This window comes from Trachurus japonicus, chromosome 10, assembly GCF_045865225.1.
Source record: "Trachurus japonicus isolate A0001 chromosome 10, Traja_1.0".
In the NCBI taxonomy this organism is placed as follows: Eukaryota; Metazoa; Chordata; class Actinopteri; order Carangiformes; family Carangidae; genus Trachurus; species Trachurus japonicus.
The window spans coordinates 24,252,214-24,383,318 of NC_140916.1; the positions used below are offsets into that span (position 1 = coordinate 24,252,214).

Consider the following 131,105-nt stretch of genomic DNA (forward strand, 5'->3'; position numbering starts at 1 on the left):
TCAGAGGTCATCATCCTGAAGGAAAGAGGCCTAGTGTCTCTGTGTTGGGCAGCTACAGAGACATTTATAGTCAAATCCCAAAAGAGAGAAGTGGTCTTTGGCTGGAGAGGTTTTAATCCTTCGTAATCTATCTGTGGATCTCTGGTTCATAAGTCCTGTCCATACAGGAAATGAGAGAGACATAAAGAGCAACGTGCAACAAATGTTCCTGACCAAATTCAAATATGGGATCTTTCAGTTCATGGTAAGCACCTTAAATCACTCCACTAGTTATTATGCTGCTGCATTGCATTATGGGAATCGAAGGATCCAGAGTTTGGAGCTTGACTTGTGTTAAGGCTTCTGCTACTTAAGTTTAAACCATTAAAATTTTAATGTGTCTTCTGTAATTCCCTGTTGCACAAATCAGTCAACATAACACAACCTGTCCCTTAAAATCCATTCATCAGCTCATGAGCTACAACACAACAATATCCTACGACTGACCTCAAACATCAGCTGTAGCGGGCCGTAGACAAAACTAAATCGAGGCGGAGTAAGATCCATCCTCTAACGTCCCCTGGGGGCCCTAACATCACCTTGAACTCAGCGCAGGACCGTGTGAAGCCTTGCCAAGCCTATGAACATGACCTGGGCAGTGTGTGTGAGGGTTGTGGGAGGTGGGGTGGGGGTGTGGGGAGGAGGGAGAGTGCTGCTCCCACCATCACAGACAAGACAAATGATGCACAGACAGATGGCACTCCACATAGCTGCCATGTTCAGTTTGTTTCCAGTTGCAATAAACCTGACTCCGGATCAGCAGATGCTTGTGATTGCAGTCATGTCATATAATAGCTGACGCAGCGTGCACTAGGAAATTATCTCCTCGATCGTTTTCACAATAACAACCCATATTGGCATAAATAATGCAGAAAATGACTGAATAAGACCAAAGGGTGTGTTCTTGCAGCGGCCACAGGGTGGTGTTGTAACTCAGAGTGGTGGAGGGGATGCAGGGGCCAAAGGGCCAAAGATTTAACTCATCAGCCAGTAAACTACATCAGTCACAGTCGGGCTATATTATGTGAAACATCCAGGGTGCAGCAGAGATGGAGAAGCAGCGTGAGAGTGCAGTTGCCAAGACCTGACCTTGGACTAGAAGCAAATTTGACCGTATCGCCCATTAACTGATACACGTGGGGATAAGGAAGTGCACAGGGAAATGAATTATATAAAGACCTCTTGAAAAGAAAGATGGAAAAACAGGTGGTGATATGAATTTCCACTCTATCAGGCTACAGATCTGCTGGGTCACACGAGAGCTGTGATGTCTTGTGTTTTGATGGGAATCAGTTCAAGGTTTATCTGTGAAGTGTGAAGCTGATTTATGAGTCAACTTGTTAACAGGGATTAACTCTATCTCCAGATTCAAATTCAGCTCAAGTAATTATTTATGGTTTATCTGCAGAAAGCAGGGAATGTTTTATTTTGCTGACATTTGTAATACTAATTTGTGATAAAATATGGTGCATCACATTGATTCATCGTAGACCATGTGAGATCAATGGACTTTTTGAAGTGTTTGTCTGTCAGCATAACAGCTGCTATTGCTGTTCTTCTTCTTTTAGCTCATTATCCTTTTTAAAAAGTGCTGCCATTTGACTAAAAATCCACATGTCCAGACAATACAATATCAGTTCAGAATAAAATATGATACAACTGTATACCGCTTTAGTGGAACAGCCTTATGATGGTGGTATTTTCTCTTGTCTAGATTATTGTGACTCTGACTATTTACTTTTCCTTGTAGAAAAACCAAACCGAAACCAAACCAAAAAGCCTCTCATCAGAGGGTTCTTGTATCCAAACAGACCACGTCCCTGTTTTCAGAAGTTGCCAGTGAAGTTTACAGTTTTTGCAGATTTCAACATAACAGTCTTTGTAACTCTGTGGGCTGTGATCCAGGGTGTGTTGTAAGTCCTTCGAACAGGCTCCTCTGACTGTCCCCGGTTTCAGATTCAAGACATCAGCAGCTTTTTTACTTCTGAGCCATGAGACTTTTTAAAGTCTGTATGATCACAAGAATTCCCCCTGTGTTCAGCTACCCTCTGTTTTTATTGATCACAAAAAATGTTTTCCTGAATCTCACTTCATTCAGATATTTTACACAATGTATTCATCATCTACATACATTTACATTCTAATGAAGAAATAAATAGGCAAATACTTAAATGTATGCATAAAATAAATACAATACAATTGGAACTATTCTAATGCATTTAACATTTTGTTGTTGTTGTTATTTTACTGTAGGATTTATAGCCACATGCTAATATTTTTAATTACCATTTCCAGCTTTAGAAACCTTTTGAGGCCCTTTGTAGATTTGTATTTAATTACTTAATACATTTATTTTACAGAGAAAATTTGTTATTTAGCAATTTACAATTAAGTTAAATATAAATTAGAGATATAATTAAGCAGGGGGTAAAACATTTAAACCAGCCAGTAGTGGAAACTAATGGCAACTTAATTAAAAGTTTAACACATTAGCCAAATATTGTACAGTAATAATCTTTTAATATAATTTATAATAGGTAATAATGCAGCTGGACCTATATAATTCAACAAGATGCAGTTCCTCAGAATAAGTACTTTTTTCCCCTTTGATTTATTAATTTTACATTTTAAAGTGTAAAGTAAATGTATTCTGGTTACTCGAAAACTTTCAAGTTTTGAAGGTGGAGTTTGTGGAACTGAGACAGGTCTGCGTTGTTTGTATCAGGGCTGACCAGTTTTTGTGGAGGAAATGCAAAACGTTAGCTATGTTCATTCTTAACCGGATTACATTTTAACGAGACTGTTCAATCCTAATTAGTCTAATTACCAAACAGTTAATGGACGTAAATCACCCAGAGGCTGCAGGGCAAAAAATACCAACCATCTTAAAGCGTCCAGGGGAGTTTTTAGGCAAGACACAAACAATTTAATTTCGCTCTCTCTCTCTCTGTCTATCTCTCTCTCTCACACACACACACACACACACACACACACGCGCACGGAGAGGCTCCCCACTATGACACGCAACCCTCAAAATACCCACACGTTCGTGCAGCGGAAGTTTTTAAGCAACCTTATCTGGAGCTTTATCTGAGTCGGAGATGTGCTGCAGAAAGACAGGTCAAAGGGGACCACAGGCTGCTGCAGGACGGAGCATTAGGGATATGAAACACATGCCAGACCTGTCATGTTCAATTTACAGTTGACAAAATAGTTCACGATCCAGTAGAAGATGATGAAGAAGATACAGTGGGATGTGTATTTAATTTAGTGGATAAGTAATGAGGTAGCCTGCTGGATAAATGGCCTGAACCCCCCCAATTAAAGAGAGAAGACGGAGAAAACGTTAACTCTACCAAAACACTGCACTAAAACTGCGAAAGGCGAGTGGGAATCAATCATGATGAAAACATTTTTCCATGTCTTGTGTTTCGCCCCTGTGCGTTTACTTTATTTCGCCAATTATTACAGCAAGAGCCCAGCCAGTGTTGACTCTCAGTGCGCCCGAGAAAGATTTTACGGTCATTCATCAGCCGGCGACGCGCACAAATAGTCTTTAAAACTATAAACACCATCGCTGGGTCGGAGACAGGGGGACCCATTTACCCCGTGGCTGTGCTAAACGCTGAAGATAAAACAAACGATAATACTGTCTGTCTCCTGTGACCGTCTCCACAGGCATTAATAGCAGGTTTAGTGCCAACCGTGCGGGGGGAAACACATGGAGGCTATGCGTCATTACGCACAGTTGTCTCCATTTTTACTGCTGCACGGGGAAATGATTTGCACATTGTTATTGTGATCTATGAACTCTATGCTTAATTGACATCTTCTTATCAGATTAAATGCTACAGAGTGCACACCTGGGCGTGATGCGTCCTGCTCGCTGAAACCTTCAATGGATAGTTTGTCTCCAAATTTGGAAGAAAAAAAAAAGAAGAAAGAAAAAAAAATCATGTAAATTGTGAAATTAAACAGCTGAAAGGCAACAAAACGGGGCAGTTGTATTGGTTAAAGCTTGGGTGTCATATATGACACTTCGTCAGGATAACCTGGCCTGCAGCGTGGGTGGGGAGGTATGTGTGTGTGTGGTTTGTTATGTGTGTAGCAGGTTTGTTGTCATCTGTTATCACGTCCTGATAAGGCAGACAGTGGCTCCAGAATCTCTTGGAGGCAGACAGCGGAGTGTGTCGCTCCTGCTCTCAGATTCTGTGTTCAGGGACCAAACCTGTTGTCTGCTCGCCTCCTTTTTTCACGCTCAGTCTGCTCAGTTTCCCGTCCGATGAGGCGCAGACTGACACCCAAAATACACACGCACGCGCACAATCAGGCTCGGCAGACACACTGACACCCTGTTAATTCCTCCCTGTGACCTAAATAATGCGAGTTTAGCTGCTTACTTGGTATCATAGCATTTTGATGTGGACTGAGTTGGATAAATAATTTTTCTTGGCACTCGAACATGTGTGTAAACACTCTTCTAAATCATCTGCTGGGTGTGTAAACTGCAGTTTGCATTGTGCGTAATGACAAACTACAAAGCTGAAAAATACCAATGTTTATCAAGTGACTTTGATCATTTTATACAACTTGTGATTATTTTAAACCAAGGGACGTCTCGTTATTTTGATGGAGAAATTTACTGATTTATTAAAAGTAGCCTATTCATCAGAATCGCAATAAGAATAAAAACCTATGGACTGGTTGGGTGTTTTGCAGTGAATGAACACATAAATATAGGCCTATAAGTAACATCAGGCCTAACATGTAGCTACCAGACATCACTTTACGTCATGAAATGGGAGTAGCAGTGGCTCCATACGGAGGGACCCGCTGGCTCCCCCCTCCTTCCCTGCGTCACCGGCAGGAGAGGGAGGCCAAAAAAAAAAAAGTTTGGAGACAGGGTTGACATTCAAAATGCACACTTCACTCAAGATCACTCTGGTACACCAAACTAATACTTCAACCCAGTAAATATTACCAGGAAGGAGAGGAGGTTTGTTGACATCTTTTTGGTGCTCCATATGACAGGTTAATAGGTTTTCTTTTTGAGTTTCTTGGCAATGTTTCCCAGTCCCAGCACGTCCACTCCCTTCTCAGTAAAGGATATATTAAACTTGGAGCACAGTCATGACGTTTTGGTGTCTCCCCTGGACGTTTCTTCACGTATGGACTGCTGCAGCGCCGCGCCGACCTCCTCCTCGCCATCCTCCTCCTCCTCCTGCATGCTGGCCCGTCTGAAGCAGGAGCCTCTCCGGGACACGTCGTCCGCCGCCGCCTCGCTGTTTGGAGAAGATCTGTACGAGTCCAGAGCGGCCAGAGGCAACGCGCTCAGCTTCGCCACCGCCTTTTATGGGAAATCCCTCTTAGAGATGGATTTAGTTAAGGACGGGAAATCAGACGCGTTTGAGGCCAAACGCAGAAAAGGTGAGTTGATGTGAAGTCAAACTTTTCTCCCAGTTTGCAGGCCAGGCATCAGGCCTGGTCAGACTCGTGTGATTTGATTTATGTGCAAAACGCAACTGACACTTGGCAGCAACGTCACCGAAAGCAGTAAAAAGGATTTTTTTCTTCTTCTACAAGATATATACACCTTTAAACTGTAGTTTAATATGTAAGAAATAAATATAAAAAAGTGGAGTTGATGTTGGATTTGTTTGTCGGCCTTTTATATTCTGGATTTAGACTGTAATCTGTTGATCAATATGAAATCAATATCGATTGCAAAAGTTGCATTGGCATGATTAACATAAATTACATACAATTATTTAATTAGGCCCCATGTGTAAATTGATTTCTTCAAAGCTGCCACAATGCATCATGGGTGGCCGAGGGAAGTCAACGATTAAACTTGACAGAATTAACAACACCGCAGATGTGTCATACAGGCTGATGCTGGTAACATTCTGAATATTGATATTAATCTCCGAAATAAAGTATCCATGTGACTCATGCAGATTATTTTCTTGATTCTCTCTGTCTGGTTTCTTTAGAGGAGTTCAGTCCTCCTGCCGAGCAGGCGGACGATATAAAAACAGAGGATCCGGATCGGCCCAAGCCCCGGAGACGCAGGAAGCCGCGGGTCCTCTTCTCCCAGGCGCAGGTGTACGAGCTGGAGCGCCGCTTCAAACAGCAGAGGTACCTGTCCGCTCCGGAGAGAGACCACCTGGCCGGGGTGCTCAAACTCACCCCGACCCAGGTCAAGATCTGGTTCCAGAACAGGAGGTACAAGTGCAAGCGGCAGAGGCAGGACCAGAGCCTGGAGATGGTGTCCCTGCCGCCGCCCAGGAGGGTGTCGGTGCCGGTGCTGGTGCGGGATGGGAAGCCCTGTCTGGCGGCGGAGGCTGCCACCTACAACCCCTCCTACAGCATGGGCCACATCAATCATTTCACTTACAACAACTATCCAGCTTTCAGTAACTACACCAGTCCCGGCTGCAACACAAACTATGCGTGTAACTATCCCGCAGCCACGATGCAAACTATGCAAGGATCCTCCAACAACGGGAATTACATGAACTTTGGGGTGGGAGACCTGAATAATGTGCAGAACACGTTCTCCTCCAGTAACGGGGTCTCCTCGTTACACGGCATCAGGACGTGGTGAACAAGAGACAATGTGTCGATACTCCATATAACAGGATCATTTCTGACTGCATGCATTTTAAACGTGTCAAGATATTGAGGAGTTTATGTAACTGCTCTTGTATTGAATTATGTACTTATGGTAGTTTTTCCGTTGTTTTTTTTGTTTTCATCACATACTTTCGTCTGAAGAGCTACATTTTCATTTACTTTTGGGAATTTACGCACACAGTTACAACCACAAACGGTGCAACTAATCGGTTATTGTCATGTTTCAGTTAAATTAAAAATTTATTTAAATTTGCTGCACAATTTTCTATTTTTTTCCTTCAGTTTTATTCCTAAAAAAGACCGTATTCTCAGTAGTGAAAGACGTAGCCTATAATAATAATAAAAAAAAAACTGTAGCGAGATCGGCCACGGAAAATGGTCAGTTCATAATAGGATATTATCATCATTATTATCATCATTATTATTAGGCTATTATTTCTGCCTCGTAAAAAAAATAATTCGCAATTTTAGTCTTGCCTGTTAATTCCTTGATAATTGAAATTGCACTCAGAATTTTTTTTTTTAGAAAAAACACGAGGATGACTATCAATTATAATAATCTGCGCCTCTGGGTCTCCTAAAAGGTGAGGTGGTTATGGATGTGCATTAAGGAGCCTAACATCTATAAAACCTATACAACCTTGTAATGGTTTGTGTCTGGTTTAAATGTTCAAGTGGCTGTTAGGGAGCTTCCTTCAATCTGCTCAAACAGGGTGAAAAGGTTTGAAAAGTTTAGACTTTTAACAACCTGCTGTCAGACTCATGTACACACGTGTTTCAAAGCTTCAGGGACACAGGCGGCTCTCAGCCGTGACCTTGACGTGTTTTAAAATGTTTAAAATCAGGTTCTAATGGAAATGCTGTTACTAACTCTATGTTATTTAAGGAAACTTCTCATTTAAATGACTTAAAATGTGTGTATAGGTAATTTCTACATAGATGCAACAGCCTTCCTCAAAGTCACCAGCCTTTTCTCTGTACTTGTAAATATCAGGACATTTGAGATTTTTGAAAAGTACAGTTGAACATTAAATGTTTCCTTTTTGACACCTTGGTGAGTGATACTTTCTTTCATTTGGGAAATTTGAATAGATTCAGTTAAAAACACTGATAATAATTAAATATTATTTAAATACTAACTGAGCGAAACATGCGTCCGACTGTCAAATTTACTACATGAATGTGGAGTCGTTGAGACTCCTGGCGTTTGCTTCCTGTGTTTACATCATCAGTTTGATGCCAAGTTTGCGTCCCTGAGATCCCCGGCCACTTGTCCAGATACAAACCCAAACACTTGATTGACACTATCGCGGTGCTAAATGCAAGAATAGACCAATTTGCTTGACAGAGAGCCTGAGGCCTCGCCTAAGTGTGCAGTTATATGAACAGGTTGAGAACTGGCTCTGCCCAACTGCCACCACTTTACCCCAGTAAGAGATGCTTACGTATGCCTCTCCAGTCTCCCCACACACACACACACACACACATACTAGTCTTCTACCTCAGTTTAAACAATACACAACCACAAACACACGTGACACACGTGTCAAACATCAGGCCAGAAGACTGTGTGTTTATTGATCATCAATACCGAGAGCATTTACAGATATTTAACATAATGGCAATGCCAGGCAATTGCAGAGAGGGTAGCAAGGTCATGTAGCTCCTCTGGTCACCCTCTCCTCTGAGGTGCTGAAAAGGCAATGTCAGATAACAGCGCCACACAAACCTAAAAATATCCCCCCTCGACCTGCACCCACAATGGAATGGGAGAGAGAAACGGGTCGGAATAATCTGCTTTTCCGGGTCTTATCTGAAGAAAGACAGGGATGCATGCTGCTCTATCTCTGCCAGTGTGATGACTGCTCACTGCTTTCTGAGCTTTTCTGCTGCTCTGCAGACCAGAGACAGGCAGACATGGGTAGAGGCAGAGGGGACTGTTGTGATGCTTACTCAGAATACAGTTTTTTTTGGTCTGTGTGCCATCTGAATAATACATATAGGCACAGGTTTAAGTGCAGCTACAGTATAGAGAACCACTCTGATTACTGAGCATGTGGAGTACAAACAGTGAGTGGGTGCAGATTGGCTTGAATCATAATAAAGTTAAAAAAAAACAAACAAAACATTTAAATATTTATACTCTCAAAAATAGCATTAGCTAATTACAATGTGTTACTAATTATACCTCATAGAATTTATACAGTATGTAATTATAAATAACAATTACCCCAAAAACACTTGTACATGACTTGCAATGACTTAATGATATCAGATGAAAACCTGGCGAAATGGTTGTAATAGGTAAAAAGGTACTATATGTAAGAAATGTGAGTCAAACTAAATGTACTAATACATTCAGATAAAATGCCTTAATTGATGACTTTAAATGCTATTGTGTGAACAGAATGTGGCGACAGCATGTGGACCGATTTCTGTGCCAAACACTTGGGCCAAAGATTTGTATGCTGGTTCCCTCGTACGCTCTCTCATCAGTCTCCAGTCTACTGGAGATTACTTATTCCACTCAGGACAACCTATAAGTTATTGTTTATAACTTATGTTAGTTTAATATCACTGTTGTTTGACTCCACCTAGACCCATTCAGTACTGTAGTATTACTATACAAAACATCTGTTTGATTTAGCTGAAAGATAAGTGCATGAACAAAGTGTGAGTTCTGACAGAAACCATTGTGTCAACAATAAAATATGGCAACATATTTATGCCATTCTGTCTAGTTGGTGTTGTCATGGCACTGACCTCCATTGTGCTAACTATAGCTGACAACAATATTCATTTCTAGAAATCCTATTTTAAAAAGTTAAAAAAATAAAAGTAAGTAAAATTGCTTTCACGCTCTGTTAGTCTATAGTCTCAAATTAAGCTAATAGTTCATGTTCATGTCACTGCTCTGACATGTGTGCAGGGATGAGCAACAAGAAGCTGCAGTTCACTTAGCAGCAACCTGTGTCATCAACATAGGCATTTTCTGAATGTTACATATAGTATCTTTGCTAATGTGTTACTGACAAATAGATGAAAAGACCATTTTCTTAACATCTGTTTTTGTGACATTTTTTAGTCCTCGTAAATTTTGTTTTCATAACTGGCATTCAAGCGAGTATGTTGAACTCATATCTATGGCTGTTTTTTTCTGCTAATTTTAATCCAACTCCCTCTACGTGAGAACTCACCATCATGTGTTATGCTTTGAGTTTTACAGCTCTTGGCTCTGTTGCTCCATTAAATACAGTTTTTGGTACCATTCACATCATTGTTAAAATGACTAGAAAAACTGCGCTGGATGCTTCACAGGAATGTGTGAAAAGATTTGTATGTCGCCACTCCTTCCATGTCTGACTTGATTGACAGCGATGCACAGCATTACTGTCTCACTACCTAAAAACTGACTTCCTTGCACAACCTCTTCGACAAAAATATGCAAATGTAAATCTTTTCAATAAATAAAACATTATAGGGAGCTAAAGGTGGGGAGGCTTGTCTTCCTCTTTGTGGACAATATTTCACCCTTAGAAGCGCCGCAGGTAGGTTGAATGAGCAGACCACATTCCACTGAGCAGACACTAATGTGTGTGTGTGTAACGTGACACACCACTTTCAGAACGGTGTAAATCATTTGTGCTGACTATAGAAGCTACTGTATGTGATTGTGGGAGAGCTCCACTGAGGTACCTGGTCTACAGGAAGGGGAAAAGTCTCTTCTTAAGGATGTAGAGGACTGTGGCGAGGAAGAGAGCCAACGCCAGGAAGATGAGCAGCTTATCAGTGAGCTCCCTGCGGTTGTACTTGGTGATGAGTTTCCTCCCGAGCTGAATGGTCCCCGTCATGGCTTTGAACTCTTCATTGGTCTCTTGGATTGTCCTTGAGGAGGTTGCTTAAAACAGAAGAGAAAAACGGTTTTAAGCCAAACGTTGGGGCTAGATGGTGTGCATTAAACCACGTTAACTGCTTTAAAGGGATAGTTCAACAGTTTGGCAAATTGGCCCATTGCCATAATCCCACGAGCCGCTCAGAGCTACGCTACGGAGGCTCATGGGATTTTTTTGGTTTCCCTCGAACTCATCAAATACACAATCCAACATCTCCAAAATGCTCTCGTGGACAAGTTGTGACCTGCACATTCACCACGCTATGAGATAATAACGGAATGATAGGAGACAGAGTTGTTTTCAAGGTAAATTCATGCAAAAACGCTCATGTTCCCGTCGTGGGCTGTTTTTCAGCAAGCAGTCTCTGCATTTGCCTTGAAAACAACTCTGTCTTGTTATGTTTCGTTATTAACTCATAGTGTGGTGAATGTGCACGTCACAACTTGTCCACCAGAGTGTTTTGGAGTTATTGGATTGTGTATTTGATGAGTTTGATGAGGGAAACCAAGAAATCCCATTAGCCTCCGCAGCGTAGCTCTGAGCAGCTCGCGGCTCTGCTCCGCCATTCTAAAAATAGCTTTCACCGACAAATAAAGGTAACAAACTGCTATAACTAAAGGGATTATGGCAAATTTGCCAAAATGTTGAACTATCCCTTTAAGTTTTTAAGTCCAATAAAATACTTAATTTTTGGTATTTGACAGAAACAGCATAATCCTGACTGTCCTTTACTAACCTAGCGATGTTATGGATTCTTCGGTCTGTTGAACCTGCTGGGCCATCATCCGGCTGATGTTCATGAGGTTTTCTGTAATGTCGCTGGTTGTCTGGGCCAGGCCCTCTTTGGTCATCTTCCTGAGAAAGACATAGAAGAAAATTTGATAACTGTCCTAAGGCTGATTAATAGTAGATGTGAAAAACAATGTATTCTTCTAACTATAATACACGTACTGAAAAATAATATGGATGCCTGACCATCTCTAACCATCAGGAGCCACTGACCTCTGTCTCACAGTGCTGTCCGATCCATTAAGAAGTGCCTGCTTTTCCATATTGTCTATGGACAGTTTGCTGGCGAGGTTGGCTTTCCTCCAAGCTGTCTGGTTACTGAAAATTATACAAAAATGAAAAAAGCACATTCAGCATTTAACAAGTTTAGCAGCATTATCAACACAGAAATGCGAGAATATATACAACAGTTGACTGCGACAACTTAGGAAATGGGAAGATTTCCAACTAAAAGACTAAACTAAAAGACATTACCTCAGCATCTGTTTCTTGTGTCCGTCTACTTGACTGATCAAAGCCTGTTTCTCCGACTCTTTGTCTTGCTCCATCGCCATCTGCTCCAAATCCTGTCAAAGACACCATACAGCACAGACATTTTCTCAGCCTTATAGATGATTTTCTAGATGATCACATTCCAGTACACCAAAACATGACAAAATAAACATTAATTAAACATATACCTGAACAACATTGACAAATATCCCATCAGTCACTGACATTTTATTTGAGTGAGAGTTTCAAATACTTGTATGCTGATCCACTGCCCTAAACTTGGACCAGATATATGGGTCATTCCGCCAAAAGAGTGCCATTTGCTCATTGTAACTCTTAAAAATTAAACTTCATTTTTCATTCCATTTCAGTATAGAATTTTTTAATATACACATTTACTCATTCAAAATGAGTACTGGTCAATCTCAGGCTACTTTATTTAATTTATTGCTGCTTTTATAATTGCATTTTTGAAGAAAAAGTAACAGCAATGAGGGTAACAGCAATGAGTTTTTTGCATAAAATCAGCAATTGTGTGAAATCTAGCCAAATAGCATCTATACTAACAGCTTGAGCACACAGAGCACATTCTTAGGATTTAACTGAATATTTTACTTTTGATATCAACAAACACTGTCTAGAGATAATTTAGGTAACAGGAATGAGTTTTAAGAGTGACGGACCCTGACATAGCTACAATATCATTCAATTTCAGGAAAAATAAATTACAGAATTTAATTTTGGTCTTCCCATGACTTTCAAAAGACCTAAATGATGTCACTTCCAGCAGAACATGTCACTGGTGGAATGATCCAAAACTTTTAGAGTGTAGAATGTGTCCGGGTAACAGCACTGAGTGAAAACCTGGGGACGGGACTAAAATGTGAATTTTAACCAAAATATAATTAGGTTTAAATTTAAAAAATGTTATATAAGTGTAGATATAATATAAAGTCACACTAATATGCAAAAAAAATGAGATTTTAGAAGGATTTTATTCATAATGCATTGTGGTAAACTATAGCGTTTGGCTCTGGGGACATGCAACAAAGGCTATGTTTCAGTGCTTTGAAAGCCTTTTTATAGTAATTAAAAATTATATATCTTTAATTTCTACTGTGATTCATGTGTATGGTGCTTTGTTTATTAATTAAATGCAATTTATATTATATTATTACATGTTTTTATACATTTAATATGCTGGGGACAGAAATGGCACTCTTTTGGTGGAATCGCCCATATATTTTATAAGATTTTATTTTGTAGCTCTCAGAAAGGTATAAGACAGTCATATTTTCTTGTTTAGTATTGACATGTCTCATCTGAAATCAGCAATGCTGGGACACAATGCTAAATTAAGAGCCACAAATATGAGGAATAAGGGCTGACTTTGTTCGGTTTTAGGTGTACTCCAAGTTACACTTTGTATCATTATCATGCACATGTTGTGTAAGAGACGTATTCATTAACAGTATCTTTTACCTGAATCCGCTGTCTGAGATTGTGGAAACTCTTCTTCACATCTGCGTTCAGCTCTGTCAGCTTGCTTTGAGGACCTGTGCACTCATTGATATCCTAGAGAGACAATGAGTTAGGAATAACATGAAGTCCATGTCTCCTGATCACTGCTGGGTGAAGTTACTGGTATAAACATGTTGGACTTGAGAAAGAGAGATTTGAGAATAAACAGTGTTGCTCTCTTGGGATGAAGAATGAGTAGAATTTAAGTGTTTGAAACCGTGTCTGCTCTGGTAACTTTCAAAAACAAAACTAAATCTAAATCCATTCATCTTTAACATTAATTGTTACCCTTAAAAATTAAGAAGATAATAAAAAACGTCCTTCGGTTGTCTAGATTGGGTCAGCCAGTGGTCAGAAAACTAATTCAATTTATACATAAAACTGAGAATTGCAGTTAATCAGAGAAACCCCATCACAGTAAATATTTTAAGATTTCTAATCAAATTGTTGATTAATCATAAAAGCAATCAACCAACCAACCTACCAGCTTGTTCTGTCTTCAGGTAGAAACTCTCACATATGACTACAATGTAGTAAATGTTTAAAAACAAGGCCTAGGCAGATAGCCTAATAGAAACTGTCTAATCAGTGAGAGCCAACACCTGGTGACTGTGGACACACATTTAAAGCACAAGGAGGAAGGAGGTAGGCTATATCCAACCTCCTATTGGTTTCATCTCCTCTCCATAACGAAATAAGCTTAAGTTGTCTATCTATGTAGCCATCTTACTGTGCTGGTTGTTCATTTCCCACCTCATACAAGTATCTTAGCTCGGTTGGTAAACCTAAGTTATCGCAGAGCGAAGAGCAGCGTCTTCCAGCACCGGCAGCTGAACACCGGCGCAGCGGCTGTGGTGTCGGTGACCGGCTGAGAGCAGCCGCTGTCCCGCTAAACCACGGCTCTTCTTCATGACAAGGTCACAGCCTCTCGTTTTGTAACCTGGCACTAAGCAGTCTTACCAAATCAATACTCGCACCTGGATGAAAGCTTTGATTTCCAAGTCATATTTGAGTATTTCTTGTTCACATATTCGGACGTGGACATCGAGTGACGCCATGTTTGCCAACGTAGCTCAGTCAAACTACGGAAAGCAGGAAGCCCGATTTGAACTGCGACTGGCAGCTTTCTCCGTACAACCAAACTAAATACATTTTGTGACGTTATCATGAAATATACAGCGCTTATGGGGAATAAAACCAGGAGTAAGCAAACGATATAAGGTGCAACAGTACATTTAATTTGATCAAACAATAAAAACACAGGCACAGACGCTTATTTTTTTCTTTAAAGTGGGCTATATAAAACATGCCTACCCTATTAATTATAGCCATTTGGTGTTTAAAGTCTAATATATTCTTGTGTGTGTGTGTTTCTGTGTGTGTGACACAAACAAGACTATATGCAGAACATTAAAAAGGTAGGAAATGTATTATTTGCTTTTTTTTTTAACTCTGAAAATTGGGCACAAGCTTGTATATTAGGCAACACAAAATCCCAAAGCCACGGACAGATGGAGATAATTATTACTTTATTAATAAACAAGCAAACTGATTACATCCCATAGGTAATATTAACAAAGAGAGAGCACATCAACACACAAGTCATCAACCATTTAAAGGCAAGCTCATTCATACCAACAATAGCATTAACACAATATACACACAATATAGAAACCACACAACAGTAAGTGAGGGCTGCTTTAATTTAAAGTAAAGCACATTCAGTGAGATCTCTCTGAAGTCCTTTGGGAATTGTTTTTGTACAAGGCACCAGTGGGGGCATCATTCAATAATCACACACACCTTTGAATTTAGGGTGATTCAAAGGGAAAGATCTGTTCATGAAGTGACTAGCAAACATCCATTGGTATACAGCAGTGTCAAGTCCTCCCCTGCAGAGAAATGTTTCAATAAATAGTTTAAACAAAAAACACGCAAATAATAATGACTGATTATCTACAGCCAACAAATAATGTTACCACATTAAATGTAAAAAGGTGGTCTTTGGTCTTCCAGAGTGTGAAGTTTACCTGCATGGTCAGGAGTCCTGGAAATGTAAACTAATCCCAGTGATAGTTCAGGTACCAGATGGCGTCAGTGGACAGAGAAGGCCCAAAAAGTGGGTTTAGCTGGGCCAGAATTGCTATCAACCAGCTGGTAGAGAGAAGGGATAGTAAGACCATGTCTGACAATACAAAGACTTCTCAGCAACAAAACTTGCACTTCAAAATATCTTTCAAAGCAGTAATTTGGAAAACCCCCCCCAAAAAAACCAACCTGAAATCAGGCCTACATCTTTAATGACAAAACATCCTGCTGTATATTCTACCAGCCTCATACTGAGGGCCTTTGCCAAATGACTTCACTTGGCTGCGACACTGCTTTGTCTCTGCTGCCCTCTTTTGCCCAGCTGACATGTAACATAATACTATATGCATGCTTGCACCAAGTTGCGAACATAAATATTTTATCACAGAGCAGAAATACAAGGTATATGCATGCTAATACCATCTCCAATTACAACTGGTGTCTTATTTTGACATTACTGAACAAATATCAGGATGTTGAAAGGAGAAACCACTGCAGCTGAACCAACAAGCACTTGTGGAAACTGGGGCCTACATTTCCTTTTTTACTTGGACCATAATTTAAGATTAGCCCACGGTGACACACTGCCTCCTCCGACAACAGTCAGAAACCCCAGACTATTCAGTTTATTTTTATTTTATTTTATTTTAGGACAAAGAGAAGCAGCACATCCTCACATCCCAGAAACTAGAAGAAAAAAAAATTAATATTTTTGACTGACAAATTACTTCAATAATAGATTATTAAGGCAGATGCCTAATAGTTGGATGGATTAGGTGATCTATATCACATAGCCCTACCTCTTTTACGAAGCATTTAAAAATTTGGCTACTGAAAAATCAAAACTGCACCCACACTGAATTTAAATCCTAAGTCATGGGACTTTCTGCATTGTCATGTGTACTTAATGTATCTGATATTTGTATCCTATAATTTCTGTGTATTTGTCTAGTTGTTGTGAATGATGCTGGAGACGGGGCCGCCTGGTGACCTTTTTATGCTTACGTACATTTGTATGTATACAAATTTTAAATTAGCTGATGCTATAGTCCTACATATCTACATGAAAGTGTCTATTGATAGCCTATGTACTACTGTCCCTTGATTTCTTTTTATAATAAAAAATATATATATAAATAATTATACAAATAGTCTTCTGACTCTTAATCTTAATACAGTATCTAAAACCACTACAACATAATGTTGGAGCAATCATTGTTCATGGATGAATACTTACAACAGGTAGCAGCAAACTGCAGTCAACACCAGCATTGTGACAATCACTCTGTGAAAACAGCAGAAGAATGATTTTAAATGACATATTTGACCTCTTGGCTCTGCATTAATGGTTTTCAAACACAGCACAAGCCTTTCTTTAGCCAACACAGCTTGGTCTCGTGATAGTGACACACGGGCAATAAGGGAAGTTGCATTATTAAGCAGACTTTCCAGCGATTAAGTACATTAACCCCTAAGTTTGGTGCCTTAATGTAAAGGCAAGAAAGTATAGATGAGTTATAGGAGACCCCTTGACACGTTAAGATCATTTTGTTTACAGAGGGTCTACAGACTCAAACAGGAAGAAGTTGATGTCAAATTAGCTTCAGTTAGCAAACACAAAGTTTTACTTTCCAACAAGTGGCGACTGTCGCAGCGTTTATACTACTGAAATTGTTAGATAAAGTTGGGAAACTTATTTAACTAACGTCTTCTGCACTGTATGTCTACAGACATGGAAAGAAAGTCACGGGACAACTACAATAAAAACTCAGTTAGCGGAGAGCTAAAGCGAAGCTAACAAACTTACCCTCTGTTTGGTCCTTTGGGGATGAAGAGCGGCACCACTCCTCCGACCAGGGCCCAGAACAGGGTCACCACCGACATGGCGATCACAAACCGCAGCTCCGCCATGGTACTTGTTCAGTTTCAAACCAAAAAAACACCCTGAGAGTAGAAACTTTTGACTTGAGGTAAGTCCACCTCTGCCCAGCTGCTGCAGCGACAGAGACGAGGCAGCAGTATCACATGACCGTCAGCCGGAGGAGGGGGTCGGGCTGAAGGCGCATGTCTGCTGTCGCTGCACCCAGGGCCAGGCCGCTGCTTTCACTATCGATCCGTCCGCACATCACAGGTCATGTGTTGTTTAAATGCTTCAGTTCATCACTGTTGTTTCATGAGAACTATTAGAACAACTTTTCATAGTTGAGTGAGCACTTGCTGCTCCAGCATTTGTCAGAGTTTAGTACCTACCTGCCTCACTGTGGGGTTGTCCTGTTCAGTTTGCGGGAAAAGAGTGACACCTACTGGCCATTTTGTGAAATAGCACATTCGTACTACAAATACCAAAGGCCGTTGACATCAATATGATGCAAAAGAAAGAAAAAATGTGTTGATGTGCTCTCTCTTTGTTAATATTACCTATGGGATGTAATCAGTTTGCTTGTTTATTAATAAAGTAATAATTATCTCCATCTGTCCGTGGCTTTGGGATTTTGTGTTGCCTAATATACAAGCTTGTGCCCAATTTAAATTTTTTCAGAGTAAAAAAAAAAGCAAATAATACATTTCTTCTCTTTTTAATGTTCTGCATATAGTCTTGTTTGTGTCACACACACACACACAGAGACAAGAATATATTTAGACTTTAAACACCAAATGTAGGCTATAATTAATAGGGTAGGCTATAGTCTACTACACATGTTTTATATAAAGAAAAAATAAGCGTTTGTGCCTGTGTTTTATTCCACTTGCTCATTTTAATGTCTGAAGCCTGAGATGATCATTCCAATGTGTGGAAGATAATTTATCCATCAGTGGCATATTACTGCAATAGGCTTTATGCACAGCACAGCTCCACTACTTCCTGAACTTCAGCCAGCTCCTGTATTTCCTGTTTTACATTATTGGGCAAACTGATTAATCCAGGTGTCTGACCTCACAACAATGGTCAGACACACCTGGATTAATGAATGTGTCCAATAATGTAAGACAGGAAACAAGGAGCTGGCTGAAGTTCAGGAAGTAGCACAGCTGTGCATAAAGCCAATTGTCTTGTGACAAATTTCAAGCAAGTTAATTTCAGTGAGTTTTTATGATTTCTGGACTGCCCTTCCATCGTCCCACTCAGCCTTTGACGCCTCTTTATCTGTCAAAGTTCAGGACAGAAATAATATTTGGTCCCATACTCTTCAGCACTTTTACTCCGACATATAACACCCAGAAGAACACAGGTTATCTATGTCCAAAGTGTGTTTCTCTCATCCAGCATTGGATTCAAGTTTGGTGGTTAATATGTTCTCTATGCTTGTCGGTTCTTTACAGACCTTTCAATATGAATACAGTTTGTGTCAGGTGAGACTACCAACTATCTTTGTGTCAGACTACCTCAAGTGTATGGTCTGCTCATTTGAAATTAATTTATGTACACACATGAAATAATGCCATGTCAAAATCCTTTAGGCTCCACAGCTAAAAGATGAGACAGACAAAGTGAGGTCCATTTATACAGTTTATTGATAGCAAAAGATCATTTTTACTCCTGCATCTTCTCAATGGTTTCCTCCTTGTATTTGCCCTTCTCCTTTCCATCGGCGCGAGACTTGGCCTTGCGCTCCAGGATCTTCTTGCGGTCCTTGTCCAGCTTTAGCCTGGTGATAACCACCTGCAAACAGAAAAAAATGGGTCAGTGAACAAGTTGCCAAATATCTCAGTGATACCAATATGTAAAAAACAAGTGTGCCAATTGTTTGTCTTATCTGACATTTAAATATCTTCGAACATTATCACAGGCTTGTCCCCAACCTGTTTCTAATGACTGCACTAACCACCTATATACATCTACAGTGGTTACAGGGCCAAATGACTCTTAGGTGAATATTTTTGAAAATTGAAGCAACAAATGTGCCATCAACAAAGCTCTTATATGCCTGACACCACTGACTTCAGCAGATCGTAATTGAATGGGACTTAATGTTACTTTTTGAACAGCCAAGTAAGGTTAACCAAGAATCCCTCCTTTCAACAATTCAACACTGGGGGTGACGAACACCAACCTGTGTTACATAAAATGCTTCACTCTAGCAATCACACAATTTAACAGAAAAACAACCCACTCATATCAAACTCTAAAACCTCCCTTCCTTCCTTTTCCCTACAGTGACTCTTTAAAATATGAAAGCTTGGGGAGAGGGAGAACTTCATGCAGCAAAGGACCGGGTCTCGATGTCACCCAGGTTGCCACCACAAAGGACTCGGCCTATACATGTGATACACCCACCAGGTGCCATTTCCAGAGCCCCATGTGTTGTGAAACCTTGCTCAACAGTGAGACAAGCATCATTATCACTATGGAGCTGCAACGTTTCTGCTAAGACACGTGAAAATGGCCCAATGGCAGAGCCAAATGCTCTACTGGCAGGACCAGTGGTACAGTTTGCACTGGTCAGTTCACGTGTACCTGGGAGAGCACAGCAAAATGTTGTTGTGTAGAGTTTACATCAATCGCATCTAGGTGACTGTCACTTTATGGCTTACCTGCAGCCAAATATTAATACCAGAAAATGTGATGGTGGGATTAAAAGCCTCAGCAGCTTGGAAGGACAAACTTTAGGACTGGCAGGTTTGCTGCAGTGAGTTCAACAATAGGATTGTCAGAGGAACTAGCGTGACTCCAACAGGCTTCTTTCACAGCAGAAACTCTGACTTGCCACATAAGGGAGAGCAAAGACACTACTATTAACTTTAACAATGTCCCTGTCCTATTCATGTGTCCAAGTAGGTGAATTTAGTCATTAAATTTACATTTTACACTGAGCTTCTCTTACTGTGACATGTCAGAAGTCTGTTAAAAGCACCCTTTTCAATTGATGAGCTTTGTTTGCCTCTTTGGTGCATTTAGATAAGCAAACATTTATCAATATAGAGCAGACAGCACCAGATGCCTTGAAAATGCCACCCAGCTCTACAGACTTCAGTTTCCTTCTGTGACACAAAATTCAACATTACAAGATTAAGACACTGACGTGTCTGGCACAGACAGGTAAACAGCACAAAGGGGTTTCTATCCTAGGATCTTTTAACACCTGCTCCTGAGAAATTTGTGACAGTACACTTTTCACTGACACCTTATAATAAAATCGGAGCCTGAACTGGTTACATTGAGTTTTACATTACTCTGTAGTATTAAAATACCCTTTATTTAAAAGCTGCTTGGGGTCTAAGACTAGGGATGAACTGTTTCTCTACTCTCACCTACTTCATCAGCATATTGCATTTATAAAAACAATCACTTCAATCTAACAGAGTTCAGCACATCTGCAACATGTTATGTCACCATCAAATCCACAAGAGGCTTAATTTCTCAGAGTCTTCATATTGGTCAAAAATAACATACACACTAACAGTTATCAGCTCAACACACTGGTGGTGAACTAGTGGAGGTCTAGGTTATTTTATCTACAAGATGTCTGTAGAGAACTAGTCAACATCCAGTGGTGATTGATCCATCATGTTGAAGAAACTTGGAGACCTTGCTGAGTGCTGATGTGGTGGACCTACAATTATAAACTGTCCAATGTAATGCAACAGTCCAACTCACCTACATCGTTAATTATAGCCCATGGTCAGTGTGAGGTTGAATGAAAATCTCAAATACTGAATACTGTATCACACACCAATCATATGGTAATGGCTCCTTAAATAAAACACGTGTCAGATATTTTCAATCTAATGCTGGAGATGACACACTAGGTAATTGCTGCCCACCCAGCTCTACATCAATTTCAAAAATCCTACAAACGAGAGCAGAGTAAAGGAAAACAGGCATTGCTCTCTAAAGGGAAATTATATTTCACAATTCAAATTGTGCCTCACTTAGTCTGACAAAGCTCAATTTGCACATCACCTCAGACATGACAGAAAAAGTACAAGAACATCTCACTGTGCATCATGACAGGTACACAGAGCTCGATCACAGGTTGGTATTCACTGTCTTCCCTGATGTTACCCACACTGTTGAACAAGGTTGGATTCACTTTTACACCTAATTTCCACTTATTTCACTACACACATGCAAAACATTGTCTCACCTTGCTGGGGTGGATGCCGACATGGACTGTGGTTCCGTTGGCCTTTTCTCTCTGCACACGCTCGATGTAGATGACGTACTTTTTCCTGTAGACCTGGACCACTTTGCCAATCTGCTGGCCCTTGTAGTGTCCACGGACAACCTGTTTGTAAACAGCACAGGCATGTCAGACAAGTCCAGCATGTGCAGCCTGCACACTGTACACTGTATAAGCCTCGGTGCATTACCTGGACTTCGTCATCTTTGCGGATGGGCATGGACCTCACGTTGTACTTCTGACGAAGCTCCTTGGACAGAGGAGAAGACATGATCTTCCTCCTGATGTGTGAGGGGGCATTGAAATGCCTCTTGCGGTTCTTGCGGCGGGAGGAGGTTACAAATGGATTGAGCTTCATGGTGCTGTAAGCAAACAAAACATACAGGTTACTAACCAAACGCCACCGACCGTATTGTCAAGTTAGAAAAGCTGCACTGAAAACTAGAGTTATCACACGCGCAAATGTGACAAGATCTTAAAGACAATTCAAATAAGCTTTGCAATGTAATGCTAACAAATCACGTTACACTACTATCAACTCCAGTGTGAAACATTACACTCGTTTATCTAATCGATCAAGAAAAAAACAACTTTTAACGCGATCAACACTACATTTTTAACTTCCAAGTTGTCACATTTTCCTGCTGGCTTCTTCAAGACTGAATGCTAAGCTAACTAAGTGGTGCTAACGCGTTAGCATAATACAACAGACGAGCCGGAGCGACAGTTTTGCCCAACTCGAAAATAAGTGTCCAGAACCCCACATGCCGTGGAGAAACCAGACGAATAGACAAATAGTCGTATAGTTGTATTACTCGCTAGCAGCAGCAGCACACGGCAAGCCGTAACTTAGCCGACATGCGGATGCTACTGAACCGAGCAGGGGGACGCAACAGTGAGAGGTTTTATTTACTCATCTATCACCAACTTGGAGTCAATATTGGTCGTATTTTGATTGTGAGGAGGTTTAAGACGTGTTTAGGCTTTTATACGGATTCACAGTGACATTAAAAGGAGGATGGATGGTGATAACTTTAGTGAAATTTATGGCAGCGATTCTTACCCTAACCTTAGCTCCTCTATGGCCGGCGGAAAAGAGACTTGGGTTCTACTTCCGCTGGCATTAGTTCACACTCAAGTCTCGCGAGATCTCCACATAAACGGGATGAAAATACACGAATAAAGATGAAACACGACCACTTAGGGCTATATTTTGTCGTATTAACAACAAACACAGGTGCGTATAGGTCTAACACTTGAATTCAGTGTGTGGGATACAGTTTTATTGTTCATCTGGACTTTTTATGACCATATTACATAAAAACAAAGTTTTATTTTGTTTGTTTTTGTTGTTGTTGCTCCTAATTAGGCTAACAATCTACAAACAATCTTCACATGTATTAGGCCCATTACTGGTTTGATTTTTGCAGCGTTTTAACTCTCGTTTGCTGCTCATATGAGCCTATAGCCTACTATGACCAAAAGATGGCGCCAAACCCAATTAGTCAATAACCTGCTCAGCAGCTGAAATCAAGTTTTCTCTATGATTCATCAAGTTTTGGCCTGTGTTTATCACACAATGTAGGCTAGATGTTTATAGGCTAGTACTTTTCTTTCACCTTAGGAGGAACATGTAGACTGTGCCAAAGTTGAATCACCAAACCAAAATAAGCACCATGGAGTTAGTAGCCTATAATTAATCTTAACGGTGGGTCACTTTAATCATTATGTGATTGCTCTTTTCACTCCAGCAAGCTGACCAAACAAATCCCAGAGGGCTGTCTACACTGGCAGACCACGCACACGTTGACCTCCCATCTGAGCGGACAGAGGCAGGCGACCCCCTGTCCTGCTCTCACTCACTCAACTACGTCCACTGAGGGAACCGCCGACACACACCGCGGAGGCGCACTGACACCGTGCGCTGTTTGCTCCCCGGGCGGAGCGCAGTTACCACCGGAGCCCTGCTGCTGCTGCTGCCTGACTGCCTGACTAACTGACTGCCTGCATCCCTGCGCTGTCTGCCTGCGAGAAGTGATGCTGTCATAGCCCCCTGCGCCGCGGACAGAGCCTCCTTTCCCTTTCCCGCACCCCCCTGGTTCTTCTGTGGCTGTCTGTCGCGGTGGCAGTGCGGATGTGGAGCCCGCAACGCAACGCTTTTCACCCGTCGGCAAGCATCGCAGGAGAAGATGAAATGTTTTTCCCGTTATCTCCCGTACCTCTTCCGCCCTCCGAGCACCATCCTGTCCTCCACTTGCCACACCGAAGGTAGGGTGGGACGCCGAGGGGGTTGCTTACTTTGAATGTGTGACACGAATGTTTGGGGGCTGCTTACTCTGTCCCTGACACATACAGTGTAGTCTAGGCTACATGTGTGCAGAAGTTAGACTGGCCAGTAGTGGGGCCACATAGCCCATACTGCAGATTTACCTCAGTGTATGAAGTTGGAGTCATTCTTAAATCTGGATATGGAGCAGATGTGAAGGTTCCTGATGCAAAACATTGGATGTGTGTGATTGTTTGTCTGTCTGGTGTGGAGAGTAGCACTCACTGTGCTGTCTTTAAAGCTAAAGCTGTCAACACCCAGGCCTACAGCATGAGAGACACATTCAGTTTGTGGAGTTACATGACAATAGCCTATCGTCATTGCCCCTTACTCCTTCATATAACACTTTAGTTAGTTATCCTCAAGACAACATGTAGCCTACAGCAATAGCCTACCTTATCAACAATATCAGACTGGAATGCACTCAACTCAGAGGAAGGAATTTCCTCAAAATGCCAAAACCTTTTCCCCCCTAACACACCCAGTCCAGACAGAGTTTATTCCCTGGAGTTATAGAAGTTAAAATGCTGAGAGAACTGACCCAGGTCGTGACGGCAATAAATGAGTTCACAAGAGCTGGTCAATTCATCCTACAGATTGTGCTGTCAGACGGGGCAGCCTAAGAGGGTCTGCGTGTTTGTATAACCAACCATTTACTAGGTCATAATGTGGAGACTGAGCCTCTGCATTATTTAGCTTTGCATGGTTGCCCTCCTTCCTGTGTATGCTCTGCCCTCTGGCACAGGCTGGAAGATGGTGTCGTAGTCTACAATGTACGGAGGAGCAGTATGTGGTCATAGCCAGGGCCCTTCACAGCTGACCTGTATGTATAGTCTATATATTCAGTGTGGAGGAGGCAGGCAGAAGCATGAGTGGTGTCAAAGCACTCACTCACTGACTCTGAATAGAAATAACAAATGAATATGACTACAAAAAGAAGAGAATAAAAACTTTTATTAAGGATCCATATGTCTTATTTCAGTGTAATAATGCAGTTTTTGTATCTTTGTATGACCTAAAGGGTGCAAGAGTTGTTGCATTTGTAAAAGACAAGGCATGCTACTACTTTAAAGACTTGACATTTCAGAAGGTAACATTTATTTAACAAAATATGAAAAATAACAAGGTACTGTGAATAATTTACATCCAAAAAATAGAATTATGTCCTTTAAATCAAAAGTGACTAAATAAGTAGAGTAGAGTAGTAGTATGAGTAGATCTGTGACATATTGTTGATAACATGGAATTAACTTCATAAGCAAAGTATAATGTAAAATAGTCTTCAAAGTATTATCTCCATGACAAACTGTCAACTGGAGAAGACCTACAAGATGTGTTTGAAAACTCTGGAAAAAAAACTACTTGAGTTTTGTCAAAGCATCGTTTCCAAGGTTACACACAAACCTTCACATTCACAACTCCTCTCATGTTTTAGATTTCACCAGCTGGTTTAACGATAATATTTGATGTGGCGTTGGAGTCACGGACTTAGTCAGATCTCTGATTCTGTTTCTCAAGCTTTTAGATCATAAACAACTTAACATGAGCTCCGAGATGTTTTAAAGGTGAGGTCAACAGACACCATCCTTCTCTCTCTTCCTTCACACTCACTCGCTCCCAGCTCCTCTGCCCGAGATAAGGGAGTGGTATAATAGAGGAAGTGATAGATCGGTAAACATGGAGCTCCGGTGCCGAGCTACACTAATGTGATACGTGATCCCGAGCTGCTCTCTGCGTAGAGAAATATGAAACAGTTGTACACGGAAAGAGAGAGTGAGAGATGTTGAGTCTCATGTGCTGGAGGCCAGCGGGGTGTGATGACACAGCAGATGACCTTGGAAATACCATGTGTAAAGAGGACACAGGTCATCTCTGCACACAATCTCAGCTGTGTATATGGGTGAATACAAGAACAAGAACAGAATTGATTGAACGTCTATTCACATGGCTAGAAGCTCGTGCCTCAGTGGTTGTTCACATGTGTGTGTGTGTGTGTGTGTGTGTGTGTGCACTTCCTGTCGTGACCTTGTTATTGCCTCCTGCCCTTCCGTTAGACCTGCTGGTCTTGAGGAGGCTGGTCAGTGCTCCTCTCAAGCCCCCTCCTCTCCCCTCTTCAACATCTCCCAGCATTCATGTCTGCTCCAGCTGAGCATGAGTTCACCCCAGGGAAGATGAGTGTGCAGTTACCATGTTAGTGGAAAATACATTATATAAGCCCTGTGCTGGACCATAGTGTGTGTGTATGTGTGTTTTCTTTGTTTATCTGGGCCATTGTGAAGAGTTGTGTGCCAGCATCACTTGGATTCACCTGGGTCCTGTCTCAGAGGGGTACACAGCCAGCTTTTGACCGCCTGAGTCTTTTAGATGTGTGTGTGTGTGTGTGTGTGTGTGTATTTGGGCTCCTGCGTAAGTTTGCATGTGTCTCCATGTGGCTTTTCTATATTTTCTTTCTTTATTTATTTTCTGTTATTTTGTCCCCTGGGGTTCTCTTTTCTCTCTTTTCAAATCAGTCTGTCAGTCCTGGTGTGATGGATTAAGTCTTAAAGGTTTCTGATTTGTGTGCGTGCGTCCGTGCGTGCGTGAGTGCGTGCGTGCACTCTGCTGTCTTGTGTTTGAGTCAGGGAAAAATGTGCGTCCCCAACTGACACCTTGCCACATCTCACACTGCCATCAATCAGCAGAGCCTCCTTGCTGTAGTGTCTGAGGGAAACTCTGTGATACATTATTTGTTGAGTGAGACAGAAAAAAAGCAGAATAGAGCAGCGAATATTTAAAATAAGATTTCTGTCACGAAAGTCCTTGTGATTAATGGCTAAAGTTGACATTTGTCATGTGTTGTGGCATGTGTGTGTGTATCTGTCTATGTGTATCTGAGCAATTTGCGAGTGTTTTATTTATAGGAAGCAGTGAGCTTCTCATGGCAGTGCCTGAGGGGGGCTGGAGTCAGAGTTTTGTGGGTGAGGAGGAACACAGCCTATGCTGGTGTGTGTATATGTGCCCTTATCATACATCCCACAGTGTTGTTGTTATCCTGACAGACACCCACTTCACAGCTCAGAACACACTCTGCGTAGTTGTCCCGTCCTTGCATGCCGCTGGGGACAAACACCCTACATTACATACCCACTCACATAAGGCATCCGCACACTCGTACACGTGACCGTTCAGTCTAGTCTGGTCAGCTTTTCCCTAGCAGAGGGTGAAAAGACAGGGGAACAAAGGGCTGCTAAAAAGGAAACCACAGAGGATGGGATGAGAAGTGGTAGTTCTGAGAGACCACTTTGTGTCTCTTGAAGTATTTCAGGTTGTCACTGTAGCCTAAAGTCCAGTTCTGTCCACTCATGAGCAGCTACTGCTTCATATTTCAAACTGTCAAACTGTCTTCAAAGGGGGAGTCTACTCCATAAATTTAGTGGTGCACTTACATGGAGTGGATTAAAAATACATGGTGAAAATTACACAAGTATCCCAACGCAGTCTCTATCTAGTCTTAGGTCAGGCTTTAAAAACACTGGATCCTACATTTCCCACATAAAAACACACTAAAAAGCATCCTTTGTCATCTCTATTCCCACGCTGACAACATCATTAGGATCATTTTCTACAAGAAACTGGAGAGAATACCACACAACTGTTTTCAAACAGTTGGCTATTAAACTGCACCTGCTCTGTTAAGCCAGTGAAGTGCCCCTTTAAAGACGAATACACATGCACAAGCTCCTCTGACAACAAACATCTGCTCTGCTGAAGTGCGCCAGAGCGAGACACTTTTCATGCTTGCTTCAGGTGTTCTGCAACAGCAGACCCTGTGGTGGGATTTGTAAGAAAAAAACAAAACAAATGGAAGGAGAAAAAAGAGAATTAGAAAACAGGAGATTTGTTTCTGTTTTTAGAAAAGATCGATTGAAGGAGTATTACTGTGACATTCATTTATAAGTGACTTTTCTACTCTTCTTTCTGCAATCTATTTCTGTTTGCAGGAGAGAAATGATGATTAGACTGTAAAGGAGTTTAAGTGTGTTGGTTGGTCTTGTAACATAGTGAACTTTAAAGCTGCATTAAGTCAAGATTTTATATAAACGAAGGATCAAATGACTATGGGTAATGTCAAAAGTGTAACTTGTAGTGATGGAGCCACCGTGAATGACAGTTACAGTTTCTCATTGTTTAGATTTTATGACTCTACTATTTTGGTTCCATCAGTGTCATTTCCTGCAGACGGATGTTTGTTTCTGATAAAAACCATTGTATCCTAATATACCTGCCCAGCCCCATAAAACAAAAAGACAAAATTAGACACCAGCTGGTAAACAAAGTGGAGCGTTTCAAGCCAAACGCTATTCTCATGATAATGTTGCCCCATTTCTCAAAATTTTGCCACATCAGCTTTGTGTTTACTGCTTCATGTGACGCCCTGCAAGGGGTCAAAACATAAATTTATTAAGAATTTTTTGAATTTATTTCATGTTTTAACCAAGTGATACACAGATCCATTACACTGAGGAATGCAAAAAAAAAAAAGAAGTCACATTTATCATTAATGATGGGTAAATTATGTGGAAGGTTATGTTATGTGTAATGTATAGGCCTACATACAAATAGGCTATTAGTTCATTTCCTGTCATTTTAATTCTACTGCATTGCTACATGACAATAATGTAAGTGTGATGGTAAAAGACCAGGTGACCAAATGTTCATAGTGATGAAGTGCGTACCAATGGGCTATGCAATAATCATTTTTTCAGACTGAAATGAAATGAAGGAAACAAAATGGGAGCCTGGAGGGAAGTCAACAAAAAAGCTGGTGTTGTGCATTTTAAAGTGGTGACTGAGCACCAGTATTGGATAATGGGTTAAAATGTGCCCTCTGAATCCCACCAGGTGGATCTCGGGAGTCTGTGGGAACTAAAATGAACGTGACATTCTCTTCAACAGTGAGACGAACACACCATAACATATCAGTTGCTTTCTCGCTCAGCACCCCTCTGCAGTTTCCCTTTACCGCAAACACTTCCTGCCAGGTCTCTACAGTGAGTCTTCATGAAAACAAGGAAAGAAGAGCACAATCACAGTATCACTGAGACTCCCTTCACTCTTCCAGCCTCACAGGAGGTAGTGTATCATTACAGCAAACACAAGTGATGCAAGTATCTTTCTTCCTTCTTCATCGCAGTTTCACAACATGTAGAACAAGTGCAAATGTTTCACCTCTGGCCTGTAAAGTAACAGTGTGCTCTAGTGTTTTGAACCCTCTGTGTTATACAGCATCGACTGAACCCCTGTTGGGAGCTATAGAGCCAGACAAAGAGGCTCCTTATCGAGCTGGACTGCTGGGCTTTTGCGCTGGCTGGCAGGCTGCAGCATAGAAGCACAGCCACTATTGGGATTGGGGGTATATATATAGAACAACAGGATGGGCTTCCTCTTTCTTTCAGGCTCCCTCTCCACCCAGCTGTCTCTGTGGTTGGATAAAAGCTCCTGATGGGTTGAGTGAGACTGGTTACTGCAACCAAAATCACATCGCTGCAATAAAGTTAATTCATCAAACCCTGACGTTTGGCAAAGTCCTTACTACATCCTGTATTTTTTGGCTTTTCAAAATGATATTAAATCATTGTCAGGGGAGAACAAATGTAGTAATGTAGTCATTTTTGTATTACAACACGATTAGAATAAGCTAAAGGTATTAAAAAAAAAAGTATTCACCATGCCCAGGTGATTCACAAGGATATGAAGCTTCTCTTGTTTGTTTTGCAGCGTTTTTTAGTTGTCTGAAGTTCGACTGGAAGAATAGACAGGCTTAGATGAAACTTTAATGAGGTGGTGCAGCAGTGGAGAAGAGGATAGATACGAAGCTGAGGGGAAGAACAAATAGCATAATAATAAAAACAAAGTGTTACAGCAACTGTAGTCATTTGAAACAATGCAGCAGAAAGAAAAACAAATTTACCAATAGATTTTTGGCTTCAGGCAAATAAACTAACAGTGTGTACACTGCAACTGTGTTTGAATTATACTTTGTGTTGCCCAGTTTAGTTCCCCAGCAAGGGATTGTGGGCCCCCAGTTGGTACCTTTGAGGGTATATCAGGGTATATGGAAAGAACAGGTAAAAATTGTGACTTGTACACTGCATGCTGCGTGCGTAGACAGTGCATACAAGTACTAAGCAGACAAGCAAGCAGAGAAATTGAAATAGCGACAAGTAATGGATAAAATATCCAGCTTTTTCCACTCTGAGTGGCAGCACAAATGCAGACTGGACCAAATCACTGACAAACTGAAAAATACGTCCAGAAAAATCCTGATCACAATACGTGCTTTTCATTTTATCTATTTCTAAATAATAAAACTGTCACGGCCGCTATAATCAACTTTTTTACATCAACAATGGATCAAATGACTGTGTGTATGTGAAAGAAGACGCTCGTAGGGACGAACCCACTGAGTGTAATCACCAGGCTCAGCTGCACACAGTTTAAAGTGTCTTTTATCTCATTGTTGAGAATTTTCCGGCCTGCAACTTTCTGTTTTGGTTCAGTCTCAGTCATCAATCGTTTTCAGACACAGCAGGCAGCAGCCCAGCAGCAAACGACAGACAAAGTTAGAAACTAGGAGGAAAAACAGCAAAATGTTGGGCTAGATTTGCCAGTAAGCCAGACACACAACTCCAAATGAATGTTAATGCAGCTCTGTGCCTGCTAGATGTGTAAATAAGCAACGTGTGGCTCACAAGTTAATTAAGCCTCCAAGAGGGTAAAAATCAGTTTATGTGTCTGTTTAGAAATTCAATTAACACAGTTGGAACATGATCTGTGGGGTAATTCACATCAAACAAACAAGACCAGACACAATTCTGTACTAGGTATACCATGAAAGGTTGAAGTAGTCCCATCCATTACACTGTTTGTAATTTAAGTAATAATTACACACAAACATGCCAAACTACAGTATAATGCTCTTCTAAGTCAAGTGGTACAAACAGAGGTGAGAGATAACAGTCATCTGTTCTCAGGATGTGGACAAACGGTTCAACAGATCAAGAGCCACAGGGGTTTACCTCAGCTTGCTGTAAAAACCCGACCATACCCACAGAAACAATATGGCTGTGATCCAATCAGAGCTCCCTTTAGATGCCCTTTATAGTCTCCCAGCATAGTTTTTCCAATAGCCCTCTGAAAATAGCCACCTTTGTTGCAGACTCATCACAGTTCTGTTTGCATAGAAAAAACCAAGAGTAATCTGGTCGATATAGAGCAGGAATCAAAACCAAAACATAGTCTGGAGCTGATGACTATAGATAGAAAGCTCTCTGTGAGGTGTTTGGTGTGTTTTCTGTCAGCACCCTGGACAGAGTATGGCAGTGTGTACAGTATGTGTGTGTCTGTGTGTATTGTCCAGGTATTACTGGGGACCTTCATCTGTTTACACATTGTGGGGACTTCTCTTCCTAATGGGAACAAAAAAGCATGTCCCAAAAACCTAAATCATTAAAGTCTAAGACATGTTTTAAGGTTATAGGGTAATGTTAGGTTTAAGTCAGGATAAGGGTTTACATCAGGCTTAGTAGTTAAGGTTTGAGAAAGTCTCTAGGAAATGAATGTAAGTCATGAGAATAATGTGTAAGCCTGTGTGTGTGAGAGAGAGATGAAGAGAGAGAGGGAGAGGTACTTAATCACTCCTGCTGTACTGTAGTGAAGGCTTTCACTGTTCTGTCTGAATGGTGCTCTACACACGAGACACGGCACTGGATAAATAATGTAGCCTAATGCTACTGTATGAGGCAGCAGAGACAGCAGCGGTACATGAAGTACCAGCCTGTCTCTCATTCCTGTCTCTTTTTCACTCTCTCTTGCCGCCCCACTGCCTGCACACGTACTCAACGCACAACTCTATGAATGGATAGATAGCACATGATGAGTTGTATATCAGCGAAGCAATTCTCCCACCATCTGTTTCCATCTTTTTATACTTTTTGTATATCTCGAGTTCAGACTTACAATAGTCGTAATTAGTGAAAAACAGCATCTGTATGCAGCTCACTCGCACTGAATCATACAGCAAGACACACCTTCTTTATAGCTGTTCTCGGGAAAGGAAGCTGGTGGAGTTTCCCTGTGTGAACCTTATTAGTCATCAGCTATGCCCATTTAAGCCAGTAAAACACTCCATAATATACTCCTAGGATTTAGGAAGTAGTGTTGACACACAAAACAATACAAGCTCATATCAGCAGTCATACAGATGCATCACATATGCACAAATTATACTGTAGAGTGCCTTTCTTTTATCCAAGCCTCTATGCTCTATTACCTATAAAACGCATGTATTATTGACCAGAAAATTATTGTTGACTTGTCTGTACCTTCTGTTTTGTTCTAAAAAAGAGTTAAAATTCAAACTCTGTACTTGATTTGAAACTAGAACCCCTTTGAGCTGTTAATTGACAAACACCATATGGCTAGTTTTGGATGAAATTATCTTCTAGTCCTTGTTTTACAGCCAGTTATTAAGTCCTATCTATGAACAAGTAAAAATTGCAGTGATTTCATATCTGCTAAATGTTCAAAAGTTTGTGTTGTGTTTATTCCAGATACAAGCGACACAACCATTATTTTTTTAGCGACACTCGTGATAGGATATTGTTACAGGCAATGTTCCACCAGTATTTCAACATCTACAGGATGGATGAGCTTGACATGACTCCAACATTCATGTCTCCCCTAGAGCAAACTGCATTCACTTCCAGTCTAACACACTTATGCCCAAATGCCTATACAGGTAGTATCCTTCCTTTCTTTAGTTGTACTTTAGAGATAATTCTAAACTAAACTAAAGAGGTGAACATAATAAACATACTGTACACAAGCATTTGTCAAAGCCAGTAAGCATGTTGGTGCTGATGCTACAATCAGCATTGTGGCTAAGTGCAGCCTCAAAGAGCCATTAGCATATTTATAATCTCCAGTCTTGTTATTGTTTTATCTATTTGAGTGACTTTGCTTTATCTGAATTAGATTTTCTCCTCTTTGTTAATTAAATTGTTTTGGCAAAGAGCCCTGTTGTCCAGCTTTGCCTCACTGGAACCTCACCGGATTTTAAATCCCACCACTGACACCATTAACCACATTCTGGATTCACTTCTCCCCCTCCTCCAGTGGGATTATGCAGACGTGACAGAGTGAGACCCAGTGGGATCAGAACTTGTTATCTCATTTGCTCGACATATTCACAGGCAGGCTCAGGAGACAAAGGATCCCGGACTGATTTCAGTAGGACAGGAACTCCCACATTAAAGATTTACATAAAATGAAACCCTGTGATTTTATCTACCTGGGTGGGTTTAAATCTACCTGTCAAGCCCAATCAACCTCAACATTCATTATTCTAAAATTGGCTCAATATCTACAAGATCTACCACAAGAAAAGATTACTATATACAATCTCGATGATAGCATATGAAATTGTATGTATTTTAATTGGGTACTCTACTCACTGTACAGATGTTATTGTATTTAGGAGTTTTTACAAATGCCCGCCTTGCTCCCATGTTGTTTACCATTGTCTGTGCCCAGGGACAACAGATAAAAATTAGCCTACAGCTAAATCTGGCACAATATATGTATTGAGTATTGTCCCTGTTAAATAACACACTGCAGTTCAGATGCAACTAGACAAAATACAAGCAAATTGAGACAAAATCTTAACACACAACCTTACAGACAAACATACTGCAAATGCACACAACACAACCAAATACAGAAACACACTGCAAGTAGCACAGATGACAACGGAAATCTGAATCTGGGACACGGTTCTTGTTCAATGCTTTCTGACATTTGGAGAAATTGAAGTTGGCTACTCTTCAGTGGTGTTGGGAAATAATCAATTTGGTTGTGCTGTGTATGTTTGCAGCACATGTGTTGTGTCAATGTTGTGAAGATGTATTGTATTTTGGCAATTTGCATGTGTTTTCTTAAATTTGCTTGTATAGGAAATACTGGGCTTACTACATGTATGTACAGTATGTGGACAGATGGGATCAGAATAGTAGTAGTTTGTGTAGTGTATTGCAACTGGCAGTGGCTGAAACAGCGTTAGTGGCTGTGCTAATGCAAACTTGGCTCACTGGTCTGACAATGTTTTGGTGACGGGTGAAAGAGCAGAGTCGATTAAAATGATTATTTTTCATCGTGCATCAAAACCGGCAGCTGGGATATCAGAGTGGTTAGCACTGTTTGCATCTTTCAGTTGTTTGTTGTTTCTTAGATTGCAAATGGAAGTGCCTGGTACCATGTTACTGGTTGTGCTAATTCAAACTCTGACAAAGTATTGTAATAGAGTACATCCAAACAATTATATTTTGAAATTTGCAGATGACAGAGCAATTGTGTGTCTTTTGCACAGGGGTATGGACTCCTCAGTCTGACAAGATCAACACCTTCATTAATTGGTGTAATTTTAAATGTGTCAAGAACAAGAGAAATGGTAGCTGACAAGTGACCACACATGAGCTGGTGGTCAAAGATTAAACCGTCTGTCAGGTGGCTATCCTAGGGGTCCATACGGACAACCTACTGCTGGAAAACACATTTTTTAGGGAGGTTGAGGCAGATCACGCTGATTTTCTACAGAACAATTATCATTAGATAAGGAATCACTACTTGGTTTGGTAATCTTACAATACAACTGAAAAACAAGCTGTGGAGCATCTACATAGAGTGATGAAGATTTTCAACATGAGAAAATATGAGTCCATAGAAAGACTTTACAACAACGCAATAGTGAAACAAGCTAAACCTCTTCTGACTCAAGTCATCCCCCGTTCTCAGAATAGAAACTTCTCCCATCAGGGAGAAGATTTTCAATACCAAAATGTAGATTAAAGCGCTGGAAGATATCATTCGTTCCAACCTCCATTAAGCTGCTATACACTGATAAACACTAGTGCAAGAGAGCGATGTGCAATCCTTACTTAAAAACAAGAAAACCCCAAAAAGCTTGTTGTTTGTCAGCTTGGATATTTTTTATGTGATGTTGTTGGTCTGTGTTGTTTCTGTTTTTAGAGATTATGTTTTTATTGTGTGTAATAATGTATTTTTAATACAATGAAGCAATGGACTGTAGCACTGTGCCCAAGAAATATTTCCCTTAAAAGGACAATAAAGTTCACTTTGCTTCATTCATTCAAGGTTGCCCGCCCCTCATGTCTCCAAGCTGACTGGACTGGTTCCTTCGGTATGTGACATATGAGACATATGAAACCCTGTCTGTCTGAATCTGTTTTTATGAGACAATCATTGTTTCACTGCAGTTCTAGTATGAAACTACTCATTCATGGCGATTTTACTCATGATATGTCTCGTATTATATAAAAAACAGCATGGACATTTTTAAAGGTTAAAAACTTGGTTTTCATTGAAGAGGCTCTCAAACTGCAGATCCTTTAATCCAACTAATTCAACCTTTACAAAGAGAAAAACTGTATATCTGGAAGATTGTCCTGACTAAGTGATGTATTAATTTACCTGCAAAAACATAATGAATAAATGTTAATTTAAAGGTCCAGATGGAAAGTGCTCAACTGAAATTGAATATTTTTAAAGGATGAAAAAAATTGTATTGTATAGCTGTACAATAAACAATATTTTCATTCAATATTTAGCCTGATATTCAGATACAGTTACTCCCAGACTTCTGAGGCGGTGTTCCCATTTTGTTATATGTGAGTTTTGTTCAGTCTGTTCTCAACCTTGGCTCTCAGTGATTAGCTCACATTGATCTGACCAAATGGCTCTGTGACCCACCTAGCATAAAATGTGTCTGGAGGCCTGGCGTGTGACAAAGTGCAATGCTGAGCCTAAATTAAATTTCCCACCAGCAGCCAATTTAACGCTTGGAAATCACTAACAGTAAATGTTTCTGAGGGCCAAGACCTGAGATGACCAGACCCAGATTGTGAGAGGTGGTCAGTTTTTTTTTCTTTCTTTGGTTTGTAATGACCTACACATTGCTTTATACAGGATCTGCCCAAAGTGACATTGAGCTGAACTAGTTTTGTTGAAGCCACTTTGGCAAAACTGTAGTTGCAAATAAAGCAGCTCAGGAGAGCAGCAACATTACAGTGATTTAGATGGCTGCAGACAGTGGGGTGTATTTCATTGAGCCCATCTGGCCTGTTTGAAAGTGTTGCTGAGTCTAAGAGAGGCGGTCAGGTGGTGGAATACAGAGAGTGATGGATGGGGTGATGGATGCAGGGGGAGGGGGGGCGATGAGAGTGCAGATTTGGGGGGAAAAGGAGCTCTTTTCCAGCAGAGCTGAATCTCGGGCTTGGCTGCGGCACACTGCTCTGCCTGTTTTCATACCAAGCACTCGGCTCTGGCTCCCAACCAGCTTCAACTCAACCAGTGTTTCTGATCCCCCAAAACCCACCCGTTCGTTCGCTCTCTTTCTCTCTCCTTCCCTGATGATTTGGCTCGCCCGTCTCTCCCCCCTCTTCATCTTCCTGACTCTCATTCACTTTCACTTTTCCTTTGGCTCGCTCCTTTCAGTGTTATCTCACCTTCACTTTCTCTTTCTCCGCTCCTGTCGGGCATTTTCTCCTGCCTTCCGGTAGTACAGAGGGGTATGGGATATAGCCTCCAGGTTGCCATGGCGACGCTTTGTGTCCTGATGCCATTAGTATTGACGGTGTGCAGCTAGGCCAAGCTGTCCTGGCACAGTCGCTGTTTACTGTTTACCCCAAACTTAAACCATTCACTGTTTGATTTGTGTGTGACTTTGCATGTGTGTGTGTCTGTGACATCACAATTAAGACAGCGTGATTGTTACTGTTTTACACTCAGATCGGGATAACAATGAATGAATAAGCAACATATAGAGAAAGTGTTTAATTTGTGATGAAAAAGCTCTTAGTGTGAAGCAGCAGGGTCTGATTCCAGGAGCTGGACTTGCACCAGGGAGAGGCTTGGCACAGGGGAAATGGCTGTTTGACGAAGAAACATCCCCTCTGTCTCCCTGCTCACTGTATGATTACTGAAGCGTGTCTGTAGAGCACAACTCCAGCTCCACTCCTCGTCTCGCTCCTTCCCTCTTCTGGTTGCTTCAGTGGCTCATCTGTTTGAGGAGACGGACGCCCCCCCCCCTCAGCTCCACTTCCCTCAGAAAACCCTCCGATATGTATGTATGTGTGTGTGTGTTTGCAGATGACCTCGTACATCTGTGCTGAGTACTCGAATCAGAGGGCTGCTCCCATGTCTCCACCTCTCGCAGGCTGTTCATCTCAGAGCTCTCTTGCAGGCCCTCAGCTGGCAGGTTGTGGCCTCTGTGCTGCCAGAGCAATTAGTTCTGCTTGGTGTCTGCAGCCAGGGGTGGACAAAATATGGATCCCATATTGACGCTGTCACATCACATGCAGGGGCCGCACGTCCACGATGCTCACTTTGGACACGTGCACTAACACGAGCTTGTTTATACGTAAATAATACGAAATCCTCTTTGCATCGTCCTCTTGTAATCCTTCATGGGATGGAGAAAAAAGACACTTCCTGCATTGACTGAAATGTGAACCCAGCCTCGCCCACACACACACACACACACACACACACTTTGACATTCCATTAGCGTCCAACTGATACGATAGCACTGACACTGAAAACAGCTGATATTTGTTTACCACAGAAGAATCCATATTGATGTATGTGTGTGGTGAGTATGTAAAAATAAACGACATAAAGGTTTCAGAAGCTGCTTTCTTTGCTGTAAACAACATATCTTTGTATGCATGTGTGATCTCTTGTTTTTCTTTAGAGGCATTCCAGACATTTAGAAGTGAATTGATGGTAGAGAAGGAAATTAGAAAGGAGAGAGCATGGGAAAGATACTCAATAAATATTCCCAAGAGTTGTTGTTATAGCTCCATCTGGCCATAGGCCACAGAGATTTTCTAAAGCCAATTCAAAACAAGTGATAGAGGTCAAAGTTCAAGCAAAGCCAATATGAGTCTTTTCTGAACAAAATGTATTTTAACCCCCAGGCTTGAATTGTGAAATCAGCTCTTTATGGTTCATCAGACAGTGTTTGCTTGTTGCAGGGGAAAATAATGCTAATAAGGAACTTTGTACTAAAAGGTATGCAACCTTTGATGATAGCTACTTGCCCTGGCTAACTCAGGCTGCGGAAGCCTCGTACCATCTTTAGCTGAACTTCACAATGCATTTTACACAAGGGTTGAGGTCTTTGTCCCCCATCTCCATCTGGAAGAATCATAATGTGGGTGGGAAGAACAGTTACAGCAAACGAAAACCCCTATACGCGCATGAGAATTGTTTTGAGATAGGCTTTTATATTTGGTTTGTCAGTTAAGGATCATTTGCCCCAACTCTTCCATTACCAAAAATAAGGGATCCTTGCCAAAAAAATATTTGTCTTTATCATATCAATATTATGTCAATATTCAGTGTTGATGTGCCTTTAACTTGACTGACCCTCACTGCCTTAGTTTTCTCTAACAACAGCATGTAATATTTACTTTTGCCAGATGGTGGTGCTCTTAGATCAGGTGTAATATGTGCTGAAGCAGTTGGCACATGGCAAGTCAAGCTCTATTTCCTCTCTAAATGAATGTATACTTTGTGATAGATAGATAGATAGATAGATAGATAGATAGATAGATAGATAGATAGATAGATAGATAGATAGATAGATAGATAGATAGATAGATAGATAGATAGATAGAACATTAGAGCACATTAAATATTTACACTTTAAAATATTTATAATTTCATTGTTTCATTTTACCTGTGTATCATTTCTCATTAAGCGCAAAAAGTGTTTTTGACAGCCAGCCAGCATGATAAACAGACAGATGGACAGACCACTTTCGCCAGCCAGTCTGCTCACACTCTGCTATGACAGAAACGGTGAGTCCCTGAGGCTACTTCGCAACAGAGATCCCTCATGCCAGATCAATAAATTGAGCAATAAAAATTAAGCCCTGCTCAAAGGAGAAACTGGCCGGTTGGGCCCATCGACGTGATTGTATTAAAACAAGTGGTGTGAATTTATTGTCACAGTGGTAGTGTCTGATCCCACCTTAACCACGTCTTCAAGTGTGTGTGTGGGTGTTTGTGTGTGTCTACTTGATGGAGAAGTGTGGACGGACAGCTTGCCACCCTGTGGGCACCGCGGCTACAGTCTATCTGTGATCCACGCTGGCAGCTGCTCTGCCAAATGGGATTTTCCTGGAGATTACAGCCTCTAAGTGTGACACGCTTGCATGTGTTTGTCTTTGTTGTTGACAGAGTGTGTGTGTGTGTGTGTGTGTGTGTGTGTGGACTATTGTAATAAAGCTGTGTGTGCTTTTTGTCTGTGTGTAAGTGTGTGTGAGTGTGTGATGGGGGGGTTGTCTTGAGCCGAGGTGCACAGAGAACATGTTCTGTTGTCACATGGGGCGGGTTGAAACATGACTGTATGGCTGCAGGGAACCCTCTCTGGCAAGCTGCACTGAGGGAAAGGGAGGGAACGTGTTCAGATTCGGGGTCAGGCGTTTTCCACACTGCTGCCATTCTCATTAGCAACATTAACTCTCCCTGAATAGACACTGACTGCCTGATCTTACCTAGACATGGGTGGTTTTATTGTCCCTCTGCTGTTTAATGTTTATGTTTAAGTTTAATACTGATTAAGGCGCCACACTGTATTACTGTTATGTTCTTCTACAGTGGATGTGCAACAAATGGTTATTTTCAATGATATGGTGATTACAGCCGAAACAGGTCACAGGTTAAATGAATAATTATTTAAGCAAAACTACCAAATAGCCTACTTCCTGGTTTAAGCCTCTCAGCTGAGATTTTTTCCTCGATAGTAAAAGAATCATATTTTCCTTTTGGGCCATTGATGGGACAAAGTGAGCTATGTGCTTAATGAAGCTGGAAATTGTGTTTTTTTTTACTATTTCCTGACATTTTAAAGTCTTAAATGATTATGTGAGTTATTAAGAAAATACTCGGTAGATTAATCAAAATGAAAATAATCAATGACTTGTTTAGTGCATAAAATGTTACAAGATGGTGATATGCTCAATCGTATTTATCCAGAGCACAAACTGAATGTCTTGGTTTGACAGTAACCTAAACAATTTCCTTTTCCTATCAAAAAGGAATGAGATTTCGATTAATATCAAAATAGGCTATTAATGATCTGTAAATGAAAAATATTGTTTAATAAACTAATTTTTCCCTCTGAGAAATTAGATTTTTTTTAAAATCATATGTACAGCCCTGACAACAAGAAAGTTAAATATTTAAAAGGAAACATACAGTATACCTGTAATTGGTCATTTGCCTGCTAAGCTTCAGATTTTATCTGATAATGTGTCTTTTGGAGCTGGTGCATTGACACTGATAATGGCACTTAATGCCGTCTCTTTGGGCTCACTGAGTTTTTGCCAACATTTTATGTAAATGAAAGGGAAGAAAATTCTTCTGTTTGTTCCAGTTAAATTATCATATGTGCTGATGTAATGTCCTCAGAGTTGTTTCATTTTTACGTTCACTGGTTCAGTGCTTGTACAGTGCTGCTCCAGGGCTGGCCTCTTCGCCATATATGAATTCCATTTTTAGGGTGGATTTTCCCTTTAACCCACTTCAGAGTCATTTTCTGTTTGCCTCAGCGTCTGCTGTGTGAAGAGCTGTCCACGGTGCTGAACATAAGCTGTGCATGGGTCTCTGGTCATGTATGGGGAGGTGGCTTTGTAGTCACTCACTAACCTGCTTAACCTACTTTCCACATGCCGGTCTTTCATCTGTCCACAGAGAGGAAAGTGCTGTAGGATAAATATAGCATACTTAACAGCACACACGCTGTCAATCTAAGCTTTCTCAGCAACAACACAAATGGTACTGGTGCTTTGTTGTTTCCCTGTATCCTTTCTCTTAATGCACTGCTGATCATTTCCACTAATGAAATACAGCCTCACTCCGAACATGAACTCCCCATGTTCGGCCCATTAACCCAACTGGTAGAAAACGTGTTGGGACGTGCTTGAACCTTTATTAAGATGAATGTGACCAAAATAATGACATTTTGAGATCTTAATTGTCCAATTGTGTAGACAGCTGTTGTGCTGCATTGCAATGCCAATGCAATTGCAGTTTCCTAGCAACCAGAGAGGTACAATGCAATGATTTTCTGTTAAGTGGCATCATTTACTCTCGGCAAGAAAAGCCTGTATATTCACGCAAACAAATCCAAATCCACAATGTGTGCTTGCGTCTTCACCTTTAGGCTATTGTTTGTGTGGAATAACTGCAACAGAAAAAAACAAAAAACTATTGCGAGTGTGTACGTGTGTATCGTAGGTGCCAGCGTAGCTATGCAGACGTCCATACGGGTCATGTGTGCATCTGTATACCCTCGAGGTGTGGTCGAGCCAATGGAAAAGCTGTGTTTACCGTGAACAGAATCATTTCAGTTGATTAATTTTCACCTAAAATGCTCCGTCCTGTGCTAATCATTGTACATGCGTTATTTTCAATTAATTCATTATCAAGGGAGGCAGAGAGGGGGGAGGTTGGGGGAGGGGAAAGGAGAGTCAGGGGGGAAACAGAAAATCCAATCCTGCTGGTCTGAAGACTCTGTGCAATGGAGCATTAGTCTCATCCTGATGTAATTGGAATGACACCAAGAGTAAAGCCTGCTGATTTAGGGACAGCCTCTGGGCTTGATTTAATGCCCTCTACCAAAACTATACATTCATCTTTTTATCTTTCTGCTTCCCTCTCCCAGGCCCTCCGTTCTTCTCCGTATCCCTCCCCCACCCTGTCTCGCGCTCCATTCAGTCTCTACTGCCATGCATCTCCATCTGTGCTCTATTACCAGAACAGTGGCCGTGTTTTATTATTTTTAAAAGCCAGAAGGTTATAAACTCCCAGCAGAGTGCATTTCCCAGCATTTTACTAACTCCTTATGGCATTTAGACACTTGAATGACTGTGTTATACTCTCGCAGAGGTTATGTTTTAAAACTGAATAAATATGTCCGGAGGAGAGTGCAAAGTAAGAATAAGCAGGTGTAACCAGGCCAGGGTGCTGCATCCCTAGTGTTTGCTGCTGCTCAGTCCCCTGACAGATGGACTGCCAGGGCAATCCTATTACCCCCATGTGTTTAGCTGCTCTTAATGCCAGGTTGGGTTACATGGCTGATGGAAGGCAATGCATGTTTGGAGGGAGAATCTCATGGTACTGAATGATGATCATCCTGATTTGTTTGATAACACGGAGAAGATCTAAACCCAGTGAACAGGCAGTTGAAATGATGAGCATGACGACTCTGTAGCTCAGCTGGTGCTGTCTGATACAGCTCGTCTCACTGAGGGATGTCATATTAAATCAGCTCAACTGCTAAATAGGCTTTACTGTATATATTTCACACACTGGTTTCATCCTTGTCAAGCAAAGATGAAGAAAGTGATTTTTAAGTTGTGTTTGTATGTTTTATTATGTCTTTCACTGTCTTCGACCCTCTAGTCTCAAAATGTCAAAACGTCTTTTTCATAAAACGCTGGTACTGAACCGCTGACACAGCAAATTATGGATTTTTTGTGAACCACAGCGTGTCTTGAAAATAACAATGGATGACATATCTAACTGAGACACTCAGTGACCGTACGATACAAAACCTCGACACAGATGAAGTGAAAGATTGCAGCAGGTTGAATCATAATACCAATTTTTACACTTCTGTTACTGAAACCACAGTGTTCTTCAGTCAAAGTATGACACATTTTATCAAGCGTCAAGTGAATCTGATATAGTTTGACAACACTATGATGTGTAAACTGCGTTTGTCTTCTGTCAGATATTCTTCTATATCCTTTATATTGTGATAGCTGTTCCTTTTAATCTCTTGCTGCGTTAAACCATTGTGGCCGAAATTGTGAGTTGGTTAAACAAGAATAACTAGTGGCAAGTTTTATGGATGACAATGTCGTAATTAGTCCAACAAGTATGAGATGGATAGCTGTGAAAATGTATGCAGATATCAATTGTCCCAAGAGGATGAATCTTATTGAATTTGGTGTTTCCCTGACATTTCTACCTTATGGTTGAAATGGGGGGCTTTAAAGTGGCAGTCTGTTAACGGGTTAAACATGAGAAACTACATATACCTCACATCAACATGTTAGCATTGATATTGTGGGCATGTAATAGGCCTGGATGATAATTTGATATTGATCGATAGACGCGTGGTGCGATAGAAAAAACACAGTTTCCCTTCCTTTTTCATTATAGCGTATCATGTAGCTTAAAGGGATAGTTCAGCTTTTTTGAAGTGGGGCTGTATGAGCTACAAATGGCCATTAAGTTTAATATCTGCAGTAGAAAGGTCTCTGCTCCCCCTTACTGAGAAACACCGGCGTATCACGCTGCACCGAGACACAGGCAGTAAACGGTTGTCAATGAGGGACAATTAATCAGCGTACTTTTGCCGCCTACGAGAAGTCCTGTCTCAAAATAATACGGCAGTTCAAGAAAACGATAGAAAGAAAAAAATTACAATGCATCAGCTGTTTGGATCAGTGGTGTGGAGGAGGCGGAGTGATACAGTGCGTCTTTATTCCTTTATTAAAAGTAGGTCATTAAGCAATAGCATAAAAGGTCCGGGGCCGCACTTAAAATATTTTTTGATAATTATCGGTATCGATCAATGTGATTTTTAAGAAGTCTATATGCTTTTTTTCCCTATATGCTATATGCTTGCCCTAGCATGTAAGCATACTTAGGTTTTATATCCTCATTCTGAACTATTTGTGATCATGGATGTGCTGAAATACTAGATTTTTTTTTTTGATTTTTTTTACTGTTTTATCCCAACACTTAGAGGAAATCATTATATGCATATTGCAGAACCAGTGTTCATGTACAATGGTAATGACATACTATTATGTCTCAAGATCCATGATTATAATATCATATATCGATTTGAGCAGGCATATTGTTTCATTTATGCTCAGTGTATTGAATTTGATGGAATTATTGCACAACAATAAGTTTTATTTAGTTGTTCCATTATTTTTTTCAAATTATTACCAACAATTTAAGTATATTTTGGATTGATCTACGAAAACCTCACATTCATTGTATTAACTGGATGAAACCAATCAATATCTTAGCCTATTTAAACCAAGCATTATCCAGTGGTCAATATTTAGTATTGACTGAAGTCCTGAGATATGAGAAAATTGCTGTGAAGGTGGAGTATAACTGTGCCGTGCAGCTGCAGTGTTGTCAAATATCTATACTATGTGTGTGCAAGCACGCGCTCATGTATGTTGCTTGGTATGCAGACAGCGTCTTTGTTGCCTGTGGCCCCACACCAGCTTCCCCAGGTCAAGCAATTACCACACATCAAGGAAAGCAATTGGGCATGACTAAAATATCATTGCCATGTGATTGTGTCCCTATGTTTGGTGCTGCTAGAGCCCAATTTAACCCACTTTGTCCATACGATCGAGGAGAATTGAGGACACGCTCTCCAATTCTGGTGGCCCCTAGAGCATTTCCTGCAAGTCTGACACACAGCAGCTGGGCTAGAGACGCGCTGTCACTGGACTCCCTTACCCAATGGAGTGGGAGATGGGAAGTAATGAACAAGAGGAGTGAGGAAGCAGAGGAGAACAAGTGGCAGGAGCATTAAATGAGCCGTCTGTGCAGAAACTTGCGTATAGGCTCGGAGAATGTGTGTGTTTCGACCTGGGATCTCTTCTTAGGTCATGTGACTTTGCATGCTAAACTGGTTTCCAATCAGTGTTGTTGCTTTGAGGTGATTTCTCTGTGGCCCTGGAGCCAGTGTGGGCACGGCTTGGAGACTGAGAGTGGGGGGAATTGAGAGAGTGAAATGGAAGGGGGATAAAGGGAAAGGAGATTGGCATATATGCACAGGAATGGGACCGAGTCTGGGAGGGAGCGGGTGAATGTTATTAGAGAGGTTGCATTGATCCCAGGCCCTGGCTCAGAGATCCATCCTCCACATATTCCTTCATTATACAGTCAAATATGTCTGTGCCTTTAACTGCCACTCCTGCCCTTCATGTGCGTGTCTCGCTGCCTCATAATCCCCCACCACCTCACCTCCCAACAAAATCTGACAGAACTGAACCTCTCATCCATGTGGCCTCATTCTTATACATCCATTGTTTCACTGATTTCATTTCAATTTCATTCACTCTCTCTGCTCAGCTGTAACTTAGCCAGTATCTCTGCGGGAGAACAACGCTGTGTATTTCTTTTGTCCTCCTAGACCCTGTTTAAATATTGACAGAGATGGGAAACACCGCTGACCACTCAGTCAGATCAGAGAGGGTCAAGGATGGCAGAGTTTCTGTGCAGATTTCATTAGGGGAGCAGAGGACTGTAAACATGGAAGCATTTGAATCACAGGCCTTTGCCGACGCTCCAGCAGCCTTCATTATCCCCCTGCATGGATAATGCCCCGTAATGTATTCCGATGGAGATGGAGGTTGGAGGTTGATGGGGTGTAAAATAGCATGTGTAGGAAGGCCCTGTTTTTTTTTCCTTCTACGAGCAGCCTGCCTCTCTCACAGCCAGATCCCCATTAGTACAGGAGTAGAGGATTGGGTGTGCAAATGGTCGCGTGGATTAGAGAGCTAATGCATTTAGGAGAGGGGGCTCCACAATCTCTTTATTACTCCTGCCCATGTGAGTTGAGGCCCGTGCAGGGGAGATACCCAGTCCCTTTGTGGAACCAGAGAGATTTAGGGTAAAGTGAGTAGATAAGGGCAGGCATGCACTGCCAGCGCACGCGCACACACACACACACACTCACTCATCAAAGATTATGGTCTGACCAGAAGAAGGCTCGTTGTGTGTGATGTTATTAAACTCAGCATGGAAATGAGATCTTTCCAGAAAGAGGCGCAGACAGCGGCCTTACTAATCTAATTAATCAGCGTCTGGGTTTTTGTCGTTTTCTTCTTCCGCCTCTCTCGGCCCTCTCTGTAGCTCTCTCCTCTCTCCAGTCTCCTCCTTCACTCCTTCACGCATCCCTCCCTCTGCCTCTCCTCTCCTCTCCTCTTTGTGGCCTCCTGGTAATCTCTGAATCTGAACTTCATGCTCACACTCTGTAAGTGGACAGAAATGTGCCATGTCATGCGCTCTCTAAGACACATCTTATAAAGCTCCTCTTGTCCTCTCCTGAATAGCTGCTGTTAGGGAAAACTGGGTCCACATGCAAGAGAGAGGAGAGGGGGGAGCACAGACGGAAGACTTGGTGCTAAAATGTGCTGTGACAATAATGTGCAGTGTGGGTGTCTCAGTCTGCAGCAGGGTGGAGGCATGGTGTTGCAGGATCTGCCAGGCTTAAGAGGCAACCTGCTACCTTGGCCATAAGGCAACTGTCGGCTTTACAGCACCGACCTGGCTGGTGGTCACCAGGCTGTGAGTGAACACATTTTGAACTCTTCCTCTGCTGGTGGTGCTGCCTGGTGCTGGTGGTTCGACTGAGCGTCACGCTGCTGCTGGTTTTTAAAGAGCCAGCCGCCGGCCGGCATGGGAGGGGCCCGCCTCCCCTTCCTCCCCCCCCTCCTCCCCCTCCTCCTCTTCCTCCTCTGCTGAAGCGCAGCAGCAGCAGCAGCGGCAGCAGCACAGTGGGTAACTACAGCACAGCTCTGCGCTATCCGGCACAGTGAGTCAGCTGAGCTGCCGGGATCACACAGGCGCCGGCTCGCGCTCCGATGAATGAATGAATGAATGAATGAATGAAGTGACAGAAAGGAAGGTAAAAGAGAAAAAGAAGGGGGGACACTTCAGAGGATCTGGAGACAGAAAGGCGAACGCGCAACTCTGGAGAGTCTGACATGGAAATACTGAAGCAAAAGCTTGTTGACGCATAATCCCGCCCGCCCCGCTGGCACTGGGAGGGGGCAAATCTAGCCTGCCTAAACTCAAATCCTCCAAAAGAGATTTACGGAGTGAAGCTTCTGCGGGTTCGGCCACCTTCGTGGAGACAGCAGCACCTTTCAATCGTTTTTTTTTTACACCGGCTGCACGCGCGTTCCGAAGCGATATAGTGTCATATTTTTTTTTAGGGAGGGGGGAGTTGAGATAATTATCTGAAGCAGAGGACGTAATGCGCTTTAATAATTAGGCTGTTAAAGCCACTGCTGGAATCGGCACCGTGCCTGCGTCGCGGACGGTGGTGGGCTGTTGGATGCTCCCTGAGGCGCGGACAGGACCTGCCCGTACAGCATCACCACCATCACCATCCTCATCCTCATCATCGACAACATCATCATCATCGGCGCAGGTATTTGATCGTGATTTGTGTTGATTACGCCGGAGATCTGGAGCCATGACAGGCCCCCCGCTGGTCCCACAGCCCGCCTGCTGACGGTACCGGGCAGGATGGGAGCAGGTCTGCCGCGTTCAGGATCCCGAACCAGCCGATTTATCAATGGAGGAGGAGAGTGACACCCGGAAAATCAACAACAGCTTCCTTCGCGACCACAACTATGCAACCGAAGGTATTTAAACAGATGATGCTGAGGGGAAAATAAGAGTCATACTAAGCCGTTACTCAGACTATAAGCCCCGCAAATAACCCGAGGCTGTTGCTAGAGGGATGCTAGTATCACAGCAGAGATATGTCACTGTAGGATCATTAAAGGAATCTATCAGGCAAGTGTCACAATAAATACATATCCCTCAGCTAGACTTGTTATATTCTGCCTAAACTGCATACTGGTTCGTTTAAAACCAATATAATTGCACTATAAGCTGCTATAGGGATATTAAAGAGGATATTCTGGTCGTTTCACATAAACATTCAGATTAGTGGGTGAGTGTGGTGTCAATAGGAGATGATGAGGTGGCTTCCAGTTCTACCTGCTATTCTAGGATGAGCATCCTGACCAAAGGGAATCAGGGCTTAGATCAGTAGGCTATATGGACCACAGGGAGCACGGGAATAAAGCCTCCATCACAGCTGCTTCAGGGCCTGGGGTCTACAGTGAGCATGTGAGGGGAAAAAAAAGCTGTTACAAAATGATGAGAAAGTGTATTTACATCAGTCTGTGTTCACTTGTTGAAAGAATGAGACAGAGGCAGGGACGGTGGCCTAATTTGAGGAGGAGGCAGCACATTGAAATATGGATCTCTCTCTTTCTCTCTCTCTCACACACACACACACACACACTCACACACACACCTCTTTACTGTACATCTACATAACGAAGCATTGAACAATAGCTGTTCCGTGCAGAGCTATAAACGCTGCCCCTGCACACGAGTGTTTCTCCCTCATTGACCACGCATGAGCCTCTCGATTATCAGCCTGTTAACTGTTTGATGCCCTAACAGTTCCCTCATGCTCCACCAATCAGCTCCACCTGCCATCCACAAGCTGCTTAGATCACCCATCAACATAAAACACAAAGAGTTATCATTAATCTCATTACCACCTCAGCCCCCTTATGCAGCTATATGGACATTAACTGCTGAAATCAGTAAGACCATAAAGGCATTTGGGGCCAGAGAGCCTCTAATTAAAAACAGTAGCAGTTTTGAACATCACTGCATATTCTTTTTACTTTTTTTTTTTTTACTACAGATTACTACAATATTTCATCAACTTCGGTTTACAAAAGAAGATTTCTCTGTTCTAGGGCAACAGCTAATGATGACTTTCATTACTGATTCATTTGCTGATTATTTTCTGGTTTAATTGCAGGCAGCAACGCTGTATGAAAAATGAATTGTTTTATTCCAAAGCTTAATACATTTTAGTCATTTTCTGGTTGGCAAAGGACTAAAACAATGAATTATCAAAATACTTGAAATAAATGATTAATGGCCAGAGCGTTGCACCTCCCCCACCTTCCTTCTTAGTCTGTTCATAAGAAATAATTTATTGTCCATGATTGTACAGTTGTCTTTATTGCTAAGCTTAAATTCCCTGCACCGTGTTGTATCTGCAGACTGGTCAGTTGTATTAATAGTCTCTGCAACACTGGGAAAGCCTTTAATCCATTTCACACCAGACACATTTTACCTCCCACCAGCATAAGGTTTAACAAGAAACAAAAATTGGACTAAACAGAAACAGATTTTAATCTGAAATGATGGAGCATCCCATAATTGAGCTATCAAATAGCAACTTCACACCATTTATCTCAAGGCTAGAAAACTGATGTAGAATAGAGGTTGTTGGAGGGTTGTGTGTGGCTGCAGGGTGGGTCAGAGCCACAATGGCTTCTTGCATTTGCCATCATCTCAGGTTACTGATGCCACTGCAGGTTGGAGGAGAGACAAAGTCAAAGCCCAGAAGACAGACAGCCTCACTCTCATAGCGTCTTCATGTTGTTGTTTTTTCTCTTCATTTAAATACAGGAGCGCTGCGCATCATCATTTGCTCCACTCCTGGCACTTACAGATGATTCCCTGTCACTGCTGAACATACAGTCACTGGTTCATAGCGAGAGGAAGTGAAGTGGGGGTGGGAGTGGGAGTGGGTGTGATGGATATCTTTGTTTGATGTGTGCGCTGAGATGAAAAACAGGAGGGGAGCTTCTTGCAGCTTCTTCCTGTCTCTCCTGTCTCACTCTGTCCTTTTCATTTGATCAAGAGAAAGTGGATTAGAGTTATACAGGTTGTAAAATGTGTCTGTCTAAAGCTAAAGACTGTCTGGCCTGTGGCCCATCTGTGCTTTTCAAACAAGGAGAGTCTACTTTTGTTATTTTTTATAGCTATAATTTACGACTGATCGTCACACCTCGTATATCATGAATGAGTGTGTGTGTGTGTGTGTGTGTCCGTCCATTCACCCTCTCACTCCTTGTCCCCTAAATGGTATGAAGTCAGTCTATAGCCAAAGATCATACAGGCTGGTGTCTGGGTCCATTGCCCATCCTCATAAATTTCACCAAAGTGCACATGCTCCATCAGGACCAGTCCATACAGACCACACACACACATACACATGCATGCTCACACACACATACAGAGGTCCCTGCTGAGTGGTGTTGAGCTGGTAAGGGGTTTCCCTCAGGCTGTGCTTGCCCACAGCAGCAGGACACTTTAATGATGTCACATTTTAATGATGTCACTCTTGCTGACCTTTGCCTAGCACCAATCCCACGCCTCAATAGGTCTGTGGGTGGCTACACTGACTGTGTGTGTGTACGCACATTTATGTGAGCAAAGCTGTGCTGGTCATTCAATAGTTGGGTATGAGATTTTCATACAGAAAAGTTCCCTCAACCTTAAAGCAAAGTTTCCAGACTCATTGTTGTTTAGATGAAAGAAAATTACAATAAAGTCTCATTTTCATTCACCAGCCACCTGCTTATGACGTGTCACTGAAGGTGATTGGATGGATGTTTCTTGCCTGTGTGTATGTTTCACTGCAGCAGGGTGTCGAGTCAATGGACTGTTACACTCCAACTACATGTGTCTCGCTTCATTTTCATAATTTACACCATGAATGGACTCGATAATGGAATGAAATTGTCAAATAACTGAACACCACATTGGGTGTAAAAATTTAAATAGCTTCCTTGCTGTGAGGCAGGACCTAACCTAATGTTTGCTGTGGTATTGATTTCTGGTCCTTTACAATTTAGCCACCGGAACAATGACCTAAAGATCTATTGGTAGGACATGTAATCCCTTCCTCTCTCTCTCTCTCCCCAGCCCCCTCCATCTCTCTCTCTTGCCTTTGCTGCTTATAGTATGTCTGTCTGAAGCGAGTACAAGCTTGTGTGTGATGTGACCCCTCTAGCCCCGCTGAATACTGATGCAGTCCTGTAACAGAGAGCTTACAGCCTTTATTGCTGCTGCTGATGAGAGCTGAGGCGAGCCTGGCTGCTTGTGCCAAGGCAAACGGCCCGGGGCCACACTTTAGGACTACGGCATAAAAAAGACTTAGCCCACCATACCCCCCAGGTCCCATCCATTATTCACTATGAAACACTCAAAACGCAGAGCCCCGCCTCAGCACATAACATGAGGAAGATGATGTCTATGTGTGTGTGTGTGTGTGTGTGTGTGTATGGGGGTGGTGTATGCTTAATGGCAAGCTGTGAAGTTGGGGCGAGTCACACTCCTTATTCAGCAGCTGCTTTCATCCCCTGATTAGCTTCTTATTAAGTCTGCAGCTCCATGAAAATTTAATGAGAATTTATTAAAGAATACCCGTGGTGTTGCTATTGTAGGATGATTGCGAAAAAATATCCTATTTCTCAAATGCAAAATAGCTTCCTGGTCAGTGGATTTGAGGTGCTGCTGTGATAGATTTCCTGTGTGTGAGTCACCGGGTGCACCGCTATAGCCCCGCAGGCTAAGCAGTGTTTGACCTTTTTGGACTTTATAATGACATACATTTGTACGTTTTGATAGCTAATTCCTGTGTCGAGGAAGCGGCATCGCTCGAAATGCCTCATGTTTTCGGTGATAAGGTCATTGTAAAGACATGATTTCAGTCTGTGCAGCAGCGTTCTCATCTTTGATTCATTCCAGCCTTGAAAACAGGGGAAGATGAAAGGGATTGCACCAAAGCAACTGAGACAGACAGCCAGAGAGGGAGAGCCAGCTTTTGTTTTGGAGGTGGATTATAATTCTGTGAGCCCCTCCTCCCCCTCCTACATCTTCAATTTCTAAGAGAATAGCAAATAACAAGCCTCTGAAATGGTTCCTCTTGGTATTCTTTGTAGCATTTGCAGGAATCCATAACTTCTTTCACTCTTCCTCCACTTTCGCCCTGTCCTGTGTTGTGTCTGTCGTCAGATGTGTGCCACGCCGATGTGTTAATGAAGTGTGAGAAGTGAAGCAGTAACACGTCTCGCCCATTTCACCCTCAACTCCCTGTGGGGGAGTGTGGGGATACAGAAAAGCGCACAGACTCAGACACACAGACACAGACACACACACACACACACACACACACACACACACACACTATACATGTACAAAAGACAAAAGCTCACACCCAGTCTCAATCTCAAGGGACTGATCCTGGAGAAAACCAGGTTAATTAGCTTGTTCACTCCAGATCTTACAAAGAGTCATGCTCTTCAGATGAAGAGAGCTGCGTTGTGCTCTGTTGCTTTGTGTGCAGCTAATAAAGCCTAATAAACCCCTTAATCATACGGCCAGACCAGTAGGTAGCAGGGTTTATTCCCATTCTGATTGATCTCCATCGTTGCTGGTGTGAAAATGAAGACGTTATCAGCTCCTAATTCAGCACAGAAATGGTCTCTCTTCACGTCTCTGTTGTGGAGAATTTGTGACAGATGCGCGAGTGTGCGTTCGTGTTCCTGGAAGAAAAGAAGTGCTGACTGATTCGTTGATTATCAGAGAAGGAACGAGAGCGGCCAGTGAAAGAGAGTGCGAGAACGGACCTGAATTATCCCCCCGGCCTGATCCTTTGACGCAGGCAGCTCAGCACAAGTGCAGTAATCCTCTCTTCTCCACATCTAACGCTAACAAAGCATTTACACGATACCATGTTGCTCACGTCCCTCCCTCTACCTGGAATTACTGCACAACACTTACGCAACTAGCTTTCCATGCTGTCACACCATTTTGGGTCTGTGTCTCTTACACAACCCTCCAATGCCACTGGATCAAGCCTCAGTTTGTTTTTTTTGTTTTTTTTCTCTTTTTTGACCCATGACAGGATTATAGGCTGTCTAGAGGTTAGCTGGGGTACTCCTATTTTGGTCTGCTTGTGTCTGCACTGATGAGACTCACTGTACGATCTTTTCGTTGACCTACTTAGAGCAACAAACCTCTATCCCCAGACTCCCCCCCCCCTCCCAATCATTTCTTTTAGTAGGCCCTTCTGTTATGCGTGATAGATGTTGCACGCCCGGGCATCTATAACTACATTCAATAGCCTCACTTCCCTCTCTGTGTTTCAGTTTTCATTCCAGAATCAATGCATATCTATGTTTCCATCCAATCGGTTTGACGCCCAATTCTATATTGCATGCTGAAGGGTGTTATTGCAGTTCGGGGGGGTTTGTGAATAGAAACAGATAAGCGCAGTGGCATCCTTGTTTCATTTCACTTGTACATGCACGCACCACAGCAGCAGGCAGACAGGTTTGTCTGTGTTATTACTGGTGATAGATGTGTGTGTGTGATCTCGAGCATCCCTCTGATGAATCAAGAAGCGCTGACCTGTCTGTGTCGCACCTGGCTGGCCACAGGATTTATGGGCTTCATCTAGTTACGGTCCGCTGATGAAGTTGTGTGTGTATTTGTGAGTGTGTGTGTGTGTGTGAAAAAAAGAGAGTACACATTGCACAACTTGATCGGCCGAATCGCCAGCATGCTGCTAATCCCGCTCCACCTTGAACCTGCTGATGCTCACGTAATAAAAGTCTGATCTGATGCAAGCGGAAATCATGCAGGAAGACAGCGCCCACCTGCAGCTCTCCTGCTTATCAATTTATTCCCTATAATGAAATTTCATTTGTGGGACAAAAAAAAAAAAAAAAAAAACCCTGCATGTCATTTAAAAACAGTTCCATCAGTGGCTGAGGGTGAATAGATTGCCTTGTCTTGTTTGAATACATTTGCATGAGGAAACACTCATTTAGGGAAGCGTTCCATCACGTTACTTGGGAGTCTCACCTCACTGGCTCTTCTCGATTCTTCATTCACCGAGATGATTGAAGGATGTGTTCGTGTGTAAACTCGTTAAACGGCATCCATCAATTACTGTTTCTCCTCAGCGACTTAATGTGTTGATGATGAGGGGAGGAGAGAGGAGCGAGGGAGTGGGGGAGAGACGGAAAGAGAGAGAAAGAGAAGAAGTATGAAGGACAAAAAAAGAGAGAAAAGGGGACAGGCTTTGATTCAAGAATGCTGACTGCTAAGCCGATTTCATTCGATTCACACCAGTGGCTTTGGCTTGATGGTGCTGGGGAAGACACTATTGTGTGTGTAGGTGTGTGTGTGTGTGTGTGTGAGGGAGAGAGAGAGAGTGAAGAGAGTGATGGGGGTTTGCATATATATGGACATCTCTGTGCATGGGGTCAATACATGCAGATATAGAAAAGGAGATAACTCTGGAACATGATGTGTGCGTGTACAGTGTGTATGTGTGGGGTTCTCCCGGGCTGTAATTAGGGCAGTGTGTGTGTGTGTGTGTGTGTGTGTGTGTGTGTGTGTGTATCTGTGCAATGTTATTAGTTTCTAGATTCAAATGTGATAAGGATGGCACCCCCTCCTCCCCACATCACGTCATCATCACGCAAGGCTACAAGAATCCCAGTGGTCACATCTCTGAATGTGGCTTTCTCCTCGACAATTAGATAAACAAGGAGAGGACACACACACACACACACACATACATACATACGAAAACATGACGCTTAGTCATTTCCACCGTGCACAGCAGCTTTATGTGAAGAGATGAGCCGGTCTACAGGGACTCTATTGTCTGAAGTTGTGTGCTGCTGCATTCAGCTGCACTCACTCCCCCAGATGCAGTAGCAGGTTTTCACTCTATTGCAGCAATCTCTCTGTCTGCTGAATTACAGCTAGCATCAGCAACTAAGTCTGAGAGCTATTGGCACACACACACACACACACACACACACACACACACACACACACACACACATATACTACTGCCGCTAGAGATGGAAACGGTCTCCATAGCAACATTCCCCTCTCCTGTTCAGTGCTCCGCCAGTAGCAGGTCCACAGAGGGCGTGGGGGGTACAAAACAACAAGCTCCCTCTCGCTCTCTCTCTCTTTCTCTCTATCTCTGTCTAATATTATTGTCACTGTTAAACAGAGGACTAGCCTCTGCTGTGGTGTGTGTGTGTGTGAGTGAGTGTGTGTGTGTGAGTGTATGTGTGTGAGACAGACATTATGCTATGCCCTTTTAGCCCAGGGCTGTATAATAATTACAGTCACCATTAGCCTCTCCTAAATCCAGGCAGATGTATGTCTTTGAGGAGGAGAGGAAAAGCTACCTTAAGGGTAGGTGTCTGTTATTTACTTTTTTGGTGAAACTGTTGCTGTGTTGAGACACTGAGAAATGTTGGCAATGCAGAACAAATGAAGCACTTGTATATTATTGTTGATTGGCATTAAAAGAAATGAGGCAGTGGTATAGGTATATCAACTGAAGGTTTATGACCGTGTTCTTTAACGAAGGAGCAGGAGAGTCACCGAGCAGCATGGGGTCTCACAGCCAAGAGGAGAGAGATGAATGGCATTATAAGTGAGGTGGAGGCGTGCTTTAAAAAGCAGGAGTGCAATTAAATGACACGGATTGGCTCACTTCAATGAGACAAGGGGCTGATTTAGTTGATATCATGCAGTGACTCATCGAGTGGTTTGTCCTAACCCATATTTCACCAAACTGGAGTATCTGTGCCGGAGCGTCCTCTGTGGGCTTGTCATGAGATTCCCCTCCCTTCCCTTCCCCTGGTGTGTTTTCTAGAAGTCACTGTACCAGATCTCGCTGAAAGGTCTGTCTTGTGAAAGCTCCGTCTTTTCATCTGACTTCTACCTTGACAGCTCTCTACGCAGCCACACTGACATTTTCTCCCCCTCTCTGCTCTGCTTCTTGTGTTGCAGCTGACATTATCTCAACGGTGGAGTTTAACTCATCGGGGGAGCTGTTGGCCACCGGGGATAAAGGAGGCAGAGTGGTTGTCTTCCAGAGGGAGCAGGAGGTAGGAAATGCCAACAATGCAACGCTAATTATGTTGCCCTTCTGCTGAAAGGGCCTTGAAACACTTAAGTTAGATTATTTGCTTTTAAGTAACTAAAGGGCATTATGTATTTGAAAAAGACTGCTGATTCAAAATTCACAAACAACAAAATTCTCTGAAACCACTAAGAGGGTTGGGGCTGAATCATCATCAAACTCACGTAACATGCATTGTTTAAATCTACCAAAATGTAGACCCCATTTCCAATTATGTTAGATATCTAACACAATGGAGACACCATAAAATAACGAGTTGAATCAAAAGTACTATAGCGTCAAAATGACTCTGGGATATTAAAAGTGCAAAATAACCAGACTTCAAAGAGAAAAAAAAAATCTAATTCATAGCAAAGGATCCAGATCTGCCCCAAAATGTAATGTGTCCTGCATTGACCCATATCCCACCCCTACATTAAGTGTAAGTTAAGTTTGTGTGTAATCCTTAACAAACACAAGTGAAAACGTAACCTTCTTAGCATAAATTACAGTGTAATTAAGGTAAACTGGGAAATTTGTGTCTTTCCAACTTTTGTGGTGCGGAGGTTTTTTTCCTGTGGATAATGCAACTAGTCGTTCCCCTCATTTAAATTCTTTCAGCTAAGCAAATAATTTGCATTCATATTTAAAGGGACAACAAAGAGTTTTGGAAAAGCGAAGCGTTTTCACACTACATTTATGAGCCTCCGCGCGCACCGTATAATTCTTTGACTGGCGCAAGACGGACTCATGTTTTCATTCATCAATAATTAAAGTCAGAGGTTCGAAGACGATCACATACCGTCATAGTTCCGACCATAAGCGGCGATTCGGCTGCGTTATTCTCATGACTCGCCGCGAAACCGAAAGTAAGGAAACGCTGATCGGCTTGACCAGCATTCCCGCCACCACTAATAATAACAAAATAACGATAGAGACAGAACGATATATTTATCGAAAATGGGCCCATTAACAAGTGTGGGTAGCGGAGATTCATCCACATTAACATGAGACTTTTTTATAACCAAATAGAAACTCCTCGTTGTCCCTTTAAAGCTCCAGTTGGTAAGTTGACGAAAGTGAAAGTAAACTCCGCGACTTGGTCGGAAATTTCAAGACAATACTCCGTCAGGTCCCTTTATGAACCTCTGCCAAGCGCCCCACACACACACAGACACACAAAGTAGCCATGAACGCACCCACAGAGAAAAAAAAAAAAAAAAAAAGATGTACCGTATCCATAGCACGACGTGTAGGAGCGGCGATTGGCTGCTCCTCCTGCTCCCTCTACCTGACTGGTGGAGAATCGTCGGGCGCGGTGGATTTTGGCAAATACGATTACAGGCTGTAGGTGGAGCCAGAGGAGTTGGATTTTGTCCTAAATTACTCATTTAATGTCTGACCATCAGAATATAGTGACAATTCCAGCAAATATGACTGAATAATTGTTACCAACTGAAGCTTTAACGGATGAATGCAAGAGTATCATCAATCTTTTCAATTTCAAAGTATTGCTTCAAAGATTTAAATTCTGCAAACCAAATTGAATGTGAACAGAACTTTATCTTATGAAATGAACAGCCAACATGTCTCTTACTCTTCCTCCTCATTCAGAGTAAGAGCCAGCCCCAGCGTCGAGGGGAGTACAATGTTTACAGCACATTCCAGAGCCACGAGCCGGAGTTTGACTACCTGAAGAGTTTGGAGATTGAGGAGAAGATCAACAAGATCAAATGGCTTCCTCAGCAGAACGCCGCCTACTTCCTGCTGTCCACCAACGGTCAGTCGCTCAGCTAACCCCGCTGCTATACTGTGGGAGCATCACAGACTCAGGCAGCAAAACGGTCAAAGGAACCACAAATCTGTCATGAGAGGAGTGTTTCCATGTGGGTGTAATGTTACTGTTAGTCAAAGTGAAAGTGTCAGTAAGAGACATGATTCACTCCCAACTTTGCAGAATGGTTAGTTGTAGCTGATATACAAGAAGATGTTATTAATATCACATGAATATCACATGCTGTTTTACTTGACTGAGCAAATGCTAGCAGCAGAAATGTTTCAGATAGAGGACTTCATGCATGGCTGCCACTGCAGGAACACCCACACACATCACCATGCACCATACATGCATGCTGTCTGAAGCAGACATACACATCAGCAGAGAGACATCTTGCAGATTGTGGGCTTCATGCATGGCTGCTACAGAAGTGGTAGCAGTGGCTGGAGCAGATGGTGGAGGTTCCTGTGGCGACGGCCTCGCTGCTCTGACACCAATATTCACAGTGGAAATTAAAAAGAGAAGAAGCAACAACACACTGACTGACTGCTGCCACCACCCCCTTCACTAGACCGGGAAGATGGGATGTAACTGGTGTTTATGTGAAGCAGAATTGAAAAGCGCCCAGATGGCTTTTTCAGGGGGAGCGCATGGTGCAGCAGGGAAATGTAGTCAACTTGTAGATTGATATCAGTGACATCAGAATCTACACAGGAGCCACCATTCATCATCCCCGCTGGCTGCTGCCCAGCTTCATGCCAGATTGGCTGCCCAACCCCCCTGCATCCATCTTGTATCTGAGAATCACTGTAGTGAGCCATGATCTAACTGTATTTATGTGTGTGTGTGTGTGTGTGTGTGATGTATCCACGACAGACAAGACAGTGAAGCTGTGGAAGATCAGTGAGAGAGACAAACGTCCGGAGGGCTACAACCTAAAGGATGACGATGGACGGATCAGAGACCCATCGACTATCACGTCGCTACGGGTAAGAAGAGGTCACAAAAACAAACAGACAAAAAAACTATCAAACACCTCCCAAAAATGTCACATGTACTCAGGTAAACGGCTCTATGCCTCATCTTACTGGTCTAAACATTTTACTGTTTGGCTTACAGTAACACACAGGTTGCAATCTGACGACAAGGCAAAGATCAGATAATTACTGATTCAAAACAAAAACAAACCACTTTAAAATCAGCATTAGGAACCTTTGAATCGTCTTTTAGAGAGAAGGGCTGTAAATGGAAACTCAAAGACAATGATTATTAAATGTGTAGACCCTATAAAGGAACGAACTGAAAATGTCTGAATAATTTTTAAACATGAGAAGGCATCATGAATTATTCTCATGTCAAAGTCAGCATGGGCCCATTGTAGCCCATCATCTAGCCCTAAGGAGCTAAAGCTAGCAGCTAGTTAACTTACAGTAAAGGATAATTACTGTTTTGTACATTCTGGACCTTATTTCTAGCATAAAATACGATCAATTACTCACCCAGATAACTTTGGTGTCATTACAAGTCGTTCCGACGAAATTAGATCCATCCGAGAGCTGCGTATATCCGTATAATGCGAGTCTATCGGGCACCGGAATGCAGCCTCTAAATAACACATTATCTGCCGCTAAACTCGTTCATTTCACCAATATTTTGTTATGCTAGTGCTATTCCCCTCTGAGTTCGGGGTTATCTGTTATCAACATCCGGGGTCTGTAGGTTGACCTACTAACCTCTGACCTGGATGATGTCATCTCCGACCACGGCGCGGCGTGGCTTGTTGCTACCGCTAATACTATGGTTCGTTTCTGCGTGTAAAATGGTGAAATGAACGAGTTTCACGGCAGATAATGTGTTATTTAGAGGCTGCGTTGGCTGCGCCGTGTACTCGCATTATACGGATATACGCGGCTCTCGGCTGGATCTAATTTCGTCGGAACGACTTGTAATGACACCAAAGTTATCTGGGTGAGTAAATGATCGTATTTTATGCTAGAAATAAGGTCCAGATTGTAAAAAACGGTAATTATCCTTTAATGTAACAGATGAAAATTGGGGGAAACAGCTAGCCTGCCCTATCTAAAAACATCCAGCTGCCAGCCACTAGTTGTCAAAAATATCATACAACTTGTCATTTTCACACTTTAACTTTTTGTAGAATTTAACAAATTAGCCTTTACATATTAACTAGTGAATGTCACTGGTGCTAGTAGGTGGATTTTAACTTTGTTAACTGAGGCTAGCTGCTTCTCTTTGTTTCAGTCCTCAGGCCAAGTCAGGCTAACAAACTGCTGCTGGTAGTTTTGAACACACATGAGAATTTTAGCAGAGTTGGAAGGCGCCACCGTTTTGAATAGACCTGTCTTCCTGGTTAAACATGCTGTTATCAGGCCTTTTGTCACTTGTCATGGCAAGAGCACAATGCCAGGCCCCTAAACGTGACAATAGCTAATATTAGTTCAGTCATTCATTTGTTCCGTTATACATGACTTTCCCATTGTGTCACTGCAAATCTGTTCTTTGAGAAAGGCCTTCCCTCAGTTTGCACATGGAGTTGTCTGAAGTCTAAATAAGAACAGTTTGATAAGCTGACGCGCCATCCCTAAACATTACATGAACGTAGACTGGCAGAGGAAAGTCATTGAGTGATCGATATGTGCGCTGAGGTGAAGACCATGAAGGGATCATCCTCAAGCTGTCTCTCATTCTTATCACTCCACTACCACTTTCATTTTCACACAATGCAGGCAGGCACGTAGGGCACAGTGTGTATGTGTTTGTGTGTACGTGTGTGTGTGTGTCTGCCATAGTAGATTAGTGCTGTGTTCAGCGTGTCTGTCCCTCTTTGTCTGGCTGGCCAGGGGATCATAGCAACCTGGAGGACAGGCTGGGACTGTGGCAATCCTGTTTAGTAGCTGTGAAATCTGTGCAGGGCGAGAAAGCAGAGGAGGGAGGAACTCAAAAATATTAGTTTATAGTGCAGCCAAAAAAAAATCCTCACAAAACAACAAAAAAAACCCATCAGTATATTATTATTAAAACAAAATGTGTAAAATTTGTACTTTTTGTATTTTATCTAATTGAGACAAGCTGCTTTAAACAGAGAAACTGAATTAAGATTATGTGCCGTAGATAGATTTCTTTGAATTTATGTTACTTTTGACAGAAATATCATATTTATTCAAAATATTCTATTAGAGACTATGAGGAAGAGGATCTATCAGGTCATTGGGAAGGTGCAGGGGAAAGCTGAACAGTGTAACTGTCAGTGTTGTTAGGTTATGGGTTAATACGGTCCGTGTCTCTCTGGACAGCTAGTGAAAGACATGGAAATGAAGTGACACCCATGGAGATACAGCAGCCTGCTGGGCTGCCATGTCTCTCTGTCAGTGCCAGCAATGAACGAGGGGAAAAAGGGAAGAAGCAGTCGATTTGTTCTCCTCTCTCCCTCCCCTCCCTTCTCTCTTTGTCTGGGTTTTATCTGGCCAACGGGGGGCTGCATGCAGACTGGTTGCTGGGTGTCTTTGAAGCCCGAGCCGCACTGTGCAACTGTGTGTGTGTGTGTTTTTCTGTGTCTGTGTCTGTGTGTGTGTGTGTGTGTGCGCGCGCGAGTGAGAGAGCTCGTCTTAATTCTGCAGAGTTCAGTTATCATTCCTCAGCAGGGCCTAGCGATGCCCTCGGGCCATTTCTCTTTCCACATCCTCTGCTTTCTCTCTTTTTCTGTCTTTCTCTCACACACACACAAACAAGAGAAGAGGAGTGAGTTCCTCGGCAAGTGCAGGAGGCAGGGCAAAGAGAGAGAGAGAGAGAGAGAGAGAGGGGAGGGGTGAGTGCGGTGTGATCACTGAGTAGCCATGTAGCAAACAGATATTCACAGTCTGATTGAAGCAGCTCATCAAACAACCCCAGAGCCCCTCGGTCGCTGTCTCTGTTTCATTAAGATTTGTGGGGTAAATGTCATATGAGTCCCTGGGGTCATCCAGTTGTGGCTCATGCGCACACACACACATACACAAATACGCACACACGTTGTAGATCCAAGAACACAAAATTTATGCATACTAGAAACCATGTGCATGACATACACAGACAGATATCTAAGAAGGCCTCTAGGGACACATCTTCAAAGCCTTCAATATGAATCTCTTTCTTTCATTTCATTTTCTCCTTTTCTGATTTGACCAATAGGTGCCGGTGCTGCAGCCCATGGACTTGATGGTTGAGGCTACTGCCAGGCGTGTTTTCAGCAATGCCCACACCTACCACATCAACTCCATCTCTGTCAACTCCGACCTTCAGACATACATCTCCACTGATGACCTGAGGGTGAACCTGTGGAACCTGGAGATCACCGATCGCAGCTTCAGTATCCTCTCATTTGTGTCATAACGATGTTTAGGAGCCAAATTTGATATGAAGAGCAACTGAGGGAATTGATGTGGTCCACAGCTACTGTCCAAAAGTCAGTGTTTGTCCTTAGTGTCCATCTCTCAGACATTGTGGACATCAAACCAGCCAACATGGAGGAGCTGACGGAGGTGATCACCTCAGCAGAGTTTCATCCCCAGCAGTGTAACACCTTTGCCTACAGCAGCAGCAAGGGCTCAATACGCCTCTGTGACATGAGACAGGCCGCACTCTGTGACAAGCACTGCAAATGTGAGTAACAAGTCAGTCAGTGCATGATGGGAAAATTATACAAAAAAAAAAAGAGTTAAAGGGAGGAACTGAGCCCACTAAATCTTGTAAAACACATTTCCATCTATTTCACTAAAGGATATGAACTATTATCTTTATTTGATGGAACCTCGTCATGTGTAGTCTTAATAGTGGTAGCGGGGCTGTAGCCAAGATTTAAATACTGAAATACTGAATTTGATCTAATCATGTAAATGTTGCTTCAAAGCTTTCATCTTGCAGGCTTCTGCATAAAATTGTCCACGTGGGAATAAGTGGTTGCCCTATATTGAGCTGAACTCAATTTAACTCAACTGAATTCATTCATTTTTATTTCCTTGAGATGTTCATCAAACATCAGAGACAGTCTTAAGAAACCCTGTAGAATAAGGGTCTTTTCCGTGCTGTGAAAATGCCCCACATTCCCTGAAACAACCTCAAGGACAGGACATTGTTGTCCTCAATGGTAGCTTAGTATTAGAATCATTATTACAATCGGCTTTAAACCAAATGGGGGGATGGAAACAGGGGAGGGTGCTGCAAGTCAAAACAAAGAGTGATAGAGGTGTGAGAACAAAAAGACAGATGAACATAAAATATGGCAACAGTGCAAATTCACAAGCAGGTTTTCTGCCTCCACCACCTTTGTGTGGCGGTGACATGCAGCTCTCCCCTGCTCAATGTGCCAGGATTGATAACCCATCAATAAATCTTTGTGTGCGCGTGTGTGCATCTCAAACAATGAATGGCCTTCTCTAAAGCTAAACATCACATGCATACACTTTGGTTGAATGGATAATGACTACATTGACATTTTCGCTGGAAAATCAATGGCTTAAGAGCAATCACATTAGTCCCTCATGGACATACCTTGTTGTTCAATAATGTCAGTCATTTCCTCAGACATATTGATGTGTGCACTGGACCGTGCACCAACATGGCCTGTTGAATTTCACATGAGCATTGGAGGGTTAAATAACAATTGGATTTGAAAGATTTTGTGGGTAAATTTCAAGTCTTGGTATTCATCATAGATTTTCCTCTTCCTCCACACACACACACACACACACATACACACATAATCCTGCAGCAGGCAGGTGCTCTCGTTAGCCTGAGGATGGGTCTGTTAATACCGACCTACTGTCTCCCTGCGTGAACATTTATAGCTCAGAGCAATGTAAAATGCCCACCCTCCCTCCCTCTCTTACACACATGCAAGTGCGCATACACATACATACACACACACAAACTCAGACGCAGCTCCCCTTTCCCCCTAACATGGATTCACACAAAAACCTTCCTTCCTACGCCTCCTACGCAAACAACAAAAACACACAATCATACTGTGCCCCTCCTGTCCCTATGAATCTGGGAGGCTGCTGGTATCCATCAGCGTTAGAGCAAAGATAGATAGATGGATGGATGAGGGAAGGATAGGAGTGGACTGCCAAAGCGCTAAGCCACAGGACAGAGAGAGGGACCAGAAAGCCCCCGCTGCCAACTCCCCAGGGACCCTATTATACACCCCTGGAGTGGGAGGGGAGGGGAGGGGAGGGCTGCCACGCACACACATGCATAAACATGCACACACTGCACACACCCACTTATACGCAAACACTCGTTCACTGGCACACACAAATCTAGAGGGGCTCAAATGGGCCTGGGACTTTGACATTGATTTGTTTTTCTCATCCCTTCCTCATCCCCCCATTTTTTCATCTCTTGCGAGGCATCCCTTGTTAGACTCCCCACTGACACATCACAGAGCTATTCTCCAGGCCTCGGCGGAGGAGGAGGGAGGGGAGAGGGGAGGATGGTAGTGGGCATTTTTTGGAGAGATGGAGAGGAACAAGTAGGGGGGTGGGGGACAGTAACTTGACAGCTAACGATGGAATGCCTGGTTCTCCTCCCCGGGGTGTTGGCCTGCACACAGATAAGCAGCTGCCAAAATCAATATGAATCATAACCAATATTTACCCAGCATGCTGACCCACGACTCTCTCCCTAAACACACACAGAAATAATCCTGTGAGAAGATGCAGCTGCCGCAACATTCCCCGCATCCAGGCATTGTAGTGGGTGTTATTGTTCCCTAATGACGGCCCCTTTGACTGCACAAACAAAATCTACTTTGTGTTTTCTAACTGTGAATGATTAAAGGACTTGCACAAGGAAGAGCATCTCTGAAGATGCAACCTCCTATGGTGTGAAAAAGCATTTTTCTCCGTCAGAAGATAACTGCTTTTTGCTCTTTTCTGTCACAGACTTTGAGGAGCCAGAGGATCCCTCCACTCGCTCCTTTTTCTCTGAAATCATCTCATCCATCTCAGATGTGAAGTTCAGCCACAACGGGCGCTATCTGATGACAAGGGACTACCTCACTGTCAAGGTGTGGGACCTTCAAATGGAGAACAAACCACTGGAGACATACCAGGTATGGTTTCATCATCGCCTTTGGGAAAGCCTCCAAAGATAACTCAGCTGGTGAAGTTAGTAAATAACAGTTAGGCCTGGATCAAATCAAACCTTATTGATTTCAGACTAATCACGTGATATAATCGTGTTGGACTGTCAGTGTGTCATCCTTAGCGTTAAGCCCAGGAGGGGCTTATTGAGCCGGCTGTCCGTAAGAGAAGACAGATAGTGTCGGTACTGATGCAACCTGAAGGGCAAAACCTCCCACTGTGTGGTCACTAAGGTCAGAGCCACACTGTCTGATCAGGGGAAGCCATCTTAGGGCAGGTCATGATTGATAAGGCCGTCAGCTGGGCTCAAGGGATTCTCCGTCCAATTCCAGCTCTGCTTCCACCTGCTACCTTACATCTTAGCATAGGTCACCGGGTCTGGAGGGATTATTGAAAGTGGAGCATATGGCACTGCAGCTTATGGTCGCAGGGATGACCACCACAATGTGGCAAACTTTAGACACTTGAAAATGATGGTCATACTCCACTAACTGTTTTTTTTTTGTTTTCATTTTCAGGTTCATGACTATTTACGGGGCAAACTGTGTTCTCTGTATGAGAATGACTGTATCTTTGACAAGTTTGAGTGTGTTTGGAATGGATCAGACAGGTAAGACTTCTTCTGGATCCATCCATCCATCCATCCATCCATCCATCCATCCATCCATCCATCCATCCATCCATCCATCCATCCATCCATCCATCAATAACTTCTCACTCTCCTCTGTTCCTCCGTAGCGTCATAATGACCGGCTCCTATAACAACTTTTTCCGAATGTTTGACCGGAACACTAAACGTGACGTCACACTGGAAGCATCCAGAGAAAACAGCAAACCGAGAGCCATCCTCAAACCTCGCAAGGTACGCAAACTCTCTTCAATACACATTAATCTACATCAAGTCAAAGGCAACTCTGTTTGTTGTGTAATTTAATGTCTGTATCTCCTTACCAGTCAGAGTAAAATAAGATGCATCTTGCATTAATTCTGAATTGAACAGAACAGAATGATCACAGTGAGCTCCCACTTTCTTCAGTGCTTAGTCCTCTCGGTAATGGTGGTGATAGCGCCACCATGTGGTGACAAATCATCTTTAAAATATTGTAAATTATCATATCTCTACAACTAAGAAGTGTAGAAGAAAATGTGTTTGGAATAAATGAGGAGAAGGCTGATACTGTAAAGGCCATGCTCATTTGCATTATAAAAAATGTCACCAATTTGAAGTGAATTGCAGATGGATTGTACATTAGATTTCAGGTTTCACTGAAACTATAAAATAGGCTATTCCTTTATTAGTTGCTACAATATTCTGAGATGCTGATCTTTGAAAATGTGGTTTCATCACTTTTAAACCACTTGTTGATCTATTGATAAATTATAATGTTTTATTATGTGCATAAAATCACTATTGAATTGAAATTTTTGAAGGCTACAGAAACAACACACAACTGGGCTATAACAAACTCCATGTGGCCCCATGTTCTATATTTTTTCATGTGTGTTCATTTTCATTGGTTTTGACCGTGACATTTTCTTCAGAAAATGTAGATGATCTGGTTTACACCTCAGAATCACATCTTAACGCCTCTTTATCCCATCTGTTGTCATCCAGGTGTGTGTAGGTGGGAAACGTCGCAAGGATGAGATCAGTGTAGACAGCTTAGACTTCAGCAAGAAGATCCTTCACACCACGTGGCATCCACACGAGAACATCATTGCTGTAGCTGCCACCAACAACCTCTACATCTTCCAAGACAAAGTCAACTAAAGGGCAATCCGCCCCCTGCTGACCCCTGGCCCCCATACATATGAGGGGCTACAGGGAGAGGTAGGGTTGGAGAAGGAGAGAGATATCTATATCCTTCTCCTCCCCCTGTGTCTTGTTGCTGCTGGTCTTGAATTTTGCCGCTCGGCTGAGTATCCAGTGACTGAAGTAGTAAAAGTGGACAGTATACATTTTTGGGAAGCAGAGAATAGACACACCCTGGATACAACCTGAGGAAAAGTTTCCTTGAAATCAAGAATGGACTTTCATTCGTCTACGTGACTTCAACTTCTAATTTATTCAGCCATGCGGACATCTAAGGAAGGGAATTGCATTTATGCAACAAGAGGATTGCTGCATGAATAATGTGATGTAGCAGCCCTCTGGACCCTGAAGAAAGGGGCTGATGTGGGTACACTCAACATAAAATAGAGCACACAGACAGAAACCAAGCTTACGTGACAGTGGCTCACTGTTATGTAGCCACAGTGCCCCCTCTCTTTCACTCCGCTCATGCTACAGTGCATGTGATCAAAGTTTTGGACAGTGTGACCTGCTGCAGAATCCTTACAGAAGAGGAAAGACTGTTAATCTCCGACCCCGGAAACTGAGTGTTTCTTTCTGCCTGTGACATAACATGGTCAGTCTTTCTAGCACCAATTCTGTGTCTCCCTGCTGAGACTGCTGTAGTCTGTAATGTGAATGAAGCCCTTCCAGGCTGTGTCAATGGTTTTATTTAATGCTGTTGTTTTATTGAGTCCTTCTCTCGGTCAGTGAGTCTGTTTAGAAGCTGTGGTGCCTTCTTTTGGTATGTGGGGGTTTGATGTAGTGGGCGCGGGAGGGGGGAGGGGACTGAGTATGATGCAGGAGTGTGAATGTTTCAAATGAAATGTTAACTTAGGAAGATTTCTTTTGTTTCTTTTCTTTTTCTCTCTTTCTCTCTCTATAAAGAAAAACAAAAAAGCTCCACTGAGGTCCCGGGTGGAACAAGTGCTTGAAGCACTGTAGTCACGATTACATTAAAGCACCGGCTACATGCTTGTGAGTTCAGGGGAGGACGCTGTGTACAAAGTCATTGTTGCTCTTATCGCATAGCAGTCAGTCAGATGTCATCAATTTGCCAGAGACACGACAAAGCCACAATAAAACATTTTTGCAAAGTTCATTTCGGGGGAAAAAAATGAAATCCTGCATCGCTCACCATGTTTATTTGCATAATGCCTCAAATGATCTGTAGATGGTGGCACAGAGAACTTTTCATGTCCAATATTACTGAAAGTCACTTCAGATTTCTTGGCATAACGTAACGCTAGCCTAGCTCTTGATCTTGTTTTTGCATGCGTTGGATCTGAATCTGATGACGCTGATAGCCTGCATATAGTTATTAGAACATCTACAGATCATTTGAGGCATTATGCAAAATGTTTCTTGCTTTGTCCAGAAGGAGTCTGTTTAAAAATGTTTGAGTTAAGATTGCTGCGGTGCCTGTCCACGTTCCTCCTCTTACTGAAGATGGGTGACGTGAGACGGTAGCAGGTTGTGTTTCAACACTTGGCTCTCTGATCTCACTTGTCTCAGATTTTTGTTATGAGCCAGCTCCCATGAAGGAAAGCAGTCAAAGGTCTACATGAACTCTGTGAAATCAGGGAATTATTAAGTGTGATTCCTTTAAACATTAATGTCTTCTAGACAACCTCCTTTGTGACACTTCTAATTGAAACAAAAAACCTTTTATAGCTCAGAATGTATTGAAATGCAATTAATTACCATGCAGTCTTTATGCTTACTGGACTTTCTTTGAATAAAAAAAAAATTAAAGATGTGCAACCTCAAATACTGTGTTTTGCGGCTTCTTCTGTCGACTCAACTGAATATACAATAGAAGTGAACCCTTGGGAATGACCTTAACCCTGTATAATATATGGTCAGATCATCATCTAAATTACATGAACAAAGGCAATCTGTTTTAACTACTAATATGCAAATCATTGCTGTCCTTAATTAAACCTCATTAAAATATCCACAGGACCTACCAAACCGGAGTCCAATCAATTAAACCAGAGGGAAGGTTAGAGAAACAATTCATTAATTCCAGTTCTGACAAGGAATATCTGCTGTTGTGAACTTTACCTCATTAGAAATATCGTATATGGATGCCGGGTTAGGAATTGCTGAGAAAAAGCTAAAAGGCTGAAAGGTTTTACAGTCCTAACATAGAGTTTAGACTTTCTTCAGTCTCCAGAAGTAGGAATGCAGTTAAGTTTACTCAAAAATCCCAATGCTGAATGATTAATAATATAACTGCTGAAGGCTTGTTAACATCTCTGTTCATGAGTCTATCACACCAAACATGGTGCATGGTGGTACTGTAGGAGGCTGCTGCTCTGCAAAACAATCATCACTGCACCCCTAGAGGCCGCCAAAGAGCACACTGACACTATATAGTACAACTATGTTTTGTGGACTGATGAAAGTTGTTGAACTGTTTGGAGGGAACATGCTGCACTATGAGGGATTATTCACTAGTTAATATGAGCATCATGATTTTGGGGCTACTTTTTGGGGGTGAGGGGGATTAACTCCTATGCTGAGTGATGTAGCAGGACAATTACCCTAAATATCAAAGTAATAATGAGCTTGAACAAAGAAAAGCCAACTGTTAGTTTGTTCTTTTCAACAGAGATGCTGTGGTGTGACCTGAAGAGAGACCCTCACACCAGACTGAGCTGAAACAGTTGTGTACCGACCATGTTCATTTGTGCTCATGGGGCAATGGCACCCTCCTGTGGACAGTCGTTGCAAAAGAGACATGATTTTCATTAAATTTAAACTGTTCATTAGTGACTGATTGATTGACTTATCATTTACTATATTTAGAGTCTTAAGAGCAGAAAAGTTTGCAAATGATGGTTGGCAATTTACCCAAACAGCCCTTACAAAAAAACAAATAACTGAATGAACTGTTGCTTTTCTATGCTTCAAAAGTTTCATTCCCAGTTTGATTTGTAATAAATTGTATTATACCTTTGCTGTTATGACACTGATTTTGTGTCAAAAAAATCTTTGATCAATAGTGAAATATCAGATTTTCTTCACTCTGCATGAAATACCTTTAGTTAAAGCAGAAGTAAGCGATCCGGTCGTTTTGGCTAACTTCTTATAAGCCGATGGAGTTAGCAGTCCCCGCCCTCGTCCCTACGTCACCACATTCACGCGCATCCCTTGGCTGCACACACAGAGAGGACCGCCCCTTTATGTCGTTCTCTCTCCTCATTGGATAAAGGTTGTAGGATACAAGGAAAGTTTTCTCCTCGGCTTACAGCAGAGCAGAGTGACTGACAGACCTGTGTTTCAGACCAAACACTAAATAGTGATTGCTGTCTGAAGATATAACTATTTAAGACTTATATTAACACAAATATTCCGCTTACTTCTGCTTTAATTTACAGACATTTACATAAATTAGAAATCATACGGCATTCAGTCCGACGGTTATGTCGCACTGTGCACATTATGCAAAGTTTCTCTAATTGGCCCCATGAGACTGTGGTCGACGCATATTTTGTCAGCTGGGGACAGCAGCTGTCAATCAAACAGCATCTTTATAACCAGCTGCAGGAGCTGCATCATTGCATCTCGGGATAAATCCAGAGACAGACAGGAGCTCTACTGCCACTATTGATTGTTAATCCATATACTCTGACATTATTGTAACAGGTGTTGATTCAAAGTGGACATTTTTGTAGATATATTCTGCAAAGCTTGTCTTTAGACTGCCCACATTTTTTGGGGGGAAATCTTCTACCCACGACGTTTTCTCATCTCCTGGCTACTGCTGACTTTTGGTATCATTTCCTTTGATATCAGATCACTATCTTTCTGGACAGGATGGATAAGTTGAGTGGCAACAATATGACTGTTCTGAACAGCTCCATAGACAAGTGGTCATTCAATCAACGTGCCTCATTCCATCACCTGGACCCTGGAGAGCTGAGGGTCCTGGTACCAGCTATCCTGGGAGTCATCTGCGTCTTAGGAGTGGCTTGTAATCTCACTGCAATGGTCATTTTGTTCTCCAATGCACATAAGGGCAAACTGTCTCTCATCAACTCCCTCATCTTCAACCTGATCTTTGCCGATGGACTGGTGCTTGCATTTGCAATGCCTTTCAGGGCTGCTTCCTACTCCAGGGCCAGCTGGAACCTGGGATGGGTGGTGTGCAAGACGGCCGACTGGTTCCTTCAGTCCTGTATGGCTGCAAAGAGCTTCACGGTGGCCATCATGGCCAAAGCTTGCTACCGCTATGTGTCTAACCCCACCAAGCAAGTGAGTATCCAGCTGGGCTCCATCCTGGTCGTGCTCTTCTTCATCTGGCTCTCCGCCTGCTCCATCACCATCCCTCACTGGCTGTTTGCTGCACTGCAGAGACAGATACGTGGGGTAGTGTGCGTGCTGATGGTTCCTCCTGAAGCCAGGGATTTCATGACCGTGTACGTGAAAGCATACCCCCTGGGGGTGTACTGCGCACCTCTCAGCTTTGCCCTGATGTATTTTTGGAAAGCTTATGGTCAGTGCCAGCGCCGCTCCAGTAAGACTCAGAATCTACGTACACAGATAAGATCCAGGAAGCTCACCTTGATGTTATTCAGTCTTACTGTGGCCATGGCTATTCTCTGGCTTCCTCAGTGGGTGGTATGGGTTTGGGAGCGCCATATAGCAGAGAAAGAAATTGAGGGAGCGAAACCTCTCCTCTCCTCTCCACCCCTTCTTCTAACCCTGTCAGCACAGCTGCTCACTTTCTCTCTGTCACTTGTGAACCCTCTCATCGTCCTCTCCCTCTCGGAGGAGTTCAGAGAGGGCTACAGGGGGCTGTGGAGGCGCCTCACCCTGCGTAAACAACCTCCACAGAAGGCAAAGCCCGGACCCCACAACCCCACCTCGCTACAGTCGCCTTGCCCCCGACCAGAGACCTCAGGCCAGCCGAGGGGGGAGAGGATCCAGGCTCCCAGCAGAGACATTCAACTCCAGCCAGAACAAGGTGGAGGACGAGGTGGGGGAGACGTGGAGAGGGTAAGTCTCAAAGATGGGATTGTATTGCCTGATGTGGAGCAATTCTGGCACGAGAGGGAGACTGGATCGAACGCAGATGAAAACGATCCTGTGCCGTGGGAGCATCAGAGCCAAGAGGGCAAAAAATAACAACTGCCTCCCAGCTGATGGTAAGGTCGTCCTCACTACAATCCTCAGACAGCAGCAGCTTCATCAACAGATCTGAGTCGATCTCGGTTGGACTGGTCAGTGGTACCACACAGCTCATTGGTATTCTGTCAATGTGTTTATAATATTACTCAAAGGGGAAAGGGGTATTGAGTGTGAACTATAGAAATAGAGCAGTATCATCTGAATATAAGATAAACGTTAGAATGTGTATTTTGCTGTTTAATTGGGAACAATGAGATTACATCATTATAGGTGTGAATTTTGGTGGCTGTACATGAAAGCTTCAATTAAGGATGGATTAAATTCAACACACACACAGAAGTTGCAGATTTCCTGACGTATTCTGTATGGACATTATATTTTTTAATATTGATGCCAAAAGAGCTTTCCCCATGTTTGTCATCTGATAATTAAAAAATGTATTCCTAACTGGGTGCAAAGTAAATGTAAACCTTAAACATTAAGTGTATTAAGCTCTTCTGTGCAACATTTGTAGGTAGGCTACTTAGTATTTCCATTTGATGTAAGACTTGACAGTTTTCATGTGAAAGTGAAAAAATCTGTTTACTGTCCTCTTTCTGTGAGAGAGATTATTCTGTTATTATTGTGCATCTGAATTACCAGTATTAACAATAAAGACAATTCTAAAAAAGATGTTTAGATTGTGTGTGATAAAAATGTATTGTATGGTGTCATAAATTGTTCAGATGAGGAAAAAAAATACAGAAGCGCAACAGCAGCATAAATATCATGTGTATCTGTAATCAATCTTCCTGTTTAGGTTGAGGCAAGAATATACATGTATGGTCTTTGGAAATGATTAAATCAATAAATGTGTTTCCATTGGAATTTGACATTGTTGACACTGGGGCCATAAAATAGTGCAATGTAAATGGAATCATGTAAACGCTTCAATAAAAAAAAAAACAAAAAAAAAAACTGCATGACAAAGCAATATGTCACACGTGTGAAATAAACAAGTATTGTGCCCGGGGAATTTCAACAGGGGCAGAGTGCAAGAAATGATTCGTAACGTTTAATTGCAACTATATCCTAGGAACAGACAACCCAGAACAGAAACCTGGCTAATGACAGACAAAGACATACAAGTGAAGTCTTAATGAGATGTAACAGACATCAGAGGATGGTCTCCTGCTGACAGTCAAATATGTTTTCATAAGGGCATCCATGCAAAATTTCACCTCACCCACCCCTGTGGGAGTCTCATAGGGAATTCTCTCTCCATTGATCTGAATGCAGCATAGGTCAAAGTCTCACAGTTAAAGGGATAAACAACGTGGTGAGAGCAAACTGCGCCAAAGCTGATCTATGATCAATTTGTCTGTCTGCTGTAACAGCAACCCCGCTGCAATCGACAATTAAGCCACATGTAAATAATACTCCTTAGGACCTCTATGTCCTAATTATATTGACATTAACCATAGTGCTATGTGGGTCAAATGTATAGTGAGGTCTGCAGCATCATAAAAAGTAAAATGGAAGGAGAGCAGAAGAAAATTTAGGAGTTGTTACCTCACACACCTTTTTACTCCCTCCTCTCCCTTATGACATTTTCCTCTCTCATTAATCATTTATGTTGACCTTTTATTGCCAGAGGCAAGTACCTCAATCAGAGCAACACTTAACTAAATAACCCACCATCAGTCCCTGGGGAAGTGACCTGGCCATAAACGCCGAGGGCTAAAAAGCAAGTCACTCTTGGACTAAAATGTTAACCTTCAATGTATAAATAGAGAAATCATCACAGGTAACAGTATAACAATAACAAATGTGAACAATGATGACAATTGTCCCACTATCTTTAACTACACTCACTGAACACCTCTTGCATTCTTGGCATTTACTCTGGTAAATGAGCCAGCAAATCGGCAACAGCAGTATTTCAGGTCAGGAAAACCCTGAAGCTGCTGATCACTGCCAGGCAACTGGTGCAGCCCAGGCCATCAAACACTGGAGACAGTTAATGCCTTTGCCGTGGTACATCGGCCCAGGTGTTTTCACTTGTTTGGTTTGATTAGATCAGGAATGCGTGGGAGCTTGATTGACGTCTCCCACTGATGAATCATGATTACTTTCACTGACAAGTGTAATGTAGCACTGTGAGATGTTCAGCACAAATTATTGTGCCATTTCTATACTACCATATTACTGCCATGGATTAGATTTATTTATTATTATACATTTTGCAATCAGTATGTATTGTATAGATAAGTAGCAGACATAATAGCCTACTGTCAATCACTCATACTATTTACAACCTGCTGGGTGGGAAAATTGAAGAAGCAGCACTTACCCGACCCTCATTACCATCGCTGTGGTGGCCCTTGAGCCAAACCAATAAGCCCAGCTTCTCCACTGGAGCTGCAGTGGTCAGCAGGTCAGGCTGGGGTTAAACTGCAGCTTTCAGTTGTGAAGGTGTTCCTGTAAAAGAGATAGATCCTATAAAAAACCATAGTAATAATTCATAGCCAATCAATAAAAGTAATAGGCCTACATTTATTCAGACAAAATAATATAATATAGCCAGACATAGCCTATTAGATTTTACATCATCACTGACAGATGTACAGCTGTTCTATTCCATTGTTAAGATAATGTATAGTGCACAATATTTTACATTAATAGGCTCTGAGTCTATCTCGTAATTGGCTGGCCATTTCTTTAGTGATCAAATAAAAATACAGCAAAATTAGGAGACAAATTCCTAAAGTATTGGACAGTGAGTCCAGATAGACTAGAGCATGGCTGCAGGTTACAGCACTTGGACACTTTTACAGTAACTCTCACTTTATAGGGACCTTTAAATATAATGTTGAGTAAATATAGTGTACTAGATAGCATATATGTTGCAGTGCAGTATCCTTGTAATATTCAGTAGCTCTGTCCAAATACAACCTTAAGACAGAATTTAAGAGTTCAACACAGTATTGGTTACTTTTTGGAATATTTTTCTGCCAAATGTTTTAATAAGAAACAACAAAAAGTTAACAAAAAGAAGACGAGGACTGATTCAGGGAAAATTGGTGAAAAGGGGGAGAGAGCTAATCAACAGTACAAGTGGAAAAAACAACTCAAGCTTAATTAGGTCATTATACAAGGCAGGGGAGCTTTCAGCAGGTGAGATCCTCTCTTTGCTGCCCTCCTGGCTGTGCCCTCCCCCTGCTGTGAGGGGAGGTGGGGATGACACCCCCGTGTTTTTTTTTATACCTCAGCCAATCATCATTTCTAATAAATGAAACTCCACAGGAAGTGACACACTAGCGAACACTAATTATGCTCAGCAGGTGAAGCTGGCTGCAATTAAGCCACATGCATAAACCTTTGCCTGCCAATGCCTTTCCTCCCTCTGAGGCACAGTACCTTCACCTCCCTTCAGTCCTGTGGAAGATCACCGGGCTCTTCAGTCCGCAGAGAGTCAACCAGAGTGCGTGCGTGCATGCGTGTGTGTGTGTGTGTGTGTGTGTGGTTATTTTTGTGTTGGGAAAAGGTTGGTTCAGGGGGTCTGGCCTTGGTATTTAGCTGTCTTTTGATTAGAATAAATCAGAGAGCTTTCATCTCAGTGAAGGATGCAGCGATCTAAAGGGCAGGCACCTTTCAGCATTTTCCAACAGTTAGAGGGGGTATCATTTAAACCTAAACACTATCGATCGATAGCTGATTTTAAAGCAGAGGGGAGTAGGTAAATGCACAAAATAAGCACCACACTCTAAAACCTGTGGCACTTCAATGCTGAAAACCCTCTGAAGTTAACTCCTAAATGTGAATCAAGGGAGTGCTGTGACTGTACCTCTTTTTTCAGTTGGCATTTAACTGTCTATTTCAATGCTTAAGACACAAGTTTAATGGAAAAGTGTCACTGACATTGAGAAAATACAGGAGTTTTGGGAGTCGTGGTCGGCCGTGAGGTTAGTTCTAATCAATAATAGTAACGATGACATATGTTGATTGTGGTGATGTAGCCACACAGAATTGTCACCCAACTCTGCAGGTCCCTCAACTGTGTGCAGCATTTTAATGCAATAGCTAATTCACAGTTTTGAGTCAATTTTTATTATTTCATTGGGCTGGTTTTAGATGCAACTGTCTTTGGAGAAAAAGACTGTAAATAAACTCACCTTTCACTTCCTGTCCATCACCAAACAGGTCAAGGCTGATGAACAAATAGTTCCCTCTGTGCTATGTGTTCCACCCAAATCAATATAGCCTACTATATATCAAGTTAATATGATAAAGATATTGGTCATAATAATATTATATCTTATTAAAAAGATACTTCAGTCGGTATAGCTAGCCTGCCTGCTTGTGGTGGTTGGATTTCAGCATGATTTAACAGTGTAACCAAATTCCGCCATTGCACACTCACCGGAAATGACAACAGCAACAGGTGATGTGGTTGAAAATGTCCACCTGCTTTGCTCACTTGACTTAAAGCAGATAACAGCGGCACGGCCGTTTCGGCTAATGCTGTGTTCAAGGCAGGCTTTTGAAACCGTAAGTTACAGCTTCAAGTCACAACTACGACTTGGTAGCGTTCCAGGTAACCCGTAGCTCGTGTTTTTACCGTCCTGTTGTCTGTGAAAGTTCCCTATAACGGCCACTCGTAACTTCCGACCCGTGAACTCGTACCAGATCGAACTGGTATGACTTCACAGGAAGGAAAAACACAAAGTACGAGTTTCCTTGAACGCACCATGAGTTAGCAGCCCCCGCCCTTGTCAGGCATCAATTGGTCCTCGTGCTACGTCACCACATTCACGCGCATCCCTTGGCTGCACACACAGCCCTTCATGCCGTTCTCTCCCCTCATTGGATAACACTTGTATCCCACAAGGAAAATTTTCTCCTCGGGTTACAGCAGAGCAGAGTGACGGAGAGACTCGTGTTTAGGCTGAAATACTTCATGTAAGTGATTGCTGACGGAAAATAGGACTATTTAGGACTTATATTAACAAAAACATTCCACTGATATCTGCTTTAATGCAACCGTCTATGAATGCAACATGGAAAAACTAGGCCGCCATCCAGGCCGACGCGGTGTGCACCTCTCCATTACCGTTTTTTAATGGCTCCTCCTCCTCCTTCAACCTACTGAGTATCCAACATGGCGACTGTTTTATAGTCTAGGGTGACCTTTGATTAGACCATCCGGGTATTTATGCTGTTGTACTTGTTAATTGACTCACTCATAATAACAAGTGTTTGTAAAGAAATATCTTGTAATTGTACTGTTCCTGGACTGTTGCACTGCCCCCAAGTGGCCAACATGTGAATTAATTTCTGTCATTCCCCTCACATTCATAATAATGCACCTCTACGATATTATTAATCGACTTTCAGCCAAACCGTTTCCCATCAGAGCCGGTGGTCATAACTGAGTTATTTGAAGAACAACAAACAAACAAACAAAAAATACTTTAACACTACTGTTACGTTACTTTAAAAAAAATCCTGTACCTCTAAATTGATCTAAAGTGTAGCTGTCATCTTACCAATATGCATGAGCTTTTGCTTGCATCATTGTTACAATTCATATTTGCTTTTGACAAAGTGTTTTAATGCTACACCCTACAAGACGATAGTATGCATTGACAAAACACAACCAGTTAAAATTTATAACATGTTTTTTTTATTCATCCAAGTGTTCATGTAAATTCCAGTTGAAGACACAGTGTTGCTCAGTGCCTGAGTTTGCATAGGTCTGATTTGAAGGTAAATCATGGCAGCTGATGGACTGTATTCCCATAACAGATCATTACTGGTTCATTCCCAAAGCAGTCAAATGAACCACATTTTGAACAGTACCTTACAATAATGCCAGAGTTATCTCTGTTACATTGCCCCTGCAGTCAAGTAAAGTCTTCTTAGGTAAAAGAATAAGCATGTAGTACTTTTGGTCATGAGGGAAGTCCCATTGAACAGATTTAGTAACATCTTTGGACAAATCATTTAATTTTATGGTGCAAGTTTGGAAAGTTAAACTAATGTACATAAAACTATTGCTTATTTTTGCAACTGTTTTGAATATTTCTCTCGCCTTAAGAAATGTTGTCAAAAACAACTTAGTCGTTTGAGTTGTTTGGTTGTTAATGACAATTTGAAAGGTCACCAAGTGAGAATTCATCCCTAATCTTTTTGGTACCAAATACTCAACTACTGTAGGTGTAAAGGTAAGTGTGACTGATTGGGTCTATGTAAAAGAATATTAATATCTTCTGGAGAATTTGATGCTAAAAAAAGCAAAATGTGCAACATGACACAAATATAAAATCGTAAAAAAACAACAACAAAGAAAACTGACGAATCGAACATTTCCTGACCTCACACATCTCCCAGCATTAGCATATACTTATAGCATGCATGTAGAGCTTTCATTGGTCCAAAGTAGTCCAGTTAAAATCCCAATATTTTTCTTACATAAGAAGCGGAAGCACTTCACTATTGGCATTTTTTCTTAATATAAGATTTCCCCAGCTGATGCTCTTTAAGAGACACCATGATTAGTACATAGGCTACACTGTAAACATTCATTTTCTTTGCTTTGTGAATAAATAGCCCTGTGTTTCAACACTGCTGACACACATGGGACAATCTCACATTTCTTTTAACATCTGGTACAATAATTGCAAAAAAAAAAAAGGTTCTTAAATTCACAGCCCTGGCTGGTTCAAATAGATACAGCAAATACATAGGACAAATTTACAAAACACTAATTCAGCCTAAATCTTAGACTTAAAACGTCCTTGATGTGATATGTTTTGTAACTTTTCATAAGTCTCCCATTTTTTCTCAATACACATGAGAATAAATATACCATAATCCGCAGACCAGGTGTATCAAGTATTCATTGTATCCTGCAGTACCATGATTCCTTGGCCAGCCACTAAATAGATCGTTTGGAGCAGTCCACTTCTGGATGTAAATGTTGGTCACCAACGTCTCCCTGAGACCCCTTTAAGTTCTAAAGGAAAAAAACACATAAGTTAATTGGGGTTTTGCATTTACTGGCATTAGAAAAAACAAACACTTGATGATTTACCTGTTGGCTTTTTCTGTCCAGCAGATGGAGCCAAAGCAGCTTTTCCTCTCTGCAGGGCATTAGGGGTAACCTGCAGGCCTTTCGCTTGATGTTGTTCCTACATAGAAATGACAAGTCAGACATTTTCGCACATGGCTTTATTTGTGTGAAAAAGTATAGAGAAAATATTCACCACTGATGCTTGGATGCCAGGACAAGGTGGTGGAGGTCTGTCAGGAGGGTCTGGTACGGGTTTAGATGCAGCTGAAGGCTGTGCACAGCTTTTAATACCCAGGGAATGTAGTGGGGGTGCTGGTGGAGGTCCTGAAGGTGGAGGAGGAGGAGCAGCCCGGTTTGGTTTCTGCTGGGCCAGCTGTGCAGGTTTAAAAGGAGCGTATTGTCTCTGAGGAGAAGCCACAGGCTGAATCTGTGGCTGGGGCGTCTGCTCTTGTTTCTGTGCAGCATATGCAGGTATGGGAGGAGGTTTCACTGCCGGACGCACAATACTATGTCTGGACCTCGCTGAGCAAGACGGGCTCGGGAGAGGAGGGGACTTCACCTGCAGCAGAATGTTTATTGTAATATTCAGAAGCAACAGTCAAATACAGTAAGCCTGTGCATATTCTCATTTGTCCAGGTCATAGTATCTCAAAGGAATTTTAAATCGAAAGCAACTGTTGCTTTCGATTTAAAATTCCTTTGAGAGTGAAATACAGTGTGTGCTCATCATGGGCTACTTTACCAGGTGGTCTGGCTGCTGTTTCTTTAGCAAGAATGTCGGGTTTGTGTGACCGTTCACATGATTGTCAGCACACTCGGGCCTGCCCTCAGCCCGGGGTGAGCACCTGTTAGAAACAGACACACACACACACCCATCACTCATAGTGTACATCAGAATACAAGCGCTTTCTACACATCTTTTACTGTGGTCTTTTTGTTTTGTTTTTGTTAATTTTTTGTCTTGCGTGTATGGACCCTGAGTCTGGAATAAAAGTTTATCCATCCATCCATCCATCCATCCATCCATCCATCCATCCATCCATCCATCCATCCATCCATCCTTCACAATGACATACTTGGGCAGTGGGGGTGGAGCAGAAGCTTTCAGTGGGTGGAGTTTATGTTTGTAGCAGCACCACAGTCCAACAGCAGCCAAAACCACAAAGAGAACCAGAGGGAGGACAAGCAGGACTGGAAGAAGACTGCCTGATGAAAGGAGACAAAAGTCAGCAAGTCAAACTAGACATTTTTTTTAAGCTGTCAATTTATGCATGTAAAAAAAAACAACTGAGTGTCTCACTGTGGCTGATGACAGGTCCACTGTCTACACTCCCACCTGACCCCTTCTGGTCACACAGAGGAGGAGCCCACCCACGGTCACAGTGGCAGTTATGGTTGTTGTTACACAGCTGGTGAGAGAACGTAATACCCGGTATATTACATGCTAGATGCTACTAAACGACAACATAAATGTGCCTGGAGTGAATGACTTCCAAGATTCAACAGTAGGATGAAACAGAGTTCATTTATTCAATTCCTGTGTAGGTACTTGTACTTAACTTTCTGTACTGTTTACCTTCACTCCATTTCATTTTAGAGGAAATAATCTACTTTTTATTACAGCAAATGAATCCAATAGCTACAGTGGGACCATCCTGCTGTATGAGTGCTTTGGATACTCTACTCCAATTCTGCTGATAACACTTTACTTTTACTACTTCCAAAGCAGGACACGTACACGTACCAGAATATATTTATACAATGCTGTGTTTCTACTTCTAATTAAGTAAAGGATCCAAATCTTGTATCACTGCCAAGGTTGCCATTTTCAGTAATAGTGGGCCAGCAGCCAACGTTTCTCCAGCACTGTGAGGAAATCCATCTCAAAGGATCCTTCCACATGCTCATGGAAACTTACCCCGTGTCCATGGCATTTGGCATTGCACTCGTCAGCTCTGAGAAAAGATGCATTGCGGCACTCTCCATTAAAGCAAATCTGAAGGAGGGGTGAGGAAGAAAGTCAAGAAAGTCAGAGTAGTAGAAAATCACCTTGGGGGCACAAACGTAGCAAATGAAAGCACTTAAATGTAGCGTTCTTACAAGTAAAACAACTTCTGAACTTTCAATAAGAGATGAAAAGCATGCTTTTTGCCCCATATAATAAATACTCCATGTATCTCACCGAGTCATCACCACACTTAGTGCCAGTCATGACCAGGCCTGGGTCCAGAGTGTCTCCCTGTGCGTCCTCCTGCCCCTGCCCAGGTTTGTACACATGAGTTCCCATACACTGGATCCTCTTATTGCCCACTGTGACGGTGGTTTCTATCCGAACAGCAGCGTTCTGAACGGGCTTGAAGGCTGATGTTAAACACTGGATCTTCCCACATTTAGCATCCCTGGCAGAAAAAGTAGGTTTTTTTGGATTGATCAATTTTCAACATAGAAAATAGCACAAGATGCTGAAGTTGTAATTGTTTGGAAATGTAGAGGTGCTTCTTGAATTAAGTGAGAAGCGTTTAAACCAAAGGACGTATACACAGTTGAAAGGTTACATCCTCACCTCTCCTTACAGCTCCTGTATTTCCCAAGCACATCTTTACCACAGTTCCCATACATGTCCCCAGCTTCATTTACCTTCTTAAAACACAGGTCAGGGGCTGCACGGCCATCTGTGGTCAGAGGGAAGAAAATCCATGGAAATGTATTAATACCGCCGCTCATACACAAACAAACCCATGCACAGTGTGTCGTATGCGACCACCTGATGGAGGCCAGATGGCACCCCTTACTGTTCTGTGTGGCTCCTGTGGTACTACAAAGGCTCTCTTGGGAGGCTCTGTCACAACATGAATATGGACACTGTCCAATAACAATCCCTAATCCTCTGATCCACAGAGGGCTGATCTCTAACACTATCCAGCCTCTCTGCTTCAGCATGCGTTGGATTTTTAATTAATTGCTTTGAAGACACAACATGAGAATATTTGATGGTTAAAAATCTTTCATAGAATCTTTAGTGGTCTTTATGATTTAGGTTACATTCAATACCTTTGAAATTCCTTCAAGAGTAAATGAGACTGAGATTATAGAGCAGACCTTCATGAAATTCCTTGGTCTATATTACATATTAAGAATATGATTTAATCTTTTACCATCTCAATTAATACCTAACAAACACAGTTTGGATTTTTACATCAGAACTGCTGTGGTGGCACTGGTGGCCTTAGATATAAAATTAAATTGTATGGTAAACAAGTCATACTTTTATAGTAATCCTAATCTGGATATTTATAATATTACATTACAAGAATTGGTCATATATTTCATTGTAAAAGTCAAGATGTATACATCCTTGCAAACGACATGTTTGATGGCAGACATTTCAACTTGTCAGGAAAAGCACAGATATTTAGGACACAATGTCTTAGGCAGAAGATTTACAGGTTATAAGCAGAAACTTTACCAACCATGTCCCCACAGTGACAGACACTGCTGCTCCAGGGTCAGACACATGCCAGTGTAACAGTAGGCCTGCCCGCCTGCGCACGATGTACCATCCACCAGATAGAAATTAGCAGGACAAGACTCTGCTTTTCCGTCACAGTACTCTGGCAAGTCACACGACCCTGAGGGAGCACGGCACAGCACACCTGGGCTCTTCAACTACACAGGGAGAGGTGAGGAGGAGAGAGGGCATTCAGGAAACACCAGTGCAAAGAAGGAAAAAGAGGAAACATTACGGTGTTAAACTCAGAAAAGAGAAATAGCCCAGGGGATGCATGCATCAAGAAGGGAGACAGGGTTTTTTGTTTTATTCGTTTACAAGTTTACAGATTGTATTGTTGGTACCTTGCAGTTATCACAGCAGATGCCATGGGCACACTCAGCTCCAGCTTTCAGAGTGCAATTGTTGGCATTACAGCAGGGACTGGTGCACTCCTACACAAAAAGAACTGAACCATGAGTCCTGGCCTTCAAAACTTCAAAGATAATTATTAACTTCAAATTAACTTTAAATCCAGAGCCACGCCACAAACAAACACACACACGCTAACCTCTTCCTCCCCACAGTCACACTCCTCTCCATCCTCCAGGTAGCCGTTGCCACAGCGCTGACCTCCGTACATGGCTCTGGTGTTGGGCAGGTTGAAGAGACACTTCCCCCCTCCAGAGCTCAGGTAGCTCATCAGCTCCTTCTCATTACAGCCGTTAAACACACGTGGAAATGGATGCCTGCACCATAGGAAACACAAATACCACGGCATGAAGAAAATCACACAACACTTCATCCGTTCAGATTTTTAAATCCCATGTATTTCTTCGGTGTAAATAACTGTATATACTAGTTCTATGTTAGAAATTGACCCATCTTACCCAGTCGCAGCAGCCATGATGCAACCCCCATCTTCTGCTTTTGCCTGACAGCAGCCTGTACTGTCATGGCTCATGCCGAAGTTGTGACCCATCTCGTGCGCCATAGTGGCGGCAACACCGACTGCTGATTCAGAGTGGTCCTTTTGAGAAAAAAAAAAGAACCAGAGTTGACGTTCAAAGAAGACTTTAATATTATGGAAATGTCATCTCAACTTGATGCGGACTGGCACGTAAAATAATTAAAACCAGAATATAAACGCCAGAGGTTTCCAGCAACCTTACATTTTTATTTCTGTCAAGTTGCAGCAAGTTGATTAGACATTGATGATAATGTCTCCTGATGGGTTACTGTTTATTTAGACTCTTGTCTCTCACCGTGTTCACTCCTCCAGACTGGTAGTCGGAGCACATGGCTTTGAGAGGTGCCAGCCCGATGGTGGTGCCCTGGAACGACTTCCCCCTGGAGACAGAAACGCCACCACTGATTAGTTCCAACTGGACAGGAGCGAACTGGGATACAAGAGGTAATGTTTTTTCTGTCTCGCACAGTGAAGATGAAATCAACTCAGAGATCTGCCCCGTGGGACAGAGGGCTGAGAGGGGACAGGGAGAAGCTAGAGCCGGTGAGGGGGGAAAACTGACAATCGGAGAGACTGGTAGCGAGTGAGCGACACTGACGTGATGAGCTGAGCGTTGTCGTTGGGGAGTTTGTGGAGCTGTCTGCGTCTCCAGGACAGGAACGCTGCCAGAGTGCTGTGTGGGTTATCAGACACGTTGATCATGTCCTGGGTGGTCCACACCTCCAGGCCGATTAATGCAACACGGATGTTCAAAGCCTTGTAGTACTGCAGGTGTGTGGAGGCAGAGAGAGAAATTACTCATCATGAGCAAATATAGATGTGGTTTTGTCACTACACATCACACACAAACACACTGATGGACACGCCACCTCACACAGACAGCTGGCACACTAACTTTATCTATTCATGCATGTACGTATATTAATGTTTCTTGTTTTTATTTGCATGTTATTTAACTTAATACTATCTTATTTTATTTGTGTATGCCTGTGTGCTTTTAATTGCCCCCTGGGGAGTGGGGGCATATACGTTTTATTGAATTCTGTTGAATCGAATTTTTACCTTGTCAACCAAGTTAGCAGCCTCCAATAGTTTCATCTGAGTGCTTTGGAGGTCACGCCCATGCTTCTCAAACTGTGGGACATAGTAACCACATTGTTAACTGAAATAGACACACGCCCTCCCATCCTCTGCACCCACATACACCCACAGACTTACTTTGAAATCTTAAAAACTCCCAAAGGGGACTTTTTACACTTCCAATAACAGACAGGATGTGAATCAGAGATTTATATTTACTTTAACTACACAACTGCGTGTGGTTTAATAGTTTCTAAATATGAGCATATCATGCACCGTCTCCTCACCTCAGCCTTGTCAGCCACCATCAGCAGCTCTACGTACTTCATGTTCTTACTCAGGTCTCGTCTCTCCTGAATGGAAATGGAAACATTTTAATGCAGAAAATGTTCCTAACTCGTCGTCGTCGTGCTTTGTGGTAAACTTGCAAAGGATTTCGGGGCAGACAACGGATGCTCGTCCTGTCTGAACTCACCCTCGCTTTCCATGGTGACATCATTCCCCGGATGAAGTCATTCAGCCTCTCCTCGCTCCCGCTGTTGCCATGGTGATGCGGGCAGCTCCCTCCCGGTAGACGAAGGCTCTCGGCTCTGAACACGGCGTGCTGCTGAGCATCCGTGGAGACAGGAAGAGGCTCTATCAGATAGCTGACGCTTGTGTTCAGAGAAATCAGTCCCCTGGGGAAACAAGGCACAGTTAATGGTTCCATCCAATCATAGCTCGAGGAAATCAATGGGGATCAATCGTGTGTTTTCTATAGAACGACTGCGAAAGGCATTGTTTCTCATATTAACATTGTCTGTTTAAATGTTAACATGTTTGATTTAATTTAATTTGCAGTAATGTGGATTACATTTTCAATCAAAAGCAAAGGGGGCATTGTATGATTGCACGCCATTTTGGATTGTTTCAATAAAGCTCTGGAGGTTTTACAGATGTGTGGAGCATGAGGATGCATCTCTCAGGTGATTAACTGTTGTATAAATAATATAAATGAAGATCCGCTGAGTGATACACAATCCTCTGGCTTCTTCACAAAATTACTCCAGACTGCAGACGCCGACACACAAACATGAGCAGCACGCACAAAGCAGCGGGTCAAACAGCTGTAAGAAACATCTGGAGAGGTCAGACGCCCACATGTCAGCGTCTCTCTATGCTGTGTTTGCGTTTCTCCAGAGAATCTACATCACTAAAAAGATGTATTAATCCGGCCTCCAGATGCAGAGGCTGATGACCCGGCAGAAACACACACATATGGCTACGATTTCTGTGGGTTCCTTGCCAGCTCCTCCTCTGCAGCCGGCCTCTGCTCTCTGTGTGTCTTCAGCAGGAAATATCAGCTGCTCTGGAGCCACACCAGGAGAAAACACAGGATCTCCATACTGAGCTGTACTCACTGACCTACTAACCTACTGGACTACACAAGACACTGCACACAAGTGTTTCCTGTCACCTTACCTATTCAACCATGGTTTGATAACAGGCTGTGTAAGTTTTGGGAACATTTTCATCTAAAATAAAAAAACGTGTCCACAAAATTGTATGCCTTACAACTGAGCTTAATTTAAAACTGGAAGAGCTTTTGTTTGTGATTATTTGTGGTTGACCCTGTTGCTAGTCTTCTGCTGGATCTACACTAACTGATATTTAAACAATATATCTAACATATTAAGTGTGGTTTTGTTGAAAATGACTTACAAAAAGTAAGTCATAAATTTCATTTGAGGAAATAATCAAACGTACACACGTAACATATGTGATATATTGTATGGTGATATAAACTAGTGCATTGCCATGAACATTACAGTGCACTTATAACATATTTGGCATCATGTATATGTGTGAAACCTGAGATATGATTTCAATGAACCCTTCTTTCTCTGGTTAGGCTTCTCATAGTAGTATTAGAGTTGTGAAAATGGCTGACACACTTGCACATATTTTCTCCTGTATTTTGGCAAGTGGACGACAGTGGTAAATGTTCCACCACAGTAAATCACCTATTATGTAGACAGATATTCTGTCAGTGCATCTTAAAACACTGGGGAAACTGGCTTTGCATCCATCAATACTATTCTGCTGCTAGCCTGCCAGCTGGAAAACAAACCGAGGGTGTAAAAGGTAATGTAATAACTTCAATTTGACGACTGAGCGGAAAAAACACATATTTGATTAGATCAGTCACAAATATAATCTAATCTGCATCACCTAACTTCCCGTCATTTGTGCTGAAAAAACTTCTCTGCTGTGTCGACTTCTAAAGCTGCAGAAGAGTCGTCTTCCTGCGCTTCACTATCGAAGCTCTACTCATGAATAGGCTTTTATTTTTGGATGGATTTCTTCCTATGGGAGACTTCCTTGAATCTAAGAAAGGACTTTTACAGATGGGACCAAAACTAAATATTAGAAAACTATGTATACAGCCGGTGGTAGAGACTAACTCACCTGAGTCCTGAGCATGTGCTAACGGCAACACTGGAGCCTTCAATGCCCTGAACTGTCCCATGGTAGAAACAATGTCCCTGAAAGAGAGAAACAACAATAGCTCAACACACAAGGCTCTTTAGAGGGAAGCAAGATGATGGTGGTGAGAAAGACTGCCTTTCAAACCTTACACACATTTACAATTGTATTTGATTAAGTGCATTGATGTTTATGTCTTTCCCATGATCATATTACTCCCCTCCACAAGGAAATCAAACTGTCTCAGAGACTTACGGTGTTGGCAGGCAAGGAGAACTTTCGAGCTCCATCAGGACCATACCAAATTTCCTGATATCCAGGGGCCAACAGCTGCCTGGTGAAAGACAACAAAGATTTAGGGACTATTTGAAAGATGATATATGTAGTATCAGACCTTCAGGAACAATATGGGAGAATGATTGTGAAAAAATATAACTTGAGGAAACAGAGGAGGTAGGAGAAGACAGATTCTCTGCAGCAGCCCATGGCTCATAAAACATTCATCCTGACAGCGACGCTTCACAAAGCCAGACAGCTTTAAAGATTTTAGACAAAGATCCTCCCAGAGATAAGAAACTATAAAAAAAGAATGCAGAAAGTGTTTTTGGCTCTAATAAAATCCACATATATCTTTCCCATATGACCCTTTTTACCTCCCGGAGAGCTGATAGAGGAGACAGTAACATCCCTATGCTCCGAGATTTAAAGTTTGTTATTATGTCCAGGCCTCCGTTGTTTAGCTTTATCTTATTGAGTAACATCCTCCTATTTTTCTCTATTAATGGAATTTCTCAATTAGTATACAATACAGTCTACAAAGGAGAGGCTGACGAACCAGCTAAATGTAGACATATGGAGAGAGACATTAGTTTTATTGTGGTAGAATGTGGCTCTTAGTCTCCATTAGTATGTGTGTGTGTGTGTGTGTGTGTGTGTGTGTGTGCGCGTGGGATTGAGTGGGTGTCTTTGAACTCTGAGGCCGTTTCTGTCAACCTTGTGTCAACGTGCCGGCTCAATATTTACATCTCGTTCAGATGCTTGTTTTCCTGTCTTTCTCTTTCAAACTCTGTCTCAATCCATTTTTCCTGTTTTCATTCATAAACTCTGTCTGCCTCACATCTGGTTTCCTTTTTCTCTGTCTCCTGGAATCTCTTCTCATATCTCCTCCCACAGTCTAACGCTGATCCATCAAACAGACTGCAGTGGCAGTGAAATAAAGCTGTGGGGAAACCTGCCTGCATCTGCTGATGCTGGTTGAAAAAGTGGATGTGACTGAAGTCTAAAATAAACACAAGACAGGCCTGAGATGTTCCCACACTGATTAGCCCCACTATTTTTTTTAATTTATTATTTATCCTCTACCTTCATTCATTTTTCATCTTAAATAGCTCGTAGCTGCACCTCCGGGTTTCTCAAAATTAACTGTTACCTTTTCAACTTTGCAGGCTGAGAAGTCAGTGTAATAAAGTTAAAGAAATAGGCTGCTTTAGTGTTTTAGGGAATATACGCTCAATTTCTTCTTGAGTGTTAGATAATAAAAATGATTTACCTAGGCTAACCAGCTGCTGGCTGTAGCTTCGTATTTAGCATTACAGACTTAAGGGTGGCATCGATGCTCTTATGTAATTCTCAGCAAGAAAGCAAATAAGCGGGCTTCCCAAAATGTCAAGCTATTCCTTTAAAAGGATGACAAAGACAAATGAAGGGAGATGGGGATTTTTCTTTTGTCCTCCCACAGATGCCCTGGAGGAGACAAGCCTCTTGAAACAATGAAAGCCTGTTGATATAATCAGCGACAAAGCAAGTCAAAGACAGAAAAAGGGCTGCTACATCCTTTGACAGATTACCACTTGGAGGTTGGGGGGGGGGGCAGACGGGGAGAGACACGGATCCAGAGACATAAGCACCCTGAAAGAAGACTTTAAAATGATTGCTCAGTTGTAATGTATCCGGCTGATGTCACCCTAAACGGGGTAATCCACGCTGCGTTGTGATTTGACCCTCTAACCTCATGTATATCTGGCCTTCCTCTGGTGTTTCTACTTCTCTGTCTTCCAGCATATTCCCACCATGCTCTCCGCTCCTCTGTGTAACCTTGTCTGTCACTCTAACAGGCAGAGCTCCTGATGATGGACGGAGCTTCACTCTGCTGCTGATCCACTGACGCTTTACAGGAGAGACGACAACTTCTTCTTTCCCACATTGTCCTTTCTTCCCATGCCAATCAGCAGCTGCATTAGTAGTCCTTGGGGATAACTAGTGTATACACTAGTAGTGGATTGATGGCGTGACAACCTTCCACTGTGTGACAAATCCTACAGACACAACATGCTGTTAACAAAGCTATTGCCACCACTTAAAGGATAAGACCAGCTTACCGTGAATTTTGATAAGAAGTTTAAACTTCACCATGTGCTTCACAATTTCTGACATTATCACTATTTCTTCCACTGAGAGGTAACTAGACTTTTTCATGCCATAGAAATCATCATCATCATAGTTATAACCAAACCATCAAGATTAAAGTGTCTGTGCAAATTCTCCTGTGTCCAGGTCAAAGGCATCTCTAGGCAGACTTAGTTTATGTCTTGAAGATGTTTCGCCCCTTATCCAAGTGGCTTAATCAGTTCATCAAGATTGAAGTAAGAGTAGGACATTAAGTCTGGTCTTCAGAATGATATATAATTTACTGAACACACAGGACAAAGTCAGCTCTGTCTCTGATCTCTAAAAGACCTTGACCTCAGTCTTAGCCGGTCCAGCAACAGGTAGCATAAACCAATCTGCTTACTTCATTGCCAAGCCTTGAGTCAACCAGTATAAAACTCTGCACCGACCCTCTTGGGAAACCGTAAACCCTTATGCTTAATTGCATTGTGGTAAAAAAACACTGTGACAGCTTTCAAATCATGACTGTAAAGGCCTCTATGCGATGCGATGGTGGGCATTTGGATGTCCTCCAGCATCCAGACAGATGCCGTGATTGAGCAGCGAAATACTGGCTGAATCAGGACGGTCTGCCAGCGAGGCTGAGACAAAGGCTCGGTTCAGCCTCACAGGGAGAAAGACGTGGTGGGGGAGTAATGCTAATGTACTTGGGAGATAGGAAAGCGGGGAGAGAGGAGAAGTAGATGTGGGGTAATGCATCAGGGTCAGTGGGTCGCATTCCCTCATAGTATCAGATGACATCACTGCAAATGAGTGGAGGGAGGGAGGGAGGGAGGGAGGGAGGGAGGGAAGGGGGGAGGTGGCTGACACAAAGTCATAGTAGTACCACTCAGCATTCGATGATTAAGAGGCTTTTATTGCACAAGGAGGCTAATGTTCTGTTGTGCGAGTGTTGCCCCAACACACACGATACACACATCTAAGCAGACAAGATCGCACAATTGTGAGACTAAACACAGACCCTAGAGCAAATAGGACAAGCGAATGCATCTCTCTTGTTCTGTGCTCCCCAGACCTGCAATCCATCAGGTCTGCGCTTTTACTTGTGTTTGTATTCTTTTGGGGGAGCTGTCTGCGTCGCTTGTGGCCACTGCGTGTGGCCACCGTCTCCCAAACCCCTAACAGGCAGAGATGTATGTTTGTACTAGAGCCCTGGGGAATATCAAATGAGGTGAGGTGAGGGGAGGAAAGAAATGAGGATGAGGTGCTGGTTTTTTAGGTTGGACACAGGAAGACATAGCAGGGACGAGAGGAGAGGAGAGGAGAGGAAGAACAATGATGGGTACATGTACATCTCCCAAGGGAGTGCTTCATTCAGGTTCATGCACTTATGAGAGTGCAGGAAGGGCGTTAAACAAAAGAGGAGAGAAAGTCACACAGAGGAGGAAGCAAGGATATCCACACGAGTCATATCTGAACCTGACGCACATAACTCACACCCAAACTGAACTGCAAACTGTCCCTTCTTTCCTCTTTCCATGACTTTTGTCACCTCAACCCTTCTCCTCCTCTCCCAGTCCATCACTCACTTTCTTCCACTGCTTCCTCCTCTCACCATGTTTTTACATCCCCTTTCCTTTCCTGCCCTATGAGTCAGCACACTATAGCCTCTGACTGGCTCTTAACCAAATCATCTCTCTACGGCCGCACCACTGCCTTTCATTAAGATAAAAGCTCCAGCAGACGCACAGACACCCACAGTGTAGCACGTACAAACCAAAAAAAAGAGCCACACACTCACACACACAAACACACACTTCCAAGAATGACTGGGGAGGACATAAATGGACTGAGTCTGGACTCCAGCCACTGGGAGAGCTGATGCCCATAAAAATTCACAGCCATGTTGTCCTTTATGCTTTGATTAAGTGATACATTAAGTGAAGACCAGAAGACGTGGACTGGAATTAAACGACGGCGAGCGAGGGGGGGGGGGAATGAGATGTAAAATGCTGCAGGGGGATAAATGGAGACACAAGATCAAGACAATCTCACAGCTAATTTGGGTTCTCCCTTATCTGCTGACTGTCAGAGTAACAGTTACAGGGTCAATGAGGACACAAGGGAGTAGCCAGGACACAGAGATGGACACTGGCAGCATTTTCCATGGCTTCTGACCGAACTCATGCATTGATCTCTGTGGACAGTAAAGTGCTGTATGGGATTCTCTGTTTAGATCTGAGAGAGGGGAAACACTGCTTAGTGATGGGGTGAGGAGGTGAAACCTATTGTTCAGTTTATAGATTTCTAATGGATCCTCACTGTGACTTTGAAAACAACCGTGCTCAAAATAATGTAACAGACAATAAAGACCTAACCATGTAATAATAATAAAAAAAACCCACAGTGTGTAAAGATTTGAGAGAGTGTACCTCTTTTTCCTTTAGGCAAAGATAAATTCATTATTCCTTGTGCTATCTGATGTTATATTCATACTTCATTAAATTTCTGTTATTTCTGTTTTTAATAATATTGATTTCACTTGTCCAGCTGATTGTTACTAAAAGTGTAAAAGTGTTGTGTACATTATTTCATTAGACTTCTTATTAGCTGAAACAACATTATTCATTAGACCCACCAAACTGCAAACGAGACATTACAGAATAAAGTTCATGAGCTACTGACCAAAAATGAAAGACACATAACTCTCCCTCAAAATGTTTCAATGCTATTTTTTTCTTTCCTTCCTCATTCTGATACCTGAATTTATGTATCAGCCGATTCCCAATCCAACATTAAAACAAAACATTTAGTAGCTCTAAGTAACCAGTAAAGATGCGATGTGATTGGAATCATTGCTTAATGGCATGAATCAGGCTAAACCTGTCATAAAAGAGAAACAGAGAAATGATTGCTATAGAGTCTGTCTTTTATGATCAAAATTAACGATCAGACATAAAAAATAAATAAAAATAAGGCTGCAAATAAATAACAACTCTTATGCTTGATTTACTGGGAGAACTTCTCACTGTAACACTGTAAATTACCATTGTAACACACAGTAGTAACCTCTTTAGCACAGCAAAGAATCACTGATGTTATGGATCCAACTACAAAGCGTAATAATAATTGACATGTTATCTGATCAATGAATCAACTTGCCTAACTGATTTTGAATTTGAAGTGTTATCAAAAACATTATTTCTAACATTAATGTAGTTTCAGAACAACTCCCCCTCCACTCTTCATCATTTTTGTACGTGAATTATGGCATTCATGTGTAGAAGACAAAGAGGATGAAACTTCAGCAAATGAAACACAAAATCACAATGAATAGTAGGCTGAGGAGTATTTACACGACTTTTCCGAGTCAATAAAGCTCTCAGACACGGTGCATTAATTAATCAATACTTAGGATGTGGGATGTTTTTCTTAAATAGGAAACAGCGTCTACTTTTTTTCTCTTTAAAATGTCTCAGTTTGGTAACTTTCCTTTTTCGCATTGCAGCACTCTTTACTGTGTAAATGAGAGTGTGAAGAAAAGTTCAGGTGTTCCTGTTCCAGGAAACAGTTGCACAAAAGGAGTTTCAAAATATAGTTTTCTTGCTTACAGTATAAAGATGTCACAAATTTCTGCAGGACAGTATTTCCTCTTTCTTGATCTCAGCCTGAAGGCCAAAATAGACTGTAAAATATTTTATATATGTAAAATCAACTCTTTCATTTTCCTCAATTACCTAACTACACATACACACAAAATGTGTGTGATTGATGGAAATTCTTAGCCCAGGAGGAACTCTAACAGTGGGACCACCTGCTGGGCAGGGGGAGCAGCAGGGGGGCAAATCCCTGAGGGGACGGTTGGTCAGACACAGTGGAGTCATGGTTTGTTAATGTGTGTGGCTGTGACTGACTGAGTGACAGAGTGGGTAAACGTCTGATGGTAAAAATGGACTCCATTTCTAATGCTCATAAAAGCTTCCCTTTCCACTTGTGCGCTGGCTCAAACCCAGAAGTGATAAAGCACGGCTCTGTTGTCACCACTGACATCTCGAGAGCTGCAGCCCTGCTCTCCCACCCTGCCATCGCAGAGTTCATTAAACTCTGAGATTCTCTCTGCTCCCTTCCTATCACCATGCCATTGTTACTGGACAGGAACCGCTCCATCAGATTACAGGATGTTAGGTAGACTTAAATCCTGTTACTTCCTGTTTGCCCAAGGCACACAGATCGGGTGTCAACCCTCTGTCGTCCAAAACCATCACCCTGCTTTCCTCCCCTTATCCCCCTTTCTGCACCCGCAGGGGCGTTGACCTTAGAAATGTGTCTATGTGACAGCTAACATCTGTTCAAATAAATGGAGCTGGCCGGGGCGTCTTGTGGCTATATATCTACAGACACTCAGTGCTGATGTGCTTACTTGATTTTATCAGATTGGAATAATTTGGTACAGGTAACTCCTCCTGTGAAGGATTACCCCCTGCTTATCTGTATCTCTTTCCAGACATTTATCTCCTCCAATCACATGTGTCAACAGTGGACCTTGTTGTCACGACTCACTCGTTTTTCTCCAGGTGTAGTCTCAGCTGCTGGCCGTCTGCGTAGATCAGAACCTGGGACTCTGCTGGATGCTGGAAGGAAAAAAACAAACACACAAATGTGGTCCACCAGGTAGATATCACTTTTTATAAAGATTAAGGGACAGAGAGAGAAGACAGAAGGGGGGTGGGGGGGCTCACCTCTCTGTTGGCAGACCTGCTGTGTCTGTGAGGATGCAGCCATATGGGATAAGTAATGTCATAACTCTGCACATGGTCAAGGATGCTCCTGGGTGAACCCTGCTTATTCATACCTGATGAAAGACAGAACAAGATGTGGAGAGATGACAGATGGCCATGAGAGAGGGAAATATAGGCTACATATTTGTTCAGGCTTGCATTGGACGACTCACTTTAAGAAAGACAAACAATAATGAAATCAATACTTGTCTACTGCTGTTTACATTTTGCATAACCAACCAACCAACAAACACGTGGCGGTAGATTGAATTCTCAGATGATGGAGCCTCATCATGCAGGCTTTAAACATCCCATTTCATTCACGGTTCAGAGGAACGATCACACTCACCATCATAAACACCGCCTGCAGACACAGCAGCCTGGACACAGTGGAGGAAAACTATGAGGCACAGACACAGACACAGACACAGAGAGGACCGCGCCGCGCGGACAGCCGGAGGAGGAGGAGGATGAGGGGCGCGCGCTCCTGGACCCATGTTAAAAACAAACGGCTCCTAATCAATTCTCCGACCTGAGACATTAAAAGATGCGGTGGAGCAGGTTCACATCAGATGGAGAACACGCCGCCGGTGTGACATCGCGATAGGCCGCCGCCGCCGCCGATGTTGCTGCTGCCGCTCGTCTGAATGAGATACAAGGCTTCTCGCCGCGCGCATCTCTCTCATTTCCAACCCCTCCCCTCCGGTGCCGCTCACTGAGCTGAGGTGAGCCAACACAGACACAGCGTGAAAAGCAACTCACAAGACGAGAAGACTACATTGCGCTTACACACAGGGACATCATGCAATTTTAGGCGAAAATGTCTCAATCAATGATGAGAATCATCTTTACAATCACAATAGGCTATTTCAATAACCATCAATCAGCGGTGAAATAGTTAAAGGTGGTTGTGAAGAGACTATCCACAGCTTTTCTTTAAAAAAAAAAAAAAAAAAGTTATTATTTCTCTATGGTTGTCGCTCCAATCATTAATATTTCAATGTCACACAGTCGGGAACTGAAAGATAAATAGCCTTCAAGAACAGGAGCTGAGACTGAAGTAGAAGAGGCTGAACTATCTTTTTAATTACAAGTAAGGAGGGCAAGCTCCAGAAAATATTGGAATCTATTTCCACAATCATGCAACTAATGGTTTTATGTATTAAATATAGACAGTATCTTTCCATGAGGGCCCGCCGCCCATGTCTACAGTTTTGCTGTCTGTTTTAAATGTATAGTCTTTAAGCCCAAGACAAGATAACCCAGATGGCATCTCATCCTCACTTAAGATTTTAGTGAGCACTTTCACTATTAAACTTTTTTCCTGTTGTTAAAATGATGGAGTGAAATGTGTTAATGTACACAGTGATAAATCAGAAAACAGCTGTCATCACATTTTTATTTGCTGCATTGATTGTAGTTGTGTACAACAGATTTTATTTAGCACCAGTTTGTTGCCCCTCAGTTTTTTTTTTTAACAAGTTGAACATATTGTCAGTGCCAGAAAATTGTGCCATCATTGATCCTGACTTAAACTTTTTTTTTTCTGACTCAGTTGCTCTTAACTGCAGTCTTGCTGCATTTCCTCTTTATTTTCCAGCCAAGCCAATAGGCTTAATTATAGGCCCTGCATGTAAACACATGCTGTCTTTAAATAACAGCACAAGCTGCCACAAGCTCTGGTTTCTAGGATTTCTCCTCCTCCATAAAACCATATGTTGAGTCACTGTAAGTGCTGAATTTGGCACCGGCCCAAGAGAACGGATCTAAGGAGAAAGCTGCATGGTGTATGTCATCAAAAAAAAAAGAGTGGCCTCTGTTGTTCTTAGTGTTTTTATAGGCCTATACATCTACTCATTATAAAGGTCTGATTATATAAACATCCTTCTGTTAATGTATTTGATCCCAAACACTAATAGAAGGGCTGAATCCTGGTTGCATCAAGTACAGTACATACTTTAAACCAGGTCACAGAACCAAAAATACATCTCTAACACCCCTGAGTAACCGAGTCTACTACAGTAACAAAATACAGTACCACTTCAAGCCTCCAGCAGCCATTCATACTGAACGGGTCATTTATAAGTGTGATGATAAATGTGCCACAAAGCACATGTCAGGAGGATAGAGTGTACACAGGGGGTGTGTGGAGTATTCTTAGCACCGATGACAGCGCAGGCCGATGAATCCATTCACATCTCTAAATGGCGTCCTGGCTGCAACACAAGGCCACTTTCTACTGCAGCCATGTTGGTTTCTCCTATGCTCAGTTCTACCTATAGTGGAAAGAAGTAAGTAATATTGAACACTTTGCAGGCGTACTTCCTGAATCATTAAAATTCATGCACTGGGAATGTGCTCCCTGAAAAAAATGGATGGTTGAGATTCAAAACGCCCACACGCGGATGAAAAGCCCTCAGCAGAAAAGGCAGAGGGCCAAGTGAAATCATGTTAAACATGCAGAAAGATCAAGCGACGGTAGTATTCTAAATGCCATTCATGATATCAAATGAGGACATATTTTTGGAGAGCAACCTTAGACGACACACACTGGACTGAGCTCGAGACGAGTGGGCAGATGCCTGTGTCAGTGTGTGGCTGTAAACTGCTGTGCATGTTCTGGATACCCACTGCTGCAAAGGATTATGAAATCGTCTGCTTCCCTTTGAGCATGACGGGCAAAATTTAAGTACAGTATATAGCATCTTACTTTGAGGGAAGATTATGATAGATGTTTAATACACCAACATAAGTAACTGTACAAAGTCAATCATCAAAGGCTTCAAAGGTCTCAGAAAAAGCTTCCAAAGCTTTCGCAGGTCCTAAACTTCATGGGTGACATCCAGTTGTGTCGTTCCCTCTAGTAGTAGCAGTAGTACCGTAGTCGTTGCTAATGTGGGTCCACTTCAACCGTTCTGGCCAGACTGACTTGTGAGTCATTCTCCTCCATCAGTGAGAGGAGCTGTCAGCAGTTATCATCCTCCAGGATGTCTGGGTGCTCCTCCCAGAACTGCTCTCCTATAATGTCGCAGTGGTAGGCCTGCACCCTTCTCCTGCTGCGGATCACAGGCACGTGCTTCTTCTCCTCTTCATCTGGGACCTTCATGCGTTTAGTGACGGTTTCATCTCGCTGGAGAACAAGGAATATGATCAGTACAATTAAAGCTGGAGTGTAGACTCTATATGACTACATGTAAATTAACTTGAGGAGCGCCGAAACTGGTTCTGTGGAGATATTCCTGCTTTGGCCCACCAGTAGTGATAACGCCTCCTGTCAACCAGTGATTACTGATACACCAGAACTAAGGAGAGGAGTAACCATAGCAACACACAAGGAGTAAGGTTGTGGAAAGGTCTCTGATGCTCAGGAGAAAAAAGAAACTCAGTGGTCACAGATTTAAGTGATCAGTTACTAGCAGTGTACCAATGCAGACGAACACTGCGTGGCTCTTCATCACTGGAGATTACAGTGTGATTACTCTCACTGAACAGATGGGGGAGACAAAAGATCTGCACTGCAGGTTTAAAGGTATGGGAGAGGAATTGTTCAACATGCTTGGGGTTAAATGAGGAGTGATATGACACTAAGCCAAGGCCAAGAAATAATCACAGGATGTACCAAACATAATTCTTTAATGCCTTGGTTAACTTGTAGGTGACATATGAGCAGGAACCTGTTGATGCATTTAAGGACACTCCCAAAGTGCTGACAACAACAGAAAATTCAGCTCACTATAATCACAACAGTGAACAAAGTAGGAATAGGAGGGATAGAAGCAGGTACAATGAAGGAACTGAAAATCTCACTAAATCTTTCCGGTGGGTGTCAATGTCTCTGTAACTCAAACTCTTTTATAACGTACCTTTTCCCAGATGAGAATGGTGCCTTTCCTGTGAAGGGCAGATTCATTGTTGTAGTTGATGTCAAATTCTGAGAACAGGATCTCATTTTTGTCCGCAGCTAATGTTCCCTGAAAACGGGGAAACACATCGTTAGAAATGCATTCAAATACTACAGGAGTGTAAACAGAAATGAGCTGAAAAGACGAGTCTCACGGGATGTGAGTACAGCAGCTTCCTAAAATTAATCCCTACCAACAAAAACAGCTACTTTTCCAAGGAACTGTTGTTATTAAGTGATAAAAAAGAGCTAGGAAGCACAAAGGTTTGATGGGCTGTGAATGACTCATGTTGGCCAAACACACTGCCAGAACAAACATTTCCACAACTGGTCAGCTGTCATCACATTATCTGAGTCTCTGGCTCCAGCCCACTGCAGGGTAAAGACACTTGCAGGGAACAGCTGTGACTGTCTGAGGCCGCTGCAGCCACGGAAAGTGACAAAGTTGATGTTCCTTAGAAAATTGTTGCCACTTCTGTGTTAGTTCCCGAAACTTTAGATAGATAGATAGATAGATAGATAGATAGATAGATAGATAGATAGATAGATAGATAGATAGATAGATAGATAGATAAATACTTTATTAATCCCGAAGGAAATTCATCTGTCAGCTGCTCCAAACATTCCGAAAGAGACTTCACCGAGAAAAAACAATAAAGTAATTTGCGTAAATGTATTATACAACTGCAGACTTTATTTTATGAAAGAATATAAATTCTTGTTTTCAAAAGAGTTACAAACAAAATGCAGTTTGTTTTTTTAAGTTAGAACATAGCCGTAATTAGCTAATTACACTTTCCATTAATCAACTCTTACTCAATTATTTTGTTTGACAAAGTGCCTGAATAAAGAATACTGTTCACCAAACCTCACCAACCAAAAAGTCATGTTAAAAACAAAATTAACTGAGCATAAAAATGCTTTGCTCAATTTACTATTTAACCTTTAACAATTAAATGGTTGTTAGCTCTCTCTCATTTATTAGTTTCCCTGCAATGAAGGAGAGACCGACTGCGGGACTGACTAAGCAGCTCATTCATTCACCAGTGGTGGATACTAAAAACTAATCACTGTCAGAAAATAGCTAGTGTGCTGACGTACTGTATCTGATTTGTGAATGACTGAACCATCCCCTACGAGTTAGAGAGGTGGGGAGTTTCATTTATACTGACACATAATGGGAATTAACTTTTGCATATTAATATAGGTAACAGTGTTAATCAACAATGGGTTTGTTTTGATTCGCAGGTTGTAAATGTCATTGTCATGTTTTCTAACCTGGAAATGGTATACAAGTCTTGAAATGAACTTGTTTTACTCCTCTATCCACTTTATTAAAGCCCCTGTACAGACTTTTCATTTAGTGTTGATTTTGGTGGCCCCTGTGGACGAAAGCAGTGGAATGAAGACTGCGGTTCCCACTGTCATGAAGACGTTTGTCTGGCCGGCGTGTGTAGATTTGTTTTGGAAACTCGGAAAGAAGACGGGACTTGCTTTTTTTTTTTTTTTTAGCAGCATAATGTATCTATTCGTATCGTTTCGTCAGTGGTCCGACCCGACCATGCCTTCCAGAGGTATAGAATTAGACAACTTAGAAATAGCGTATCTTCACACTGATGGACTCATTTGCTGTTGTAGGTAACAGAAACACATCAGCAGAAACCAGAGACTTTTGCGTTTCCAGTTAAAAGCTCCATACAGGGCCTTTAAAAAAGGAGTAAAAAAAAAAAAAAAGTACTGCTATTAACATGTGTTATTATTGTATTATACAGTATACACATGAATTCGTGTCAATAAACACACAAAAACTTTTAGATTGTGTTTCCTCTCACCTTTAAGCGATCCTCTGCCTGAGCTGTGGTGAGTCCTCCTTTCTGCACTAATGTCCAAAACACTGTGTTGTATAAATTATTGATGTGACCTAAGAAACCACAGAAATATGAGCATATTTCACCCTCATAATTTTAACGAACATATTCATCCAGAGCTCAAATGTGTGATTCGTTTAAGAGTCGAGAGGAACTGTATGGTATGGTATGTACTCACAGTCTGCTTGCCTCCAGCTGAGGTAATCTCTAAGGTTACGGTTGCTGGGATACAGAATCACACGTCCGTCAAAACTGGGCGGGTACAGCATGGGCTGGTCCTCGAAGAACTCCTTCCAGTAAAAGACATAGGAGGAGGAGAACTGGGAGGCCACGTGGGTCATGAGTTTACTGCCAGAAGAGAAATCAGGGGAAATGAAGACAGGCAAAAACAACAAGAACATGAAGCGTATGTGTTAACGAACCACATTCCTCGTCTTCCTACCTGGCTCTCCTCTTAAACCAAGTGGAGCTCCTCTTGAAAACAAAGCTGAACTCATCACTTTGCCCATAAGAAATCACGATATCCTCCAGTTCCTCCATCACAGAGCGGGCGCTCCTGCTCATCAAGCCCAAGGCTCTGTTATCATTTGGCTTCATGAACTTGTGCTGCTCTGCAAACCTGCCACAAAACACAAGAAAAATTAAACAAAACAGAACTGCAAGGTGTCAGATAGAGTATAAGGCCACTGAACTACAACACCAACTCTGTCCATAGAGTATGTCCATACCTATACAGTCTACAGTCTATGGTCCAAACATAAGTCCCTTGAGGGGGAAACTAACCTGTGGAAGTTTCGTCCATCCAGCCTCACAACGATGTAGCAGTTTCGAAGACAAGTGTCATCCGTCTCAAAGTTGCGGACGTACTCAAATTTGCTTTTAGCCATGTTGCTGGAGCTGAACAGACGAGCAAAGGGGGCGATGACAACACGTCCAACAAACCTGTGGGCCTTCCCAATTAGCATGAGCCTGAAATTAAGAGACGAACCATACTGTATTTGTTTTATGCAACTCAGGACGGGACACAAAATGTTACATGTTCTTCTGTCCTGTTATAACACAGACGTTAGTACTTACACGTTGCTGTTTCAGTCCTCTGGAAACAAACCGTTTACTTCACATTCATAACAACAATAATCACGTTACTCTGATGATTAACACAAACACGGATATTTAACGTAGCAGGGTCCAAAGTTGTGGTTTTAACTGATGTTAAGACATCAAAAAACAGCCATAACCTCACACTACACACACGTTGATTGGTCCGTCAGTGAAACTCTGCCGTAGTGGTGCAGAAAACACAGCGAACAAAAGTTCCGGGGCACTAACCCGAAATTTATAATTGACATTTAACTTATAACAAACGGGTCATCATTGCCCTCATTTGTATGCCAGCGATTAAATAAACACGTTCAGTGTCGCATATTATTCTTTTCTTTTTCGCTGCTTGGGATAATCAGTTAAAACGTGCAGGTTTTTGTGCAGGAGATCGACCATTATAAGTATTCCAGCGCCATCTTGTGGTAACAGGGGGGAAGTACAACCAAAGATCGTGTATGAGGAAGTGATTGCACTGTGGTTGCAGGTTAATGTCCTTCCTAGGGGAGTTTCCAGTCCGGTCTAATTTTTGAGGAGAACTGCTGTTACGCAAACACAAAAATATATCATTGTTTTGTACTTAAATGCATCATTTTGACTGATTGGCTCGGGTACGCGAAGTTTTGCGTCTCCCGAAACAGGTGCAGAGTGATACCTCAAACACACAACGTCGACAATTAATTTCCCAGGGTTCTTTGCGTCACCGTGTGCAGGTCTGCGGTTGTTTCAAACATGGAGGAGAGGGAAAGAAAAAGTGCAAAAGCAGACAGTGAAGAGACAGCGGCGGCTGTAGCGGCTGTAGCAGCAGCAGCAGCAGCAGCCGGCTCAAGCTCAGCACCGGTACCGGACCACGAGTCGGGGCCGGACGGCCAAGATGGAGACGGTGACGCAGGGAAAACAGACGTGTGCTCCGAGAGGTTTGACCCGCTCGTAGCCCTCTACTCCCCCACGGTGTCGCTCCCTTTCCCCAACATCAAGTCTTTCAACAATGTGGCGGAGTACGAGAGCTTCCTGCGGGGCGGCCGCGGCAGGGCCAAGCCGGAGAACGTGGAGAAGAAGCGGCTCAAGGCGATGAAGGGCGTGGCGGACCCGGAGCGGATCGAGAGGCTGAAGAAGCTCATGATCCACAACCCGCTGCCCGAGTCCGAGCCCGGGGAGGGCAGCAGCAGCGGCACACCGCGGGGCAGGAGGAGGGACAAGCCCCGGAAAAATGTCCTGACCAGGATGCCCTGTAGGTTCAGTAGTTACCCACCTCCACTACACCACTGATTCATATGGTGCAGCTCGGTTGTGTTCAAGTGTTACCAAGTGGGCAGGAAATCTTGTATTTCTTTGGTAACATTTTGAGCCTGCGATAAACTGCACAGAAAACCCCTTTATATTATCAATATGAAATAAATAGGCTAAAATGAACATAAAAAAAACATAACAAAGTGCCCTATAGTTATGTGGCCAGACCACCTACAGAGTCAAGTCAAAGTCAACTTTATTTGTCAACGCTGCTATATAGCTACATGATTTACATTATATATAGAGACTGGAATGTTGTATTTTTAATGAGACACACATTTAAATATAAAAGTATAACAATACATTAAAATTATGTATGTAGAGCAGTGGATATGTACAGTGAGCTTTACACAAAGCAAAAACATAGCTTAATAATTCTTTAAAAAATAATTTCTTCATTTGGTTGTTTTCAAGATGTGTCTCGACCAACAGTAGCCTAGATGTTACTCTCCAACATGTTATCCCAGAGTTTGTTGTTTGTGTACCACTGGGTTGACATCTGGTGACTGCTAAGGTCACAGTGAATGATTGACATCATTTTCATACTCATCAACCCATTATGTTGAAAGAAAGAGCCTCGTACAGGGGTTGTGGGGTGTTTATTACAGCACAGTGCCTGAAAGACCGTTGCCTTTTCTCTTTCTCTTCTCTTTTCTCACACCCTGTATGAAAACATCTGCATCCATAATGTTCCGTCCAATGATAAAATTAATTCTTCATCAACTGGGACTTTAACCAACCCATAATCTAATTTTTGTGTTACAGTTGACTTCCTTCTATCATTTATTAATCTTACCGGTAAATTGTCTTCAGTGTGTAAAGGTAGTCCTTTGGGTGAGCTGTACCGATGCGTTGAGGAGAGGATAAGGGTCAAAGTTCACATCAGGACCTTCAAAGGACTGAGAGGGGTTTGCTCTGGCTTCGTCGTGGCCTTTGACAAGTATTGGAACATGGTGAGTGTTTCCCACCTTCATGTTCTCTCTTGTCTTTTGACCTGACAGCTGCTACGGGCATGGATGTGACTCATTTATACTGGCCTTTCACCATTTCTTTTTACTTCTCTCTGTCAGGCGATGGTAGACGTTGATGAGACATACAGAGAGCCGCTGCTTGGAGAGGCATTCTACCACGAGAAAGCTCTCACCGTCACGCGGGTATGTGTGAGTTTTCACTCTGGACTTCAACATGAATATGTTTTCTACTGAATGATGTTTAAATCTATAATTCTTCAGTTTCCCTCTTGTGTGATTGAACCTGTCAGTGGCAACTTTTCATATGTGGTTGCTCCTTTTTGTTCCATTCCTCCATTAGTATTTAAAACATGGTTATGTAGAAAGGGGCCATGTTATGTTTTGTCGGCGTCTCTGTGCTGAAAAGTCATGGTCACTGTTTTGGTGATACTGTTTTTCCTGTTCTTATCAATAAAAGCTGTTCTTTGTTTTGCCAGTGAACACTTTAAATGTGAACCAGGAGCAGTTGGAACCGTTTGGTTTTGCATATCTCATCAGTGAGATAAAAGGAAACAGTAACGCTGTATGACATACATGCATCACTTCCCATGAATCCCTCAGGCGTCGGTAGCTAATTCTCGATTCCAGCACAGCAGCGGCAGACTGCACCTCAGCAATTATAACTACCATATAGAGAGTTAATTACAGAATGTAAATACGTTGATTCAGTATGGCTGAAAAAATGCAAAAGATAATTGGTATCAAAACAGGACTGGATTTCATCAATATAGTTTTATCCACTAATGTAAATGTGACTGAAATCTTTCTGCAGCTCTTTGAGAAGCTGAAGCTCCAGGAGAGCTCAGGAGGTGATGAGCCAGCAAAGAAGCACGAGGCTCAGGAACAAGCCAGCAAGCGTCAGCCTGTAAACCCCAGCTCTGCTCAGACAAGCCAGTCTTCTCAGCCCACCGGCAGCAGAGAGGAGAGACGGACAGAGCCTGTTAAAACCACACAGGATAAACCCAAAGCCTCAGTTAAGGCCGCGGGCTCAGAGGGCCATCAGAAGAAGCAGTCCCAGCCGTACGGCAGAGTCCACACACGCCACATCAACCAGCTTTTCATCCGGGGTGAGAACGTTGTGCTGGTCAACCCACAGCCACTGTGATGTCTGTCTTCTGTTTGATACTTACCTGGACAAAACACTGTGCTTTCAACAAACCAGAGCCACAGATACATTTACATTTGAAATTTCATATTATGCTGAATATCTATAATGATATGATGACACGCCACAGAAATCTCTATGTTTTAATTAGATTCTGAAGAATCAAACAAAGATTACTGTTATATCATATTGATATGGAGGTTTTTCTCTGCCCACCAGAGATATCATCTTGACTTTGAGAAATAAAAGCTTCTCAGTTCTAATTATAGTCATTTCTTGTCTTGTTTTTTTGTGTCTGTCGGCCACTAAAGAAAATTTATTTTGACACTCCTCTCTGCCACAGTATTAATAACTGTTGTCTGTGTTCTGCTTATTACCCAGCAGGTGGCAGCATAAACACATTAGTACCATCTTCAAGGCCATTGTCTCGGGGAGCTTGTCCCTTTATGTTGCTTTTCCCGTTAGTTTGAACAGGAATGACAGCGCAGTCTCAGCGGACTTCATAAATGCATTATGAATAATTGAGTTTGTGAAGCTAGAGATTGCAGATGGCACTCAAAAGCTGTCATTTGTCTTGACGTCTCAGATTGCTTTTACTCTTTAATGGGCACATTACCCATAAAAGCACAATTTACTGCATCTCGTGGAAATTGTAAAGATGTTGCTGTTTTTTTCCTTCTCTTTTTAAATGGCAGGGGTTACTTTTGGATGATGAGTGGCACAGAATGATTGCATGTTAAAATAATGTTCCTGGCCCTGCATCAAGACTTTGAGTTATACCTTCTTATTTTAGTTTTTCTTCATTTGACTTCAGAGTTTAATTGACCCTCTTTTAATATATGTTATGCCATAAATAGGACAAATTATATCAGTAGCAGAACTGTTGTTCGTCTATATACTGTTACTTTCATATAATGTATCAGAATATTATTAGTATAGCCCATTTACCAGTTGTCTCCAGAGAGTGAAAATGGGGTCAATTGTTTAATGCAAGCCGTGTTTTAGTCTTGTTTGTCACACGAGTGTTCTAACAAACCTTGAGACAATATGAGAAGGGCAGAGCATTGGTGGTAACGAGACGAGCTACAATTAGACTTCGCTATCTGACCTTATTCTAGTAGTGCTACTTCTGTTCACTTGTTTTCACTTGTCCTCTGTAATCTGTCTGTAATGTCTCACTTTGATCTAGTTTCCAGCTGTGCCACCTGCACCATGATACAAGTGACAGTAGAAATCTCAGCATTCATTCATAAGAGTTCACGTTCCCTGCAGTGGTTCTTTGAGTCTTTTTTATTATAATCTGTGAATGCATATTTATTATAGGTCTTTATTAGCTCAAACAATGAGGTTAAAAACCCCCGCATCAACTAAATGTAATTTCAAAGTCGAGCACAGTGGCTTCACTTTTGCTGCTTGAAGCTCTTTTGAACGAGGCTAATGACACAGCACACCAAATAACACACACCATTAACAGATTTCAATCAACTGTTTAATGTTGTAGATAAAGAATCTTGATGTGTAAATCAAATCAAAAATGGGAATAATGCAAAATTTAATTTCTCTCAAAGGATTTCCATTTTCTTTACATTTGCATATACTAGTGTTTCAGTAACAATCCCATTTTAGAGAAGATCAAACATGATTTGAAGTAAAAAACAAAACGCATAAAACAATCTACTGAGATATTTTTAGAAAAACAGCAAACAGATTTTGGTCATTTTAATGCGTCAGACTCCAATGCAAGGCTACTGTGTGTTAGTGTGCTCAGCCTCTTGAGCCCTTGGGAGAGCTGGAAAGCACAACTTTAAACCTCATGGGGCTACAGAATCCGCTGCCTTCTCCTCTGGACAGTGAATTATTCATCTCGTCGTTGACAGACCAAATATGTCAGGCAGCCAAGATTTACTTATCAATCACTCATTAGAAGGGTCAGGAGGCAACCATCAGCAGGCACTTGAACCAATGAGGAGCAATGTTTTGTACGTGTTACAGGCAGATCGCTCAGCTGCTGTACAAGCTAGCTGTTACCCCAAAACATGTCTTCATCCGACCACTGTGACATACCGTCTATGAACAAACTGCACCTCACTCTCTGTACCTGATGGGTCACAATGCATGCACACTTGGACGTAATGACCGTTATGGCTGCAACAATGTTTTCAACATTGCTGTTTTTTATGTCTAACAATAATAAAGATGAGAAGGCAGCATTTACCAAGATGCACTGTTGAAAACTTTAAGAGACAACAGGTAGGTGTACTCTACAGTCTGCATCAACACTGGAGGTGCTACAGTAACTTTAGTATTTTCATCTTGGCGTTTTCTGATGACTGAAGCTATCCCTGGTCTGAACAAAGAGGAAACAAAAATGTGCATGGGACAAAGAAAACAGAGTGGGTGAAATGATTACACAATTTACATCTGATATCTGGTATCTGTAAAGACAGTACACTTGGCTTGAGGTGCAAGTACAAACACTGTTTGTACACAGTACAGAAGCTGCGTTCTGGTAGCTGTCCTCAACACTGTACAGTCACATTGTCTCCTTCACAAAGAGGTCAACTAAAGAGAAAAGGCAACGGTCTTTCAGGCACTGTGCTGTAATAAACACCCCACAACCCCTGTACGAGGCTCTTTCTACCCACTGATTATCTTATTTGGATGCAAACTGATTATAATATTTGTCATAAGTAAAATCTATAGATATATATACCTATAAGGAAGGCCACAAATGATGGTCTGTTGAAGGAGAGACTCCATAAATTGATCAATAGCTTCCACTCCAAACACTCATTCATTCCCTAAATTGTAGCGCTGAAAGGCCACATCTGGAGTGTGTGCACACTTATATACAAAGAGAAGGTGTCAATGTGCTTTGTAATAGGTCTTAATTCATATCAGATTTGGTCTGTGTGATACCGCTACTCACATTGTCACTGCCTCTTCTATAGGAACTTCATAACTTATTTGCAAGGGCTCCAGATTTCTATTTACAGGTCAAAGGAAGAGCAAGGACAAAAAAGAGGTAACTTGACATTCTTAAATGTACATTAGAAAGTTAAAATGGCTGATCATGTTATCCAAACTCATCATTCAGTAAAGTTACTGAGAATGCATCTTGAAAAAATATGCAGCTACTGATATATGTTTTTGCTATTCTGGTGATTTCACTTGATTGAGGTTATAAAGCAAATCCCCCTGACATTCTCACGGTGGCACACACTTCCTCTGCCCACTCCTCGACCACTCAGCCAACCAACAAGGCACACCATCAGTGTATATGTCTGACCACCAGCCCAGACCAGGCAGATCATTGGTTCAAACACGCACACACATGCACACAAACAAGCACACAAACACGCACATACACACGGATCTGTATCACTACATGGTATTACTTTCAAAAGTAAGGAGATTGCAGGGTGTTGGTATTATGATAATTGACATTATTCAAGTACTCTTTGTTTGCAGCTCATAACAATCCTTCACCAATGGACGGAGAGAGAGAGACTGACACCACTCCTCCTGATTATCTTTGACCTCCAAGTCCGTCACTTTCCAAAGTTGCCGAAGTCAGCAAAGGCATCGTGTTTGGGCTGTTGGACCATTGCAGCGTTCATCCCCATCCCCATAGCACCAGGCATCCCCATGGCCATACCTGCCTGTGGCATCCCCATGTTCATGCCCATCCCCATCATGCCCTGGTTGGGGGCCATGCCCATGCCCATCCCCATGCCCATGCCAGCACCAGGATGCATTATAGGACTTATGGGCTGTCTGGCTGCTGTAGGCCCAAGGCTCATGGTGGAAACTCCTTGGGAGAGGATGTTGCCCGGGTTACCTGGAAACGACAGAACAAACTCAGTGAGTTAACACTGACAAAGAGGACACAGTGTGGTTAGTTACGGTGTCACTACGAGCCATTTCTGTCACCTTGTTGGAGGGTGTTGAGACTGGGCTGGCTAGCTTTGGGGGGCTGCATGCCTGGGCCCAGGAAGTCCAGGCTGATGTTGACAGAATGGTCTGACCAGGTGGATGGGAGGGACGCTTTGGCTCCGGCACCTTGAGAGGCCACTCCCTGTGCTGGCTGGAGCGGCTGGAGGGGCTGGAGCGGCTGCACAGACTGCATTTGTAGCGGACCGCCCATGTTCTGGAGGGGCTGGTAAACACAAAGATTCACACAAGCTCAAATACAGTGATGGGCAGACAACTAATCCAGGCTTAAAGCACTGACATATACAGTGGTAAGATGCACAAAACCTCCAACATTGAAACACATGATTAGATACAATTTCTGTCATCGTTTTATGGCCTTCAACCTAAAGCCTGACCCACTTAACCCTGATACTGTCTGCTACTGTCTCTTTCTGAACTCATTAAAACACACCACAAAGTAACGAAGAGTAAGAGGGAATGGTGTGTCTTCTCAGTGACAAAGAGAATGAGCTTTTTAAGTAGGTCAACAACCCTTTAACGTGGAAATAACATCGACATATGCAGGCTTTTGTTGGGGTTTTAATGTTTCTGAAACTCAAACCTGATTCTTCTCATTCTGTGTGTCAGTAACAGGAGGAGTGGGTGGTTAGTGGGCGGTCTCTGGGGGAGATGAGCATCTGGTGAGGCTGCATGTTAAACCTCTACTATCATGGTTGTCCTCCATCTTTCAATCACACAAGCTATGTCTCTATCACACGCATGCTGAGGTCCTGTACTGACAGGTTAGTTATATGATTAATCACGTCTGTCTGACATTTATCTTGTTGCCACTTCATGCGTAAGCATCAAATGGGAAGTTTGCCTTTACATGCCAGAATATTACTAATAGCTGTGGGTATTGCATGTCCAATGGGAAATGAATAAACTCATGTTTGATGAAAACGTACAAATTTCAATGGTTGAGTGTCAAACTGTGCTTCTTTTAGATGACATCAAAAACATAGTGGGAACTGTCAAATACCATCTAATTGGCATTTGTATATTTATTACATTACATTTGCCATTTACTGATATAATGATATGATATAAACTGCACTGTGGCTCCTTCCTCCTCCGTGACAAAGTGTAAATGGTCAGGGTGAAAGCCTTACACTCCACTCACGTAACACACCTGCTGCTGTGAGAGAGCAGGGACACTAATTACACACTGTAAGAGTCCCAAAATATGAGCACAGTAGGAACAGGAGGGCAAAATAACTCAGTGAGCCATAGTGGTGAAGATATGACATGTGTGAATGCACACAGCAAGCAAACACACACAATGAATGTTTTGAGTGTCTGGAGAGCAGGGAGATCGTTGTTACCAGTTGTTATACACTGAAGCAGTAGACAAGTTTAAAAAAAAATTGTAATATTGTCATCTATGAAAAGATACAAAATAAACACTTGTGGACTGATACTTATAAGTGAATTATTCAAACAGCATTTGTATAGGAATGATTTTGTTCCAGTCTTTTGACTATAGCGCTATAAACAGCTTGAACCAAAGTGAAGGCAATAGAATCCATATCTTTCCATATCTAGTTTTATTCTATACTAGATACAATACAGTGCAGTATTTATGTATGTAAAGGCTCTAACCATCATGTTTTTAACGAATACATCACTAATCAATTCTCCCATAGTTGGTGACATTGTCTTTGTGTCAGCATTGCCCTGGTTGGGAACATCAATTAAATCCATTTAGAACAAAGACAGTGGCTTTATAATAAGTGCTATTCCTCACACTCACAATGACTCCAGTGTTGTGGCCACAGCTGAGTGAGACAATATATTTATACTGTGTGTGTGTGTGTGTGTGTGCGCGTGTGTGTGTGCGCGTGCAAACACAGCAAAAATGTATATAATTTTAATATTATAAATATAAAATTGTTAACCCTCAAAATGTATCCGTCTAGCTCATTCTCAACTCAACATAAAATCACCAGGTGTGTCGTAATGTCTTGCAGATATTCTGCTTCCATCTGGATCATTTCTGCTTCCTTCATGTGTCTTGTAATGAAATGTATATCGATTAATTATTTAAAAAGGATGCGTGTGTGTATTAGTGCAATCATGCATACCTGTGACCTAGACTGGGGCAGGACTGTGCTGCTCATGGTCTGTGTGCTGCTCATGCTAAAGTTGAGACTCTGGGAGGAGGTGAGGGACTGAGTTGGACCCATCAAGTCGAACAGGTCTGCTGAAGCAGGGGCAGAGCCTGGAGCTGAGAGTGGGGCAGGTGCTGGGGCAGAGGTAGCAGCAGCGGGTCCAAAAAGGTCATTACTACTGGTGTCGCTGGTCTGGGCAGTTGCTGGCATCTGACCTCCAGGAAAGGCATTCCACTCTCCGAAGTCTCCATTACTGTTTGAGGCTGGTGCTCCTAGGGGAAAAAAATAAATGTTTAGGTTTACCATCCAGACAGTTAAGTTTGTATTATGAGCTTTGTAAACAGTTGCAAGAGTCAGCAAATAAAAGTCTGCCAAGCACAATTGAACCTGTCACAGCAATTAAGAATAAAGACCAGAGTCTTCAGTGAGGCCAGTTTTGCTGTATTCAGGGCATTCTCTCTGACCACTGGTGCCACATTTTAAATTTTCATTGAACTGGCCCTGCTTGTTGTCTCTCCCCCTCTCTCAGTCTCTCTCAGCTTCCTCTGCCCCCACCAACTTCTTCCTCTGTCCCTGTCTCCTTGTCATCCATAACAGGAGTTGATGTGTGTCTGTTCTTGTTATGCAGAGCAGGTAGCAGGCTCCATATGGCCAGAGCTCCCTCCCAGCATCCCTGTGAATATTCTAGCAGTATGGCTGCAACAGCACAGCACACACATGCACGCTCTTTAAAAAAAAAAAGAAAGGAAAAAAAAAGACCAACCAGATCCTGAGGAGAGGCCGACTGAGGCAGCAGGCGAAGAGAAGTCAGCAAATCCACCAATCAGGCCTATGTTGAGAAACAGACATAAACACGTCAATTTTACACAACAGAGCTCCAGGTGTCATTCCACCATCGTTAGCATTCCTTCAGCGTCAAAGGTGGAGGAGGGAGGGGAGGGGCCACGGCAGTAGATAGGTGGAGGAGACCAAACATCTGTTCAGCGCTTCCACCCACTCCATTCACCAGGGACTGCTCCAAAAACATCTGGTGCACTTAGTTCCTATACATCAACTCCCTCCCCCTGTTGTCCCCAAAATCTGAAGCTAGCACCAGCAGCTGGCCACTGTCACTGCAAACAAAGTCTTGGTCTGTTTTCACTGTGAAGTTTCTTGGATTTACTGGTGTGCAGCTTGTTTGCAAAGAAACTACAGCATGTCAACAAAACATATTAGAGGGCATATTTTTCCTTTTGGGTGGAGACTAGACATTTCCCTGAACTATGCTGAACACTTTTTTTTGCTGAAGCCACAGAAATACAACTGATATCTGTCTTCTTAGCTTGCTTCTGTTACATGACAAATAAGTGTATTTCACAAAGCATCAAGGTCTTCAATGAAAGTATACCTGAGGCAGCAGGCTGGCTCGGTGTTGGGTCGACCATTATTAGATCAGCAAGGCCAGTACTGGAGGGCTGAGGAGCAGCTGCTGCGGGCTGGGGCTGCAACACAGGACATTTACAAAAAGATCAGGGCCCACTGCAGACACAACTACATTCGATAGACATTATCTTTGCTCTAGCTACCTGGTTGGTGCTGGTGTTTGGACTCCCGTCTCCTGTGTAGTTGGCTGCAGCCCCCAGGTCTACTTTCTTGGACGGGACCCCTCCCTTCTTACGTGTTGCTGTCGTCTCGGTTGCTTGAACTATTTGTACACTCTTGGTCGTAACAGTCTCCTCTTCATCTCTAAATTCTTCTCCAGACCGGCCGTTATGAGATGAACGGCCCCGGTCCTCCTCGTTGTCACTGTAGAGAAAATAGCAGGACAGGCTTATCTATCAAGGAACAACATCATTATTCAAATTTTGTTCAGGATGAAGCCTTATTGTTATCCACTGCGTACACCCTAGTGCAATTTTATGTTTTCTGTTCTGGCAATTCCTCTTGGTGGAGGCAATCTATTGTTTATTTCTGAATGATGGTTAATGCCTTTAAATTAAACATATTTATAATAATATTATGCAGAGTCATCTGTCTCCTGCCTAAATCGGTCTGGTGAGTCGTCTCTCTCCTTCTTCCTGAATTTGCTGATAGTATCATCAATGGTACTGCCGATTTTGTTGCTGATTTCTCCCAACGTCTCGCTGAAGGGGAACTGTCCTTTATTTTTTTCCCAGTCATCGTCCCACTTTCCCCGGCTGTCTCTGTCATACCTGTCCCCGGCTGGAAAAAAAAGGGTTGAAATGATGGGATAAAAGATAAAGCACAGATAGGAGTTAGATAAAGAGGACAGGAATTTCAGTAAAACTCAAAGATTTCAGATCAGTCTATTTTATATTACTTATGCAAATGAGGACTTACAGTGATTTCGGAATCCCGAACTGTCAGAGGACAACCCGGTGTAATTGTTTTTAAGCTTCTTTGCCTTTTTCCGCTCCTCCCTAAGCCTGTCATCGTCCTGGATAAACTCCACCATCTCCTTCACCTTGTGACGCACATTCACACCCTGGTCCTTCCCATTCTCATCTAGAGACAGACATGGAGACACAGACACTCATAATTAAATTATAATCAATAATTTACTTGATGTAATAAAATGACACAAAGACGATACATTTCTTTTTACAAGGAAAGCTGACTATTCTTCCTTGTAAACGGCAAACTTCTCTACACTCATGGTTGGGAAGAGTGAAAGCAGCTTTAAGGCAGTGTGTATGCATGTGTGTGTGGTTTAAGGGTTTGTGGAATAAGTAGGGCTTAAGGCCTTCGTCCATTCATTACAGTCCACACTGAAGCTATTGTTATTAACCTTCTGCAATGCTGAAGTGTAGAAAACCTCACGTAATCGATTTGGAAAAAAACAAAACAATAACAGTGATGGATCATAAGTGTCTGATTTGACTAGTTTGTGAATGTACCACACCATCAATATATGAAGACGGAGGTGGTAGAAAGGAGAAAAAAGACACAGAGGGAAAAGACAAGAACAATACCTTACCTACAAAGTGGTAGCTTTCTAATGATCTCAGGTCATACAGGTGTTCTCTGGCACTGGTTACAACTCTCTCAGAACCATTCCTGATTAGATGGGACAGCAGGAGTAGAGACTAAAAAGAAAAACGAACAACATAAGTTGTAGCAAACGTACATCTCCTTGGACTCAATCCAACCTTCAAGCTGTGATATATCTAGCCATGGGCTTTCGGGAATGATTTCATCAAGAATTGTGTGTCCTACATTCAGAACCTGTTAAATGTTGTGAGGCATCGTAACTCTTTCTATTCAAGGTCAACTCTTTGTTTTCTAAATCACCAAAAAGACAGATTTAAATGTTAACACCTCTCTGCACCATGTTTTCTTAGTTTGTTGTTGATGCTTGATACAGTACCTGCCAATAAGTAACTAGGAGAAAATTCTGAATATATTTTAAATATGAGTTAATAGGTTGTATAACTCATTTGAAATATATAAATATAATCTGGTTTAAACCAAATCCACCTTGGAATAGCTTTGTTTGGTCCCAAATTTAAGCATGATTAAAACTGGATTTAGGGCTTATACAGTGCATGTCATAATTGGGCATGTGTTTATGGGATGATAAGTATAGAAGAGTGACTGACTTTGTAAACTCTCCTCCAGTTCCTCTTGTTGTCTCTCAACATGCGGGCCCACAGCATGTTCATCACCTCTGGAAACTGCTCATACATCATGGTTGATCTGATAATACAAGAAAGAGAACGAGGAAGGCAATTAATCAGATAATTAGTTAGACCTTTTACAGCCTTTGACAAATACCTCCCTGAACCTGTGAACTAAACTAAGGAAGTATTTCAGATACAAACTGTGTCTCTGAATCCACTTCAACACAAAAAGTGCGAGGAATATGCCAAGTGATATCCTTTTGTGTGTCACTTCATATGCAACGAGATAGCAACACTGTAATTTTGGAGGAGGTTTGTGTCATCGTCTTTATCTTTGTAATTTACTGCTGTGCAAGTGTAATGTCTGAATTAATGTGGGAAAAGAGATGGGCAACAAAGAAAAACTGAAAAAAAAAATGCCTGAAGGCCAGGACAATTTTCAGAGTAGCAATGATCTTCACATGATTTGGTTTGCTTACTTTTTAGCATATAACCACAATGAAACTATTACCAAGACCAATTTCTCTGCCTCTAGTTGGTTATATAATCACTAGATAAAAAGTCAACAACAGAACTATTTAAAATTCTCATGTCTGTCTTAATACAAATACACAAACCAGTGCTTTCAGCCTGTTGAGTGAATGTTGTCACAGCTGTGTGGACTGTGGACTTCAGTACTGCCAAATGTAATACAGTTGTTTCTGGCTAGGAGAAAATTACTACCATGGAAACAGGGACTTTTTTGGGAAAGGCCCAAGAAAGAACCAAAATTTAAAATAAGTTTCTATACTTGAAAGAAGGTGAATTTCATCAACTCCAAAAATCATTTATGGAAAAGGACAAAGATAACTTTACAGCAGTTTTATTTTATTTAACCTTGCTACTTTTCTGCAGGACGTGTTGTCCTTACCTTGAGATTTCATTCATGAGCTGACCCGATGGTCCCCAGGGGTCGTCATTGGTGGCCTCTCTGACTTTAGACTCCACCTCTGAGTAGTTCATCACCACGTTGGTCCTATAAAGTAGAATAAAAACAAACAAACAAACATAACTTTAAAACCATGTCTATGTGAGGTATGCTACATGGCATCTGCCATTTCAGTTCAAAATATCTGGCCTTGCTCCACTGAGACCAACAATATGGACGATAATAGATAAAAGGTTCTCTCATTACAGCCACACCCATTCACTTGTCCGTTTAGGCTAAAAAGGACAACAGGGAGTGTTTCTGTGTGCTCTGAATCCAAACACTTGTGAAAACCAAAAACAAGGGACTAAACAATCCAATGCAAATCTGTGTCCAATATAAACACATAAATGAGGCATAAAATGGCTCAGTGAAACAGGGGTGTGCTTGCTGCAGGCGAGCGCATGCCTGTTGACATGCTGAGAGGCAAGCTACTAAAGAAAAAAGGAACCGGCTCAAACCGATGTACTCAACAAGGGTTGTTTAGCAGCCTGTGAATATTCAGTCACGATGGTTAAACAACAAACAGCAGCAAACCAACTTTTATCTTTAGATAACCAAGTTGTGGCAGTTTCTGTAAGAAGGTATATAGTATGTCCTCACACATGCTGTCACAAACTGCACTTGCTGCAAAACAGAAATCTCACCTCATTCATATCCAGTCTGCACCATGAGATGTAAATAAAGGTGTTAAGAAGAATAGGAATTATTTTTTTCATGCAGAGAATATTCTTAGCAAGGACTGTAGAGGATATCCTGAATTTCTTCAATTTTCAATATTTGGCAATGAATGGATAAACTGGCTGTAGCCAATTCCTACAATGGCTATCACAAGTGTATCCTCAATGCACTGCCCAATAAGCAATGCAACTTGCTATTTTCCTGTGGCATGTTAAGAAAGTCCTGTCAAAGCTTTACTGAAACATGCAAGGCAAAATATGTGAAACCTGCAGCTCCTCATCCCCCTGCCACATCAGCAATAAAATGCAGAGGCCCTGGAAGAACAACATTGACTTGATGGTGGGGTTAACAGAGGTACATCCTCTCTGTGGTTTATATGATATTTGGTTCAGTCATGGATAAGATTTAAGATTTAACTGGTATAAAAGTAACATTTTCGTTTGAAAGAAGTTTCTATTTTGATTTAGTTTTGGAGAGTCTGATCACTTTGTGTGCTGTGTGGCTAGCTGCAAACATCCTCTGGCAATGTTAGGGACACTGCACGATGTTTGCATGAATGACAGTCAAACACAGAGGATATGATGTAGTGATGCAACATCTCAACGCTCCACAGTGGTGGCTCCTGTCTCAGTTATCAGCTAGATAAAACGGAAGCTGTGATACTCTCTCACAGTGACTCTCAGATTTCTGTTAGATACAGTACTTCAACAGTCTGTCAAAACGTTTCCCTTGCAGTTCAGCACATGAACCTGATTGTGTCTAATCCTTCATACAGTATATGTTGCTTTCACTCATTGCAAGCACTGTAATGATAAAACATTTGCTTGCATGTCCTACATCAGCAATCAATCATACAACAGGAAGTGTTGTAATACATACCATATTATGGTCTGTATTGCATATTGTATTATATTATGTGCTATGCAAACTGGTGTCATTTTGTGGAAATTACTTTAATTTGTGTTTGTACAAAAAAAGTGACCACTTGAGAATATCTAAAAATAGAAGCTCTTTTGTCGCACACAAAGTCAAAGACATGGGGAGGAAAGTGAACACTGACACTCCCTTCCCTTTAATCTTTGAAACTCACACCTTCCTTTTTCACTCTAGGTCTGTCCCCCTCTCTGTGTCTCTCATGTCCCTGGAGGTAAAACTCCTGGGAGACGAGTGTGTTCAGCAAGAATGTATTCTTGGATAGACTTAAGAACAGGCTATTGTGAGTGTGTGTGCAAAATTAGTCATTAAACATAAGAGGAGAGGAAATATTGTGTAATACCAGACCACAGGTCTACAGCGGAGGACAACGTGTTAACGTTTAGTCAGCAGCTAAAAGTAAACCTGAGTGCAAAGCAGAATAAAAGAAACACTATAAACAAGGTGTTGCCCATGCTCACTGCTGGCTGGTAGCTCATGTCAGATACTAAATTACTGCCCATGCAGACAAGGAGTGACAATGCCATCAAATACCACAAACACTTATCATGCTGGTCGCATGTTCCAAGGGGTGACAGTGTATGTGTGGGTATTTGTTTTTGTTTTTGAGTGGTTTTCTTACATTTCCTGACAATTACCATGTATTCAAAACATTGTGGAAAGGTAAATATTTCCAGACAAGTGAAGTTTAACTTCCAGAGTTCTTGTGCCAGCGCATTGCAAAACACCACAGGATCACTGGTCACTAATTAATAAGCCTCTGATGACTTCCTGGTTGTTGTTAGGGGCACAATTCACTGACACATGTTTACATGTTTAGTGATATTAGGCTAAGTGACTCAACAGAACTGATAAGACTGCTGGCCAAGTATCACACATGAAAAGTAGACTGTTTTTTTGTTTGTTTGTTTTGCTGCAGCCGTTAAAAATGTCGATGTAGAAAGTGCCTTGTGTCCTTGTGTAACTGTTATTGTTTATTAGTGACCTTTGAAGTCTCAGCCTATGTAGTTGGATTAGCCCCGCCTAGTAAAGCAGGCAGTGTGAAAGGCAAACACAACAGTTTGACGGTTAAGACGTCAAACAGTAAAACAACCGTGTAGGCAGAAGTTTCACACAGCTGACATAACTTACAGTGCAGCTACTGTAACGATGAGTCAAACTTAGCCACAAGTGTCAGAATAGTTGAGCCGCAGAGTTACACATTTCTACACTGTAAATGATATTTCCAGACAGTGGAAGGCAGCAGACAGCTGGGCCATAAAGGACTGCCGTTTAAACACTCCCTCCTAATTTTTCGGTCCAGAAGCTGTCAAACTAGCTTAGCAGGCTAGCCTGGTCGGCTAAAGCTACCTAGCCAACGGGCTAGATAATTAGCTTGTTAGCTAAGTGAGTTAGCTTGCCCTGTCGGAGAAAACGCACAAACAATGCGCCAAGTGATCTTAAAACATTGTACACGTCGTTTTACGCTAGACGAATGTCCAAGCAAAGGAAACGTGACAAAAACAGACACCCGTACTTAAAGACAGGTGGTATTTATCAAAGTGAGCTCAGTAACTCGCTGTAAGCACTCGGGTAGCTAACTTGTTGGAGTGACGTGACGTCAAAGTTTTGGGTACGTGTCTCTTCAAACAGGTAAACTACGGGCACAAATAACACGAAAGAAACGAAATACAGTTGGGAGATACTCACGCTTTGTCAACCAACTCCCTAACCTTCCACATGTTCAGCATCTTGGCTCTGTGAAAAGGGGCTTTCTGCCTCAGCGAAACCCTTTACTCCAGACGTACACCGAAACCAAACCTCGAACTCCGTAAAGTAAACTCTTCTTCACCTCTCTCAAGGCAGGAGGCGCAAACGCACCAGCGGGCAGACAGGAAAGGTTACTACGGGAAATGCCCCTGTCACGTCATCAAAACTGCGTAAAGCAGGACTGGAGTTGTAGTTTTAGTTGTGTCAGATCACCACCATAACTGTAAGTACAACTGTACACACATCATCATTTTATTTGTATTAAAAAAACCCGCTGTTAACTCGGTAGGCTACTCACATTATGGTGTATGGAGAAAAAAAAAAGAAAAACACTTGCTAGGGGAACAGTGAGATTAAATTGTTAATTTTTCTGAAGACCCCCTGGAATCATATCGGACCCCTGTGGTTCTACTCAACCAGACAAAATGTAAATGATTAAGAAAGAGACACCGTTGCAAACTTCAATATTGCCTATATGCAATTAAGCTTATTAAAAACAATAATTAACAATGGTAATTGCGATCCGCAATATTATTCCTTTAGGCCAAGATGTGGTTTTCATTAGCTCTTGGCCAGTCAGAACATAAGCATTATGTTTTATGAGCACAGTGACAACCCATGAACCCAGTAGAGTTGGTTATGTTGATAAATTTGTCAAGTGTGTATTGTCCAGCTGCCTATACAAGGATGGGTGTAAATGTGTCCCATAAGGTGCAGAACATAAAAGTTAAATTTTGGCGATATTGGAAATGGTAATGACATTAGATAGTTTGCTCACAATAGAGCACTGACAATTTGGCTATAGGCTACAGTATGGCCTATTGGTTCCTTCCTTTAAATAGCTTGCCAATCTGGCATTCTTAAATAAATGTATTGTTTACATATTGAATATGGAAACATGCACTATAGGCTACATGTTTTTAATTTCTCTGATCTGATCTGCCCATTTGATCAAGCACTACCATTTCTGTGACAGTTTATTCTCAATTTATCACTTGACTCTATATTTTCGAGTGACACTTTTTGACTTTCATTTCATGCTGTGTATTGTCCTCTATTGTAAAACCTTTTTTGTTCAAATGTGTTGCAGCTTCTTTAAAACTGTGGCCTACATGATAGTCAGCAGGTCACCGCCCTGTGTGTTCTCCATCCATCCTCATCTGGCATTCAGGCATGCTACAATGACCCAGTGATGCTGTGTGACAGGCCAGGCAGGGCACTGGCTGTTTGTGTCAATCCAGATCAATCCCTCCCTCTTCTGGACAGAAAACGTCATCAACGTGCAGAAAGGTCACAGGGTGTACTCAAGCCAGGCCTGATGTGGTGAGCAGGGAGGTCAGCACAGCAAGTGAACACCCTTGACCGAGTGTCATCTCAAATATTGACACAGTCGTCTTGAGAGTAAAATAAAGTTGTGGTCTATGGATAGATTTTGATTAAGGAAAGATTAAATGATTGTCAGGAGTCACTTTATCTGCCTTTGCAATGCGCTTTTCATTCCCCTGCAACTGGGCGTGTACAAAAAGTATTAAGACTCTTTGTCGTATTGATTGATATTCCATTGGGCATGATAAGCCCTCGGATGCCCTACATCTGACAGGGTTCCTATTCTCTAATGATACGTGTAAATACGGCCCACTGCTTACACTTCTATAGGAGAGCAGGAAGAAACAACACAATAGCCAAAATACAACCCATTTGAGAAAAAAACAACAAGAAACAGCACTTAACGGCCCAGAATGCACTGCACCCAAGGGAGCAACCTCAATTACTGTTACACGTCCAAAGAGGAGAACTCTAGGAGAAGTGATTGCTGAGATGGAAATGGCTGTGTGTGTGTGTGTGCGTGTGTGCATGTGTGAGTGTGTGTGGGTTGGAAGGAGGGATGGATAGAAAGGCACTCAGTAAAAAGATCTTTCAGAAACACTTTGCCTCAGTGACGTTGACGCGAGCTGTTGATTGACATGCACTTCTCGACAGCAACCAGAGCTATCAACCTATCTGCCACGCATTAAGAATGGCACGGTCCTCGGGGAGGGGCCTAAGTGGTAAATGATGTTGCTCAAGACACTCTCTGTCAACAATGTGTGTGTATTTGTGAGTGTGCGAGTGCTGAGGATGGCAAAGTATTCAATCAAAGCTTTGATTGAAAAACCCCTGTGTCCTTAAAGATCAGAATTCTTTACACTGATGTATAGGGAACATGTGAGTGTGTGTGTGTGTGTGTGTGTGCGGGTGCGAGTCTGTATCTGTGTGTGTGATTTGTTTTAAATACAGTTTGGTGCTATGCAGTCAGAGGGAAAAAAAACAACAACGGGCCCAGCAGAGGACTTAATTGGAGAAATATGATCCCAAACAATATTTATGCAGTTAAATTGTGCTGTCAAAGCAGTCTTTGGAGAGTTTTATTTTTTTCCTTTTTCTTTTTTAGACAAGTTTTAGAGGCAAAAACATTCTCAGTAAGAAATCTTGTAGACCCATATTCTTTCTTTGAATATGGAAGCATCTCCTTGATATTTCATATTTTATAACCACATTCCATTCATCATCTTGCTCTTCAGTTGATCATCAGTTTGGTCTACAGAGACCAAGTTGTCACTAACAACTTTTGAGTTGTGGGAGATGAAAAACTAAGCCGGAAAAACATGCTGCAAGTGTAAGACAGGCGTCACTAGGGGGCACTCTGACTTCTCTGGTTCTGGAGACTGCTGACTGTTGTACAGGGGTGACTGTGTTCAATGTTTGTGCACATGCGAGTGTGTGTTTGTGTGTGTGTGTGTCACTCAGTGCGATCACTGGGGGTCGAGGCAGTGTGTTTACATGGCTGAAGTTCCCATGACAAATGTGGTCAGAACATCATCTCAACTTGGGAATGTGCACAAAAAAAGACAGTGCTTCTACAACTCCGCTATTATTCTTTCTCTCCAAACATGTGCTTTCAATCTTTCGCAACACACTGTGCTTTTTTTCTTCGCAGTTTTACAATGTCATTAGACAACAATGTTCTTTGTTTTGCACATTAGCTATGAATTAACAGTCCCGCCCATCTTTGTGCCCACAGAAGACGCTCTGATCTGTGGAGTCACTCGCTGGGGCCCAGCTTTCCTCCTGTCAGTGCGAGGGTTCTTTCACTGCTGTTATATTTCAGGCTGTTATTGTTGGCCCTCTTGCAGCCCCGGTAAGATCTTTAGTCCTTTTCCCAAGCGATATAACCCCCACACACATCACACAGTATCTGACCCCTGTCTCCATGACACATGACAGGTCCTCTGTGGTGTGTGTTTGTGTGTGTGTGTGTGTGTGTGTGTGTGTGAGTGTGGGTGTGTGAGCAAGGACTCTGATGTGTATGTGTTTGTGTGCTTTCATGTAAATGTGCTGTAAATATGTGTGCGCCGCATAGATATGTGTGCAAGTGTACAGAGCGAATCTGGCACAGTATGTAGGTACTGAATATGCTAAAACAATGAAGCCACTTGTCACATGTTCAAAGTCGCTCAGACAACCCGCTGTGATCTCAAACCACACACACAGATGTTCCTAATGGGACTAAAGTAGCATTCACATTCCTGTGGATAACCAGTCTGTTTATTTTTCTCTCTAAACTGGACTGAATTGCCACTTTCCCTGGTGAGAAAAAGGATGGAAGATGATAAAAAAAATGTGAGGAGGCTGATGAGAGAGGCTCCCACCACAGTTTAGACCTCCAAAGCCAACTGTCAGTACAGCTAAATCTCAGCAGCAGTGATTTAAGGCTGACAGTAATTCAGTGTATAATGGAAGTTGATGCCAGTGTGCATTTCTTTGCAAGGAAAAAAACTGCTGTTGTCTTATTCCCCTACATGAGGAAATGAGCTCGGTGTAATTGTGAAGGCTTATGTTTATGAGTCGGGGTGTTACAGTAAATCCTGTTGCTTTGTACATGGGCGAGAAAGTATACACATACACACCAGGAAACCCACACAGGTATGCTCAAGTCCTGAGAGCATCTGCTCCTTTACAACCAGATTGAATTAGCAATTACAGAGAGTAAAAACCAGAACAAAACATCTGGAGCTGTAAGCAGCTGAGGTTATAAATCTGAGAGGTGGGGAGCGGTGCGGTGGGAGGGAGGGGGGGGGTATGAAAATGAGCCAAAGTGAGATTCTCAAGGACAGTGTCTCTGATTGGCCCATTAACATTCCAGGGGTGTCAAAAAGGACCCGAGGCAATGGGAGAAATGGGACAGAGCAGAGGGCTTCAGAGGGCATACAGAACACCAGTGAATGGAGGGGTAGAGCTTCCAGGGGAGGGCCGGTGAGATACTGTAGCCAAGCGAAATGCAGTATTCGTAAAGATAATAAAGCCAAAGAGATACAAGGTTGCTGTTTGTGTCTAGAGCCTCCTTGCAGGAAATCACCCTGATAAGCAGAGAGAAAGCTATAGAAATGGCTGAGGGGAACATGAGGTTGGGGGTGTCTGGAAAAAGACCTGGAGCTGTGTGGGTGCGAAAATTACGAAACAGAAGCTGAAGATCACCACTTTGCCAAAACCATAATTATGCATGTATGGACACAGAAAAGGGACCTAAATAAACGTGAGGCCGTGTGTTCATAAATGTATCTTAATGATTATATCCAGTTTGGTTTAAGTCCATATAAATTTGGGGGTGGAAAGCCACAGTGCCATTACCACATCTGTTTTTGCTATTATTGGCACAATAAATTACGTAGGCAATTTGTTTGCGCTGTTGTTAGAGTAATAGAATCAAATTATCCCATGTTAGGGAAATGATTATGTTCGAAGCGGAACCCATCAGGGATTCACAAGGCAATCAGTGAAGTAAGACAGAGCTGAAATGTTGGCGTTCTGCACATCAACTGTTCCAGGTCCACTACGTCATTCAAAAGAACTTCTCAACTCTAGATGGAGGAGAAAATAGCACCTGGCTCACACAGAAATACACTGTTTCACTCAATGCAGAGCCACAGTGGTAGATACTATATAGTGCACCATCAATCCAGTGGAGCTGCATGAATAAGCACTGTGAGATAGGAGGACAGTCGTAATTGAAAGAGCCTGACACAAGCGAAATAAGGAGTGTTTGCAATGAAGGACAATATCAAATGAGTCTTATCAATTAAAAGCCAGGGAACAGTGTTTACATTCTCACTCCAAGGCCAGACACTGGGTGGATGTTTCAAATAGGTCAAGGTTGAAGTGAAAACAAAAGTTAGTCGATTAGCAGTCGAGGTGCAACATTCCTAATTTGTATGCTAATCTGGCAGATCATCATATCGTGTAGGCACTGCCTGCGATTCTACATCTGCACGCACTCATTTAATTATCCAAACACAATTCACAAAAGTCACTGGAAACAAACCAAACCAAAATAAAATAATTTGCATATATTTAAAAGAGCAGATAAAGTCCCTCGGGGTTGGTTAATATTTCAGAGGCATAATAATAATATGCTAAATCATTCACATTTTATCCAGCACCAAAACAAAGTGGCTTTGTCGATGTAATTAGGGTGTTTTAGAGTTGAATCACCCTGGCAAATGACCATGTTTTTCTCTCTGGGAGACCAGTGTGTGAATGTATCTAAGCTCCTCTCTCTCCCCACGTGTGTGTGTGTGTATATGTGTATGTGTGTGTTTGTGTGTGTGCTTGCGTTGTATTGTCACCGTTCCTCCATGTGCGCTCAGTCTTAGAAAAGGATTGATTAAAGAGAGAGTGTCTGTCTCAGAGCAGTTAATGAGGTTTAGTCCCATGAGCTGTGAGGTTTGGGTGTGTGTGAGTGCATGCACATGCGTGTTTGCGTGTGCATGTAGACCTAGTAGAAGACGTTGTTAATTGGCTAAGACTTACTTTCAGCAGGGGGATAGTCAAGGGCACAGTGCCTCCACATTTGTGGAGTGCCATTTGTAGAACACAGTGATACGCTCACTTTCTATATTAAATATTATTTTGAGAGAATGATGAGTCAGTAGCTGACAAAAAGAAATATGATTATAATTAAACCTGTAATTTTGTATGTTTTGCATGTAATTTAAACCCGTAGATGAAACATCTGGGTATTTTTCTTCATGTTTGCACGATAACGGTAGAAATTAACAAAACACGTGCTAAAAACTGAATGGAAACAATGTTGTTGTGATGTTTTGTATCACCTGAGTGGATCTGAAGATGTGAATGAAACTCATGTGAATAAAACTTCCTTTTTCTCTCTGGGGACAGGAAGGAGAAGAAAAGGAAGGAGGAAGAGGAAGAGTAGAAGAAAAAGAGAAGCAAAGACAATCATATAAAGACACACACACAAAGAGGGGATTAGAGAGAGAGAGAGGAATTGTGGCAGAAAAGCAGAGAAAGAGAGATACTCCACAAAGGCCAAGGTGCAGTAGATGGATACAGTCTCACCTGACCTGTCCGCGAATATACAGACACGTATGTTCTTTTGCAACGCAACACACAGCTCGTCTCAAACAGCAGGAAGCATCGGCACTTTCATGTGGAGCACAGCCCAAAGTAGAGCAAGATCACAATGTGTGTGTGTGTGTGTGTGTATGCGTGTGTGTGTGTGCGCTTGTGTGTGTGTGTGTGTGTGTGTGTGTGTGTGTGTGCGCTTGTGTGTGTGTGTGTGTGTGTGTGTGTGTGAAACCCAGGCTTTTCCCCCCCTGGGACCTGCACAAACACGCTTCCCATCTTTCCTTTGAGTTTCACATTCAAAGGTTCCACTCGTTCAGCTGTCACTCATGCTCTCAGCCAATCAAGGCCCCTCATTCTCAGTCTGTTTATAGATCAAGGGTAGTTTAAGAGTATGTATGTGATGTGACTGGAATTTTTACCATGACTAATACTAATACTGTAAATATTCATATTTTTTTTTACACATCGCCAGCAATGTCAATCAAAATCAACACTATTGTGGCATAGTGCACTGGAAGTCTATGGTAATGTTTGTGACTGCAGGTCCTGGAAACCCATTGTTGGTACTAGAAGGATACCAGAATGTGCAGACAGAAATTTGGACCAAGGGAAAAAAAAGGTCTCAAATGTGGCTGTGGCTGAATGGAATGAAGTTCATAGTGTGGTGAAAAAAGGAGAATTTCTCTTTCTAAAAGAGACACAGATGGAGGTTGTAAAAAGGAAGTAGCTTTGTGTGTGGGTTAGGGCTGATGCTTGAGTATGTGCGTGCTCAAAATATGTGTGCATTTGTGCTATCAAAAGAGATTCAGCGCTGTATGGAGGCATTAACTATTGTGTTATAGGGCTATCGCAACCCAGATATGTCATGGCTAATTTAGTGGCTACGAGTACAAGAGAAAAGGGGGAGAAAAAACTACAATTGTACAATTTATCTGTAAGTATGAGCACATCACACAGCAACTGCACTTGTGCTTTAACACATGAGAAAACTGAGAGGGAAAAGGAGTTACACAGTGACAGAGGGGCAGAATGAGAGAGGTGAACAGACGGAGCATCAGGTGACAGCAGGCGTTATCAGGCCTCACCTCTGATTGCCATCTATTATGATGGAACAATAGTTTCCTGTGGGCCATGCTAACGACCTGTGTGAGTGAGCAACAGGGGAAATTAACCCAAGCCATACTTTGTGTTGCTTTATGCCAGGAGGGAAATTGACAAAAGCAGAGTGGGAGAAGGAGGAATCACTCGCGCACCTGTTATTTAGTGATAGACAGCTGCCATATGTCTATACCTGCGCTGTGTGGGAACGCTGGGTGAGGTTCAGTCACCAACAGAGGGCAGCAGAGGGCTTCAGAGCGGACGTGTCCCTCTGTGGTCGGTCACGAAAGCTCAGGCTGGGACTCACAGAGAGGGCTCTCTCTCTCGCTGTGTGGATCTGCGCGTCTCCTCACAAACCGTCCACTCAACACGTTAATACATGATATAAAACATATTCAGGCTGTTGTGGCGTTGGTGCATGAACCAATGATGGCTCCACTTCAGAGGTGACACAAGAGGCACTTGTTTGTTTTTGACAACTTTACCTATTTTTCCCAGCTGAGATAAGGTGGGAGTGAGGTTTGAACTGCAGGGCACCGGTAATGGCGGAGTGTGTGTTCTACAGCACGTCTCAGCCAGAAACTAGCTCGATCACACTACATGCAGAGCCGTGGCCTCCAGGCTTGAGTTCCTGCTTTGGTAATGACTCTGTTCCCCTGTGGAATGTACAACATTGTCTTTCCTCAAATGAGGGAAACACACAATCACACACTCTCACTCATACACACACACGTGCACTCACATATCTGCATACACACACACACACACACATACACATACACACACACAAGCATGCACTTCATTATGCATGAAGCACATGGTTGTAAACGTATACAGACAAAATAGTGCACACTTGTAAGAAAGTACACATAAATACACACTTAGCTGCACCTACCCACACACGCGCACACATACACACTATCTCCCCAGTCTCGGAAACATTGATTGGGCCTCCCTCTCAGGTTTGCTTGCCTCGACCATGATCAATCAGTGAATTTATAGACCACAATGTGTGGCAGCTTGTATTGCTCTTTCTCCCTCTTCGTTACCGATCAGAGAAAATCCCACTCTAAGCAAGTGCAATGCACGTTCATACAATTTTAATGACTCTTAAATTAACCATCATATTTTTGCTCTACTCCTTCACTGACTAAATCGCTTAATATGCATCAACACTGGCCTCACTTGTGGGTTCACTGTGACATTTTTATAATTCCTCTGCATGGGCATTGTGTTTATTTATGAGTGTGTAGGCTTTTTTGGCTGATAAATGGCACAATTAAACAGTGCTCAGACACTCGAGCAGGCGTTTCAGGCTGCTGACAGATTTTTAGTGTCCTCTTCCTTGGCTAACGATGAAAGTAAATAATGTCTTAACGAGGTTGCTGGAGCAGTTGTTTGAGGATTCATTTTATCTTTTTACATTTGCTTTGAGCAGCAGTGGTTGAAAACAACACAAAAGTAAGGTTCACAGCCAAGATTTTATGCTTTGAACATAATTTAGTAGCTTGTTAACAAATTCCTTTACAATTATTACCAAGGTTACAAATGAAAATTGAAATCATTTCTGAATTTTTCAGGATGGTGTTAGCAGTGAGCAGACTAATTACATTATTAATGACATTTTTCCTCTCTGTTTCTGCAAATCCAACTCCTCTTTTTGTGCAGTATTTTTAGGCTTCACGTGTCTATTTCCGTCCGTTTTACAGTTGTACAACATGATGTGAAAGCAGGGTCAAATAAGACAGACTACGGCGGTGTTAAGCTGCTGTTCGCAGGGTGCCACGGAACTTGAATCTTCCGACTTCCTGTATATGCATTATTCAAGGACCCCTATTGGCTGCTGTGGGTTTAGTGATGAAAGCAGCCTGACGCAATACTCGGCAACAGTGTTTTACAGTATTGTTTTACAAACTATTGTAAGGCAGGGTTAGAACAAGGGAGAGTATTAGCCAGGCCCTGGGAGGAGGGGAGCTTTATGAGCCCTCTGAGGCTGGCTGGGGAGCGCCCGGACTCCTGTGCTGTTAAGCAGTAGGCTTCGGTGCTACAAGCTGCCCCTACATTTACAGAATGCCCTTGGACGGAGGATATGTGTGAGAGAAAAAGTGTGGGGCATGCATGCTCATGGGCTAATGAGTGCATGTGTTAATGCCTGTGTGTGTTTGTGCGCACATTTGAGTGTGCGTGGACGAGATGTTGTTGGGTTGAGTCAGTCTCCAGAGGGAAGGAGAAGGACAAATGCTCCTTAAAAATAGCCCCTGGGCAGCTGGTGTACACAGTCTATCAGCAGTCCGTCCCTGGGGCCAAGGAGGGAGGGAGGGGGGGAGAGAGAGAGAGACACACACAGAGAGAGAGAGAGACAGAGGATGGATATAACAGAGTGAGAGAAATGTGAAAAAAAATAAGGTAAAATATGGGTGGAATAAAATGAGAGAAGGAAAAATATTATATGTGTGTGTGTGTATATATATATATATATATATATATATATATATATATATATATACTATATATACTGTATATATGCATAAAAAAAGATAACCCTCCTCCCAAGAAAAAAGATAGTTAAAAAAAAAAACCAAAGTCAAAGAGAAAAGGAGAACAAACTGAGATAGTCAGCGAAAGAGAGAAGGCAAAAGATGGAGAGTGCTTCCCAGTCCCAGTTGTGAATGCTCTAGAGGTCACAGTGGAGGGATAGGGTTTTAGAGAGAGCAGTTTTGTCCCCAGACATCTTCAGTTACTAATATACCAGTGTGTGCTTCGCTAAATCGCTCCCAGTCGGCGGGAGTAGAGATCCTTGAGACCCGCTGAGACCCTTTATGGAAATAACTCTACCCCATTTGCTCTCAATAACTTGCTGTAACATTTAGTGTGCATGTAAGTGTGTGTGTGTGTGTGTGTGTGTGTGTGTGCGTATCAGGGTCTGTGTATATTTGAATTGAAGGTGCTCATTGAGCATTTGTGTGCGTAGTTTTAATGGACATGCACATAATGGATAGATGGTTTTTACAACTGTTCAATCTACTGGGAGCAACAAAGTCATCAAGCGATTAGATATTTATGGCACTGCGATGCTCTGATTTTTAAGGCCGCACTGTGTGCTCTTTGAGATCCTGCAGTGATGTCAGCTATGGCATTACCACATACTAGGAAAAATTTGATTAAGCCCAGACATAAGAGAAGAATCTCAAAAGGAATATCAGGTAGTGTATAGTTTGCAGTATGCGACTGGGAGGGTTTGTGGGTGTATTTCAACTTTAAATGAGAAATAAAGAGCTGGAAGACATTCTATGGCTGCCTGAAGGATCCCACACTCTCACAGTATCATCAACACACCAATTAGAGCCACAGACTGGGAAAGGATCAATGCGATTCTTGAGTGTGTGTGTGTGTGTGTGTGTGTGTGTGTGTGTGTGTGGGCGGTGTGTGTGTGTGTGTGCGTGCATGTATAGATGTATTTCGTTAGTTCCTCCACTGAGCTAATTGAGCTGTTTTTCCTCAACAGTTGGGAGCTCTTAGGCTGCGGACAGATGCCCTTGGGCACAAGGTATGTGTGTGTACTTGTGTGTTTGTGTGTGTGTGTGTGTATGTGTATCAGTTTGTGTGCATCTGTGTGTTTGCCACTCCAAGCATGTGTTCCACCCTGCCATGGTGATTGCGAGAGTTTGTCAGTGCATGCCAAAATGAAAACTTGTGTGTGATGTGTGTGTGTGTGCGTAGCATGCTGGCCGTTGGTCTGTCAGTGGTGTATTTAGTGGTCTCCAGGCGTCATTAGTAGCCTGACTGTCACATCGGCCTGTCTTAGTTGAGCTCTTTATAAAGCTTTGTTTGGAATACTCCGGCCACATGTGCTCCACTGCGACTGATGAGCCCTGACCGAGTGCTGATGGAGTGTGTGCGTATATGTGTGTGTGTGCGTGCGCGTTATAGCGGGGTGGTGATGGAGCAAAGCCGTCCTGACAGAGATGTTACCCAGCAGCAGGATCCTGTGCCCCACTACCATCCCCCCCACCCAACAGACATACACACGAAACACACACACACACACACACCAGCATCACCTATACAAATGGCCCAGCCCTCAATGTCATCGTTTGGGTCATGTTTAACTTGAGAGAAGAGGGTATACTTTGTTTATTGGAGGGAAAGGACAGTTGACCATTCCTCACATACAGGAAATACAGCGGACTATACATGACACAGACACACCATAGTGGAGTGGTGATGGAAAGTAAACAAGCTCCTATAGTTTAGTACTGTACATTTTTGAGGTAATTAAAATGTATTTTACCTTACTTGACAATCCCCATTTTATGTTTCTGTATACTTTTATAAATACTTCTAATACTTTATGGCACTTGTAGTTTTTTTTATACACTGTATTTCTTTGACAGGTATACTTTATGTATTATTATGGATTAAATTACCAAACTGTGCAAAGCACAAGTCAAGATCAATCACACCTTTTCTAGCTGCAACAGTTAAGCACCTCAGTATGCTTCAAATAAAGTGTTTGTAGTGTCATCTAATGGCATCAGAAATCTCCTCCCTCTACACTTTTATGATATCAAAATTTTTGTATCTCTCAAAATCAGACTTATGGACAGTCACACGCACTGACCAGCTATACGGAAGTATGTAAGGTTTGAACTTCTCTCTCCTCCTTTATTCTTCTTTGAACCTCTTTCGTCACTTTTCTAGTGTACAAAACCACAAATGCCTTTCAGGAGAGAAAGTACGCCCTTATCCCCATTTGTACAATTCACTGTGTCAAGACTACAAAGACGCACAAAAGACAGAGTTCTTAGAGAGAGATCAGGGAGGTAGCGGGATACAAACTAAAGAAGTGGCGCACTCAACTCAAATGTCTTCAGAGTATAATGGTTGCCGACCCAAAGAACAGAAATAGCAAAGAAGTCGTCAGCACCCACGGATAAGTATATAACACTTTTAATAAGTTAATGCACAAAAGAAGAAAGAAACAGAAGTGCTTCTGTGCTCGGCTTTCTACAACGTTTCTGAGCTGAATCTGCGAGCGCTGACAACTTTTTTTTCTAACGTGTAATGCAGTGGGACAGAGCCAGAAGGAGGTTAATGTACAAGCCAACTGGTTTTTGCCCCACAGTCAAGTTTGTATATTTCTGGTCAGGTTACATTACAGTAATTTATCTAAAGTGTTATTTTTAGCAGTTACTTTTTTTTTTAACCCCAACTTGAACCCCTAACTTCTCACCCTGTCAACAAATGTCATGAAAACCAACAAATCAACAAAGTATAGCATTTAGACACAAGCTGATTCATCTTTAATGAAGATGCACTTCTTAGAAAACACCTCACAAATATGTTGTCTCATTGTGAGAAAAACAAAACAAAACGTAATTTATTTCTCCCATAAACAGCTGGGCACTGTATTTAGCAAATAGTCCCTAAACTGGAGTAAATAATGCTTTGGTTGGGGGACTATTTTTAGGAGTGCACGTATACACAGTTGATGGTTCTAGTGTGTATTTACAACAGCAGCTCAGCGTGCAGCACAACAGTGTGAGT

General features: G+C 42.3%; 10 protein-coding genes and 1 long non-coding RNA gene across 15 annotated transcripts; 5 read left to right on the forward strand and 6 right to left on the reverse strand.

The window, feature by feature from the left end:
- The first annotated feature begins 4,897 nt into the window (after positions 1-4,897).
- Positions 4,898-6,834, forward strand: nkx2-5 (NK2 homeobox 5). The gene is made up of 2 exons (XM_085788755.1): positions 4,898-5,466; positions 6,033-6,834. Exons 1-2 carry the CDS (start codon positions 5,103-5,105, stop codon positions 6,644-6,646), a joined length of 978 nt encoding a protein of 325 aa, XP_085644881.1. The 5' UTR covers positions 4,898-5,102; the 3' UTR covers positions 6,647-6,834.
- A 3,001-nt stretch (positions 6,835-9,835) lies between these two features.
- Positions 9,836-14,487, reverse strand: bnip1a (BCL2 interacting protein 1a). Of its 2 annotated transcripts, XR_015036765.1 has the most exons (7): positions 14,348-14,487; positions 13,332-13,424; positions 11,832-11,923; positions 11,571-11,675; positions 11,305-11,423; positions 10,301-10,573; positions 10,112-10,267 (listed from the first exon to the last, which is right to left on the reverse strand). XR_015036765.1 is itself a non-coding variant. In XM_085788300.1 (6 exons), exons 1-6 carry the CDS (start codon positions 14,426-14,428, stop codon positions 10,377-10,379), a joined length of 687 nt encoding a protein of 228 aa, XP_085644426.1. In that variant the 5' UTR covers positions 14,429-14,487; the 3' UTR covers positions 9,836-10,376. The 2 variants fall into 2 exon arrangements, 1 of the variants encoding a protein (XP_085644426.1); XM_085788300.1 differs by having other exon boundaries at positions 9,836-10,573.
- Positions 14,488-14,882: 395 nt separating this feature from the next.
- Positions 14,883-17,467, reverse strand: atp6v0e1 (ATPase H+ transporting V0 subunit e1). Its single transcript, XM_085788301.1, has 4 exons — positions 17,266-17,467; positions 16,696-16,743; positions 15,401-15,524; positions 14,883-15,262 (listed from the first exon to the last, which is right to left on the reverse strand). The coding sequence occupies exons 1-3, from the start codon at positions 17,367-17,369 to the stop codon at positions 15,431-15,433; spliced, it is 246 nt and encodes an 81-aa protein (XP_085644427.1). The 5' UTR covers positions 17,370-17,467; the 3' UTR covers positions 14,883-15,262; positions 15,401-15,430.
- LOC146980099 (uncharacterized) lies at positions 15,095-15,627 on the forward strand. Its single transcript, XR_015036766.1, has 2 exons — positions 15,095-15,247; positions 15,387-15,627. It is a non-coding gene; the product is annotated as an uncharacterized LOC146980099 (long non-coding RNA).
- A 1,486-nt stretch (positions 17,468-18,953) lies between the features above and the next one.
- On the reverse strand, positions 18,954-22,679 carry rpl26 (ribosomal protein L26). Of its 2 annotated transcripts, none has more exons than XM_085788306.1 (4): positions 22,650-22,679; positions 21,771-21,942; positions 21,545-21,685; positions 18,954-19,119 (listed from the first exon to the last, which is right to left on the reverse strand). In XM_085788306.1, the coding sequence occupies exons 2-4, from the start codon at positions 21,936-21,938 to the stop codon at positions 18,991-18,993; spliced, it is 438 nt and encodes a 145-aa protein (XP_085644432.1). In that variant the 5' UTR covers positions 21,939-21,942; positions 22,650-22,679; the 3' UTR covers positions 18,954-18,990. The 2 variants fall into 2 exon arrangements, with proteins under 2 accessions (XP_085644432.1, XP_085644431.1); XM_085788305.1 differs by having other exon boundaries at positions 22,644-22,679.
- Positions 22,680-23,312: 633 nt separating this feature from the next.
- LOC146980101 (serine/threonine-protein phosphatase 2A 55 kDa regulatory subunit B beta isoform) lies at positions 23,313-68,156 on the forward strand. 2 transcript variants are annotated; one of them, XM_085788303.1, is made up of 10 exons: positions 23,313-23,848; positions 55,524-55,621; positions 57,250-57,415; positions 58,289-58,401; positions 61,601-61,778; positions 61,907-62,071; positions 64,354-64,523; positions 65,073-65,164; positions 65,293-65,416; positions 66,170-68,156. In XM_085788303.1, exons 1-10 carry the CDS (start codon positions 23,770-23,772, stop codon positions 66,323-66,325), a joined length of 1,341 nt encoding a protein of 446 aa, XP_085644429.1. In that variant the 5' UTR covers positions 23,313-23,769; the 3' UTR covers positions 66,326-68,156. The 2 variants fall into 2 exon arrangements, with proteins under 2 accessions (XP_085644429.1, XP_085644430.1); XM_085788304.1 differs by lacking the exon at positions 23,313-23,848 and adding an exon at positions 46,577-47,449.
- A 2,032-nt stretch (positions 68,157-70,188) lies between these two features.
- Positions 70,189-71,709, forward strand: gpr151 (G protein-coupled receptor 151). Its single transcript, XM_085788756.1, has one exon. It carries the CDS (start codon positions 70,211-70,213, stop codon positions 71,519-71,521), a length of 1,311 nt encoding a protein of 436 aa, XP_085644882.1. The 5' UTR covers positions 70,189-70,210; the 3' UTR covers positions 71,522-71,709.
- A 6,242-nt stretch (positions 71,710-77,951) lies between these two features.
- Positions 77,952-94,400, reverse strand: adam19b (ADAM metallopeptidase domain 19b). Its single transcript, XM_085788307.1, has 23 exons — positions 94,097-94,400; positions 93,709-93,821; positions 93,530-93,600; positions 86,837-86,915; positions 86,564-86,640; positions 84,591-84,792; positions 84,403-84,468; positions 84,098-84,169; positions 83,634-83,800; positions 83,331-83,415; positions 82,956-83,095; positions 82,637-82,814; positions 82,431-82,520; positions 82,049-82,244; positions 81,142-81,250; positions 80,761-80,977; positions 80,497-80,574; positions 79,879-79,987; positions 79,655-79,784; positions 79,321-79,423; positions 78,772-79,137; positions 78,600-78,696; positions 77,952-78,521 (listed from the first exon to the last, which is right to left on the reverse strand). The coding sequence occupies exons 1-23, from the start codon at positions 94,242-94,244 to the stop codon at positions 78,490-78,492; spliced, it is 2,925 nt and encodes a 974-aa protein (XP_085644433.1). The 5' UTR covers positions 94,245-94,400; the 3' UTR covers positions 77,952-78,489.
- A 730-nt stretch (positions 94,401-95,130) lies between these two features.
- Positions 95,131-100,799, reverse strand: thg1l (tRNA-histidine guanylyltransferase 1-like). The gene is made up of 7 exons (XM_085788308.1): positions 100,594-100,799; positions 100,300-100,485; positions 99,959-100,135; positions 99,695-99,864; positions 99,481-99,569; positions 97,611-97,718; positions 95,131-96,877 (listed from the first exon to the last, which is right to left on the reverse strand). The coding sequence occupies exons 2-7, from the start codon at positions 100,479-100,481 to the stop codon at positions 96,713-96,715; spliced, it is 891 nt and encodes a 296-aa protein (XP_085644434.1). The 5' UTR covers positions 100,482-100,485; positions 100,594-100,799; the 3' UTR covers positions 95,131-96,712.
- A 503-nt stretch (positions 100,800-101,302) lies between these two features.
- On the forward strand, positions 101,303-104,282 carry lsm11 (LSM11, U7 small nuclear RNA associated). Its single transcript, XM_085788312.1, has 4 exons — positions 101,303-101,845; positions 102,718-102,857; positions 102,975-103,058; positions 103,687-104,282. Exons 1-4 carry the CDS (start codon positions 101,347-101,349, stop codon positions 104,017-104,019), a joined length of 1,056 nt encoding a protein of 351 aa, XP_085644438.1. The 5' UTR covers positions 101,303-101,346; the 3' UTR covers positions 104,020-104,282.
- Positions 104,283-105,486: 1,204 nt separating this feature from the next.
- clint1a (clathrin interactor 1a) lies at positions 105,487-118,156 on the reverse strand. 2 transcript variants are annotated; one of them, XM_085788311.1, is made up of 12 exons: positions 117,996-118,156; positions 114,636-114,740; positions 113,705-113,801; positions 113,083-113,191; positions 112,446-112,610; positions 112,127-112,307; positions 111,671-111,890; positions 111,493-111,586; positions 110,869-110,934; positions 110,079-110,374; positions 107,953-108,178; positions 105,487-107,860 (listed from the first exon to the last, which is right to left on the reverse strand). In XM_085788311.1, exons 1-12 carry the CDS (start codon positions 118,034-118,036, stop codon positions 107,571-107,573), a joined length of 1,890 nt encoding a protein of 629 aa, XP_085644437.1. In that variant the 5' UTR covers positions 118,037-118,156; the 3' UTR covers positions 105,487-107,570. The 2 variants fall into 2 exon arrangements, with proteins under 2 accessions (XP_085644437.1, XP_085644436.1); XM_085788310.1 differs by having other exon boundaries at positions 110,079-110,377.
- Between the last annotated feature and the right edge of the window lie 12,949 nt (positions 118,157-131,105).

Excerpts from the sequence above, each read along its gene's own strand:
- thg1l (XM_085788308.1), bottom strand. The coding sequence starts at position 100,481 with ATGCTAATTGGGAAGGCCCACAGGTTTGTTGGACGTGTTGTCATCGCC. Across the intron at positions 99,570-99,694 it reads CAGCTGGAGGCAAGCAGACT|GTCACATCAATAATTTATAC; the intron begins GTGAGTACATAC and ends GTGGTTTCTTAG. Across the intron at positions 96,878-97,610 it reads CCATTCTCATCTGGGAAAAG|CGAGATGAAACCGTCACTAA; the intron begins GTACGTTATAAA and ends CTTGTTCTCCAG.
- gpr151 (XM_085788756.1), top strand. The coding sequence starts at position 70,211 with ATGGATAAGTTGAGTGGCAACAATATGACTGTTCTGAACAGCTCCATA.
- LOC146980101 (XM_085788303.1), top strand. The coding sequence starts at position 23,770 with ATGAAATGTTTTTCCCGTTATCTCCCGTACCTCTTCCGCCCTCCGAGC. Across the intron at positions 64,524-65,072 it reads AACCACTGGAGACATACCAG|GTTCATGACTATTTACGGGG; the intron begins GTATGGTTTCAT and ends TTTCATTTTCAG. Across the intron at positions 65,165-65,292 it reads GTTTGGAATGGATCAGACAG|CGTCATAATGACCGGCTCCT; the intron begins GTAAGACTTCTT and ends GTTCCTCCGTAG.
- atp6v0e1 (XM_085788301.1), bottom strand. The coding sequence starts at position 17,369 with ATGGCGGAGCTGCGGTTTGTGATCGCCATGTCGGTGGTGACCCTGTTC. Across the intron at positions 16,744-17,265 it reads CCCAAAGGACCAAACAGAGG|AGTGATTGTCACAATGCTGG; the intron begins GTAAGTTTGTTA and ends CTGTTTTCACAG. Across the intron at positions 15,525-16,695 it reads GCAGTTTGCTGCTACCTGTT|CTGGTTGATAGCAATTCTGG; the intron begins GTAAGTATTCAT and ends TCTCTCTACCAG.
- clint1a (XM_085788310.1), bottom strand. The coding sequence starts at position 118,036 with ATGCTGAACATGTGGAAGGTTAGGGAGTTGGTTGACAAAGC. Across the intron at positions 111,587-111,670 it reads CAAACACCAGCACCAACCAG|CCCCAGCCCGCAGCAGCTGC; the intron begins GTAGCTAGAGCA and ends CCTGTGTTGCAG. Across the intron at positions 107,861-107,952 it reads TCTCAACACCCTCCAACAAG|GTAACCCGGGCAACATCCTC; the intron begins GTGACAGAAATG and ends TGTCGTTTCCAG.
- lsm11 (XM_085788312.1), top strand. The coding sequence starts at position 101,347 with ATGGAGGAGAGGGAAAGAAAAAGTGCAAAAGCAGACAGTGAAGAGACA. Across the intron at positions 101,846-102,717 it reads TGTCCTGACCAGGATGCCCT|TGTGTAAAGGTAGTCCTTTG; the intron begins GTAGGTTCAGTA and ends AATTGTCTTCAG. Across the intron at positions 102,858-102,974 it reads TTGACAAGTATTGGAACATG|GCGATGGTAGACGTTGATGA; the intron begins GTGAGTGTTTCC and ends TCTCTCTGTCAG.
- rpl26 (XM_085788306.1), bottom strand. The coding sequence starts at position 21,938 with ATGAAGCTCAATCCATTTGTAACCTCCTCCCGCCGCAAGAACCGCAAG. Across the intron at positions 21,686-21,770 it reads GCAAAGATGACGAAGTCCAG|GTTGTCCGTGGACACTACAA; the intron begins GTAATGCACCGA and ends GTTTACAAACAG. Across the intron at positions 19,120-21,544 it reads TCGGCATCCACCCCAGCAAG|GTGGTTATCACCAGGCTAAA; the intron begins GTGAGACAATGT and ends TTCTGTTTGCAG.
- adam19b (XM_085788307.1), bottom strand. The coding sequence starts at position 94,244 with ATGGGTCCAGGAGCGCGCGCCCCTCATCCTCCTCCTCCTCCGGCTGTC. Across the intron at positions 84,170-84,402 it reads TGGTGGCTGACAAGGCTGAG|TTTGAGAAGCATGGGCGTGA; the intron begins GTGAGGAGACGG and ends TATGTCCCACAG. Across the intron at positions 82,815-82,955 it reads ATCATGGCTGCTGCGACTGG|GCATCCATTTCCACGTGTGT; the intron begins GTAAGATGGGTC and ends CCTATGGTGCAG.
- bnip1a (XM_085788300.1), bottom strand. The coding sequence starts at position 14,428 with ATGGCGTCACTCGATGTCCACGTCCGAATATGTGAACAAGAAATACTC. Across the intron at positions 13,425-14,347 it reads AAATCAAAGCTTTCATCCAG|GATATCAATGAGTGCACAGG; the intron begins GTGCGAGTATTG and ends TTGTCTCTCTAG. Across the intron at positions 10,574-11,304 it reads AGAATCCATAACATCGCTAG|CAACCTCCTCAAGGACAATC; the intron begins GTTAGTAAAGGA and ends TTCTGTTTTAAG.
- nkx2-5 (XM_085788755.1), top strand. The coding sequence starts at position 5,103 with ATGTTTCCCAGTCCCAGCACGTCCACTCCCTTCTCAGTAAAGGATATA. Across the intron at positions 5,467-6,032 it reads TGAGGCCAAACGCAGAAAAG|AGGAGTTCAGTCCTCCTGCC; the intron begins GTGAGTTGATGT and ends TGGTTTCTTTAG.